Source organism: Punica granatum, chromosome 7, assembly GCF_007655135.1.
Source record: "Punica granatum isolate Tunisia-2019 chromosome 7, ASM765513v2, whole genome shotgun sequence".
Classification (NCBI taxonomy): Eukaryota; Viridiplantae; Streptophyta; class Magnoliopsida; order Myrtales; family Lythraceae; genus Punica; species Punica granatum.
In genome coordinates, this window is record NC_045133.1 from 25,644,667 (window position 1) to 25,776,341 (window position 131,675).

At 39.1% G+C, this 131,675-nt stretch overlaps 13 protein-coding genes and 2 long non-coding RNA genes across 33 annotated transcripts; 7 read left to right on the forward strand and 8 right to left on the reverse strand.

Moving 5' to 3' along the window:
- Positions 1-10,345: 10,345 nt before the first annotated feature.
- LOC116215019 (UDP-rhamnose/UDP-galactose transporter 2) lies at positions 10,346-13,298 on the reverse strand. Its single transcript, XM_031550574.1, has 5 exons — positions 12,702-13,298; positions 11,956-12,140; positions 11,665-11,865; positions 11,017-11,178; positions 10,346-10,912 (listed from the first exon to the last, which is right to left on the reverse strand). Exons 1-5 carry the CDS (start codon positions 12,829-12,831, stop codon positions 10,514-10,516), a joined length of 1,077 nt encoding a protein of 358 aa, XP_031406434.1. The 5' UTR covers positions 12,832-13,298; the 3' UTR covers positions 10,346-10,513.
- A 2,950-nt stretch (positions 13,299-16,248) lies between these two features.
- LOC116214839 (chaperone protein dnaJ 10) lies at positions 16,249-19,985 on the reverse strand. Of its 3 annotated transcripts, none has more exons than XM_031550317.1 (10): positions 19,797-19,985; positions 19,225-19,284; positions 18,962-19,044; positions 18,639-18,798; positions 18,374-18,503; positions 18,010-18,168; positions 17,474-17,640; positions 17,258-17,338; positions 17,013-17,159; positions 16,251-16,825 (listed from the first exon to the last, which is right to left on the reverse strand). In XM_031550317.1, exons 1-10 carry the CDS (start codon positions 19,881-19,883, stop codon positions 16,730-16,732), a joined length of 1,170 nt encoding a protein of 389 aa, XP_031406177.1. In that variant the 5' UTR covers positions 19,884-19,985; the 3' UTR covers positions 16,251-16,729. The 3 variants fall into 3 exon arrangements, with proteins under 3 accessions (XP_031406178.1, XP_031406177.1, XP_031406176.1); XM_031550316.1 differs by having other exon boundaries at positions 17,462-17,640; XM_031550318.1 differs by lacking the exons at positions 19,225-19,284; positions 19,797-19,985 and adding an exon at positions 19,116-19,224 and having other exon boundaries at positions 16,249-16,825; positions 17,462-17,640.
- On the forward strand, positions 19,523-21,134 carry LOC116214840. Its single transcript, XR_004158362.1, has 2 exons — positions 19,523-20,029; positions 20,541-21,134. It is a non-coding gene; the product is annotated as an uncharacterized LOC116214840 (long non-coding RNA).
- A 3,356-nt stretch (positions 21,135-24,490) lies between these two features.
- Positions 24,491-29,141, forward strand: LOC116214922 (peroxisomal nicotinamide adenine dinucleotide carrier-like). Its single transcript, XM_031550428.1, has 11 exons — positions 24,491-24,744; positions 24,831-24,938; positions 25,020-25,094; positions 25,642-25,772; positions 25,992-26,046; positions 26,629-26,781; positions 27,215-27,283; positions 27,411-27,518; positions 27,676-27,744; positions 28,008-28,062; positions 28,725-29,141. Exons 1-11 carry the CDS (start codon positions 24,664-24,666, stop codon positions 28,940-28,942), a joined length of 1,122 nt encoding a protein of 373 aa, XP_031406288.1. The 5' UTR covers positions 24,491-24,663; the 3' UTR covers positions 28,943-29,141.
- Positions 29,142-29,826: 685 nt separating this feature from the next.
- Positions 29,827-33,188, reverse strand: LOC116214919 (protein STICHEL-like 2). 5 transcript variants are annotated; one of them, XM_031550424.1, is made up of 6 exons: positions 31,945-33,188; positions 31,653-31,857; positions 31,362-31,547; positions 30,950-31,252; positions 30,174-30,858; positions 29,827-30,054 (listed from the first exon to the last, which is right to left on the reverse strand). In XM_031550424.1, exons 1-6 carry the CDS (start codon positions 33,163-33,165, stop codon positions 29,985-29,987), a joined length of 2,670 nt encoding a protein of 889 aa, XP_031406284.1. In that variant the 5' UTR covers positions 33,166-33,188; the 3' UTR covers positions 29,827-29,984. The 5 variants fall into 5 exon arrangements, with proteins under 5 accessions (XP_031406284.1, XP_031406281.1, XP_031406283.1 ...); XM_031550421.1 differs by having other exon boundaries at positions 31,362-31,857; XM_031550423.1 differs by having other exon boundaries at positions 31,653-33,188.
- LOC116214923 lies at positions 30,439-35,537 on the forward strand. Of its 5 annotated transcripts, none has more exons than XR_004158370.1 (8): positions 30,439-30,580; positions 30,826-30,974; positions 31,662-31,774; positions 31,852-31,963; positions 32,175-32,312; positions 32,405-32,529; positions 33,114-33,236; positions 35,084-35,537. It is a non-coding gene; the product is annotated as an uncharacterized LOC116214923 (long non-coding RNA). The 5 variants fall into 5 exon arrangements; XR_004158371.1 differs by having other exon boundaries at positions 30,826-30,867; XR_004158373.1 differs by having other exon boundaries at positions 30,826-30,867; positions 31,677-31,774.
- Positions 35,538-37,176: 1,639 nt separating this feature from the next.
- Positions 37,177-42,674, reverse strand: LOC116214921 (protein ACTIVITY OF BC1 COMPLEX KINASE 3, chloroplastic-like). 2 transcript variants are annotated; one of them, XM_031550427.1, is made up of 8 exons: positions 42,199-42,674; positions 41,563-41,790; positions 40,634-40,969; positions 39,877-40,432; positions 39,370-39,556; positions 38,899-39,265; positions 38,200-38,350; positions 37,177-37,703 (listed from the first exon to the last, which is right to left on the reverse strand). In XM_031550427.1, exons 1-7 carry the CDS (start codon positions 42,520-42,522, stop codon positions 38,213-38,215), a joined length of 2,136 nt encoding a protein of 711 aa, XP_031406287.1. In that variant the 5' UTR covers positions 42,523-42,674; the 3' UTR covers positions 37,177-37,703; positions 38,200-38,212. The 2 variants fall into 2 exon arrangements, with proteins under 2 accessions (XP_031406287.1, XP_031406286.1); XM_031550426.1 differs by lacking the exon at positions 37,177-37,703 and having other exon boundaries at positions 37,945-38,350.
- Positions 42,675-47,533: 4,859 nt separating this feature from the next.
- On the forward strand, positions 47,534-51,619 carry LOC116214337 (probable protein phosphatase 2C 6). 3 transcript variants are annotated; one of them, XM_031549754.1, is made up of 5 exons: positions 47,534-48,345; positions 49,081-49,479; positions 49,815-49,932; positions 50,035-50,258; positions 50,665-51,619. In XM_031549754.1, the coding sequence occupies exons 1-5, from the start codon at positions 48,025-48,027 to the stop codon at positions 51,235-51,237; spliced, it is 1,635 nt and encodes a 544-aa protein (XP_031405614.1). In that variant the 5' UTR covers positions 47,534-48,024; the 3' UTR covers positions 51,238-51,619. The 3 variants fall into 3 exon arrangements, with proteins under 3 accessions (XP_031405614.1, XP_031405612.1, XP_031405615.1); XM_031549755.1 differs by having other exon boundaries at positions 47,537-48,318; XM_031549752.1 differs by having other exon boundaries at positions 47,535-48,318; positions 49,815-50,258.
- Positions 51,620-65,745: 14,126 nt separating this feature from the next.
- LOC116213186 (scarecrow-like protein 18) lies at positions 65,746-68,052 on the reverse strand. Its single transcript, XM_031548035.1, has one exon. The coding sequence runs from the start codon at positions 67,693-67,695 to the stop codon at positions 66,424-66,426; it is 1,272 nt and encodes a 423-aa protein (XP_031403895.1). The 5' UTR covers positions 67,696-68,052; the 3' UTR covers positions 65,746-66,423.
- A 5,268-nt stretch (positions 68,053-73,320) lies between these two features.
- LOC116214259 (peroxisome biogenesis protein 5) lies at positions 73,321-78,641 on the reverse strand. The gene is made up of 15 exons (XM_031549640.1): positions 78,230-78,641; positions 77,596-77,724; positions 77,354-77,498; positions 76,873-77,066; positions 76,364-76,615; positions 76,127-76,249; positions 75,895-76,038; positions 75,541-75,737; positions 75,193-75,439; positions 75,003-75,087; positions 74,745-74,854; positions 74,296-74,520; positions 74,122-74,187; positions 73,881-73,975; positions 73,321-73,795 (listed from the first exon to the last, which is right to left on the reverse strand). Exons 1-15 carry the CDS (start codon positions 78,347-78,349, stop codon positions 73,717-73,719), a joined length of 2,211 nt encoding a protein of 736 aa, XP_031405500.1. The 5' UTR covers positions 78,350-78,641; the 3' UTR covers positions 73,321-73,716.
- Positions 78,642-91,574: 12,933 nt separating this feature from the next.
- Positions 91,575-96,303, forward strand: LOC116213887 (receptor-like protein kinase BRI1-like 3). Its single transcript, XM_031549014.1, has 2 exons — positions 91,575-91,816; positions 92,043-96,303. Exon 2 carries the CDS (start codon positions 92,348-92,350, stop codon positions 95,951-95,953), a length of 3,606 nt encoding a protein of 1,201 aa, XP_031404874.1. The 5' UTR covers positions 91,575-91,816; positions 92,043-92,347; the 3' UTR covers positions 95,954-96,303.
- Positions 96,304-102,784: 6,481 nt separating this feature from the next.
- On the forward strand, positions 102,785-107,552 carry LOC116212826 (probable WRKY transcription factor 2). 3 transcript variants are annotated; one of them, XM_031547538.1, is made up of 6 exons: positions 102,785-103,122; positions 103,897-104,475; positions 105,067-105,255; positions 105,379-106,199; positions 106,448-106,606; positions 106,697-107,552. In XM_031547538.1, exons 2-6 carry the CDS (start codon positions 104,032-104,034, stop codon positions 107,331-107,333), a joined length of 2,250 nt encoding a protein of 749 aa, XP_031403398.1. In that variant the 5' UTR covers positions 102,785-103,122; positions 103,897-104,031; the 3' UTR covers positions 107,334-107,552. The 3 variants fall into 3 exon arrangements, with proteins under 3 accessions (XP_031403398.1, XP_031403397.1, XP_031403399.1); XM_031547537.1 differs by having other exon boundaries at positions 102,788-103,122; positions 104,011-104,475; XM_031547539.1 differs by lacking the exon at positions 102,785-103,122 and adding an exon at positions 103,396-103,434 and having other exon boundaries at positions 104,011-104,475.
- A 168-nt stretch (positions 107,553-107,720) lies between these two features.
- LOC116212825 (chloride channel protein CLC-f) lies at positions 107,721-112,498 on the reverse strand. Its single transcript, XM_031547536.1, has 9 exons — positions 111,825-112,498; positions 110,943-111,345; positions 110,397-110,591; positions 109,775-110,229; positions 109,507-109,611; positions 109,005-109,235; positions 108,691-108,903; positions 108,337-108,569; positions 107,721-108,148 (listed from the first exon to the last, which is right to left on the reverse strand). Exons 1-9 carry the CDS (start codon positions 112,203-112,205, stop codon positions 108,067-108,069), a joined length of 2,298 nt encoding a protein of 765 aa, XP_031403396.1. The 5' UTR covers positions 112,206-112,498; the 3' UTR covers positions 107,721-108,066.
- A 5,365-nt stretch (positions 112,499-117,863) lies between these two features.
- Positions 117,864-123,024, forward strand: LOC116212907 (uncharacterized protein At4g26450). 3 transcript variants are annotated; one of them, XR_004157964.1, is made up of 5 exons: positions 117,864-120,483; positions 120,768-120,957; positions 121,695-121,752; positions 122,150-122,284; positions 122,415-123,024. XR_004157964.1 is itself a non-coding variant. In XM_031547650.1 (4 exons), the coding sequence occupies exons 1-4, from the start codon at positions 118,712-118,714 to the stop codon at positions 122,468-122,470; spliced, it is 2,076 nt and encodes a 691-aa protein (XP_031403510.1). In that variant the 5' UTR covers positions 117,866-118,711; the 3' UTR covers positions 122,471-123,024. The 3 variants fall into 3 exon arrangements, 1 of the variants encoding a protein (XP_031403510.1); XR_004157963.1 differs by having other exon boundaries at positions 122,150-122,215; XM_031547650.1 differs by lacking the exon at positions 122,150-122,284 and having other exon boundaries at positions 117,866-120,483.
- Positions 123,025-124,304: 1,280 nt separating this feature from the next.
- Positions 124,305-128,180, reverse strand: LOC116212906. Of its 2 annotated transcripts, none has more exons than XM_031547649.1 (2): positions 128,042-128,180; positions 124,305-127,823 (listed from the first exon to the last, which is right to left on the reverse strand). In XM_031547649.1, the coding sequence occupies exon 2, from the start codon at positions 127,521-127,523 to the stop codon at positions 124,491-124,493; it is 3,033 nt and encodes a 1,010-aa protein (XP_031403509.1). In that variant the 5' UTR covers positions 127,524-127,823; positions 128,042-128,180; the 3' UTR covers positions 124,305-124,490. The 2 variants fall into 2 exon arrangements, with proteins under 2 accessions (XP_031403509.1, XP_031403507.1); XM_031547647.1 differs by having other exon boundaries at positions 127,908-128,082.
- Between the last annotated feature and the right edge of the window lie 3,495 nt (positions 128,181-131,675).

A 131,675-nucleotide genomic window follows, 5' to 3' on the forward strand; every position in this document is an offset into this window, starting at 1 on the left:
TCAAACTATTATAACACGTTCGAAGAAGGTGGGCAAATCATGATTTTTTGGGCCTTTTTTTTTGTCATGATAAACTGGAACACGGATCTCTATGGTACTGAAAGGGCATTGTGTCGTCTCTTGGCAACGTGGTCCGTGGCCCCGAGCAACGTCTGATCTCCTTCTGCAAACAATATAGTGGGAGGACGGTGCTAGGAGGACCATTGCAATGTATATTATTCAGGCTCATTAGTATGATTCATTTATTTTATTAACAAATAGCTCATTAACATTCGTATCGGGCTTGTGATCGAGCTCGACTTACAAGCTACGTACTTTCAGCCTTAGACTCAAGCTCTAGCTAGCTCAATCAAGTGCCTTCTTTCCCAAGCTCAAGCTCGATATCTTTCGATGTTATTATATGATATCAAATTGAAACATGATGATTATGGATCGATGTACGTAGTTGTCACGAATTCAGAATCCGTAGCTTGAAAATGGAATATATTCATAATTAATTTGGTATTTTAGCACTCTGACAAGTTAATAAAATAGGTTATACTCGATAGATTTGCTTGCAAGCTTATCTTGCCGAATATTGCAGAAGGTTGAACCCTGCTTTCTTGATTCAAGTACAACGGCAAACATGCTTTGAACCCGAATGGCCGTTCAATCAATTTAGAATTGTGGAATGAAGAAAAAAGGGGAATGGATCGACATTTTTTACAAGCCCAACTCGGCTCTTGATACAAGCAGTGCTTAATATATGTCATTTTTTTAATGATGTCACGGATATTTTAAAATTATTTTTTTAAAACTAATTTCACGTGTTTCTTTACATATATTAGTATAATCATTTATCATCTATTATCTATTATTATTATTTTGTCGGAGAATGCTGTAAGATATAACTTGTATTTTTTTTTTTGCTCGAAATCATGAGGATCCATTCATAACAAAAACAATTACATGACAAAACGCTCAAGAAAAAGATTACACGATTAGAAAAACGGAGGGATCCTCCTTGTCTGACTACATAGAATAAATTAAAGGTGGAATAAAAAAAACCAGCATATAATTGTAGAAACAGATGTAGCAACCTCCCTATGCTCCAGTCAAGATCCCCTATCGACCCACATGGACCCCGAAAAAACCAGGGAAGGGTTCTCCAGCCATAAATCATGTAGATCTCAGCAATTCGATGAGGACATTCCAACGAAACCTCGACATCAAGGCAAAACTGGGGGGACCTTGAGCCATACTCATGCATGAACAGGCCCTTCACAGAACCGAGCCAAGCAGATAAGATCATAAACCTAGGGCAGGGAAGATTGTCGACTAATCTGACTGTGCCGGGAAAGACTCCAAGCTGTCAACCAATCCAGCGGAGCCGGGAAGCCATCAGGCTGTCGACCAATCCAGTCTCTATCACATTACACCTGCAATAAGAAACGAAGGCCCAGGAAGGCCATTAACCACTCCGGCAGAGCCGGGGAAGACACCAATTGCTGACCGATCTGGCGGGCTGGGGAAGGCAAAAGGCTGCCAACCAGTCCAGCCTTAGATCAAAAAAGTGTCGAGTACCAGATGCAGTGTAGAGATATACCTTGTAGTTCCCTAAAAGTAAGTTTTTTTTTTTTTTCTTTTGGGTCGTCTGGTTTCGATACTGCTCAGTGACATAATTCGTGTACTTATACAAAATGTTCCTTCTCAAAGAAACACGATGGAGTGCCACATTTTTTGGTCATTGCTTTATGACACCACGAGGATTCATCCAATGTAAAAGATACTGTTAGATTTCTTCTCGATCGCTTGGTATCATCTCATTTCATCAATCAGTTAGTTCACCAATCGTTGCTGAGTTACGATCATCGGTTTTTTATTCTTTATATTTTCAATATTTATCATCTATATATACAGGGAAATCCAAAAAAAAGAAAAAGCAACGGTGCTGAGTCGAACTTCTGAATGGAAAAATGACTCTTCTATGTATCTATGTGTAAGATGAATGGAAAAAGGAGTTGAGACTACCGAAAGTTATTCATAAATTAAATGGAAATGTTTGTGGTGAAATCAGTTGGACCATATAATCAAAATAAGTTACTCTAATTTGTAGTAAGTTACATAAATTTCTAGTAAATTATTAACAAAGGAAGGAAATTATTAACAAAAAAGAATAATTACATAAATTCCAAGATAAATTACACATATTTCAAAATAAGTTGTACAAATTTTGAAATAAATTACACATATTTCGAGGAACTTTACTTAATTTTTTAATAAATTACTTAGCTTTTACTCACGTACTTAGTAAATTGCTTGATGGTACGGTGCAACCATTTCATTAATTGCACCTTAGAATTTCCCCAATCGAGCACATATTTGAGCTAAAAATGTGATGATTAGTCGGGAGAAATGGGAAACTCTAAACAAAAAAAAATTCAATTAAAAAAAAAATTCAATATGAAAAGAACTTTGCAGGTCAGAGTCAGAGGATCAACCAACAAAAATATTGGTTGAGTGGTAAGCAACTCACCCCCGTAAGGAGAAGAACACAAGTTCGAACCCCGGAAAGCGCACTTGTTGGGAGAGAGAATAACCTTTAATACTCGATCTCCCAATTGGATTAATCAGATTACATTGGGCTCTGAATACCAGCGTACACACCGAAAAAAAAGAGAGAGTCATAGGATCAAAAGACAGCCCCTCTCAAATTGACAAGCCCAATTAGAACTATGAGTAAGACGTGATTCTTTATCGTAATTATATACAATGTATAACAATCCGGGTCAAATTTTTGGAAGGCGTAATGAAAGGCAAATCTTCCTCCTAATTGCAAAAATCAATAATAAAATTGAGATAAATGGCGGAAAATCATGGTACCGTATCATAGAAGTGCAATAATCCAAAAATCAATTATCTATCGGAAGATCTAATGTCGAAAATCACTACTTGAAACTCTTCAATAAATCAATAATTGCTTGGTTACACTGGAATTAAAAAAGAAAAAAAAAAGAAATTGAATCAATACAAAGCATCTCATACCTACAATTATCTTCTTCATCATTTACTTCCTCTCTCTAAGACCAAATTTAGTTGAGGATTTAGAAGATGAAGAAGAGGAAGTAGTTGCGAGCAACATTTATCGAGACCTGGTGCGAGCTTGATCGACTCTGCTCCACCGATCAAGGACGAAAAGAGATTACTGATTAATGAGGACTTTACTGGTGGTGGTAACCAATGACTTCAGTGACTCGACAACAATAATATTATCTTTTAAGTTTTTGATCCCTGTTATTATATTTTTAGAATAAGACTATTGACCTAGTTCTTACAATGCACGAACAAATTTAAATCGACCGGTTAAATGTGAGATTTTATAATATATTTGATCATCACATTGGACAAATGTTAACGAGAGGGAACCAAGTATATATGAAAGTTCTACATAATTGACCAACAATTTCCTCGAACAAACATTTGAATGATTTTTTTTCTTTTTTTGGCTAGAAAACAGGTTCAAATTAAATGATTGATCATTAGATTCCAAATATATATATATATATATATAAGAAAATTGAAGGGAAGGGAAGGCCTCACATAGATGAAGAATCAATGCGACCATGAGCATAAGTTGACTCGTATGTTTCTTGCGTTCTCATAGGGCTGACAATATTTCACACGACACGATAACACGATATGAATACGACACAGAGTTAAATGGGTTTGGGTTGGACATTTTTAAACGGGTCCAACTCGTTTAAACATGGTTAATATGCGTATTTTATCGGGTTGAACCTGTGTAACCCGATTATACATTATTAAATCTGTTTATTTAGACATGTTTAATCGTGTTACTATAATCATGTAACATGTTAACCCGTTTATGTATTTGGATTTACCAAAATATCCTTATATAATCCTAACTTCCTAACCTAATTTTCTTTCATTTTTTTCACCCAATCCAACGCATGTCGTGTTAACGTGTTCGAGTAAACGAGTTAATCAGATAAACATGTCGTGTTAATGTATCCGGGTAACTGAGTTGATCGGATAAACAAGTTGTGTTAACGTGTCTGGATAACGTTTATAATCGTGTCATGTATACGTGTACATATTATGACACGTTTCGATAAACGAGTTTAAGCGTGTCTTAACGGGTTGACACGGATATAAACGTGTCGTGTATGGGTTTCCAAAACCTGACCCGTTTAATAATCGTGTCGTATACGGGTTATGATTTCGATGACACGAACTCGTTTAGACACGACACGTATAAACACGACATGATACGAATTGCCACCTCTACGTTCTCATACTCATCGCCTTCTCTCGAATCCCATTTTCCTAGCATTTTCTATTTCCTTATATACCTCTTTCTTTTCTTCTTACTTTAAAAAAATAAATAATAATTAAAAAATAAAATTATATAGAGGATAACACAAATTCGAGTCTTAAGAAACGCACTTGCTCGATTTTTTAAAAATGCGATAGCAATATGTCATACAATGTTTTTACCAAAAAAGATAAAATTATCTAATTCGAAAATGTCTAATGAGACCCGCCCCGACGGGGTTCAACTCTCATACTTGTTAATGAGATTCCCTTTGTTTCTTCCTTTAATCGGGAAAAAAAAAATCAGAGTCGACATCTACAAGATTCTTTAGAGCTGAACTTTCTACACACATATATATATATTTTTTTGCTCATCTATAATTAAATAATTATCAAATACACATGATAAGTTGGACCATCGAATATTTGATAATTCGTAGCAACATATAAACATAAAATTTCCCGTATATCAGTCAACATATGCCATTAGATAATTTCTAAAATGAGTTAAGACTATCTTACGTATTATAGAAGTGAATATTTTAGTATTATAGAATGATAAACTATTTATTTTTTTATTGGATAGAAATAAAAAATAATGTATTTAGAGAGTTCACACTGGCTATTTGACAGTACTAACTTTGACTTTTCGCTAATAAATATACGTATATATACACACTTCATATAGGCGATGGACAAGAAAAGCCCTTTCAGAGAACGAGTTTCTTATTTTCCAAATGTATAAAACAATATTAATATTGAATGCATGTCACATCCTTTGATCCCTATATGACAATGATATATATGATGAATTATGACATTGATATATATATAAATACAACAAAAGATAAAATAATAATCAAGAGTATAATGGATTCGAATTTAGTTCGTTTGGTTCTTAATTTAACTTGATATTATGTATCGATATTGCTAATTGCTGACAATCTTTGCGGTTCAATAATCAGCCCAGTAGGGCTCTTACGATTGAGTTCAAATAATTTATGAGCTAATTATATCTCCCTACGATACAATAAAAAAAAAGTGTGAGGTTAATCCCATATTTTTATTATTCCAAAATTATCTCTCTACGTCAATTACGTCATTTCGCGCGCCGGTTGCCTTCCTCCCTCACAATATCCCTCATCTCGCTTCTGTTCATTCCAAATCCACCCCACATACCTTCATCCGGGGGTGGTTAAGTGTCTCTTCATTCACCCTTTTTAATTTAATAACCTACCGAAAATAAGTCATAAAAAAAAACTTAAAGAAAATTAAAGGTGAGCATAAGTTTATTGGTATTGTAGTGGTAAACAGGTGGTTAATTGTGTACATTGTCTTGTGTTTGAAACTTGACATTCAAGTTTATTATTTTTATTATTATTTTCTTTTTCATATTTTATTTTGGAAAAAATACATTTTTGGTGCTGTAATTTTGGTTTTCAATCAATTTCGCTCATATATATTTCGAATGAATCCTATATATTTGGGCCACTAGACAATTTTGGTCAATTCCATGAAGGGGCATTATGGAGTTGTTATGAAATTGATGCCGTTAATTTTTCCCATGTGATAATTTGTTATTGGTTGCAAATTAAAATTATTTAAAAGGTAAATGAAAAATGAGAAATCAAAATAAAATAAATTATTTTTTTAAAAAAAAACCCCGAGAGGCTGGGTGGTCACCGAGAAGGGGGATTGGATTAGGGACTCATCCTTCCAAGCCCCAAGCAGAGTGACACACATATCATATGTCCAATATGTTATTGAACTTTTAAGACTCACAGTTGCAAATATGTAACTCATGTTACTGCAAAATGTACGAATTATCCTATCTTTCCACTATCAATAAGCGAAATATGTATTAATTAATATTAACTATTGCATAATGGAAAGTTGTGTTGGATTTAACATCATACCGTATACTATTTCTGAATAAATTTCTATAAAGAATAAATAAAACAATCTATATAAATATATTTCAAATAAATATAAAAACATAAATTAAAAAAAAGTAACAACATGACAATAATAAATCTATACTATAAATCAATATTATATCTACTAATATATAATTCTACAAATAAGTCATAAACATAATAAATCATAAAAACAAAATGATTTTATTTATTTATTTACGATAAATTAACAGAAAAAAAAATCACAAGACCTCGCGCAACCCACGTATGTCAAGTCTAGTTTTAAAAAAAAAATCGAGCATCTAAACAGATTGAACTCAACTCAACCGCCGCAGAGGCACAATATGATCAGACTGTCCAAGAAGATCTTAAAATGCGGAGCCAAGAGCTTTGACGAAAAGGAAGTCCCCGTAGGCAGTGTTCGAGTTTACGTTGGCAAAGACGACCGCGACCTGTACAAGTTCGAGTTGGAAAACAATTTTCTGAACCACCCGCGGTTTGAGAACGTGCTTTAGATTTCCAGGGAAGAGTTCGGGTATACTCCTACGAGGGAGCCCTGAGAATAGCCTACGAGGTCGACCTGTTCCAGTATCTCGTTCATCTCCTCAAGAGCAGCAACCTGGGCGCACATTACATGGAGCTCCCGCAGCTCGTCGAAGAGTTCCATAGCGTGAATGCCCGACGCAAGATTATGCCATTATAACTTATAAGTAGCTCTCCCTTCTTCCTTCCCTCCCTAGTATGGGACTATACATATGAAATACATATATAAATACCCACAGTATACATATACATGCTGATTAACCTGTCACGATCGATTTAACCATCTCTGTATACGATAAATATCCGGAATATATTGTTTCAAAAGCAGTGAATACTCGTAGATCTGCAGTTATTTTAAGCATGTGTTTCTTCATGTTTTTGGCTGTCTTAACGACAAGTTCACTGAACTTGCATTTGTATAGAAGAAGTGAGGCATCCTGCCAGTGCGATGTGGTGCGTGAAAGTCGGAATAGAAGATATTTGGCGATGTGTAATTTGAGTAATTCAGCCGGGACACAATTTTCCTGTCTGTGAATTTATGAAAGATTCGATCGATTTCGGTGACCACAATGAGATAGTTTCGATTTCAATGCTTACAGCTAGTTGGCTGATCAGGGAGAAGGCAACGTACAGTTTACAGATCATGATCCACATGCTCAAGAGCCTCTCGTCTCGCATTCTTTTCCAATTTTTTGCATTTATTTTTGGGGAAATTGTAGTATTGTCTGAGATTAACAATTCCCGCATTCACATGAAGGATCTAAATTTGAGAAACTAAAAAATTATATGATTTCAAAAATTATGTAGTACACTGCCGCACACTCCTGCTTGACAATTGAGGTGTTTCAGATTCGATATATACCTAGTCGAATTATTCAATTTGTACTCCTTTATTTAGCTGTTAAGATTAAGATTTATATTCTATTATACTCGGCTCATTGACCTCCCTTATAAATAAAAAGAAAAATTATGATTTGAAAAACTTTACCGTTAGCTGACTGATCCGAAATATGGACTAATTAGGATACATTGAATTTCCGGATCAGAATATTAAGCGGTGCAATCGGAAAAGTTAATATTCCATGCATAACATAATATGATATATATAACTTATCAAGATTTCAATCAATATAGATATGGGATCAGATCATCAAGCAGTTCAATGAAAACATATATTATTCGACAAGAAAATGGACTACATATATATATACACGACGATAGATCACACTCATGGTCCCAGGAAAGAAACTATATCTAGCTAGCCGGAAAAAAGAAAGTACAAAGGAAATTGAAATGGTCGGCTCAAGATTTTAATTGGGTTGGGGCCGAACACATTGGTTAGATTTATCTAGACCATATCTCATCTCAAAAGTCCAAGCAACAGATTTCCTGCACTGACCCGCAAAATTGATCGGTGTCAAAGGTCAGAGTCAGATTAATATAACACGTCCAAATAATTAGGCGGGCCAATCATGATTTTTTGGGCCATGACAAATTGGAACACGGAATCTCCATGGTACCGGACCGAAAGGACATCGTGCTGTCTCTCGGCACCGTGGTCCGTGGCCCCGAGCACCGTCTTTATCTCCTTCTGGAAACAAATATAGAGGGAGGATGGAGGTAGGAGGATCCATCGCAACGTATATTATTCGGGCTCATTAGCATGATTAATTTGTCTAGTTAACAAGTAGCTCATTAGCGTTTTCTTTTATTTTAAAATTAGCTTCTCTAGAGAATTTCTTAATTGGGACCTCAAGCTCGAGCTCGATCAAGTGCCTCCTTTTCCATGCTCAAGCTTGATCTCTTTCCTTTGCCCAATATAATCTTATTTTTACTTCTCATAATAGTCTTTCTCAATAGTCTTATATTATTTTTCATTTGTTTATGAAGTTCCTTAAACTTTTTCACTTTCTTATTTTAAGTCCTTTTCTGAAACTCATAAAATAAAATAAAATATATATGAAAATTTTATTATTATAATAAAAATGAGACATGATAAAATTATAAAGATCTGAGGCTTAATTTCAGCAAAAAGAGCTGAGCAAAAGTGGAGTCGAGAAGTGCAGGCAAAAACCAGTAGAAAGCAGCAGCAGAACGGAGAGCAGCAGAGCAGATTTTTCTTTGTGGCCAGCTTGAGATCGAACCCCGATCGGAAGGGCAAACAAACTCCGATCGAGACGAAACTTTGGCAGCGGCTTCATAACGCGTGGGGCTAAGTTCTGAACAGTCGAAATTTTTAGTCGAGCTTTCTAGGTGTTGTTTTAGCTGAGTTTGTAATTCATCCTTTGGAGTGACGAATTTGAGTGCTCGAGTAACCCAAAAGATTTATTCTCTTGAGTTTGGCAGACCCAGGGCATGCCCTTGATGAAAAACAATGTGCAATCTTCATTGATAGTGGATGGTTAATTTTTTTCCATATTGGGATTTTCCACGTAAAAATTATCGGTGTCCCTTTCTTTATAGCCTGTTGGTTAATTTGCTTGATTCATATCTCGATTACACTATCAAGGGAGGAAGACTAATCGCTACATTAATGTTTGTTCGAGAATCGAGCACATCCTTCCCCAACATATAGATATAGTACAATCCTATGATGCTTACCATTATCCCCTCCATACTTCTTATATTGTCTTTGAAAAATATTGTGTATTCGATTTCTTGTACAAATGAAAATAGTACCACATGCAGATAAACGCCTGCCATATAGTACAAATTGATTAAAACAATACTATATAATACAATCCTAATGCCTACAATTATCCATCTCATACTTCTTATAATATATTCAAAAAATTAATGATAAGATTGGTATGAAAATATTGATCAATCGAAAGATTCAACAGGGTTTTCTAATACATGTCCATTACTTTTTCAATATTCTCTCATATTTCTCAGGCGAAGAATTGTTTCGTTAGGATTTAAGTAACGTTTCAATTAAATCAAATGTGCTTCGTGAAGAGTTTGTTTCGCTGGGACCTAAGTATAGTTTCAATTTAATCGAATGCCTTTCCAAAGAGACGGTCGGGACCTAATCGAGACTTTAGCTTATGGAGCCATACTTATGAGGCAATCAGCACGTAGGGCTTTCCCGGACTGTCAACATATATACATATATATCATCGATAATTGCGATCGAATGCCATATAAATGAGTGGGATCAGACGAAAATTCCCTCTAAATTACCCGTCAACATTGTGATTAATACCGGATCATACAAAAAAAAAATGTAAATCTTCACTCCCACCGACACCACTGGATCGTGACCCACAACTATCGGTCCATGTTGGTTACTTGTTCATTACTCACCTCTCACCCGGGAGACTTGGCGGTCCAAAATCTACTGGTCCCGATATGGCTTTTGCAGGGGAGAAGCAACTGCAAAGGAAAAAGGGCCACAATCAATCGTCACTTACCGAGTTTGATGTAGGAACCGGCACTGGCAGCCTACGGCGAGTTGAGTTCCGCGATTCGTAGTACTTCCAATTTTATCTCGATAATTTCGATCGCCAATTTCATCCCAGTAGTTCCGAATTTGCTCACGAGAGATAAGAGTACAGCGATCCGCAGAAACATATGAAATCAAGGATAAATAATGAAATTAAATAAATGAGGGCCAATCGCCAATTCCTATATGTGGGGATGAGCAGCAGCAGATGGGTTCAGAGCGTCCCGCTGCGCCAAACAAACTACAGACCCAAACATAGATCGGAGAAGGATAGCACATTTAAAGAAGAATAAAATTAACCCGAAATTTCTCTATCGTTGAACAAAACCCCCAACACAGCTTTAGTTTCGCCAAGCTCGATGTCCTTCAATGGACCTTTCTCCACTCCTTCCTTCAACAGCCGGATCTCTTCCTCTGTGAGGCTGTTCTTCGCGGGCAAGATGGCCTTGGCGTTGGCCTGCTTCTCGAGTTCCACGGCCCAGCTGTAGATTATCATCCCAACGACCGCGATCATCATGCCCATGATATTCTTGAAGGTGAGCTCGGAGTCAAAGAGTAGCCATCCTAGCGTGAGGACACAGACCGTTTTCATGTGGCCCAAGACCTGGAAGGAGACCGCCGAGAAGCGGCCAATGCATAGGTACTGGCTCACATTGCAGAAAACTGCTAATGAGCAAGAGAGCAGTATGAAGAGCTGCAGAAAACCATATCGGGTTGTCAGATATAAGATCAATCATCAATCAATTCAAGAATAATCAGCTGAAGCAAATAAAGGAGGAACAGGGAAGAATGTCTTACCAGAGCACCATAAGACATCTTGTATGTGGTTATGAATTTGCCACTAAGATAGTAATCGATGAACGGACCAAAGATGAGGAGAGAGATGGCTTGAATTGGAGCTGTCTTGCTTAGTAATTCAAAAGATCCAATAGAGTATTTCTTCTGCAAGGAGCCTATCGACTGCAGCAAGCAAAACATCATTTAACAAATTGAGAGAATATTTTAGAAAAAAACAAGTCATTACTAGCACACAACAACTGATAAGAAAGTCCCCAATAGCAGCTACAACGTGCTGGAGTTAAGCTAATGCTCATGTCAAAGCTACCTCAACACAGCAAGAGCTACAGGATATAACGATCACGGTCAACAAGTAGTTCGGACTATGATTGTTCACTGAGTTCACACACTCAGTTGGCCCCAACCACAGATACGTGGCAATATACTCAGTTCACCGAATTAGCATTCACATGCATACAGTTGTCAATCAGTTCAGCTAGCCGATCTGGTTAGGTCAATCAAATCAGCGGATGCTCTTGTCGAGTGAGGAAAGATCCAGTCAATAACTCATGAAAGGGTATTTGAGTCCTATGTTACCATCAGCTCGTAATGAATTCATGTTGAAACCAAGCAACTGCAAGCACGAGCAAGAAGAAACAAAATACTCACAATTTGCTGCAAAGACGTGGAGAGGACTGCTATACAGGCACAGATGAAACCTTTAGCATTGACTTTAACATCAGTCACTGTGCAAACACCAACACCTATAACCACCACCACCACGGCCATTTTCACCTCCCTAGAGTAATGCTTGTTGTGAAGGATCCACTCCAATACACAGACTACCGGAATCATACTCAATTTTGAAATCTGCAAAGAAGGGGCAATGATACCAAATGAATAAAGGAATTGTACGTGACTAGAAGAAATGCAGATCCCGAGTGGAGATACTTATTATACCTGATAAAAGCCAACAGAGTTTAACATTAGACTGAAGTTCATCCCCGTTATAGACATATTGGCGACTATCGAGAACCACAGGAGCTCCCACATGGGTACGTGCTTCGATGCAGAATAACCGGCAGCATTCGAGACCAGACCGACCAGAGCCGTTACGGCAAAATGGAACCCAGTCAATGTTGTCGCTGAAAACAGCAAAACACGAATAAATGAATCAAACAAGCATCACGGCATTCTTAACTCGAATGAATCTAAGAGCGCTGTACATTGTCATCAGACTTTTCACACCCCGGCCATCATCGATCTAACTCTGACATCCAAAAATTATGACCGCAGACAACAGAACCAAAGTGTGAAAATTTGAACATTTTGAATTTGAATTGCAAACATCAGCCACTAGTGTTTTCATGCAGGTGATCGTGTCAGCTGAATTTGAATCAAATCCGCAACTTTGCTTATCAGGAGAAAAATTCGACAGCAACACTTGATGAAATGCGGATTTCAGTGACTATTCGACTTAACAGGAGACCCACAAACAGATTTCTAATGCAGATCCAGTAGGATGCGGAGAACTGTTCTAAATCTCGACGAAGATCCAACGAGGAGCCATGGCCAGCGCCGATAAGCAGGTGGAAATGCTTTTTTTTTTTAATTTATTCTTTTCATAGGTCAGTTCTCCGCATAAGCAGCGGGAAAATGCATTTAAGAGACGAGTAGATAAAGATCGGGATGGAGTGGGGACGAACCGAAGCAGAAACCGTAGCCTCCGGAGAACATGAGCTGCTTGTTGGCCATGATAATGCCGACGGAGCTAATGACGTTCATCGCCCACGCTCCCACATCCGACACCGCGTGCGATTTCTTCTCGCCCTCCATCGCCAACCTCCACCAGCTGAAAATCCTCCCAGCAATCTCCCTATCCCCTCACTCCGCCGCACTCGAACGGTTCCCTTTTTTCACCAGAATTCAATCAGATCTCGGCCCGGAAAGTACAAAATGAGCCGCTTCCCCGGAATCGGTGACGGAAGCCAAAGCCAGAGGGAGCTGTAGCTGACGAGCGCGTGTCACCTCCTCATCTCCGGGCTTCAGCTCCGCCTCCAAATCCGTGTCCGTTTGTGCACCGAAACGGGCACCAAAGATCTGAGGAGGAGAGAGACAGAGGGAGAGAGGGAAGATGGGGGAGATGGAGAAGGTGAAGAGCGTGGGCAGTCGTCCTCTTCTCTCCTCTTTCTCGCTCTATCCCCCCAATTGCCTTCGTCTCGACTTCACTCACATTCGCTCCCCCTCCCTCTCTCTCTCTCTCTCTCTCTTCCCCCCTTTTCTCTCTGTGTCTGTCACTCTCTGAGAATGAATGAGGCAACGGAGAAAGGGACGGAAAAGCGAAAGGAAACTACTGAGTGGATTTATCTGTGTCCATTTAACCCGCGTTCGAAGAATATTCTTCGTCCTCCATTTTTCAATTTCTCAGTTAAATCAATCCTCATCACGAAATGAGAAAAATGGCAACGCGAATTGGTTTGGTAATCAATTTAAATGTTTCCTCTGGTCGAAATAATTAACGCGGTCGCATTATAATCTCGTTTTCGAGCGTGGTATATGCGTGCATGTCCGGTACGCGAAAAATGAATGAAATCAAACTTAACCGAATCTCTAATACGTAATGACCATGCTCTGTTTTACTTACATTAGGATGAAATAATTCGAAATGGGAAAGGATTATTTGTTCCATAAGTCGACGATTGCGCATGTATCATGCGAAGAAATGGAAAACGGACGCAACGAGAACGAGGGCATTGAGATATGTATGCTTTCACAGTAATACTGATCCCAATTTAACAAGGGCATGTTCGCATCAACGTCGGGTAACTCATATTGTCAATGTTAATCGCACACGCCTTGTTACCGGGGTTATAAACAAACGTCCAAGTAGACATTTATTAGTTATCCTAAAGCCGTTTTGTCAAAAACCGTCGATATCATCGAACGATATTCATAATCAATCTGGTCAAGTATTTCTTAAAACAAAGTTTCATCTAGTTTACTTTCCTTTACCATTAATATTGATTTTTTTTATTTTATTTTGCTGAATAGTGAGCACGTTACTTTTATTTGAAATTTCTCATTTTTAAATTCTTCCTTTTTATTTTTTTATTTTTTTGTTGACCGTTTTTGGAAAGACAGCTGAATTGAATCAATTCATCCACGAGGCCAGAGCTGTGCAACGACAACTGCAATCTTGTAATTTTCCAAATTAGACTACTATTTTTTCGTGGACCATATTATTATTTTTCTAATATAATATATATTTTATGGCAACGAGAATACGATCTAGTTTCTGGCCCGCCGACCGGCTTGTCCCACCTGGCCATCCGGCTTTCCACTTGGCTTTAACCCACGAACTCGGTCGGTTTCGATTCATTTAAGAAAGGACACATTAATTAATTGATCCATTACTTATTTATTTATTTATTTAATGATTCATGGAGGTTGCTTGACACCGAGGACAACGGACGGGACTAAAATCTACCTCCTTACGCTGAAATCATTGCAATTAAATTAAATATTATTCTTAATTAAATGCGTCCTGTTCTATGTTGTTTCTGTTTGACCTGACCTGGGTCCTGCATCCTCAGCCCACCGGCGGCAACGCGTGATGATTTAATTGTTTAATTGATATTCATATTAATATCTTTCAACTCATCTTGAATTCAGACTTGATGCGCCCCATTAATCACGTCAATTTCTTCTAGCAGACCCACATCATATCGAGCTCGTGCGAAATGCTACCGAATACGGATTCGGTTTGTTCGTTATCCAAGGTCAACATGTCAATAGCAACGTCCCTAGTAAAAGTTAGGAATTCAAAGATTTTGGACAGATTTGCGGATTATATTAAGGTGGTCAAAATCGAATTTCTTAATATAGAAATGATAAAGGGTCCACAAAATCGAATTGTAAAGTAGTACACTTTTATGAAAAATTAATATAATACTTAAAAAGTAATTTTACACATTTATATCAATAATAGTTATAACAAAATTCAAATTAAATTTCAATTACATACTTTTTTCGGTATGAATTTTGGCATTCGAAAACCTAATTAGGTCCCTACTAATCCAATCGAGTCGGATTAGACCACTAACAAAGTAAAACTCTCCGAACATGAGTTTTCTCTAATATACATACTTTCAACAGCTAGAAAGATGAAATAAATAATATTTCCTTTTTTATATTCATTAAATATTGATTTTTAGATAAAAGATGAGTTTAGAGGAAGTTATAAATTAAACTTTATACATTTTTAGAAGTTATGAATTAAATTTTATATATTTTCAAAACATTGCTCTTTAGAATCTTAAGTCAACTATCAAATTCGTTGATTAAAAAAAAACTATCAGTTCACTCCGTTGCAGTTTAATTGGAATAAAAAAATGACATTATTCTAATTTTTGACATAGTAGAATCTAGTTATTATCTTTTTAGTAAAGAGAATCAATTTCTATGCGAGTTGATTAAAATTAAGTTCTACTGCAAATTTACTTATCATAAAAAATAAAAAAGTAAAATTAAAACATAAAAATTATAATGTGTTTAGTTTTAGAGTTGAGTTGAGTTTTGATTTTAATTGATTTGTAATGGTTGTGATGTTGAATTATGAAAAAAAGTATGAAAAAGTAATGAATAGTTAAAAAAAAATAATGATTGTATTGTTAAATTGTATAAAAAATAATGAATAGTTGAGATAATTTATTATTAAAAATTGAATTGAATAGTTAAAAAATTGAAGAAAAATGAAAAATAATAATTATATTGTTGACTTTTGTTGTATAGTGAGTATAATTAAAATTAAAGTTAAAATATTAAAATATTAAAATCAAATTGTGAAATCAAATGGGTTAATATTTTAAGAGTTAGAATCGCAAATTTGACTATCAATTAATATATCTTGCAACCAAAAACTTGAGCATGCCAGAGTCAACAATGCATAACCGATCCGAGATCAGCTCAGGTTGCCTTAAATTCAGACTCGCCTTGGCTTGATTACAACCATACTTTTGGATGGTTACCCATTGAAAATAGCAACAAAATATACTGTGAAGCGCTCACCGGCATGATTTTTCCATTTCATGCACCTCCTCGTACTAACGCAACCTGATCAAAGAAGTTAAAGCCACTCGAGAACGCTTATCAGAAGATGACGTGAAAAGATTGAATGATGAGATTCGCGTCGTGCACATGATCCATTCTATCAGAGAAAAGGGATGCGTATCAGACAACCAGCCATGGGGCAGAGATCATGAAATCACGACATAATGATCGGATTATATCCATGGACAAAGCATATATTACAACCATGTCGAATCCGTCTGTCTAGACGAAAAACAAATACAAGAGGTATTGGCAATAAAAACCCCGACTCGAAAATTAACACAGAGAAGACATCACTCTGAACAAACTACATGATATATGAATTTCAATTGCGGCTACTAAACAAAGACTGAAAACAATGATAACAAGGAGATAATGAAGATATATCACCATCTATTCCCACCACGCTCTCTAACCCTTCCGTATAAAAGGATCTCTGTTTTCCAAATATAAATACAGAATGCAGCAGGGGCTACAAACAAACTTGATTTACCCGTTAACAGATTACGCCATAAATCAGAAGCTCCATATATCCATCCTCCTTCACCATTGATAATAGAAATGTCGTGCATTTAATACCTCGGAAGTGCCTCCCATGGAAAATTCAACCTCGGTACTACCCCATTTAAGGGTGTCTTTGAGCACCGGGTGGTGCTGTTGGCCTCGGGAAATTGAAGTTGTACTGCCCACCTCCGAAGTTGGGGGCCTCCACATAGGGGCTCTAGAGGGTTCAATTACAAAAGGCCAAGCAAAAAATTAAAAATTATCCAGACATTTAACAGCAATCATGTGGCGAAGGGTAAGTAGAGATCCATTCTCGAGAAATTAATGAGAAAAAACAGTCAGATATTAGCTCATAAAGTATAGTACGATTATACTCGTATCCACGTGTAGAGCAGAAGGTATACCTGTGTTTCGCATAGAATGTGAGACTGATCTTCAGATGAAGATTTGGGAGATGCATTGGGAGAACGCGCGTCATTGCTTGATTCACTCCCATTCACTTTCTCGGTCAGCAAAGCATCTGGCTCATTTCCATTGGTTGTTTTCACCCTCTTCATTCAAATACATGTCCCAAACATGTCAACCAATTGATCACGCTAATCAGAGTTACAACCCAACAAAACTCGAATTACTTAAGAAACAGTAGTACCTGAAAAATCTTGCCAAGAGTCTTCAAACCCTTGGCTCGGGCTCGGAGCTCCTCTTTCTTGACATTTGGGTCTTGAAGAACCTGAAAGAAAGCATGACCTAATGTAAGTTCAAGCTGACTATATCAACTAAATTTTGGTTTATGCAGAATAAAGGGGCTCTCAAAAAAAAAAAAAAAAGATTAGCAAACTCATTGTTACACAACCATATGACAAACTTGTGACAGCGTAGCTTCAATATCAGCAACATTAAGCTTCCACAGGGAATCAATCATCAACTTTTTGTGAGACTGCATGTACTCTTCAAGCTCTTCTTCCGTGTAGTTTCCTTCCTGGCTGAGTTGTTTCTTCATTTCCTCTTGGAGCTGGATCAATGCAATTGCACCTAGTGCACGAGCACAAACAAAGAAGTTAAAAACATTAGATTTTTAAGCCTTTAAATATATAAGTTGATTCGATCGACCAGGTCCGTGCATGAGGTGATGCACAATTTAGGTCCATTCCAAGATGACCAATTCACTATTCAAGGATTGGAATAAATTCAAAAAAAGTTCCTTATACCTTTTGATGATTCTTTTTTTTTTTTTCCAATCTCTCTTTTAGGGTCAGGGTTCCTGGACCAATCACTCAATGTTGATCCCACAGGTTGCAGGGACTATGCATGTTCTCCTTAAAGTGATTGTAGAAGCTCACCAGAAAAAAATAGTCACCTAGACATACTAAGGAGCAACCAAAGCCAGCAATATCAACTCACCTGTTGCTGCTGTTACTTGGGATTTGATGAAATGGCCTTTGGTTCTAAACCATTCTGCGATGAATGGCATACCCAAGTAAATTGCCTTTTTCCCAAGCTCTTTAGCTGCCTGCCTCACGTAAATATAGCCAATCGTGCTCAGCATATCAACACCATAGGCTGCAAAAGTTAGAATTTAAGAAGATCAATCAGAATATAAGCCGTAGATCTTAGAAAATCTCAGTGAGTTCTTCAAAAGAGCAAAATTTGCCACCATGCTTCAAGAAGCTTTCTTTTGCCGAGTAATAACAGATTTGTTGAATTTATGTATAATCTAAGTTTCCTTTATTTTCTTAAATGAATTTGACTAGGAGATGATACCTACCGGCACTAGAAAGCCTGTTTACTTCAGCTTCAGCATGCCGAATGAAGTCCTCCTTCTGCCCTTGCACATATTGGTTGAGTCGATCTTTCAGAATTTGAGCAAGCTTTTCTTCTCTTTCCTTCTGAACAATCTGTTGGGCGAGAGGGTTCGCATGAAGATATAAACATCAAATAATGATGCGATGTGATACCACTCACAGATCAGGAAATAAATAATTGCATGAAAGCAATCAAAATTCAGTTGATAAGTGTCATTCTTTTTGTACCCTCATTTTCTCTTTTAATTTATTTGCATCAAACTGCTCCCCTTCCGTAAAAATATCCAGAGAAGCCATTGATGCCATGGCAAGCTGGCCTATGTAGTCCTCGAAAAGCTCACTACCGAAAAGCATAGCAAAGATTGCAGCGGGATCGATAATTGCATCTCTACAAGAAAAAGAGAAACAAAACGCAATTAGCATAATCAACACTATTCAATATTTTCAGTCATTTTCCAGCACATATGCATGGAACAATAAAGCCCATAAACCAGCCAAACAAATCAATCTTGAAAACACATCCATCAGTAAAGACAGGGGAGATAGCATACGTTGAGACTCCCGCTTTTCCATGCGCATCATATGCTTGCCTTTGTGTTGGGTCACTCAACACTTGGTAAGCCTCTCCCAAGACCTGTGGAAAGTAAAATGGTCAAATTAGAGGCTGGCGAAGGTTTTTCCAAACTATTCCCACAATGAAGCAACCTCCATAATATAGCTCAGATAGACTGGCTTGGAGTGACATCGAACAATAGAAATCTTCGGGGAAAGGAGGTTCCACAATTCTATGTTAGAATTAAGAGTGAACTCTTGCCTGGAACTTCTGGGCTGCATAGGGATCATTTGGGTTTTTATCGGGATGAACTTGCCGTGCCTGAAAGACACAAAATTCGTGCATGAAATCAGCAAACTAGGCGTGCACAGAGCTGCTTCTTGTGTAAGACAGCTAGCTAGTGACAATGACGAAGCAATGAAAGCGCCAAGTTCAGTTGACAGTTGCAATCACAGAAACTGGATGCCATAACAGGTAAATATAGCTATCCTATTATTGCAAAGCAGCTGCTCACAATCCCACCGCCAGCTCCATAGATTACAGAGCAAGCAACTTTACCGAGAAACAAACAAAACTCATTATTGCACAAGGCCTCGCTTTTATCTTGCAAGAGAGTGCAAAAGTCAAACAACGATGAAGCTCGCGGTGACGCACTTCATATATGCCCATCCAAGCAAGAATCCACCTCACCACACCACTCACCACTACAGTTGGATCGATCCAACAGAACCAATCCCTCGCCACTAAAACCCTAACCTCCGCTGACCAAATCGACGCACGCACAGAGCGGAAGCAAAAGAGGCCAAATTCGCGAGGGAGGGGGATCCGATCACCTTTATATAATAGGCTTTCTTGATCTCGGCCTCAGTGGCCGAGGGCTTGACCCCGAGCACATCGTAGTATTCGGTCTCTCTCACCATTTGATGCAGCAGTCCCGCACCGTTGACAGTTCAATCTGCTCAATGCTCGGAGGAATCTGAATTGCTGAATCCCGGCGACGATGAGCAGATTTGTCGAATTCCAGGCTCCGGCGAATGTTGAGGAGGAAGAAGAAGGAGAAGAAGAGGTAATGGACTGTTTTTTCTTTTATTGTTTAGTGAAGAACGAGAAGAGGAGGAAGAAGAAGAAGAAGAAGAAGAAGCGAAAAAAGAAAAGGGAAAACGGAGTTTGAAAAGGGGGATTTATATGAAACCGTTTCGAAATCGCGTACGATTACGAAGAATCAGAATAAATAAAGGTTAATTCCATTTTGGTCCCCGTAGTTTGCGAGTGGTCTTGGAGTCGTGCCTGTTCGCAGAGCCATTTGGGCGGGTTGGCTCTCGAGTTGCTTCGAAACAACTCGTGGTCGTCTGCTGCTCGTGTGACTGTAGGAATGAGGAACAGGAAATCCTACTCTGCATTTGAAAATGAGATCAATATAGTAAAATCAGAACATATAAGATCTCCAATAATTTGATTTTCACGGATAATTTGGCCGAAATTTTGATTGCTTCTTTTTGTTCTTCTCTCTTCCTCGTCGCCAATCATCCCAAGTGGATTCAAAGATGTTCATAATCGTTCCTATTCCTATTTTGCAGCTTATTTCCAATCACTTGTAGTGAGAAGAATTAATCCGACTGGCAAATCTTCATCGACTTCAAGGCGATACTCTCCTTACGTGCATGGATTCTCCGGTCTGCATGTACTGATGAAGTTACACGAGTGATGTATTACCAAGTCCGATCCCAAATATAAAGGCCATTACTGGTTTGAAGCAGTTTTCTAAGTCTCGTAGATTGTTACGAGATAATCGAAACTATGCAGTCCGTCATGAGATTTTCCCGAACCACAGGGTACAAAATGGAATTAGCCAATAGATAACAAATGATGTCCCTAATTTATTTAGCTATGCAGCGTCGTCGCTTGCGTGGAGGGATGAAGAGGGGTGAGGTTTGAGGGGCTTTTTCTCAAGTTTCGCTTTCAGATTGCCCACACGAGGTTTGCTTCGTTGTCAATGCAAAGACACTGTCCCCAGGCTTCCCGATTTATTGGACCGTCCACTAGCAAAATTCTTGATTTTTCTCGTAAGAAAAAGATGACCATGTAACCAACCAATAGCGATAGAGGATGAAAACTCCTCGGAGGATACACTGTCATAATTGACAAATTCAGTAAAAAATTGATTTGCCGTTCCCTCTAATATAATATAATCCGAATATGTGTATTTGATATAAATAATGATATAAATTGTAATCTACATAATGTTCAACGACTTTTCAATAAACAAATATGAGTGAGATTTTTTAATAGGAGAATTTGACGACCGTTTGATTTCGTAATCTGATTTTAAAATTTTAACTTTAACTTTAACTTTACTAACTACACAATAATAAAAGTTAACAACACAATTATTATTATTTTATTTTTTTTCAATTTTTTTAACCATTCAATTTAATTTTTAATAATAAATTTTTAAAACTATTCGTTACTTTTTTCACAATTCAACAGTACAATCAATACTTTCTTTCAATTATTCATTACTTTTTCACATTTTTTCTCTTAATTCAACATCACAATCATTACAAACCAATTAAAATTAAAATTCAACTCAACTCAACTCTAAAACCAAACATACTATATATTTTTCTGAGAATTTTTGTCATTAATCCTTCTATAAGAAATTGGATCTTTCAGAATTTTTAGTTAATTGTATTATGGGATTGAAGTTTTCTGGGAGGCGATGGTATGTGTTGATTAAATTCGTTTATTCAAATTGAATAGAGTTCTCTTGAACTGTAATTCACTTTTAAGCTCGTGAATATGTATAGATAGAGACACTCGTACGAGCTGAACTTGTCGAATAAGAAAGGCCTAACATTTGAAGTCAATTATTCATGAGTCGCGTCTCGCACTCGAATCGGAGACGTTGGCGTGATTCTCTACGCGGAGATGAGGGGGATGGACTGCTACATTTTCAGCGGCTAATTAAATGTATAACTATCAAATTAATACACGCAAGAAAGCATTACGCGTGGGTCCCCTAAATTTAATTACTTTGCATTGACATGGTTAAGACTCGTTTCCAATTGCTTAACAGACAAGATATTGAACATCCAGTCGGCTAAGAAAAGGAGGAAAAGGGGGAGATATCTGAGGTGGCATGCCTCATCATTGGAAGACCAAGACTTATATTTGGGTTGGAGCTCTTTCTTCCTCGTACTAAAATGTATATTATTCTCACGCATGACAAAATTTTCTAGGAGAATGAGAAAGGAGCGCATCATAATTGGGTACATCCATGTCTATCAATAAAGAGATTATGAATGAGCTTGGATTGAGAGTTGAGTTGAGTTTTGATTTTAAATGGTTTGTAATGATTATATTGTTGAATTACGAGAAAAAGTATGAAAAAGTAATAAATAATTAAGAGAAAATAATGATTAAGTAATGATTGTGTTGTTAAATTGTGAAAAAGTAATGAATAGTTGAGAGAATTTAATATTAAAAATTGAATTGAATGATTAAAAATATTTAAAAAATAAAAAAAGTAATGATTGTGATGTTGAATTGAAGATAAGTGGAGTTGAGTTGAGTTGAGTTTACAAAACAAACACACCCTACATGTTTGATTCTCGCTATAGAATTACTCTTATTCCTTTACTAGCTGCTAATGGTATGGCATGTGCTTTGCGGGCGTTTGTTTTTTATTTTCAGCAAAGCATAAGTTTAGATTCTATGTCATAGTTATCTGTAAAAGCGATATAAGTAATCCGAAACGCACCTGCATTGGGGTGTATTGTAATCTATAATTAAGATAGTACATATATTACAGTATAGTAAGTGAATGTGCATGTACAATTAAGATTTGATTGTTTAAGTAAATGAAGGTGCAATTAAGGAATTATTGTACAATACGTTTATCAAACACAATTTCATATGGAATAATTCTATAAATCCTTCAAAGCAGAGATCAAACAACTTAGCCTTCTTCAACCATCCCATGAGCAATGATCCTCCTTGATGTTCGAACTGAATTAGATCCCTTTTCGACTTTGGTATGAAAGATATAATTGCCTCCAATTATTTTTCCAACATGCTCATTTAACATTCCCCGATCTTGGCCCTATTCAAGGAAAAAACGTGTTAGTATAGCTTGTTGGAATTATGAAGCCTTAATTGGTAACGCTAAATTTTAAGTACATGATTCGTTATTTGAACGGGATCACTTATAGAGCATCCTAAAAGTTTATCGGTTCCATCAAAAATTGTGATTTGTGCTCGCCGAACTCCATCATCAACAACAATTTTCAGCATAGACCTAATAACAGTTAGATTATAAATGCAGTTAAATAGTTACATCAAGAATTGTGATAGAGATCGAGTTTATTATGGATGGAGATATGAACCTAGTACCTTTGATAAGAGTCGACACATCTAGCACACTTATCGCAATATGTATCTCCATCATTGATACTAAGGTCCGTTTGAATTGTTAGACCGATTTTAGAATCATGATTTTGATTTTAACTCAACACACTACACAACAAAAATACACGTTTCCCAAGTCAAATTTATAATACTATCTCATTTGTCTTTTTTCACAATCAAAATCAAAATCAAAATCAAAATCATGATTCTAAAATCACACTAACAATTCAAACGCAGCCTAACCTTCTTGTTGCAGTTTTTACATGCATCACACCATAGGTTGGTTTCACTGTCGATTGTCCCTATCTTTGCCTTGAATGAGCAATATGGATTCCGGTTTGAAAATAATTAAGCACCATAGTTATGACATATATAATGTTGAAATGGCAACTAAATATTAAAATAATAATAAATGCCTGCAAGGAATTAATGAAAATGTTAATAGCTTAAGGCTTCGTTTGGTTCGCTGAAATGGAATCGATAAAGAGTAGAATTGACATGGATTAGAATTGACAGGAAATATAATAAAAATTTTGATGAAATTTATTTGTTTGGTTGGACGGAATAGAAAAATGGTGAAAATCAAGAATACGATGTAAACAAGATAAAAAGACATAAATACCCCACTTTTAAAATGTATTAAAATATTATATTAAATAGAATTAAAAAAAAATACATTGTTCATATTTTTCAACATGAAAAAGACGAACAGTACATGGCTCCCTCGCCACCTAGATCATTCGCGAATGGGGTCAAGGTCGACCTCTTGCTCCCCAGCCCCAACCTCGGCCCCAGCCCATCGACCTGTCACCTCCACCTCCACCTGATTCCCCTACGGCGTCTTCCTCTTTGGATTGATTGCGTTCCATTAACTCTGAAAGAATTAGTCGCTCATATTGATTTTGTGCCCTCGGTCTTAAAAAGTTTGTGGGGCTTTTTGTGCTATCAAATGTCAATGACCTAGACAAGCGAGAAATATTTAGATAATGAGAAATTGGAACGTGACTCCGTATAAAATATGGAAAATATTATTTTTATTTTTATTTATGTACTAAAAATTAAAATAATAATTTTTTATTAGCTTTTGCCGTTATCACATCTTACCACAGTTGAATACGACACTTTCTCCTCTTTCGTGAGCGTGCCGAGCTCTGTCTTACTCTACTCTACTCTCCTCGCTCGCTCATATGAAAGAGCTGCTCCAGTAGCAATCAAACAAGCTCAACCAAGCAGAATTACCTCGCCGGAGGACTCCCTGTCGATCGGCGGAGCCGAAGTCGAAGCTCAATCGCCATGTCCAACGCCGTTGCCAATGGCCTCGCCGGCGCCGGAGGCGGCATCATTGCTCAGATTATCACTTATCCACTCCAAACTGTAAAGCATCTCCTCTCTCTCGTTCCCTTCTCTCCCTCTCTGTCAGTTTCTGATGGCTTTCGGCGGCCTCTCGAGCTGCGAAACAGGTGAACACGCGGCAGCAGACCGAGAGAGTGGCGAAGAAAGGCCTGCGCTGCGTCGACGGAAGTGCTTCGAGCTCCACTACAGGCGGCACGCTCCTTCAGATGATCCAGGTTCGAATTCGCAACTGTTGGAATCTCCATTGCAGGATTGGAGCGATTTAACGCGTGACGGCTCTGTGTGTTTGAGATCAGGTCCTCAAGACCGAAGGCTGGGGTGGACTCTACAGCGGCCTCAGGCCTTCACTGCTCGGAACTGCAGCTTCGATGGTAGCGTTCACTCTCCTATATTCTTCTGTACGACTGTAGATGATGTAGAAACGTTTTCCTTATCCGAAGAACAGCTCAATTGTTCGTTCGAGTATTTTCTGTCGTTCGTGCTTGCCAACAACAGCCATCTGTTCTGACATACCGTTAGAGGAAGATGTAGCGAGGAACAATTGGATAATCTCATGTTTATTTAGTTCCGGTAATAGATACTTAATTTGAATGACAATCGAGCAGTTTTCATGAACGACATTCTCCTTATTCCAAGTTGATTTGAATGTCAAGCGAATCATTAGAAACTAGAACTCTCCGATTAAATGTTTAGGCTTGGAAATATTCAAATGCTTGGAAATGACTGACAGAAGCAAATTGTGGAGTAAACTCTTCCCGAATGCGAGACAAATGTGATTCAGAGGATAGCTTCTTTCTTCCTTAAGATGATGCAAATCCTAAATAAAGAATTGTCTTACATTACATTTTGGTTGCTAACTCTTCTTGAGTAAGTTTTTCCATTCTCCCTAAATTGTACAATCTGCTCTGATGCTGACAGGGTGTATATTACTATTTCTATCAAGTTTTCAAAAACAAGGCTGAGGCTATCGCTGTTGCTCGTAAACTAAAAGGACGTGGAGACGGAACAGTTGGCATGTTCTCTTGGCTTGTTGTGGCAGCTATTGCAGGGTGACTAATCATTCTCACGGTCGCTTGACATTCCTTCATATAGCCATCATTAGAAAGAGTTGGAGGAGGGTGTTGGAGGAGGGTGATTCGAATGACCTGTCTGGCATGATTTATAGTTGCAAATGTGCATTTGGTTATTTCACTTGCATGTGGCCATTACAGTGGAATATGGACTAGGCACATCAACTTATCTTTTGCTATATCTATCCTCCCTTGCAGGTCCTTAAATGTTTTGCTGACGAATCCAATATGGGTTCTTGTGACTCGCATGCAGGTGCAGTTGGATTTTTCTACTACAGAGTTTTCCCACTATTTATTATGCATTAAGTACAGAACAAGTTTCAGACAAGTTAAAAACACATCACACTTGTCCTTCCTCACTAAGAACTTAGCAACCACCTTGTTAAATGAGGAAGAAGCCGGGAACTTAGCAACTGGAAATTTGGTTCATCTGTTAAAGTTAATTGGGTCATAATTCATTTCCACCAAGAAAATGCTTTGGATCCCCTGTGAGGGTTTAGTAATCACATGATTATGATCTTTCTTGACTTGTATCTTGCTATCGGGAAAATTACTTTCATTACTACTTAAACCTTAATCACGAATGGCTCCACTACATGTGCAATTGCTTTGCTCATGGAACACCAGTCATCAGGGCTATGTGGAAATAGAGAACTTTCTGATGATTCTAATGCTTTGTGAGAAATCTTTATAAGAATTGATTATGTATTTAATTGATCATTGATCACTATTATGGGCTCCTACTCTTTGGATTTTTTTTTTTTGGGTAAATAACCATGGATTCTGCATTAAGCCTGCAAAATCATTTCCTTATTCCCTAATTATTTCATTCTAGACACAAACTCAAGCTGAAAGAAAAATACTAGAGGGCAAGAGGGAAGCTCTCCTGAAGAAAACATCTGAAAATGGTTGGGAAGATTATATTTTACAAGACAAACTTGCTGAACTCGAATCGGTGAAACCTCGTCCATATGGAACATTTCAGGCGGTCGGTATTATCTGCACTCTCCCTCATTCTATTCATTTATAAAATTACCTAGACATATGATGGTTGCACATATATTGTCTATCATAGAGAGGTTGATATTCTACGTACTCTGTTTCAAGGCTGGCCTCTTTAAGGAACACTGCTGCAACCATCAACCGTTGATGTTTGCATAAGCTTGTTTATCCATTTTCAGCAATTGTGTGATTAGTATATGAGATTTGTCTTCTCATGGTGTAATATTATTGATGAAGTATTTTATTGGCCTCCAATGCAAACCATTCCTGATACAGGTGGAATTACCGGCATTTTTAATACATGCTCTGCATGCACAATTATCTATCAGTTATCAGAACCTCTAGCATTTTATGATTGGATATATGCTCGAGATTCACTTTTTGATACAGGCACCCCTTTGCATTTGTATTATTAATAGGCCCAAGAGATTTGCAATGAAGCAGGGATTGCTGGATTCTGGAAAGGCATAATTCCGACTCTCATTATGGTTAGCTTTGTTGATTATCTTTTTTTCCGCCCTCTTGTCTAGATCATGCTAATATGTGGTGGAATATCTTGTTTCTCCATCTTGTCACCACCTATATCATTGTAATCACTAATGAAAAATAGTTCAGGTCTGCAACCCATCAATCCAATTCATGATATATGAAACATCATTGAAGCATTTGAAGGCAAAACAGGCTGCTAAAAAGGATGGTTCAAAAGATGTGGCGGCTTTGGAGGTACAATACTTTTGGAGATATTATTCTTTGCTTGAAGAAATTTCTGGATAATTTTTGCTAGTGCTGTCTTACTTGTCCAAGGACGTCCATATTATTTCCCTGGAAAGATATGGAAAACTGTCCCAGCGCTTCCGTCTCATTGTTCATCCCTAAACAGGTTTTTCTGTTAGGAGCCTTGGCAAAATTGGGAGCAACCGTTACAACATACCCTCTTCTAGTTGTTAAGGTAATGTCTGCGTTAATCTCGGATGTACTTTTACTTTTCTGCGTAATTAAAGTGTTGAAAAGGCTTTTTTGGCGCATGAGGCTCCTGATGGGACTGTCAGGTTTATGCATATTCCACCTGTTTCCTTTATTCTCCCAACTATCAAGCTAATAATCCTGTCTAAGACCTCAAGAGTCCCCTTCTGTCAATTGGCACACTAAATTCAATATTGATGGTGTTACTCTTCTTCTTCTTCTTCTTCTTCTTCTTCTTTTTTTTTTCAGTCAAGGCTTCAGGCGAAGCAGGAGATTGGTGGGAATGTTGCTCTAAGATACACAGGTCCAGTTAAAAAACAGAACTTCCTTTTGCAATTTCTAATGTTTTGCTACTTTTCTTTTTGTTCCAGCATTATCTTTTATGCTATATGGCTCATTATAATGGTCATATGTTCATTTATAATTGCAACATTGCCTTTTATGTTTTCCACGGATTCATTTCTGAGACCTCCTCGACAGAATATTCATATTAAAATCTAGAGTTTTCCTTTCATGAAGCTGTAAATTTCAAGAATTAGGATGCGACCTTTCTCTGTCTCTGCAGTGCCAATTTTCTTTTTGCACCTTTCATTCAGAGTTATATGCACCACTAATTGCTTTTTTAGTATTAGACTCGTGTGGCCAAAAGAAAAAATGTATTAGAAATCTATGTTGTTGTTCTTGAAGTTTATGCAACTATGCTTTGACAAAAGTGAAATGTAGCACCTTTGTCTAAGCATGAGAGAGAAAAGAGCAAAGCTGTTGTCTCTTGTCATTGCTAAATTCTTCGGTGTCGTCTGATTAAGTCCTAGCCGCACTCCCACCATCCATTCATTAAAGTATTCTTCCTTTATCTTTCTCCCCACTGCTACAGGGATCAATATTCTTTCCCGCCTATTTTTAGAATCTGAATGTGCAGAGGTTCCATGGGAAGTTCACTTACACTAAAATGTTCTTTGTATTCAGGCACATTGGATGCAATAATTAAAATGATCCGATATGAAGGACTGTCTGGATTTTATAAGGGTATGAGCACTAAAATAGTGCAGAGTGTTTTCGCAGCTTCTGTGCTATTCATGGTTAAGGAAGAGCTTGTTAAGGGTTACATGTTGCTGGCAGATAAAGGCCACAAAGTTGCATCAACTTTGTTGAAACAATCATCTGTAAAGGTGTTCAAGGAGTGAGTTTGGTATATTCATTGCATAGAACAATACAGGCGATAAAATCTAATTTGTTAACGTGATTCGTAGGATTGGAGTACATTTCTTAAAATAGATTGCCCTCTCTGCTATTGAGGGTCAAACAATCACAATATATGATATCCAATTGCACAACTCTCATTGCTTTGAGCTATCTAAGTTTAGCTTTGTCCCAGTGCATGAATGATACTTCTGTCACCTGAGTAGGTTACAGTCCCGAACCTTCAGTGCACGTTCTCAGAATCATTACCGTGTGCATGATTTTTTTGGCCTTGGGCATTCTGTTCAGTTAATTGGCCTGCCCTCAATTTAAAAATGAAATCCGAAAGTGGAAGTGAATTATGCTTTGCAGCCTTTACTTTGTATAGGGTGAATAATGGGAGATGATACCCATGCAACTGTTATAAAAGGATACATTTCTAGGCTTTTGGGATCCGAAGCCTGACCAGTGTGATAGGGTTTTTGATAACAGTAGTTAATTTGCCTATATCATACTTTACTTATAGTTGTAGCATAGCATTCATCTATCAGATCAGGAAACAAATCTGGCTGCAATTCACCAATGTCTGATAAGTTGTGAGCTTGTCAGCAGGAGCGCCTTTATCTGATTAATGGTTACTATTTTTAAAGTTCCAGTAACACATATCTTTCTTGTGAAAAGATGACACTCTTAAAGTGGATGACGTGGATGATCCAGAATAGCACGATCACGTTTATTTTTCTTTGTTCTCTGTTTTCTTCAGATTGTCAATCTGGTTTGTCATTCTCTGTTTTCTTTTTCTCTAAGATTGTGATTCTGCTGAACTTCTGGGGCTCCCTGAAGAAATGCCTTGTTCTCATGCATGTGTAAAGTAATAATCACTAAGAGATCTTCATAATGGAGTGGACCTGCTTTCTTATTTGGTATTCATCAGTAAACCGTAAATACAAGATTTATTCTCTTCGACAAGATTTGCAATGTCAATGGAAATTGCTCTCTTTTGTAGTTCCGTTTTTTGTAGAGATGCATCTAAACCTGACATGAGGCTTAACGTTGTTTTCCTTTTCTTTTCTGCTGACACAAGATGTCCTTGCAACTCCAAGAGCGATCACGTCCCCTACAAAGAAATTAAGCACGTTGTTACTTTCAAATTTCAAACAAGTAGGGTTTCTCGTCTCCATTTCAAGGACAAAGTTATTAGCTTATGAATATAGTAAGGTAATAGCTGTTTCTTACTCTGTTCTAGGATCAACTTGGGGGTGATGCTCTTCTTGAACCTTAGAAAAGTGTTTCTGGAGTTTGGGATCTCTTCTTGCTTTGTTCTCCCTATCCTTGTTTGCATGTTCAAATAGTATATCCTGGCTGTAAGCTTCAACACTTGCATCACTCTGTGGAATGGAGGATAATGACAGCCATCTATGTTTAGGATTTTTTATTCTCAAAGCATGGGTTCTGGCTGATGGTGGTAGACCATTTGTCTCCTGATATGCTGAGATGTCCACTTGTTTTTCCGATGATGCGAGCTCAGAAATAGAGAGTTTCTCTTGAGCTGAAACAAATGGTTTCCGTTCTCCTCTCAGGGAGTTGTACCCAGCAAGTTCTGTCGGGCCTGACTGAGGAGAAGGTACTTGACATCCTTTGAGGTGTGTCATCCGTCCGACTCCAGAAGTGGTACTATGAATATTGTTTTGGTGGACCGGTGCTCGTTGTTTTCTTGAATGACTGCATTCTGCTGGGTGCCTTTTTGGAATAGAATCTGCATCTTGTTCAATAAGTGTCAAGTCAATAGGTTGGATGCTCATATTTACTGTGACAGGGCAACCAATAGCACTTTGTAGAGCCCTAGATATGCTTTCCTCAGATAACTGTGCTTTCATCTTGTCCTCAGGGGTTCTGAACATTAGGTGAACAATAGCATTGCCTGTTAAAGGTGAAGCATCAACTGTCAGCTTTGGAACTACTGGTTTATTTCATAAAATGGGGAAAATTAAGCAGGGGCAGAATGGCAGTACCACTAGATATCGTCAACGATGCAAGGTTTACTTGGTGACTGAGGAACTCTTTAATGTCCCTGTTCTGAATACTATCCACCATATTTAGCCAGATCTGTTCTATGTTAGCAATGCAGCTTGATTCAGGCCCTCTCTCAGTTGCTTTACCTCTTAGTTTGTTGCTTTCTTCAGTCATCATCGTCACTTTGTAGTTATTATTCTCTTCCTTTGAGGTTTTGTGACTATGGTGAAAAGAGAACCTTTTATGGGTTATACTCTGCTGTTTTACTTCTAGTGATTCTGAATTGACTTCATCACCTTCAACTGCATGTTATCTTGGGTCAGCATGCCAAATTATACTAGATAATATTTCCTCGCTTTCTTTTCTTTTCAAGAGCCAAGGCTAAGGCTGTTCATGTTTCAAAAAAGTTACCTGTGGGTAATGGCATGTCTTTCGCTATATAGTTTCTGCGCGATGTTCTTTGAGGGGCATCTGGTGAAGCAATTTGTAGAAGGGCAGCAAATATTTGTGTACTCTGGTCAATGAATGATCTTGGTTGCTTCTCTAGTTCAACAAGTACTTTCAAAGCATAGCACAGTTTCTCCGGGTGACCTTTTACTGCAAATTTTTCTGAGATTACGTTGTTGTAAAAATGACACATAAGGATGAGCACACTTACGTAAATTTGCTGTGAAATACTTCTTAGCTGTACTTTGGCTTTACCTGATGCAGTTGATGATGATCCAGGGGTGGTAATAGCGGCTGTTGATAGGTGATCTTTGATAAGAGATGCCAACTGGGACGTCAGAGCTTGTGGTTCAGCACCTGATCCAATAAGCTCCGCGGTGAGTTGGATGGTCTTCATAGTGTCCCCTGAAAGTGCCGCTATGAGCAAGTGATTGAGGTTTTCTCTTGGAATCAGGTGTACCTGCAGAGACATGAGAACTACTCTGTCAATGAATGAGCACTTAAATGGAGAGAAGAAGAAAGAAGAAAGTTCTCCAAAAGTACCCACAATTTGTTGAACCATCGAGGTAGTGATTCTTCTATCCAGTAAGGTCAATTGATCTAATATATTTTCTGCTTCTGTCAAAGACCCTTCTGCTTTCGCAATTATCAGTTCCAGAGCTTCTCTCTCGAGTCTTATTCCTTCCCCAATAGCAATTCGGGTTAGCTTACGTTTGATATCTTCATCTCTAAGCTTTAGGAAGCAATATTTCTGACACCTCGATGATATTGATGAAGGCAGCCCCTCTGCCCCCATTGTTATGAGGACGAATACTATGGTGGACCCATTCGGCCCCTCTGCTATGCTCAACAGTTCATCCCAAGCTTCCACGGTCAATAGATGACATTCTTCGAGGATAAAAACTTTCAGACCTGGTAATGCTTGTGTGAATGAAGTACTTTGTATGAGCGTTTTTGCTTTTTCAAACCCTGGAAATCTGCTCCCTGAGCACATCTCCATGACACAGAGGCTTCGAGAGCAACCCCTGCAACTCCAGCATGGCCTAGTGGGTGAATTAGATTCACAGTTGAGTGCCATGGCCAGAATTCTTGCTGTCGAAGACTTCCCTGTCCCACTAGGACCATGGAACAGGTAGAGACTCGAAATCCTTTTCCTCTGAATAGCAGTGGCTATCGCCTTCACAATTATTTCGTGTCCCACAATGTCTTCGAAGACTTTAGGCTGATACTTGAGACTGAGGCTAGTGCCACTATTAGTATCCTCACCATCATGACCACCAATTCCTGTCAGGGAGGAGTCAATAGAGCCCGAGACAGAGATTCTGTCTTTGATCACCATACCTATCTCTTCCCTTGAAAGATTCTCTGATGAGAATGTCGGCTCCACAGCCAAACTGGATTCCAAAAATCTCTGGTTAAATTGGTCGGAGGACCGTCTCCTCGCCGCTTTGCCCATCTTTCTCCTGTAGGCCTTTCGCATTCTTGACCACCTCCAAGGAATGGTCCATCCTCTGCTTCTGTTTCTCTCCTTTCCTTCTGGTGTTTCTGCTAGCCTCGAGAGGGAAGAAGACCTATGCAATTGCTCCAAGCTCAGTGAATACTCTCGAGACGGGTTCTCGAGGTATCCTGAGACAGAGCTCAGTGATCTCCGCCTGTTTTTTCTGGCCTTATCACTGAAATCTTCCAAAAGAATCCGACCGCCATAGCTTGCTGCAGGAGTTTTGGGGACGCGGTTTGGGAATGGCAGCTCTGCAGCTTTGGAAGCCATAGCGCTATTGATCAAAGGAATCGGGAGAGGGGAGGCAGTCTTACGCTGCTTTTGTGCTACTACTCAAACAGGTAACGATCCAACTATAGTCTATGCAATGGCAATTTCATGTCTCAATAGCAAGTGAAGCTCTTGCTGGTCTGGTTTTGAAAAAGCCATCCCATTTTATTGCGTTAGCATGTGGGGGGATGGAGACAGGTTGAGGCCGGCTATATGAGAGAAGTCCGACCGTCATGCAGTCGTGCTATAAAATAATTCCGTAGTATACATCGGCAAGCCATTGTCAATTACATCATTGAACAACATAGTTATATATGATATACATTATATATGTATATATACACTATTAATTATCAATGTGTGTGTGTGTATATATATATATATATGACTGGCGTCTTAAAAAAAGCGGTATGCTTTCGCTACGTCAAAAAAGCGGCTGCATGTCCAGGTGTTGTGCTCCACTTGGCCTCTAATAGCTCCCCACAGGCCCATTCAGCTGCCGTTGCATTCGTCATATGTTGGTTTGGTCACCTAATCCTGTTTTTTAATTTGCCCCCTTTTTTTTTATAAGTAAAGCATTGTTTGGGAATGGAGTAATTTTTTTTTCTTTACTCCATTTATCTCCAATTCAATAATAAAATTATTTTTATTTTTATCTTAAATACTATTCAATTCAATTTTTAATACTAAATTCTCTTAATTATTCGTTACTTTTTACACAATTCAACAATATAATCATCACTTTCTATTTATTATTCATTATTTTTTATCACTTTTTTTTTTCTATAATTCAATCAAACAATCATTACAACATCAATTAAATAAATATATATATATACATAGTTAGAACCAAACAATCTCGGCCAGCGTACCTTTCTGAAAGAATAGAATGAATAAGAAACATTAAGATAAATAGTTAAGGAATCAAAGGGTCCTGGGGATAGAGGGACTTGAACAGTTGAACCCTCACGATTTTTAAAGTCGGCGGATTTTCCTCTTACTAGAAATTTCATTGTTGTCGGTATTGACATGTAGAATGGGACTCTATCTTTATTCTCGTCCGATTAATCAGTTCTTGAAAAGATTTATCAGACCATGGAGTAAGTGATTTAATCAATCAATATTCAATTCTTCCTTCAGTTTTCTACTTAGATGGACATTTTCTTAGCTCAGTCAGTGTTCAGTTAGTTGACATTGGAACTCGGCACTGTCCCTAAGAGCTTCCATAGCGCAAAAGATTATGAATACCTCTCTCGACCTTTTCGCTAGTATCAAGTGTGATAATCTTAATATTGACGCATGCTAATACTTCCGGTCATTCTGCATGCAGATAATTCCTAGAGGTACTTAAACAAATAGGGATTATAGAGGGATGTGGCGAGTATGACTTAGGGCTTGTTTGATAACCTAAATTAAGTGCAGAAATTAATTTTTCAGGACTTAATTAGATTTAGCTTGTTTAGTAAGTGTAAACAAAATTAACTTAATTGATTAAGTTAAGTCAAATTGAGCACTGAAAAATTAAGTAGAAAATTTCTACTTATTTTCTGACTTAATGCGCTCAGCTCAGGGAAAATATTTGCAGCGGTACCTCTGAACTTTTTCGAATTTTCAATTTGCTCCAATCGGGGGTAGTGGCCTGCCCTTTCTCAGATCAATGTCTTTCTTACTTTTTTTTAAATTTTTTTTCTGAAATGGCATGACACTATTTACCGTGTAAACACAATTTTCTACCAAATCAGTAAAATGGATGGAAAATGACACATGCCTAATGAAACAAGAAAATCAATATTCGTGCCTTTTTTATCAAAAAATAAAGTTCATGCAAAAATTGAAAAATGGATTAAAGTTGATGTTTTTTTTTTGTCATTAATCCTTATAAGTTAAACCATTTTGGCATGTGATTTGTGAATTCTAGGACATTGTCGGCTGCACAGTGAAGTAATGCTAGCGTATACCTCCAAAGATATGTTGGGTCCAGGTCGCAGGGCTCACTTACATACGTAGCTGCTTGAGGGTTGCTCTCTTAATTCTCGGTTTCTTGGATCCTTCCCCCTTGGAATCGAGCAGTGGAGTTGGATTCCTCGTATTCAAGATTGGCCAAACCCCCAATTTGAGAGAATAAAGAATGAGGTATGAGCCTGCTTTTTGTCCAAATAGAAGAGAATCTCTTTTCGATCAATCCACTAAGCCGCTCCATCGGAACGTAATTCGTATCCTTGTTTTATCAAAGATAACATCAAAGGTTTTTTTTTTTCTTTCTTTTTTTGCTGGTGCTTGTTTGAATTTATTTTTTAGCAGTGTTTATTAATATAAAGAGTAAAGTAAACTATCAAAATGGACTAGTTTGATCCTCAAATTTTTTTTTACCACCAACACTGTTCTTGAATTTCAATTCATCTATCAAAATAATTAGACATTAAAATGGCCAAAGCAAAACTAGACGTGGTGCCTATGTAGCTTAATGGCATAAAAAATATTGACCCAAAAAAAAAAGCATTATCAATACGTCGTATTGGGCTTAATTCCAAATAATTCATGTTGTAATTTCACAAAAAATGAGAGGAGAGATTTGGGGCCTCACCGCCAGCAACCTCCTCAATTAACGAGGCAATCTGAGGCCTTTGTGACCTCACTGGTGGGGGAAGTCGCCAGCCAGAGAGCCCCCGCCTGAGCTTTCTCTTCGAAAAGGAGGGAGCTCGGGTGGGGGACTCTGGTGACTAGGACCACAGCATTGGGACACTGTCACCGGCCACCACTACCATCACCGATGTTGCCGGTGACTTTAGAGGCTGTCGACAATCTCATCTAGGTGATGTGATCAGGATTGAAGCCACATTCACTTGAAGTTCGCCCCTCCGAATTAAAGAGAGAGAGAGATGGGCATTCGGTGATCGCCCACCATCATCTTTGTTGAGGTCATTGAAGATTCCATCATTAGCTACTCTAGGCAGTGGTGGCCAGAATTGAAACCACCATAGTTCAAAATCCGCCTCACTTTGAATTCAAAAGGAGTGGAGGAGATTGGAGTTGTGGAGCTCTCACCCCGCCCCCACCGTCCTCAATGAGGTTGTCTACGCCATTTGAGGTTGCAGATAACCTCGTTACGGGCGGTTCCAAGCTCCCCAACCCCTCTCTCTTCAATTTCGAGGAGAGGTGGTAGCCGACGAAGTCGTGGCTTGCAATGGAGCTTCCACCGCCCATTCCTGCAGTGCCCCTCTCTCTCCACCCCCCCCCCCCCCCCCCCCCCCCCCCCCCCCCCCAAACCCCCCTGCCTGTGTGAATATCAAAACACTGATTCGTTTTATCACAATTTGGTCGTGGCATTAGAGGTTCCTAAGCAAAGTCATCCCGAGCATTCCAAGGCATTCTAGGGGGTCTTGAAGCACAGCGGGCCTGAACTAGGGATTGATTCCAAAACGAGACTTCAAAGCCAATATTTAGACTATTTGAGAAGTAAGAAATTTTTCTCTGCTTAATTTAACTTGCCACCAGACAAATGAGACCGATATTTTAAAAGAGGAACCCATCAATTATCTTTGTTTAATTGTGTTATTTTTATTTATTTTTATTTTTTGTTGTAGGTGACAATTGAAATTATGGCAAGGTAAAGACAAAGCAATGGATCCCAAGACAACTGGTAAGTCCCTTCCTCTTGTGTTAATATTAAGATAAATCAAACCAAGACAACTGGTGGGTCCCTCCATCTTCAACATATCGACTGCCTTTGTTTGGTAACAAGCTAAATTAAGCAGAGTTAAAAAAAATTTTACTTCCCAAACATGACCTTAAGTTCTCTGATCTGAACATAAAAAAATTTTCAACTTTGCTTAATTTAACTTGCTACCATATAAAAATAACTAATATTTTGAAGAGGAAGGGACCCACTAGTTGCCTTGGGACCCACAATTGAAGTTAAAAGTAGCTTGCTCTGTCATTACCTTGTCATAATTTCAGTTGCTTTCGACAGCAAGGAAAAAAAAAAGGCAATAAAATTAACACAAGTCAAACAAAGGCAACTGGTGAGTCCCTCCTCCTTCAAAATATCGGCCCCCTTTGTCTGGTAACAAATTAAATTAAGCAAAATTTTTTACTTCTCAAACAGAGTCTTAATCAGTGCTAACTTCTGAGAACGACAACTTGTAACCGCAGGGAACCCCAATGCTAATGGGCAAAAAGCAATGATTTGAACCCAAGCCCTCAGAAGTCAACAAGAAATACGAACATCTCGACCAACCCCGATTCAAGAAAAACTATTCTAATTTTCAGTTGAAATGTCTCTTCTAACTCCACATATCAATAAATATCGCTGAGACATTTTCCGCGGTTGAAATAAAAATGATTAGATTTTGGAAAGGGCTGACAAAACATCACTATTGACAATGGGGTTTCAGAAGCCAACCAGTGTTGAAAGGGAAGCGGTGATTATGGTGATTACCTAAGAAGAAGCAGCAATTTCTAGCTTCGACTACATATATATACCAACATGTGCACGCACAAATCATGCTTCTGTAAACAGCACCTCGGTTCTAACTTCCCTGAAAATTCACCCAAGTTAGTAGAGAGAAGAAACTGAGAGATTATCAGGATCATATATGGCATGCAATAACTTAGATTCTATTTTAGTTTATTCCAAGGGTAACCGTCTATATCATTGTTTAAAGAGTAACTACAGGCTGTCGAACTCATAGTGTAAACTATTGATGTATTCACACGTGAAATCACCGGGCAAACCTAAAAGAAAAATACATATCGAAACTGCTGCTTGTGGTATCTGGGTGAGGACTAAGGTGATTTCAAATTTTGCAAGAAACAATATTAATTTCCATTGTTTCAAAGAATACACTGGCACGATCCCTTCCAGAGCTCGATATTAGGTGCCAAATGGAGATATATTGCTATGTCCTACATCTAAATAAAAAATAATCATTGACCTTTTTGACCCCATGATCGAATTTTTGTTTCATAGTTTCAGTCCAGACAGATGGTACAGAAATAAACAAGACACGACGCAAAATGCCTGCATTGGCTTACCCAAATTGTTTAGCTATTGGGATGTTGAGGCAGGAAGAGTGGCCGATGGGGATGTCTGCAGCAACTGTTGCAGCATACGAGCAGCAAGACGCTGCATAACTCCTCCCAAGACCCCTACCCCTAAATAGTGTGCCTCAGGTTGTTGAAGGATCTGACAGTCATTGGCAGTAAAAATCACTCAAGATTAAAATAAACCCACTCTCTATCAATTTACTCAATTACATAAAATACACACATGCTGATAGTCTCTTCTATGGTCTGAATTCAAGCAAGGTGCAACAAGTATACTATTACATTTAATAAAATACACCATAGTTCACATTCGATTTTGGATAAATCCTGGCATCACGACCCTTTTTAGCATTAGAGAGTTTGTCAAACTCTGTGTCTATGTCATGCACATTATGAGACTTGTTTAATTTAACTCGCAGTCATATATTTTGATCTCCCACCTTCTACAACATCAAGAAATTCTGCTCTTGTTATTTTCACCAATCTTAAAGCTCTGCCAGCAGTTTGGATCAATTTCAGACCCAAAATTACTGAAGTATTATTACTTCAAATTCATCAGTTTTCAAGGAAAGAAATCTGACCCTTGCTTAATAAAGTTAACGAGCCTATCCAAAAGCTCTGGCATAATCAAAAGGAATGCGACATGAACTGAAACAAACAGCGAAAATGGGGTTAAAGAAGTTTTACCCGTAAAATTGGCAACAAAATGGCTGGGTCAAAATTTTCTGAGGTTTGCAGAAGATTCCATATTCTTAACACTTGATCCCGAAGATTGGTCATGCTTTCTAGCTCACCATCCCTCATTGCAGCGAGACCTCTCAGATTGCCAATAAAAAGTGGTATCCGCAAATAATCAGGGATTGATTTGTATGCATCAACAGCAGAACTTAAGATAATAGCTTCTACGATATGAACAGATTCCTCTATAACCAAAACCCGGAGCTCTTCACCCTCTGGACCAACTAACAGTTGCAGAACAGGTTGTAAGGCCTCTTTGGCGGAGAAGTCTCTGTCTTTTCTACCCTGTTCGAGTAGGTTTTGAAGCCGATTCCACCTGCATCAAGAAATGAAAAAGACATCTTCTACTGATAAATTTGAACACAAATCGTATTGTGTCCCTGTAAACTAGAAATGCCAGTAATCAAGAGGGGCACGCACCTGAACCTTCCATCTTTAAACAGCAACTCAACCAGAGCATCTCTTAGATATGGATTTGGATCAGTGAGAAGCCTCTTAGCAAAGTATGGATATGAGGCTGCCAGTGCCTTAAAGTTTGGGTCCACACATATAGCTAAGCCTTCTAATACGGTAAGGGACCTCAATATTAGCGCGTAATATGCAGGCACTGCAGACAAAATATCAAGGCAAACCATCAGCTGTGTGAGATGCTGGTGTCAGGGTTTCCACAGTACTGGTGAAAGGTTTTCAATTATTCTTACTGGCAAAAAGGGGGAAAAAATTTACACCGTATAGTACTCAAGAGTTCTGGTGTAAATATTTCAATTAATCATTTTGCTTTGAGTGATTGATGAATTCTGAAACCAGGAAAGAAATTTAGCATGGAACAGGACAAACAACTCGAAACAGAAATAAGGAAAGCAATTCAAACCAACAATCTACGAGATAATTTATCTATCGCAGCAATAAGTTGATCCCACATCCTACCTTTAAATGGAAATTGATAGAAGACAACATCGAGACCATCCACAATTGTTTTGAAGTTAAGTTCACTCACAGTAGCACTCAGTGCATCATCAAACAAATTCTGGAGAGCCGGTACAATTGGAGAAACATCCACATCAGGTGATAGGAATTCCAGAGCATAATAGTCACGGGCCATAGCTTCATAGTCTCGATTTACCAGGTGAACAACATGACCGATAATAGCAAATCTTGCCTTCTCCGGAGTTTCACTCATCATTCCAAAATCTAGGAAGGCAAGTTTTCCACTCGGTGTTGCCAAGAGATTACCAGGATGAGGGTCTGCGTGAAAATATCCATACTCCAGCAGTTGTCTGAGAGTGCACTCGACACCAGTTGTCACTAATTCTAAGACATTTAAACCTTGCCTCTCAATAGCTTCCAGGTCACTCAATTTGACTCCATCGACCCACTCCATTGTCAATACTTTGGCACTTGTGTAGTCCCAAAATATATCTGGGACGATGATGTCTTGTTTGTCAGCATAAAGTATTTTAAATCGCCTAGCATTCCGTCCCTCCTGCAGGAACCTGTCAAAATCAAAGATCAATTCCCCAAAGAAACCATAAAATAGCCGATAAATTGCTGAGAATGTTCCAAGACAGTTCCACTGATTTCTTGTATAGATCAAGCATATTATGGAGCTCATCACAAGCAAACGTTGACATATATGAGCTATTAGAAATGTTATGGTGACAAAACACTGAAACAGGATGCTAACCTGCACATAGTTGAGCTCCTGATAAACTCTATGTCCAAATTCATCGACCAGAGCAACGACATCAGTTGTCACCATGTCTACATATTTATTTATGAGAAAACCTAGACTTCTTATAAGGTGAAAGTCAAGTCCAATAACTTCTTCAATGCCAGGCCTTTGCACCTTTACTGCAACCACCTGCCTAGAGTGTCTTAATCGAGCCTTATAAACTTGCCCTAAACTTGCTGCTGCAATTGGGGATGCAGATATTGAAGAGAAAATTGTATCCAGTGGCTGTCCCAGCTCTCTCTCGATGCATTCAAATGCCTCTGCATCAGGGAATGTTGGCAATGCATTCTGCTCAAAATGCAATTGAATTAATGACCATCAAAGCAGTACATAAAAGCCAGAGAACAACAATCTGCAGCTCACCCCAGCAACATTACTGCATTGCTTCATTTATAGGCTCATGGCTTTAAAGATTCAGGAAAACAAAATGAGCAAGACCATTGTTACACTTGCAGTAAGCTGAAGATGAAAGGCACTAAGGCTAGGAAATGTAGATTGGAATAGGTGCACCTATTCATTCAGTTGCAGTTATCCTTTACCAAGAAGAATACGAAATGTCACTCAGGTAATATATTGTTCATTTTCCAAACCATAATGTCAGATCTCACTTAATGGGGAGGTTGTCATTTAACTCTGTCTTTATTATGGTTCACTTTCAATTTTTCGCCTCGTGTAGTATGAACTAATAGGCTTTAACTTTGACGCAAAAAATCAAAGGTGAAAATTGAAAAACACTGTGAGCATACAAATTTTCGATTAAGAAAATTCAGGAAACAACACGTGTTGAAAGAGAACAACTACTGCACAAGCAAGAAATATATAAGTATATGTCAAATTGAGATATATTAGTCTATGAATCTTAAAATGCCTAACCAGAGCACCTGAAGCTCGGAGAGCTCAGAGAGATACTCAGGAGGGCATAAGTCAGGCCTTGTTGATAATGCCTGCCCTATTTTGACGAAGGTTGGACCCAATCGAGTAAACATCATCCTAAATTCTGCACCTCGCTTTCGCTTGTTCTGCTCCACACGGCCCCCTTTTTTATCGAGCAACAGCTTCATTGCAAATGAGCCCAATGCTATCAATACCTCCAGAGCTCTCCTCACCACCTAACCACCATAAATACAGCCAATCACCACATATTTAGCGTACGCTTACACAGCAGCTTCTGAATGGACGAGGCAATAGCAGTCAATGATAATCAATGAACAACTACAGATGCAAACGCAATTGAATTCTTACGTGACATCATGCTGTCGCTGTTTATGAATAATGAGAAAATCCTATCAGGCACAGAGCATCGGCGAAAAATCTCATGAATAGGGCAAGAGAGTGGAGAGTTACGTATTAATTCATCCATATCGTGCCATTTAGCAGAAGCAATCACAATGAGCAATGCCTATGGAAAATCTAATGCACTTAGACTTCTCTTCACTTGCTGTAGGAGTAATTGACCCTCTGATCAAATTTTCACTTCTCACGATTGGAAACAGAGAGACAGAGAAACAGAGACGAACCTCCAGAGGTCGTGATCGGTACTTGTAATCGAGCCGATCGGCGCTATAAACTGGAGCATCGGCGGCACGAGCCAAGGCCTTCATCTGTGCACGGATGTCCTCCACGAGGTCCAGTCTCGAAGTCCTTACGGCAGGCCACTCGTCGCTCCCGTCGCCGACGACGACAACCTCGCTACGTCCGCGTGGTCTCCCGTCCGAAGGCGCAGCTCTCGGCGGCGCGACTGTTCTCACCGCTCTGCTCCCTCCTCTGCGAGGCTCCGACACCTGAAGACGACGTAGCCGCAGTGGCGAGGCGGAGATCGGGAGAGCTGCCGCCGAGCTCATGGCGTTCACCGGAGGCTACAGAGCTCCAGCGAAGGTGGGGGAGAGAGAAGGAGAGATCGGAGAGCTAAGCATTGAAAATGGAGTCAAAGGAGGTTTTCTCGTGCTTTTTCTATTGTTCTTCTCTCCGTGCGCTCCCTCCCACCTAATTTTTCCTAAAATAAAAGGGCGCCGAAGCCATGTGCTCTATAGTCTTATATTTTTAGGCCCAAAGGTCAAATGTGGCGAAGCCCACGGTACCCCGCCTTCATTGATCGATCACGGCCTTCCATCGATGCGTATCCACCGTGTAACGGTTGCGGTCCTTGCCGATCATCGCACCGTGCTATTTACTCATGGCAAGTAAAATTATTGCATGTTGTGAGAGGCATGCTTGCCGTTTGGTTCATATACTATTAGATTATAAGAAATGTAAAGATTGTAAAAAAAATTTAACGCTTACACAAAAAAAAAACCGTTAAATCATTTTACCTGGATTGTAAGTCAAAATATAATATTATTGTATTTAGTAAATATGTTGAATCACAGGAAACGTCAATTGTATAATTTTTCTACATAGATATGACGTGGATCCTATTAGTGTAAGTCGCAGTAATTTATCTTTATGAATTCGAATGGCTCATAGTTTTCGATTGAACGGCAATTTATTAAATAAAGATATATGCAGTAATGTCAAGCTTTTTACTAGGGAATATACAATTTTGCTGTTTAATGATTACTTGGTGTAGCCACGATTTTATCGATTGCATCTGCCGTAGACGAGGCTTGTTCATTTATACTAGTAACGAAATATGAAATGAATCAAATATCGTCTCTTCTAATTCACTTTTGTCTCTCTAGCCGAGACAACGCGAATTGAAAATTAGAGCATCATATCGAAGGATCCATTGACCTAGAATTCGAGTTTAATGTATGCTCCTCCTCGTGTTGATTACTAGACAATCACGAGTCGGGACACGTGATTGACTCTGTGTATGATGGGCTAAAGTTCGTTTTTCTAATAATGTTTCAGTCTAACAACTTTGTGATCCGTGAATAGATTGGTTGTACGATTCGTTTAAGTGGGTGGGTGGGTGGTCGGTTAACCGCTAGCCGTACATAGAATATTGTACAATTTCCTCGGAGTCAAAAGTTCAAGCTAATGAAGATTGATCTCTTATGAACTCATAAATAACTTTTTATATCTTTTTGACGCTGGAAACAACTCTTAACACCACCATCACTTATGTGTAACTCAATTGATAACGCGTTAATATTTCAAATATTAGATCAGGAGTTCAAATCATGTTGAAGATTTAGGAGTAAATAAGGGGATATCCCATATTTGTTATATAACTCGCTTGCAGCAGTAGTAATTTGATTATAGACTTGTGCAAAAATTATGTTCATCCGAAACCGCATTGGGGTAACAGTGATGAACCCAAACCCTCAATCCTAATGTAGCTAAGGCTCAAATTGGACATTATCGTATTCACATGGCAACATGTGATTTTGAATTGTCATATACATGTCATGTCAAGTGCATTTGAATAATTGTCCTCAAGAACTGATTACGAGTTAGGCTTCCAAAGGAGGGGGATAATTGACCATAAGACGGAATTCTCTTCGCAATTAGACATGGATTCATAACTCGCTTTATGATCGCACAAAATTTTCACTAGTCTTACGCATGTTTCACTGCATATTTAATCCAAAAATTTGAGCTTATAGCTAGGGACATCCAGGTGACAAAAACCCATGGATTTTTTCTTTTTTAGCCCGTGTGGGATACCTTCTTCTTTTGACTTTAACTCCATCCTCACATGGACACTTGTTTTAATAATTGACCTCGAGATAAGCTTTTCTCTTATGCTTTCTCAAGTTTTAATTAGACCGTAAGCCGGTATCCTCTTTCGTGCGTGGGCCTAGATCAAGGGGGCTAGTATGAGACGTAATTTTGCTGCACACAAGACTGGAATTGGCAAGGTATGAGTGCTTATGAATGCAAACCCACTCTAATGCAATGAGAAAAATCTTCATTAGACTTATAAACTATTAGATGGATTTCGAATTTAAAAGCTCTAACTAATAACTGAGATGGTAGGTCATGAATTTCTCCTTCTTCTTTTTTTGACCAGGGAGTATCTAAGACTTCGCCGACTAATCCTCTGAGCTTCATATGTGAATCTCGGTGGCACATTAAGCGATTAATTACACTAAAAGCGCTTCGATGGTCCTAAGAAGTTTGAGACATAATACCCAAACTCTTATTTAATTATTAGACCAAACCCTCTACAATTGAATTTCTTTATATTGCCCGACATGAGAAAATACTTCTCAATAATTTTCTTAAGACTCCATTCAAACCATTGCAATTTATTTTATAAATTATCACGCACTCTTTTTATGGGGACATTCTCACTTTTATTACGGAACCGTTGCTTCCCCGGATGCCCAATTAAAGTCAACTGCTTTCCTGAAAAACTCATAGAATCCTAAGACGAGAAAAATCTATCCATCCAGCCCTTTCTTTAGCTTATGAAGTTGTCCACAGTTTTTCATATTTGCTCAATTAATGCAACATTAGAAGATGGAATTATTCAAGACAAGTAGAAGGATCTTTCGAGCAAAAGACAAATACATCGTTATAATTGAAAATTACATGACGACGACAGCTAAAGAACATCTTATCTATGACAACGACGAACCATCACACAAATATTATTATAATTTATTAAAATCCATATTGCCCAACGGTCGTGCTTATCTATTGAATTATGCGTGTCCCCTTCGGCTGTGTCGCCACTTCTTTAGAAAAGCCAATTCATTCGAGAGACGTGAGGACTTTGATATATGATCCGAATCGGAAAATATATTTATCAATTCACCGAGTTCATGTGACGTGTGATGTCAAACCATCGACTTTTCGCGACGGTGCATGAATCGTGCAATTCCTCGACAACGTCAAGTGGTTTGATCATGCGGGAGATTAATTGAGAGGAACATTTCAATTTTTTCATTGAATAGATGCGACGAGGAAATAAGTTCTCAAAAGGAGGTGTTATATTCGAAGACAAGGAGCATGTTTTGCATAGCCATCTCGAGAGATGCTTCAATTAAATGAGACGAGATATATTAATTTCATGATGATTTACATAATCCGCAGTTAAGTACAACCTTCTTTCACGAGATGAATTGGCTCTACATGTATCACTAGGCACATTTACATAGTTTTATCTCGACACTAATTAAGAGAGAGGAGATTTATTAGCATGAGAAATAAAATGATTTATTTAAGAAGAAAATGTTGGGCTATCCCTCCAATTTGGAGGAAGTTGGGCTCAATTGTATTGGGCTTTTATCGGGTCTTAATAAGCCCAAGAATCCATTTTATTAGGGTTTTTGTTTCAGCAAATCAGCTGAGGTATAAATAGCAGCAGAACAGCTGCAGATTAGTGTAGAGCGGCAGAAGTGCAGCAGCATAGCAGCACAAAACCAGGGAAGAGCAGACAGCAGAATTCGAAGAGCAGGGGCAGCGCGCAGCTGGAGATCAAACCTCGATCGGGACATCAAACGAACTCCGATTGGGACGAAATTTTGACAGCAGCTTCACAACACGTGGGGCTAACTTCTGAACGGTCAGAATTTCTATTCGAGCTCTGTAGGTGCTGTTTCAGCTGATTTTGTGAACCACCCGGTGTGGGTGACGAATTTAGTATTTGGGTGATCCAAGAGAGTGTTTCTCTTGAGTTTGGTGATCCAAGGGTTTACCCTTGATAAAAGACATTGTATAACCTTCATAGTGGATCGTTGATTCGGAGTTGGTCCCGTGGTTTTTCCCACATTGGGGTTTTCCACGTAAAATTCTTGGTGTTGTTTTACTTTACTGCTTGTTGGTTGATTTGATTAGTTCCTATCTCGATTACACTAGAAAGGGAGGAAGATTAATCGCTGCGTTATTGTTTGGTTGAGTACATCCCTAACCCCAACAGAAAATTACATCTCAGCTTTTACGCATAAAAAAAAATATTTCTAATTTGTGAGACTAGTCACTTTTCCTTGCGCGAATAATTTTGTACATCCTGTACAAATGTTTTTTCTCTCATTCGTTCCCATGCAGAAATCCCACCATTTCATATATAAAAAAATACGTGAAAATATATAACCATTCGATCAACATGAAACTCATATATTTATCCACCACATTATCAACTATCAAGGCCTCTCTTCTTCTTTTTTTTTTCCTTTGACCATAATGAACCTTAGACTTCCCTTAAAAGGCACATCGCTTAAGAAAAGCCCGGGCACAGGTTCCTCGGATTCATCATATCAGATCAAACTCTGACTATGAAAGGAGAACAGCAAAGTTATATAAGTTTGATCGTGGGAAAGTTGAATGGGGGAGGGGACCGTGGACATAGACAATTTGACCATGGTTCCCCACCGCACTCATTATTAAAAAAAAAAAAAGGAGCTAGAAAATCACACTTTTTAAGATATAAATCCTATTCTGGCCATTTATTTATAGAGTCAAACACTCCACACGATGAATGCGAAAAAAAATTAAATAGGAGGAAAAAGGCAAGAAAAATGCAAGTTGGATTAATCTAATCAAATAGCAATTTATTGTTTGTTTAATGCTAAGCACGCTCGCATCACTTGCCAAATATATTGTTTCCTCATCTGGTTAACATACAATCCCAATTTTTCCGATGTGGTCCCAATTTTTTCATTTCATATTGATTATTAATATTATACAAAAATGAAATATAATATAGTGAAACTTTTCGTATCATTTTAATCCTTATTTTTCTATTTGCTTAATAAGTATATAGACTTCCTTGGTAATCAATAAAAAATAATTAATATTGTTATTCGATATTCATTGATATGTTTCGGTTATTTTATAACCTTTTCTGGTTAGAACTCGAAATTTCTTTTTAAAATTTTTTTTCTTGATAAATGAACGGAAAAGGTTTTTTTTTTTTTTGAAGAATATGTAAATTCAAACACATTTACCTACCCACACTCAGTCACCTTCTTTAGCAATCAGCAGCAGTTGTCTTCTTCCCTCTCGCTTCATCTGAAAGTTGTGTGGCTTTTGGCCGTAGCCGAAGCGGCTGAAGCAGAAGAAGAAGAAGGAAACAACCAGACAGGGAGAGAGAGGGACTGACTCCTACTCTCTTACTCCATTTGGGCTCCATCTCCCCCTGATTATGATCGCCGATCCGTGTAGATGTGATCCTCGTGGCAGCATTTACACTCCTCACCCCCACACCTAACTACCGCCCACTTATCAATTGCTCTGATCCCCCTCTCCCCCTTCTCCTTCTTCCTCCCCTTAGTAAACCACTCAATCGACCTCCCCCCACCGATCTTTGCTCCAGCAGAGTAAATGTGTAGCCCGAGATAGCATTGACATGCTCAAAGTTTGATCCTTTTTGCTCTGGCTTCAAATGGGTTCCTGCAAAAAGGTTTGATCTTTGCCTTTATTAGCTCTGGAGCTGGGGCTTTCTGATTTTCGAGATGGGTTCTTGCTATTCGAGCTCGAGAGGGGTTGCAGTGGGGCGAGAAGCTTCAGGAGGAGGAGCTGTGAACCGGGGCTCGTCCTCTTCGGGGAGGTGGAAGAAGATTGGGAGCATTGGGAAGATGAAGTTTGGTTCCTCTGCGTACTGTGAGGGGGGTCTGAACCAGTACGGCAACCAGAGCCAGATTCATGTTGCTGGGAAGATGTGCTCCAATGGAGCCAGTGATTTTGCGTGCTTGTACACCCAGCAGGGCAAGAAGGGCACCAATCAGGACGCTATGTTGGTTTGGGAGGTCAGCTGCGGTCCAACTCTCTCTAATGTTTGTTCCCCCATTAGTCTGGTCTTTCCCCTTCTTTTCAGGAAGAATCAGAAGCTTGTTGTCTTTGTTTGTTGTCTGTTAAGGTAAAATTAGTCGGTGGTTGGTCAGTCTGTGAGGTTTGTTGCTGTGTGATAGCTTTGTTTTGTCTCGCACTCGTTGAAGAATTCAGGACTTTCTATTGTTAGCTATGTCTATTGAGAGGGAATATGCCAAGATGTGCCCTTTTTAAGAATTCACCTAGCTGTGTCCTTTTCTTTGCTTGGGAAGTTGTTGAGGGTAATTGCAAAAATGTCACAATATTCATTGTCTTGCTCCACACTTTATATACTGCTTTAAGTAGAAATTCCTTGGGGGTGATTCCTTGAGTCAAAAAACCGCATTTTTTCGTATGTATAGGAAGATTATTTAGATGAGGAGTTGGATATAGTTTCTTGAATCACTCTTGAGAGGATCCGATCATCATGAGTAATAGTGGACAGCGACGATGATGCTTCTTTTGAAGTACTTTTAGGATATTAAAGCTTATCGATTGAGTTCAAACCCGACTTTTTGACAACCGATGGTTTTGGAGATGCCTTGCTTGTGCTCAGTTATTGGTGTTGCAATCGTCTTTCTTTTCAAATATATCAGTTTGCCCCTAAATTTTTCCTGATTCTGAATTACCTTTTGCAGTAGTCTGTAGCTCATAGTCCTACAGCCTCAATTGTTAACTCCACTGAACTTTTCTGATGATAGAATTACAGCTCAAGAGATGACACGGTATTCTGCGGAGTTTTTGATGGTCACGGCCCTTTAGGCCACATGGTCGCAAAGAGAGTTCGGGATTCTCTCCCTATCATTCTCAGCACTCAGTGGAATTCATATACATGCGAAGATCAGACCAGCCTTCCCAAGATTGAGAACGGTCCCACAAGTATGGTGGCCCCTGAGGGAGCTCCTCCAGTTGCCTTGGACGATCAGTGGGTTGACTCCTCAGCGGTGCAGGAGAATGAGAAAGAGAAACTTCCCGAGATATACCTTCCACTCAAGCAGTCGATGTTGAAGGCTTTCAACCTGATGGACAAGGAACTGAAGTTGCATCCAACAATCGATTGCTTCTGCAGTGGGACTACAGCTGTTACTCTGGTTAAACAGGTATCATTCTGGTTATCACCCCATCTTTTGAACTTCTTGCTTTTCACTGTATGGGATATCGATCTTTTCTAGCAGCGGACATTTATGCTTGGATGGTTACAATGAGCAGTCTATTTGCTTCTGGAAGACTTAGAGGAATATTCTAGTGAGTGGAGGAAAAAGGGAGTAGAACACGTTTTGTTAGGAACTTTCCATAAAATAACAGGCAATTGATGCTTGATCAGTCATGCTTGATTGCTTCAAACAGAGATAGATACCTCTCTCATGTTACATCTTTGGTGTAAGCACCTGGAACTTTCATATCTAATCACAATGCCATTCTTGTTGTATATCAGGGTCAGAATCTGATGCTTGGAAATGTAGGTGACTCGAGAGCAGTGTTAGCAACAAGAGACAAAGACAACTCCCTAGTTGCTGTCCAATTGACGGTGGACTTGAAGCCTGATCTTCCAAGTCTCTTTCTCTCTCCTTCTCTTGAGTACAATCTTGTCTTGGTCCCTCTTCTGTTTTCTTCCTTAATTTTCTGGGGATCTTATAAACTTGCACTGCATACAGGGGAAGCTGCTAGGATACAACAATGTAAAGGGAGGGTCTTCGCATTGCAGGACGAGCCAGAGGTTGCCCGTGTTTGGCTTCCAAATAATGACTCACCAGGCTTGGCTATGGCCAGAGCTTTTGGTGACTTCTGCCTGAAGGATTTTGGGTTAATATCTGTTCCCGACATTTTCTATCGTCGGTTAACTGAAAGAGACGAATTCATCATCCTCGCGACTGATGGGGTAATAATCTAAACCAGTAGAAACTTCCTTTTTATGAATTTTTCGACTTGAGACTTCTTATATGATTTTCTATTAGGAACCTTGGGAGCCTCTTTATCCGACTTTTGTCACCGACTTCATTAGCTTCATTATTTTTGTTGTGGAAATTTGTCTTTATTTCTTGAAATACCTGATGGAAAACATAATAAGTGTTATTTTGCTGTTTGAAGATATGTTTTTTGATGGATGAAAGATCAAAACTTACGTTTGTTTTTTAAATAATGGTGAAGAAAAACGTCATTTTCTTCCGCAAAGCAGAAGTATGAAAATGTTTTCCAGCATCAAGCATAGCCTTCTTTAGTCTCTTATCAACTTCCCTGTAAGTAAGATCCTGATGTTGTTCCTTAACATCTTATTCCTTTGGCAGGTATGGGATGTTCTCTCGAACAAGGAAGCTGTTGATATCGTGGCTTCTGCCCCTGGGAGGGCAACTGCTGCCCGTGCTCTCGTGGACTGTGCAGTTCGGGCATGGAGGCTCAAGTACCCCAGTTCGAAGAACGATGATTGTGCTGTAGTGTGCCTCTTTCTGGATCAAAAGCCCTCAAATCTATATCCAGGCACAGTAGATGAACCTTGTGCAGCTCCTCCTCCGGAGGGTACGGTAGAGAAAACAACAGCACCGACTCTCGAGAAAGTACCACAAGGTCCAGACACCTATGATGATGATGGTCCTGATCACAATCCGGTTCTTGAGCGGTTGGGGACTCTGGGCTCCAACGAGATTGTCCCAGTCTCTGAACTAACAGAGGAGGAGGAGGAGGAAAAATCCGTTAATGCACGTGTTGGGCAGTCCAAGAGAAGCCTAGCGGAATGCATTGCGAGCAGCGAAGATGATGAGTGGTCAGCCTTAGAAGGCGTCACGCGGGTCAACAGTCTACTCAGCCTTCCTAGGTTCTTGTCAGGCGATGCAAGATCGACGAGTTGGAGAAAGTGGCTATGAGACTGCCTAAAATACACCGCTGCGAGAGAAAATACGCTCGAAAAGGCCAGATCTCCTCGACACGAACCGGACCTTTAATATATCGATTCAGCAATGAGAATGTACCCTGGGCTTAAGGAGCCCGACTATCGGATCGATAAAGGGAAAGCAGAAGGTAATGTGAGCCCATAGAATATTATTAATCTCATGCGATCAGTTAATGGGCTTCGGGTTTTGGATGTTTACTTTTTTCCTTCAGTTATGTAGACATTTTGTCACGGTATTTTTAGTCTTGGGATGGTTGGCGTAGCAAAGGGAAATCAATGTAAAATGAAACATTCGTCAGGGGATCGGAACGAAAACTCGAAAGGCTTCTCTAATAATACGGTTGTTCGAAGCAAAATGTAATAGTGTCGGTATCAAAACTCAAAAGGCTTCTCTAATAATACGGTTGTTTGTAGCAAAATGTAAGAATGTAGTCGATCCCGGTATCGGTACTTTCATCAAAGCCTCCGAGCAAATAATGTTCCAGGCCGAATTGGGTCACCGCCATGATGATTTATTATGATTAGAATTGCGTCGGATATAACGGCTCGGCTTTTAGATGGTTCTCCATATTTTAGGATATTCTACCAATCGGAAGAGGGGCAAGAGCTAAAATTGGAAAAGGGACAAGACATATTTTCGGCCGGGTGATTAGATGTGAGATGAAGCTCAGGATCGTACCTTTTATTTTTATTTTTCCCCCTCCAACTTTCATCATGTTTTAATTCGATTAAGTTGAGACTCCGCTCGATGTATCTCATACTTTGGTATTTTTACAAATCGATTCGTAACCCGATTCAGGTCATGCATAAAGTTCTCGTATCAGATATATATGACTCTTAATTGGTCGAATTATGCTTCGATCTTAGTGGATCGAACTTGACTTCAAAAGTCATAGGAACTGAAGGGTTGGTTCAGCCGGTTCGGCTAGCAGCATGAGAATCCTTAGAACGAACTAACTTGACATTCGGCTCCGATCGGACTAGGGGACTGGACCAATTGGACGGTCCGGGGCAACCAACATTTCATTTTCACCTGGAAGGAAGTTTCTACCTCAAGCAATATTGGGTGGATTTTGAGGAATGTCAAATCGTTGGAGTAATTATTAAATTGGAAGAGGAGAGAGGGGGGGAGAAGAAGTGAAAACTCAATAAGATGGAAAGATGGATCAATGGATATGGGTGAAGATGGGGAAATGATGTGTGCAGCTTTTTAACGCTTGCACTCCACCTTGTAAAAGGAAATGTCGTATTCTTCCAAACACGGCCTTCTTCCCCCTTACTCTTCTTCTCCACCACCCCCCCCCCCCCAATTCTGAGGCAGCCAAAAAGGATAGTTCTTGCAATTAATGTGTCCTTGCATTAAATGTTCTTGTTGGCCATGTTAAATGCCGATGGATCCCCTTCCTTTTTTCTTTTTTCTTTTTTCAAATGTTATTATATGTACAATTTATCACATGGTCCTAATCATTTTGCTCATGGATCCATTCCTGACGTATGTAGTCTGTTTTAAGTCCAAACATTCGAAACAAGTTTTTTCCTCGACAAGAGCAATATTTAAGGTCGTTAATGAGGGGATGGGTACATACAGAAGATCGTAGTGAGATCGAAGTCACATTAGATAAAAAAAAATACTTGAAAATATTGTACAAGCATTATGTGAATGCAAAATTTACATTTATAGAAGTTAGCACGACTGACATAGTAATATATATCATCGGATCAAGTGTTTGTTACAAAACCTTATACATAGAAAAGAACTCGAAGGGTGAGAAAAAGACCAACTATATATATACATACATGTATATTGTAGAATCGATAAAACATAAAATTGTTCGAGTTAATTTCCGAGGATCGCAAAATATAGAGAACATGTATACTGTTTCAACTAATTAAGGAAAAAAAAATGGAACTCTTTGGCACCTTTCCGCGAAGTTTTGTTTGCTCTATACACTTATATGGTAAATGGAAGTGCAATAAATATTATAGATGATCATGAAAACGATGAGAATTTATTATGGCCATGAGCATGCAATCTTTATCACTTGTGGGATGAGGCAAAGGATCTTTTGGGATCTTTCATTATAACCTGAAACTGAATGATTTCCTCATCAGTACGCATTTCCAAGTTTCCATATAAAGAGAAAGAGGGAGAGGGACACATATATCCCTCATGAATGATGATGGAAATATTCGCATATCATCATCACCCATCACCCCTTACCCAGCTTTTGCGCACATGGAATTAAGTGCCCAATCCTCTCTCACATCACATACTCTCTGCTAGCTCTTTGCGAGTGATTTGTAATGGTTAGATGCCCTTTCATATGTTTTATTCATTTGAAAACCTATAAATTTTCCTACACATGATATATGGACTGTGAACATTATTCTCTAGATTTACTGAAAATGTGACGAGTTAATGACACGGTTATATCATTTCAAAACATTTCGAACACTTCGATTTATCTTTCTTTTTCACTTTGGTAGCGCAAATATAATAATTCTCTATTTGTTGCAAAAACGTCACCATTGAGCACTTGAAGAAAATCGCATGATCAATAATTGACGGAGACGGCTGAGAATTTGAAGGAGGGAGGAGGTGGAGAAGAAGGAAGGTCTTTACAGGGGTGTATAGAGACTTTTTTTCCCCTCTCCGTTTAGGAGGTAAATACACGGAATTTCATCAAATTTTAAGGAATAACATATAAATTAATTCCTTTGAACGTTCAAAATTTTTAGAGGGAGGGCTGCCTCCCGTAGAGGAACCCCCAACCCGGGCCATCCCCAGCGATCGACCTTAATTAATTGTATGTCGATGGGTTAGATATTGTAATTTCTTATACTTCAAACCAAATCTGATGATTACATATAGTTGTTAATAATGGATATTTACGTATTTAGTATTGATAAACATCTCTTAAGCTCTAAAACTCGTCCACAGATATCAACATTAATCTGATCAATGAATTGAATTTGGTGTGGCTGTTCAATTAGTTTAACATGGAATTTTTTCTGAGCTTACACTATTAGGCTCGTGTGCTCTTCGCTTCTTGAGGGCAAAATTACTAGCTCAATTGATTAATCATTTCTTCGCAAAATTCGTCATTCTTACTGATCAGTGTAGGACAGGCTTACTTTGCATGGACCCGCTCTTCAGATACCTAATGAAATGACTAGGAAAGCAGCCTTTCTGAGAAGGAACACACGTGCAATAATGAAGACAAACAAACACCCTGCAAACCCAAAGACCCTTTTATCTCCTCTGCTACATTTTTATATACACACACACATATCCATATTCCATACACAGTTATTTTACTTATTTATATTCATAAATAAATTCATAAACGGACCCTTCTCGCTCTGATCACAGCACGTAATCTTTTCCTTTTGCAATTCTTTCCTTGTTTTCTTTTACAAATTCCCCCCCTTATATTTTATGTTTTTGGATAATGAGGGATGTCAGGGGATTTAGCGTGCTGCACGGGCACTTTGTTCCAATTTATCTATATGTTCGATCTCACGAAAATTTTTCAGAATCCGTCTTCTACAATTCTATTTGTTTATCTCCACACCATTTATAATTAATTTATTATAAGTTAAAGGCTGTGAAAACGGGGGGGAAAAGCGTCAGATTTGAATACAGAAGGAGATTCTGTAGTTTTTACCGGGATTTTTTTGGTTTTTTTTTCGATAAAGAAAGTCTAATGGGAGTAATAGAATGAAGTGAAAATCCTAATTGTTAATAAAGGGACACGAGTAGTTTCACTACTATAATCGAACTTACAATCTCTTGGTTGACAGATGAGGACGTACATCACTGCACTAACATGTCATCTTTCTCTAAATTTATGGGTTTTATAAATGCCACGAAAATTTATTGATCCAAAAAAAAATCTCTATATTTCAATATCTCGATATATATGATTTTCTTTCTATCTTTCTGATTTCTGATTTCTATCAAATTCAATTCCTAGCAAAAAAACATAATTAGTTATTGCTTTCACAATGAGCATAGGCTGAGATGACAAATCTTATTCTTAGGTTCCTATAATCTCTTTGCCCTCCTATTTTAAATATTGATGGCTTCTTTCTCTTCTCAATGGGTAGCCTAGGAAAAATGGTGTCTGAATGATCGATCTCATGAGATTCCAATCGAATGAATGGGAAGAACCCGAGTCCCTGTGGATGGGAACGTTGATATATTCACGAGCAACTATCAATTATTGAGCAACCGAGAGCAATTGTTGGGATGAATTTGTATCTTAGAGTTGGTACCTAAGTGCACTAAAAGTAAAGAATCCTCATTATTTTCGGGAAAAAAAAGCACTAATTGTTTGGATAGCGGTCATGAAAGATTATGGGAGAGGTAGGACCTACCCTACATAAACTTCCATATATACCCTGCAATTTAAACAAATCAAGATAAAAAAGCAGGAGAATAAGATTTCGAGTTCAAGTCTTATAAATGAAAAATTTACAATGAGATAATTTTATCCCTTAGTGGATCGATTCAACTCGACTAGTTTAGTTGAGGTCCTATTAAATTTTTGAATATCAAGGTTCATACCGAAAAAATATATAAAAGTAGAGAAGACGACCATGAAAAAGCGGAAACAATCTCTTTATAGCTCTTCATGCAACCTCTCCATCGAACCATGATGCAAGCTACCCATTTGCAGTAAAAAAAAAACCAATGAAGTAGCATTTTCAGGCAAATCCGCTCTTAGGATGTGGCGCGTCTTAGCTAAAAAATAAAAATAAAAGGGCATTTTCAGATTAATCAGCTCTTTAGATGTGGTGCGCAAGGTTGTCAGAATCGTGATTCTACCTAGAATCGGTCGAGGGTCGTGGAATCGTGAATCGTAGAATCGAATCGTGAATCGTAAGATTCTATCTATAATTAAAAAATAGCATATATATATATACACACACACACCAAATCTCATGTCGGAAATAGTATAAGTAAACATCAAATGATAAATCTTGTTGCTTTCTATTTCGTTCGTCAAAATCAGATGGTGCTTAGTCTTCACAAGAGAGCGCTCCCACTATAACAACCTCAAATGAAATTTTTTATTTTCGGTGATAAACCTCAAATGAAAATTGATATAGTACAGTGGTCACGGATCTTATAGGCGAAGTTATTTTTTCTCCCTAACTTCTTCTTGGTCTATTCCTTCTTGGAATCATCTTTGCATCTAAAAAAGTCGAAAAAATTTCAGCCTAAATCATCTCAAACCATACGACAATCAGGAATTGGCCGGAACTCAATTCGAAGCAGTTCCAGAAACTTTTCAACTCCCTATCACTTACAGTCAGGAGATAAGTTTTAAACTTTCATAAAATAAGAGAACCGATGAGTAATACCGTTGCACAATGAGAGAGATGAGGGGGGAGAGGGAGGGGGCATATGACTTTGGGTTGAAACTAAAATCGTAGAATCGGTCTGATTCTACGATTCTGCGATTCGAATTGCGATTCAGTCACGATTCTACCTTTCCGATTCATGCCATAGAATCGGAATCGGTAACCACCTCTTGAATCGTAGAATCGTAAGATTCTACGATTCGAATCGCGATTCTAACAACCATGGTGGTGCGTCTTATCCCAGAAAAATGATGAAGGAGCATTTCAGGGAATTTGCTCTTGAGACATGGTGTGACTTGTCCCAAAAATAAAATAAAAATGAAGTGGGCGTTTTCAGGTAAATTTGCTCTTAAGATGTGGTGGCCTTGTCCCAGAAGAAAAAAAAGATGAAGACAAATTCGCTCTTAGAATGCGGTGCGTCGTGTAAAAAAAAAACAAAAGAAAAAAGATGAAGGGGCATTTTTAGGCAAATTCATCTTGGGACATGGTGTGTTTTGTTAAAAAAAAAGATGAAGGTTTCGGGCAAATTTGCTCTTAGGACATGGGTTGTCTTGTTAAAAAAAAACGATGAAAGTCATTTTTTCAGGCAAATTCGCTCTTGAGACATGGTGTGTCTTGTAGAAAATATGAAGGGGCGTTTTAAAAAAAAATAAAAAAGAGAGAGTAAAAAGATGCGTACATTATGATCGGAAATGCCATCTTTTATAATGACAAGGAGACGTTCGGTGTAATGTGGTCGATTACTTGAAAATTGCTCTATATAGTTCGGAAATCTACTTGACATTTATAAGGCCAATATATAATTAGATTTGATAGTCTTACTGTGCATTCTTATACTCTCGTACATATATATATCTCCAATGATTCTTATCACAAGAACTTTCATGTAACTCTGGATATATTTCATATTGTATATATAATTACTCTTGAATTCAATGCACGAGTACAATTAATACATCCCTTTCATGAAATCTATCTTAAAACCCTATATATCCATTGCAAAATTAACTAGCAATTCTTAGTTTGAACGATGTAGTCCAACCACAATTTAACCACATTATGTCAACAACAAACATATGAATAAATCAAGCAAATCAATTGAAACATGTGCAAATTCTACATGCTCAAATTATATCACGTGGCTTGAACTAGTTATGTATAACATCATCTCTTAGGACGATGTAGTCCTGAGAGATGTAGTTTGAACGATGTAGTCCAATCACAATTTAGCCATATTATGTCAAAAAACATATGAATAAATCTAGCAAATCAATTGAAACATCTGCAAATTCTACGTACTCAAACTTAAATTATATCACGTGGCTGGAACTAGTTAAGTATAATACAATCTCTCAGGAGCTTCCGAAGTTAAAAATTGTTAGAAATGCCCCCTTTTTTCTTCCTCGGAAGTTAGAAATGCCTTAATTAGTTCCACTGATTCATCCTCTTTATATAATATAGGAAAAGGGTTTTTTTTTTTTTGTTGGGCATTGGAAGGTTGCTTGTGACGATCAATTAGGGTCATTTCTCTCTGATTCTCTCTCTACATGCCCCATCGGGCTGACAACAAGTGAGGACCCCAGAGGCAGTCATTGCACCACCCAACCCCACCTACCTACAAACTGCATGGATATGTATTTATCCATTTGTACTTATATATTTGATTATATTTAAAAATATAATTATGTTATGAATGAATTCTAAAAGATTCACTAGGGAAAAAAAAAGAATATGACTCGTTCGTGTACATTCTTCATGAGATTTGGAGGGTACATCTTTGGTCCTTTCTTTGTCTATTTAGTCGCTGTATATATATTTTAATTTTAATGAGAACACATGAATTTAATAAAATGTTACTCTGCGTTGTGTTAAATTGGAATTTAATTTCTTCTTCTTTCGATTTGTTAGAGAAAGTAATATACGATAATGGCAACAGTTACTGCACACTTTTGAAATTTTAAAGTGTTACAATAGTTTGATTTAAAACTTCAATTTTGTTAAATAAGGTGTGATTTATTAAATTTAATTTTTACAATATGTCAAATGCATTAATTAATTCTGCTACATTATCTACTTAAAATAATTAACATCGTACTGAAGTTTAATTAGTATGATTTATTTATTTTTTATGATTAGAGTTGAGGAAATTAAGAGAGACAAGATGGGGTTCCTAGTTCCTACTCCGCGTGTGATGAGACCATGAGACAGAGAATGTCAATTATTAATTTCGTCCAAAAATCTCATATGAAATGAAAGGGCAAGGCAGCGAATCCTACAATCCGACAAACCTGGGAACCTTAGCAAATTGGCCCCTGTAATTCGTACTGTCCCAACCTCCTTTATTTTTCAATATATATATATATATATAGTTAATGATTTAAAAGACGGTGGATTGATAATTCGAGTATGAACCAATAACCATTTATTTGTTTGTATAGAAAAACTAACTTAATTATTCAAATTTAGAAATTTAATTTGCAAGGAGATCGATAATATAAAGTGGCTATTCTCTATCTTAAAATTATCTTAATCTCTTAATCAAAATTAAATTATTAATGTCTAAATAAGAATAATTTCAATATATAATTGTTTGTAATCTCACCAAAAATTGATTTTGCACCCCCCATGGGTTTTCTCGTGTAGATAGAAAGATCCTTTGACGTATGCTTGACTTCGTCTTTGGCTTTTCGCACAGAACTATTACAATTGTTTGCCTTTCTTTTTTCTTCTTTTTGTTCCTATACACAATAATCATTCAATTCTTTTCATTAAGTTATATACAGTGGAATAAAGTCTATGCTTCCGGAAAATTATTGAAGGGGATGCGTTGCTTCATGTTAGGGTTGTACTCAAAACCACTGTGGACCGGCCTATTTGGCAAATGAGTAAGGATTGTTTTTCTACTTGTCGGTATAACATAAGAGATATTCGAAATCGATCATGAATGTGTAAGCTAGCACATAAGTCCGATGACAACTTAGCTATTTTCAACGGTTTTTTGTGCTTAACTGCGGATTACTGATCCAATAACTGATAAATCGGAGAAAAGCATGGAACATGGCAGCGTTCGATATATATTCCATATGCTTTTTAGGCTTACTACTTGAAATTTAAAACGACCGAAACTGATCACAACATAATATAATAAGACTCGCTTTCTTTCGCGAAGTTTATTCCATACATCGATCTCGTCCGTCCTCCCAAATAAACATCGATCACATTATATATAGATTTATTCTGGGGTGGCAAAATTGGATCTGATACTTTTAAGACCGTGATGGGAATAGCACAGACGGAAATTAGATATACAAAAGGGCATCATAAATAAGCATGCAATTATTGGGAAGACTCCATACGATGAGATAGCAAAAGAGAGGACTTTGTGAAGAGAAGCATTAAATATATAGGCTAGTAGGCTTGTCCACTATAACCACAAACTAGGGTTTGCTTTTTCTTATTATATTCATATATTTATTTATAGTTTTATAATAGATTAATATATATGTATGTATGTATGTATATATTTTGGCCTTTCTCGAACCAAGCTAGTCGATCAAGCCATTATATAAATAAAGAAGGAATATCCGATAGTCGTCACAGCAATGGGTTGAAGAAGCATTATGGGCTTTGCTTTTCCATATCATTGATGATTAAGGAAGCACAAAGAGATTCATTTGTGGCAGTCCGATTAGTCAGTCAGCAGATACCATTAACCAGGGTGAGCAGCTTAGCAATGATTATATAATTTTTGCCTTTTTTTTGTGGGTCGAAGTTAGTCTTGTACTTGCAAAAATCTTATTATATTAATATTCTCCGGGCAATAATGCTATCGTGAATTCTCTCTTGCAGGTACATAAGATAATCTTATACATTGGCATCACACTTAAAAAGCAACGGCATATGTGTGTGTATATATATATATATTGACAAATCCCGGCTTATTATTAATAAAAGATGGCTACAAAAGCATATAGAGTCAATACATCAGAAAATCAACAACGGGGAAGAAAACATGAAAAGGAGTAACAATAAGAAAGGTAAAGCTAACAACAAAGAACTTAAAGCCAAGCAACAAAATCCTGATTTCTATCAACGTGAGATTGAGCCAAGCAATCAGCTATAACATTTCCTTCCCTGAGAGTGTGCTGAAACTTAATGCGGTTGAAGTGAAGCGAGGAGAGATGAATGTCAATGAAGATGTGACGATATGTCTATGGACCACCCGATCCCATTTGTATTCAACCAACAATAGTCTAAGAGTTCAATTTGATAATAAGAGATGAACCAGATATCGTCGAATGAGAGCTGAAAGATGACGAGCTCGCCATATGGCAAGTAGTTCGGCGAGCTTAGAATCAATGATTACAACCAAGGCAGCAAAAAGGCAAATAAAGGAACCATCTGAGTTGCATAAGACTCCGTCAATTCCTGAGGGGCCAGATTTTCCAATGGATGAGCCATCAATATTCCATTTGAGCCATCCCACGGGAGGAGCTATCCAGTATACATGAGGTCTTGAGGATCTTGAGTTGGACCATCTACGAACAACCTTTGAGGATCGCCGGATCTCATATGCTGTGACGCAACGTACACGCGAGCAACTTGTCGCAGACCCGTTGATTCCGCGGAATACCGGAACTACGACCTTCAATCCCTATTGATTCTTCGAATTCCTAAGAAATTGGCATCCAACTCAAATTGAATTCGAGAATAGGCAAAGAGCACCGTAGCTCCAAAAATTTATTGATAATTTAAAAGACAACTATCAAATCCTAGGGTTTTACAATGCTTAAATAGGAATAAAAACACCTAAATTATACGAAAGATATAAACTTCTCATAAAATTTTACAAAAACGCCATAATAACATAAAAATGCATGTTTGAGGACCTAAACGATGGAATTCGGTCTAAATCTTGTTTTTTCACGGCCAAAGGCGGTGAGTTGTGCTCTAGGCCATTTCCCTTGAAATAGACATGTCAGAATTTATTTTTCTCGATGTACCGATTTGCCACGTCTTCTACCGCATCATTCTCTCATAGGTGGAGAGAATTTGCCCTCGAATCGTCATCGTCCGAGCTATCACCTTGATCTTCATGAATAGAGAGATTAATACGCTTTTGCTGCTTTCTCACTTGCCACTTGAATACATTTTTCTCTTTGCGAACTCTTTCTCTTAATTCTTCGTATATAAAATTTCGTACACCTCTTAGCCAATAAACATTTTCACTGAATCTTTGCTTTCTTGATCGAGTCGCGTGCACTTCGACCAATTTTGGCAATTGAATAACCTATGAAATCGGCACCGTAAGCATCCATGCATCTTTCTTTGCATTGAAAATTTTTTTATCTAGAATATTCTCAATCTGAGTACAATAATAAAATTTTTTATCAAATCCAATATCCTTTAATACGGATTTGTTGACAACGAACGTTGGTTTTCCTTGATCATCAAATACAAATTTTGTAACTTATTCTTGATCTTCATTTGGATATATATCGAAAACTAGATTGGCTTCATCATATTATATGTTTTCGACGTGATATGCTGGCATGAAACGGAAACTTCTCATTGGTAGATGTTGATTCCGTCGGTTGACTTGATGCGTAAATCAATGCGCCGGCGAATAGGATTCCTAACCTATTAGATCTATCACCAACAGATATGAACAAATTAAAGAACAAAATGTTTCTAAGCAGATAATCATGAAAACATGACTTGAAAATAGAGTACCAAGTACTGTCGAACCAATTTAGGGACTTGTTGGGAATCCAATCTGATGGTGAGAGATTATGAATAGTACAAATGACTCGCTTCCTTAGAGAGTTGCTCTCTAAACCAAATCTTCAAACCAATTTAGAAAGCAAGACTTTGTTTTTATTGTCAATAGAGCCTAGCCCCGCTCCACATGATGCCTTTGGAAGTTGAATGTTGCTCCATTTAATCAAGCTCATCTTTCTTTCTTCAGCACATCCTCCCCACAAAAATATGCCTGAAAATCTTCTCCAGTCTTTTTATGATTGTTTTGGGGGCCGGAAAGATGGAGAGAAAATAAACAGGCAAGCTGCGAAGTATAGATTTCAAGAGAGTTGACCGCCAAAAGAAAAGAATTTCCCTCTCCAAGAAGAGAGACTGCACTTGATTTTGTCATAGACTGGTTTCCATATGGTGAGTTTTCGAGCAGATACACCGAACGGCAGGTCAAGGTAAGACAAAATGGTATTAAACATAAACTCCTTAATTATCGAAGTACATAATCACCCAAATACCTCTCTAATCTTGTTTTCTATTCATTGATACTGTTTTGAGATGCACGTACCTAATTTAGGTTTGCCAATTGCCATCGACTATGTTTTTTCAGGCATATAAATTGTAAATTTTTCCCGCGGTCATATTTATACTCATGAACTGATGTATGTTCTTTCATAACTCTTGTTGCCGTCTTTTCCTAACGAGAAGCCTTTAATTATCAAAAAAAAAATCGACCTTAAGCTTTGTAGTCTAATAAATAAGTATGTATTGGATAACAACTTGGGCAGTCATGCTGATCATATATGTACTCTTTGAAACATTGGGACGGTAAAGGAGTTCTGATTAAATCGGAATATTTCATGTTTGTAGAGCCACAAAGAATTTAAAAAAAATTGAAATTTAAATGACCAAAAACATTAAAAGGGGAGGGGTTTACATCGGAGTCAGGGATTATAGATAAAATCGGTTCTTGGACTGAAGGATCCCTGTCATCTCACCTCATGCGTGCAAACCCTAAAACCCTCATCTCTCTCTATATATATATATATATATATATGTATATATGTATTTATGGCTGTTTGTATTTGTGTCTGCAGAAACAAAGATATAGAACACGCAAAGGGTCGTTTCGAGGTGACGGTGATAGAGCCCAAAGTGTGTATTTACCCTCACAACCATCTAATCACGTCTCTCTCCATTCCTCCCCCTCTCTCTATTGGAACAGTTGAACATAAAGCCACTCTCACTTCATCCCCTGTATATATGCAAAGCAAGAACATTAAATTTCATGTTCATAGATTGATAGAAACACATGATATTGTGTAGCCATCTCGTGGAGAATTTGGCACATGAACAACATGTTATGAATTCTTGAAGATGGAATCTCACGTGTATCAAATCTTGCGGAGATTCTATTTTCTTTTGTTCGATGTGATCTTATTTTCACGCCCTCTTGTCGTGCACTCGTGCTCATGTTAATTATCTTGTACTCTTAATTGCAGGGAACATGTTAGAATGTCTCTATAGATAAAAGCTTGTGTACATCACTCAATTAATGTCAAGTAAGATAATACATGAGGTATATTAATAAGAACAGATTGGACTGCATTAATTTATATTCGTGCTACTATCCTGACAACTTATCGAACTATAGGATCAACTTAGTATTTGCTATATCGCCGTTTAATCGAGATGCTTGTCAAAGAACATATTATATATATGAGTTGACATTGAGTGTTATGACACGGGGATAGATAAAAAGGAGAATTTCTAGGGACGTGTAGGAAGAGGCCGTAGAGCCATAAGCAAGAGACAATGGAAGTTATAATGAAAGGAGGTGCGGAAATGATAGAATAAATAAATTAATTAGATATTATTAACAATTAGGGATGTTAATTAGTGATATATCATAAATATATAATTAATTAATTAAATTAAAAATTAAGTGGTCCTAGGAGAAAAATTCCCTCAAGACACGAGAGAGATTACAGATGCCATTGGCTTTAGAAAGGGATGCATGGTGGATGGGGAGGCAAGGAGAGGGCATCAATGGCTCTGTTTTGAGAACTTTGATGGTTTTGTTGAGGGGACAAACGGCAGAAATTGGGGTCATTAGTGGTACCATATCAAAGACATCAACACAGGCATCTACGGTATCTACATATAAATATTCATAATTTAATAATTATATGTTTATTAATTCCTCCGAAAGACATGAACAAATTTCATGCGCCCCATTTCTCTCTCTCTCTCTCTCTCTCCATATCCACCCTTAGAAGGAGCAGCTCGTACGAGTTTAAGGAGATGATGATCATATGTAGAAATTTCTTGGACAAGTAGTGCATGGGAGAAGCATCTTGTACGTGAGATTTAAGATTTGAAATTAGAGAGTGGATCACAATAGGGGATCTAGGGAGAGCTTATTGTGAACTCCGACTTAAAATGTTAGGGAGAAAAAAGGGGATCTAAAGTTTTAGGAGTCATTCAGTGTTGGAGATGATACTTGAAATGGCACCGTGATCAATTGCTCAAGTTAAACATGACCAGCGTTACACCAGACTAGAGAATTACAATTAGTGAGAATGATAACTCTGAGATGATAATCTTACGAATATTGCTGAATATCCAAGAAAACAATAAGAAGATATGCCATAAGCATCGGATAACAAATTTTGTGTGACACTTACTGTTCTAAACCTTTCGTCACACAGTTTATCCAAAATATTCCCTAAGACAAGGAATTACTCATTTGATTAAATTGAGCACAATTTTGTGAAAGAAATAGCGCCCCTCGTTTTTTCGAATAGAGCCTCTAAACTATCTTTTGGTCATGACCAATGCCCAGTTGGCCCAATATAAGTGAAGGCCTTAACAAAAAATTAATGATCATATATTCGATTCAAGAATATTTTCCTTAAAATGTACACACACACACACACACACACACATATATATATATATATATATAGATCTCGTGGTAGTAAAGATCGTGCTCTATTCAATGAAAATTATTCTGAATATGTTATATAGCAGTAGTCGGTCAATATGGTGAAACTTGTGAACTTTGATGCACTGATTCCTTTTCCTATTCAGTATACTGGTGCAGGTTAGCTGCTTCACAGCATATACTCTCTTGCTCCAAATTGATCAATCACAACTTTTTCAAGAGGGAGTGAAGTCGGGTCTAAAGATAAAGACTTCCAAAGTACATAAAACACCATATCCTTAATTTTTTTTTTTAAAAAAAAAGCATTATATGATGAGCATTAAATAAAGGAAAATTAATACCCCCACATTCACACAAAATGCAAAAGGCAAAAGCAGATTAAGAAATCTTATAATTGAAGAGATAATGGTGCCTTTTTCACCTTTAATAGGGACTAATTGCATTAAGAAATTATATTTAGATGCTCCACATCGATCCCATTAAGTGTAATAGCCCTTACAAAAAGGCTAGGGAAGGAATCAATCACAAAACACATATATTATGTCATCATCATAGAGAGGGACAGATCAGGGGAGGAGAACATATCAGAAAGGGCCAATTATAAATACAACCACAAATTAAACATAAGCAATAGAAATCTCTAAGAATGAAAACGGCTTCTAATCCAAGTTCTCTTTGAGAAATAAAGCAACCGAGAGATCGAGATGACGAGCCCGCAGAGATGGAGATTGTCACCTTGACGCCCTCAGTGATCCTTGATGGAGCTTGTGAAGCTTCTTACGCCGAGCTTTTGTTGGAGCTTGTAAATTTCTTCGCCATAAATCTCCACGCACGCACCCATTATACAGCTAGCCCAGCTAGGCTTAAACTACGAGGGGTTAGGACTTCTACTGATAAACCTAGACTAATTAGGGTTCTCTCTAGCCTTACATTTGGCGCATTTTCAAGGACAAAACCGCGTCATAAATAAGAGAGATCACATGCGGTTACGAGTTTATATGCTCATAGATGTATGCAAAACTCTGGAAGGATCCTATTTAATCAAGCAAACCTAAACCTAGGGTCAATGAGGGAACGATGCGCGAGTAATAATTAGCGCCAAGAAGAAACTGAGAAGAGGGGTCGATTTTGCCATCCCAGGAACACTGAATTGTTTGTGATCTGAAGCTGGTAACCTTCGGAAGGGTAATGGAGCCTCAGGAGTAGCTTAGCCTGCGAGAGCGCGAAGGGGCTCAATGGCACGTTTCTGAATCCCGAGCCACGGAGGAGGATCTCCCACGACTCAAACCGCTCGTGCCGTTCCCGGCGGCCCTCGCCCTCGGCTGCCACGATGTCCGCAATCTCCCGTCCGAACCAGACAGTCTCCACTGCGAGCCGCTCCCGGCTGTTGGGCGGCAGTGTGGCCTCGAGGGAGTCGAAGACTGCAGAATAGTGGTCGAGTGCCTCCATGAATCGGCGAAGGAATGAGGGGTGGTTGTGGCTGGCCTCTCGCTCTGCCACCGTCACGATCCTAGGGTTCAAGCCTCGGATCTGATGAAGGAATGTCCGCAGCTCCCGAGCCTCGCGGTCAGATCGTATCAAGCGGTGGAGATAATTCACAAGATTGACAGCCACGATCTCATCGGGATGCACCGCGATCATCAACGGGCCCATGTCATTGTCATCAGTGAGATGGAGAGCGTGGAAGTGGAAAGGGAGACCTAGTGAGTGCGCGAACATGGAGAGGCGGTCGCCAGTCCGGTTCAAGGATTCCGGATCAGGACCGGCCCCGGTGATGCGTATGCTCGGCGGAGGGGCTCGGCTCGCTAGGGCTTGCATGAGTGGTGGCCACTGGACCCCGTGCATGATGTCGAAGTCAACTATGTGGACAGACTGTTGACCCCCGCCATTGATCGCGTCCAGGATCGCCTGGTTCGCCGTCAGGTGGCTGAACCGGACGAAGGGCGTGACCTGGTTGAGCGACAGGTAGCACGACTGGAGCTCCCTGGGGTCTCTGGAGCAGGCAGCTGCAGCTGAGGCAGGAGAAGGGCCGAGGTGACGGCCGAGCCGGAGCGAGAGGGCACGGGAGAAGTGGTATGCAAGCCGCTCGGAGGAATCGCCATAGGGGGAGTAGTACTTGGCGGATAGGACCGAGAGGACGTGATGGGCAGATGAGAAGTTGGATTGCGATATGAACTGGGCGCACGTCAGGAGCAGCTGCCTTGTGTGGAGCACCGGGGATGGGGGCTGCGAGTAGAGGTCGTATTGGTGATAAGGGCGGCCCAGATCCAACGCCGAGGATGGGGACGAGGAGGGTCCGGCAGTCTCCTCATCGCGGCCCTCACGACCGCGCGAGGCCGAGTTGTTGCTGAACGAGCCTAGCATCACCCAACCTATATTTACACCTCTATGTATATATATCTATATGGGTGTGTATTGAATCTAATAACTAACCCCTACCTGAGCTTTCTCTAAGTACAAATGGGGATGTGGTTAGGGTTTCCGTAGGGGCGAGAGAGACACAGAAAGAGAAGGAGAGGGAGGGAGAGAGATTCTTTGAGGTGATGGGCTATAAATGAAAATGATGAAGGGATGGGGAAGAGGAAGAAGGAAGAAGGAAAAAAGACATGAGAGGATAAGAGGGCTCTTCTATTTTTTCTGGAAGTTTTCCCTTGGGTTAACGTTATCTTATATACACGTATGTATATATTTGTTTTTGTGACTTTGTCTATATATGTCCAGGGGTGGACGTTGTTATCTCTCTCTCTTATCTCTGCTCTGCCCTGCAACAAGACAGAGATGATTATAATCAGGAGATGAGCTATAATGAGAAGTGTTAGCATAAGACATGTTTTTTTATCATAAGCAAAGCTGAGCACTCAAAAGTGATATTAACTGATAAGTGCACTTAATTGATTGGTCTTCTGGTTGAACAATACAATTTCTTTAGTCAGGACTCAAGCACATCTCATCGTGGAGCCATGGTACAGTATTCTTCCTACTCGACTTCTCTGACCAAACTCACTTATTCCGTGAACTTGCCATGATGGAACGGAATTCACATTCCGGTTACCGATCATTATAAAGAAAGAAAAAATAATTGATAAGTGATAGAGAGAATATGATATCCTTCTATCCTTCTTTTCTTCTACCCCCTATGTGATCTTATATTCCCCACAGCAATTAGCAGAAGGGATTATTTTATGTTGATTCCTTATTTTTATAATTGATTAATAAATTAGTTAGAATAAATAAAGAAAGAGCCCTTTTTTAGTGGCAACAATGACCATTTGCTAGCTTGGTCGGTTCAAACCGACTTAATTAGAAACTGTCGCATACAGCCGGGGCCCTCCCTTTGGAAGCTCCACATTCGATTTTTCTTTTAACCTTGGCAAAGTTTTCTTTTTTTTTCCTTATTTCTTTTTCTATTTGCCTTTTTTTTCTGTTACAAAAACCCATGAGTAAAAAGCGAAAAGGAAATAAAGGCGCATGACCTAATTTCTTTTTAAGAATTAAATTTTAAAAAATTTTGATTTGAGGGCAAGTTGTGACATCAAATCTTACCTCCATAATCATCAATTGTTAGGCGGAAATTAAGTGTTTGATCTAATATTAGTATTGGTAGGAAAAAAGTAAAATTCTTATAATTTCGTTATAGGACAGTGACATTTTCTATTTTTAAAATAAGACAGTGATACATTATAAATATTAAAACCTTCTATTAGTTTCAGAAATGGACACCGAGTTCCCCTCATGCATAGAGTATAATATCTTATGAAACTTTAAGAGGGGATTTAGTGTATATTAAAAAATTTATAGGAGGTGATATCGTCCTTGAAATGTCACTGTCTTATGTATAAAGAATGAGATATCATTTATCCTATAACAAAACTAGACGGAGTGTTTGTGCAATTTATTGAAAGAAAAAAAAAATAATCGATCAAGTTGAGGAGGATTTGTGTTGGTTGGCTAATAATACTATTTGATGTGTCCTTTCAAACTTTGAGAGAAGACCAAAATGATGATCTTTTTTTTTAAAAAAAAAATCTTTTGGCAGGGTATAAGGTGAAGTAATGGCGTAAGAGAAAAGTCGTTCTTTTGTTCTGAAGGGAATTTGATGGTGCAATTGCATGAAGAAGGAACATAAAGTGGAGACGAGGAACAAAAATTCCCCCGACTTTCAAGTCACCAGAACCCACATATAGAATGACCATACATACAAAGATATATAGTGCATACAATCATCTCCTAGAATATTTAAGTCCTAAAATATTTAATTGAATTTTCTTTTGTAACTAAGCTGATCATAGTTATTAATTATATACATATGCTTACCCGTTAAATTTAGGTGAAAAAGGAGATATAGTTTCCCAGGCATCATTACCCGAATATTACACGTTTGATAGAAATGTTACACTATATTTGGCAAAAGCAGTCGCCTACATTAAAATTTGTAAACTTGAGCAATATGCGATATATATTTTCTAGATGGCATAGAAGTGAAATGATCTTGTACAAACACAATGTCAATATAAAACAAAGACTTTATTCAGTAGATTACAGAAATCTGACTATCAATGTATGTGTATATGTTTGCAATATTGCAAAGATACCGTTAGGCGAGGATAACCATTGGTCCAACCAATAATGTTACGAATCAGTTCTAAGGTTTGTATGTGGACACGATTTAATTGAGTGCGTATTATGTTTTATTTGGATGGAGTGAAATAGAATATAATTGGATGGAGGAAAATAGAGGAAACGTGACAGAAAAAAAAAAAGATAGGGGAATTTTCACATTTTAATTAATATAAAAAAAAGTTCATTTGATTTTTTTTTTAAAAGAAGCATCTTTCGAAGGTTAGGATTCCATAATTAATAGAATTAATCAACTAATAAATAAAATGTTCACCATGTTCCATGCTTTTCCCTCATTAATTAGCTAAAGTACAAACATATATACCATATATAATCATAATTATTATTTTTAGGGTGAGAATTAGGGCGCCCAAATACCATTGTCTCTTGTTTCAGAAACCAGTCTAGGGATTTGGGATTGTGGGTGCAAGTTGTGTTCCCCCTTTTAAGCCCTCGATCCGATCGTGTTACTAATCAAACTAAAATATATAACAAGTAGAAGGGCCAAGAAAAAAAGTTTAGCTAGGGTTCCATATAAATCGCAAAAGGAAAAAAAAAAGTTTTTGATGAACTTCTATGCAAATGGAATCTTTTTGGGAGATGATGATCCCTCTTTTTCTCTTGTATGCGCAAGAAAAAAGATCAGCATTTCATTAACTTAACTATTTTTGTTCAATTTATCTAGAATAATCGACTTACAATATTTCACACATTTCTCTGTAGTTAGTTTAACAAATGGAAATGAAAAGGACATTGATCGAATAATCAAATCTAATATAGGAGAACTCGATGCATCCGTTCGCTTGATATTTTGTAATTCGATAATCCATAATTTTTTAATAGTAAATGATTTCTTCAGAAGTAACAATTATTTAGATGCGTCGAGCCGTATTAGTACGTTATGACGAACTCAATTGGTGGTTAAACATAGGTATACATCGATCGATGTTTTTGTATACCGACATTGAGTGAAGGGAACAAAAAACAAACCGAAACCTAATCTCCTGTTGACTTGCTCAGACAAAGGGGTGGGGGGATGCCCGAAACAGTTGCAAAGAAGTGATAGGGCCCTTTGTCTCGAATCGCACCTTTGGAACTAAGATAGAACAATCAACATCCCCATATATATCATCAAACATAACCTGTGCACACATAGAAGTGAGCTAGAGAGCATCGTCATTTTTTAGTGCGAGATTAGCCACGACGTGTTTTCAGTTTCTATATATATCAATTAGCACCTAATTATTCGAGCCCTAGATGTCGGCTTGTCCGACTGCGAAGGGCTTCACGTGTGTATCGAACCCTTGCACATAAAACCCGACCACTAAGAGCATCATCTAATTTGTTTGTCTTTTTGTGCTTCCTTTCAAAAAAGAAAAAAAAAATCCCCTCCTTTTGAGCTTTTAGGGTTTTCAAAGAAAATGCGAGGACAGGGAAGCCCTAGGGCTTCAAGGTCCATTGTTCATTACTGCTTTGGGATGGCACTGCTAAAATGCCCACAAGTAATTTTGCTTTGCGTGCGTATTCTCCCTCCCATATCAAAGGATTTTCAGTATATTTCATTTCAGTACGGGTTTACTTATTCAGTAACAGTTGCAGGGGGAAAGGAAGGAAAGATAACTTATGCTTACTTCTTTTCCTTGCTTATAAGTTATAACATCACGAGACTCTGAGCTGCAACCTCTTCCATTGTGTTAGCTGACGGTTCTTCCGGGTCAATACAGATTAGTCGTGTCGGGGTATTGCACTACTTCTCAACTATAACTCTTGATTTTTGGTACAATATTCGTCATGGTCAGACCAGCTAAAGCGACTGATCACGAGGTCTTGTTAACTCGAGTATGTTCTTAGATTGTCCCTGTGGCCAAATAGTGAGGTGATCACTCTATTTACAACAAATCAATTGGAGTTATTACAAGGTGGGCAGATCTTTCAAAATCATCAAAGACCGCAACAAACCGATATGTTGATAATGGTCGAGTTCCATATATGTAGACTACGTTCATTATCAGTACATCGAGCCGTACGCATGATACGGTTAGATAGCAACTCACATACCATGAAGTACCATAAGAATACGAGTGTTGTGTATATACGTGCATATTATATGTTTGTCTTTTTAATTTTTATTTTTTAAAATGTAAGAGAGACCCATAAACTTAAATAGGAAAATAAAAATTTTAAAAAGGGATGTGAAAATGAAACCAATAGATTATCATGCGATCGCATGTGCTATTATACCGCAGGCCCTTTCTCATGTCTTTTCAATCTTTAAAGCTAGAGATAGTTGCTTGTGCATAGGATCCGGAACCCATCATGAGAACTGTTGACACTCTGAGAAGGTGCAAACAATTAGTCCCATTCATAGAAGATAGCACACATGGGGGACGAGGATCAGAGGGAGAATGCAGTTGTGTCGTGGCAGTGCTAAAATATAACATACATATATACATATATATATATATATATATGTTTGGATATAATACAAATTAATTAATTAAAATCCCTAAGTATCAATATTCCACGATATCCCTCCATTCCATATCAATATATGGACTCTAGGGAGAGCATTAAATATCCAAGTATGCCGGCTCGGTCGACATAGATGACAATAATCAAATGAAATCATAGAAATACCATCATATTTCTCGGGACGACTTACTGTTATAGACTTCTTCAGCTCACTTTACTCATCACTCGGGGCTCTATTATTCAAGAACCAAGCCAAAAGACCATACGACTATACCAAAATAGAAAATTCACGAGATCTCATAAAAGGCCCGACGTCTTCCGTAGGGTGGGTGGGAGTGGAGGGGCATAGCTAGGGACATGCCCCTAAGCAAAGCAGATGACTGGGAGAGGGACCGTGCGGGAGAAGTAAAAGGGAATTTTATGCACAGAGAGAGGGCTCTTCTTTGCTTTCATCCTCTCCTTTCCCCCATTATTATATGTGGAAACTGCTCCAAGTTCGTACCCTTTTCTCCTCAGACATGCAACATTGCATGTTCCCATCAGCAAACCCTAGCCATTCATTCCTCTGTGATGTGCAGATATGGTGAAATAGGACCTTACCCCACCCCGAATAACCCCGCGGGACCACGATGATATTATCTCGTTACGATCCCGAATATATTATTCATGTAGTACGGCTAGTCTCGGTACTAGTATCAATGGAACGGGGCCTTGACGAAGAATATATCATCGATACGGAGCAATCTCGTAAGCAATCCATTGCACGACCCTCTCTCTCAGAAAATCGCGTGAATGTAACCGGAAAGCGGAAACAGGAGACCCGAACAAGTTTCTTCGTTTCCGAGGGAACTGTGACTGGAAAATCAGAAACCAAAAGCGTGCTCTGCCCCGAGCAACAAGGGAAGGGAACAAGTTGAAGATAGTAGTATTGGTAATTTACTTGCACCTTATTTCTTACCCAGGAAAATAAACTATTCCATGGAGTTGAACAAATTATGGAGCAATTCACCTAGTTGCCTGAACATGACTCGTATAACATATAATCATCTACAAGCCCCCCACTCTGTCCGATGTGTTTCCCGAGGGCAAGCAGTGACCTTCCTACAGATGAAACGCGACAAATCCGATCTTCATTACCTCTCCTTGCATCGCCCACCGACTTGTACCCAACTCTCGACTCTCTGAATTATTTGCCCACAAGACTGAAAGTAAATTTGTCAACTGTTTGGTCCCAAAAATCTTCGGTGCGCGAGACATCTCTGGTAGTGCAACCCTTCCGGGAACCGACCGAGCCTATTATAGAGGGAATTCCTTTTGGAGAACATCTAGATTCCGAGAATCGCAAGCTTCCAGCATGTCTTGTCTCGAGGCAGAGCTGAAAAGGAGACCAAGTACAATAATCAGAGGGGACCAGGTCACTAATTTTGTAGGGGTACTTTCTCTGGAGCCAATTTTACTACCTTAGAGAAATTCTCAAGTATTGCCATGCGTTGTCTGCCTTTGGGTTCATAGCGAGCGCACGGACGTAATATCGAATAGAATCTTCATACATGCCCTGCATATGGGGGGGAATTAATAGTGTCAAACATTATGCCAGTTGGAGAGAAGTTTCAACAGAGAAAATTTACAATTTTACGTATTTCTCATCATCTCAATTAGCAAGGCCAACAATATACACGTAAAACTGATTCAGCAATTTACCTGGTTCGCATAACTGATGCCCATATTTGCCCATGCGCGGACGTAATTGGGCTTCAAATCAAGGGCCTGGAAGCACATAAAGAAACAGTTTAATAAAAGAATTAATAAATTTGAACTTAACTATCTCTGTTCTATCTTTATTCATAGAAGAAGAATTCTCTCTCATGGAAGTACCCGTTGATAAGCCAATATCGCATCAGCACTCTGAACACTGTTAGCTTGTGTGGCGCCTAGCTTGTTCCACAGCGAGTAATCATGGGGCTTGAGCTTAAGTGCCGTTTGGAAAGAAGCAATTGCTCTATCATACTCTCGCGATAGATTGTAGAGTACACCGAGTACTATGTGAACGTCGGCATCCTCGGGAGACATTTCTGCAGCATCATTATATAATCTCGCAACCTGGGCAGGTTCAAACGAAGTTTCAGTTCCAACATCAATATGAGATTTGAATAGATGTGTTAAAGGAAACAAAACAATTAAGGTGGACGGCCATATTCGGTATGAAGAAATGTTGAAAAGTCTCGGAACAGAATCGCAATGAACAATTAGGATAATGTTCTGAGGCAATTCCATTCCATTCCCTCTTTAATCCTTCATACCCAATGTGGCCTAAGTGAACATACATCAGCATGATAGAAGGACTCGGGCGTCTCCAGAGAGGTTAATGCTTTGTATTTTGGATGATGATGCAGCCAGCCATATAAGTATCTCAAAGCAGCAGCCTGCTCCAATTCTGTGACAGAATAGGTCAAACAATAGCTATTTATTACCTAAATTGCAAGGAAAACTTTTACCTATTTAAAATCAATCTAGATCAAAAAAGAAAGAGAAAGTATCAAAAGACGAGGAATTGGCCATTCTACAGAGAAAAAGTTGCTAACCATTTGTATGGCTCACACCCAATGCAAGAAGCACCTCAAGATTAGTGGGATCAGCTTCCTCAGCTTTCATCATTGCTGCAATTGCCTGCATTTATTTATATCCGCGAAAAGCCCAAGTAAACATCCATATATGATGCCGTTTAACTTTAAAATGTTATTAAAAAAAAAAATTAGAACGAATCAAAATCACCTGTTGATCATCATCATTTTCAGCATGTGCTATTCCAAGCAACCTCCAACCTTCAGAATTGTTGGGATTTTTCAGCACTTCAGCCTCCAAAGCGAGAATCGCCTCACTAAGAAGCCCCTTGCGGAAGAGCTCCTGACCCTCCTTTAATGGATTAGGGTGGCCCACATAAGGGTTCATGTCTGAGAACACATAAACTCCTCTTGAAGAATCTGACCGTTGCTTCATTGCCACTTGCTCATTGAAATACCTAAAGAGTGATAGAGAATATCATACATACTTTCTAGCAGGGACAACATTGAAATAAGTTATCAATTTGTATTTTTTTCTTGCAGCAAATGGTTAACTTACTCTTCATAGGCATTAGCCCAATCATCACCAGTGCTTTCTCCAAAAGCCCCTTCAGCAACTTGCTGTCCAAATTCATCCGCCCAGTCATTCACATTCAGTTTGGAGAATTCATTGACCCACTGATCATCAACAGACCGGTGCTGCTCTCTTTCAGTGGCAAACTCGCTAGCCCACTGATCAGGCCCATCATGCTGAACCTGTAACAGAAAAGTAATACTCAGATGTTGAAGCTCACAGAAGAAGCAAACTAGTCCGAGGTACCACTTAGAATTTTAGAAGATTATCTTCTATGTGAATATGGACATCAGACATCACTCTAATGGTTCCGGTTAAGTCTATATGCTCATTGCTTACATATTCATCAGCCCAAGAAGGACCAGCATTATACTGTTGCTGAAATTCTGAGGCCCAGTCCCCTGATGCTGGCTTTACTTGGTTATCATCGAAGATAAGCTCACCACGGCTCATTTTGGACACAAACTGCAGAAATTTCGAATTCTGCAATGCCCAAAAAAAATATTAGGAAACCAGTGGATGTGAATGTGATGCAGAGTGCCCAAGGAATCAACATAATGAATCTCCATACCTGGAACTTTGGGTCATTGTTTTGAGCTAATGTGTGAGCAAGCATTCGTGTCTGCTCCATAGCAGCTACATTAGGAACATTTGTGCCTCTCATTCGGTCTGTGGACATCAACTGAGAATGTTCCTGCAAACAAGAATATATCAGCCAACTGTGTTGTAATCAGGACATAGCATATATCGAGGAGAATTATCCATTTAAAGGAGACAAATTATGAAAAAAAAAATGATATTGTCTTGCCTGCTCAAATTCGGAAGCCCAGCCATTAGCACCATGCTGCTGCTCAAACGAGTGGGCCCAAGACTCAGGATTCCCATGATTGACTCTTAACTGGTTAAATTCATTGGCCCATCCATCAGCAACATGAGGCCCAGGCCTCATCATACCCTGCGACTCATTCCAGTAATCCTCCATCTCCCGGAATCTCCCAGGAAGAGGCCCTCTTCCACGGACATCACTATCAATGTCCAGAGAGTGTAACAGAGCATTCACCTGGAAAGACAATAAAAGGCGTATGAGACAAAATTGAGCAATATTCAAGCACAAGTTCCTAATAGACCCTCTGGATGACCTAAGAGAAGATTAAGTGTTGAAGTTAAGAATAAAATCCCAAAAGAAAAAAGAAAAGTTCATACCTTCAAGCTATCAAAGAATGGTCTTTTACTCATGCGTAACCTTTACCAGAACAGAACATAACATTTGACCTAGATAATCTATTTTTTAGGTTTATTTTGTTAAATAGGAAGTACCTGGGCATTGATGAAGTCTTCGCTTTTATCTGCGAAAAAGTGTCGAGCCATTATAGTACTGCGATCACGTATACATCGCTTATCCCCCTCAGACAGCCCTAACATTGGAAGTTGAGCAGGACGAAAAGGAATGCCTCCATGGCTACTGCCCACAAATGAGTGGAGAAGGCCAGACAACATTCTTTGTGGTGGCCCTGCCATTAGAGTTGAAAGAGCAGAGTGCACATAAACATTTTATGAGAATATATATCTTGATCGTTCTCTAAATCATAAAGCGGATACAATGTGACTAGCCAAGCCCTGTAACAGATGCAACTCTAGAAATACTTTCAAAGAGAAAACCATATGGAAATTGGTAATAATGCATCAACATCGAAGAGAAGAAGCAAATTTTCCATATGCTAGGCTCTCTTGCTCACATAGAAGCAAAGACAAACAACTCAACCTTGACTCTTATGTGGAGGAAGGAAAAGATGATTACCTTCTAAAGTCGGTGGAGACTGAGGAACGGGCCCAACTCTCATATCAGCAGCAACAGGAGGAAGAGGACCCGGCTGCACCTCATCCCAGGCATCTGAAAAGTCATTCTGGTATGCAGAGCGGAAGGTTCGCATGAATGCAGACCCCTGAAACCAAAGAAATGACAAGAGGATAATGTCAGCTCACATGATATCCTAACAGAGAAAAGTCATCACCATTCCCAAAAATCACAAAATCATATACCTGAGCATTGGGTGGCAAAAACGCCCCATCCAGTTCAGATCCGGGGAGGGCTCTGAGATGCTCATCGGGTTGAGGGAAGAACTGCTCGGGGCCAGTGGGCGTCGCAACCGGAACCTCCTTGAGCCTTTCCTGTTAGAATTGAATTAAATAGTTCAAAATTACAATCACTGCCAAGTATAAGCATTAGATAGAACCATAACCAATTACTTCCACCTTCCACCATCGAAATCGAAAGCAAGAGACTTTCAACGAAGTGCTCGACAATCTCAAGACTTGAACTCAAAACTATATTTGAAACAGGGCAATTCCACCAAAACTGTGAAGCGGAATGGGGATTCAAGTGTATCCATGTCAGGATTATCTATAGCCCAATAACCTTGTGAGAAAGAACTCAATTGGAATTTTTTTATAAAAAAAAAATCATCTTTTATGGGGTTTAAAGAAAAAGGACCCCAAAAGAAAGGGAAGGATAATAGGGAAGACTCGCATCAAGTATCAATACAGTTAATCAGCTGAATTCCTCCATAGCAACAACCCCAGCAGTCAAACTAGCATGGCCGACAGCAACTTAGAATTTGGCCCAGAAACAGCAAGAATTGAGCTGGAGCAAAAGGAAGCAAGCATGGGGATTGACCTGGGTCTTGGAAGAGGAGCCGGTAAAGGCGTTAGCGAGGGCGGCAAGGGGATTGGACGAAGAGGACGAGCCGGGCACCGCGCAGGCGGCTCCGCCCGACACCAGCTCCCTCATCGCCATGTCCGCCGGCAACAATCGCCTCCTTCAATCCCAGCTAAGCTAACTGGGTTTCGTTTTGTCTCCTTCCGTTGCTTTTGCGTGCGCGAAATCGAGCTGAGCTCAATTCCAATCGGGAATTCTGAAGAGGTAGAGGATGGATTGATTGATTGGCCCTTGAAGGGTAAGTGCGCTCAAGCGAGCTCGTCTGGTCGTGAAGTGGGAAGAGAGAGAGAGAGAGAGAGAGAGAGAGAGACTCCACCGTCTCCTCTTCCCGGAAATAATAATAATAAAGGAGAAAGTTCAGCGGATGGTTCCTGTTACTGATCGATTTCTTTGATGAGATGAGAACGATTGCTAGATGATATGTCTTTTCTTCTTCTTTTTTTTTTTGAATTAGTTTTCCGGTCCATCCATCTATTTACCAAGATCACAGCCTATTCTCAAGCTACTAAAGCAATTTTTTTTTTTTAATTAAGTGATTCAATGGTCGTCTTTCTTAAATAATGTCTTGAGTTTGAGTCTTGTGAATGGAGAAAATTTATACTTTATGAGCTTTTAACCCTTAGTGGATCGACTGGATTAGTCGGATCCAATTAAATTTTCGAATATCATAGTTGACATCGAAAAAAAGATATCTTAGTATCAAGTCATTGATTCATGTCACTGCACCGATCCCCTCGTACGAGATGATTTTTTTTTTTTTGGCTGAAGCCATGAAATGGTTTTGATAAAGGCAACTTGCCAATCTCGTATTTATTGTATTTACTTATTTGTTTATAATTATTTATATTTCGTTTGTTGGGGATGATAGGTGTAGGACCGGATGACATATTCGTATCACACATTTTTAGGCGGAATCTTTTAAAAAAGGTTTTTCCGGAATAATAGTTTTGGAAAATAAGAAGATTCTCATTTTATTATTTATAATTCATTTCTCTGGACCACTAACACATATTGTGTTACTGTAATTCTTGGGGAGAAAGCTTGGCTTTTACTTGGGCATCTGTCGGCTCTTTTTTTCCGTTGCTATATTACTAATGGAAAAATCAGATAATTTTCATTGGTGATCATCTTCTGTAGACTATGTAAAGAAATCAATTCTAATCAAAAAGAAAAAAAAATGCCTCTCCTGATATTAGAGGCAAGCAAACTTTCAAATGAAATGAGTCTAGGCGATTAAGTTGAAAATACCTGTAGACTAAAAAAAAAAGAGTAAAAGAAATCAATTCCCAACATTATTCTTCCAAAAAATGGAAATCCTCTTATTATCAATTTTCTAATTAAACCAGTCGAGAATTCGTGCGTTGCAAAGGACATTATAAATAAAAATTTTAATAAATTTTTGGTGGAGAAAATATTATCAATATATATGACTTAAAACTTATTAGAAAAAAATTTAAATATTAGGAAATATAAAAGGAGATAGCTAAATAAATAAAACAATCTCTATACATGTATCTTTTTCATATCCCAGTTCTTTTAACATGTGATAAATATTGCAACACCTCAAAATCTATCACGCGATTGATAAAATAAAAGAATGAATAAAGAAAAATTCTCATGCTAATATGTGAAAAAAAGAGTATTGAATTAAAATATGTGAGCAAATATATCAATAAAAAATAAATAATAAGAACATCTGTATAGAGCTGCCAACAGAAATATACTGCTACAGGTTCCGGTACAAACAACATCTATATATATATAGAGCTGCCAATTTATATATAATGTAAGTTTGTATGCAAGCGGCCAGTATATAGGTTTAACTATATATATGTTCCCGCAATGTATCAAACAGCTATATATATAGCTGCTAATATAAAAATTACACTATTTATCTTATTGTATCAAAGTATATGTATATTCCTATAACGCAATAGTGTATATTATCTTAGCTGCCATTATACAAAGACATTATATATCGAATATTCTATTATCTATTTATTATATATATATATATATCAAATGTATCAATTATACTATATAATATTTACATAATTAAATCAACAACATGGCTGCATGATAGAATCTATAAGAAATGACATGCATTTACGATGTTTCGATTTTAAAAGATGGCTGCTCGAAACGGGCAAATAGTTTGTTATTAATATATATAATATATATAGAGCGACAGATTTGTTATTTATTGCAATCGTAAATTTTGGTTGAACACAGTATTATTGGGTTCATATAATTGAAAAAACTCGTAACTGAAAATAAAAATTTAATTGTATAATTAATTACACTATTGATGTTTATTATTGTATATCACTATAAAACGAAAGATATATATATATATATATATATATATATATCGAAGTGGTTTGTCCAGTAAATAAATGGATCCCTGAGTATGGTTGTCTCGATAAATCAGTAGGAGCAAACAATGAGGGCCCAATAGGCCCATATCAGAAGCGGAATCCCTTCAGTTCTGGTTAAAGAAATCTTTCCGGGCTTTGCATAGCCTTTGAAAACTTGCATGTCGGGGCCCAGTTTGGGCTTTGTGGGCCAAACCGGGCTTCAATGTATGGCCCAATTAAACTGAAAGGACGGGACCGCTAACCTGCCTACGAATTTCCGGTAGGATGTAGGATGAGCGGAGCTGCTCAAGCTCAGTCTGGTAAACACTCGAGTCCGGCTCGAGCTCTCGAAGCTCGTAAGGATATCAGGACCTTATTAGAACTATCGTTACGTTGCCATGTTCGGATCGAAAGCCTAGTCTGGGCTTCGGACATGGGATTTTACCCAAAGGAAGATGACAATTAGGAGAGTGGTGCTCAATGGACTTGGATCGAATGGGCCGAGCACAACTAAGAGCCTTCAACTGAAAGAAGAGCTCATTCGAGCCTGTGCTGGAGCGCTTAAGATTAAAGGATCACCTCTCGAGTACAAGCTCCACTTCGATCTCGAGTAATTTAACAATAGTTCTCATCTCGAGAGTGCTGATGCTTGGCTCGGCCGTGCTATAATACATCGAATTGTGACATACACGTGATCGATCCCATACGATTCGATTAACTTGGTTCAGTCTTGCTAGAGAATTCTCTTGCACCCATATATGTTTTCCTGTTAATTGGTACATTAGTTTTTCTGAGTAAGGACGAGAATTATTAAATCTTGCAATATAATCTCTAAAAATGCCAAGCATACGTGAGATTGAGCATCTCCTAATCCGTTGACCCATCATTTTTTTTTATAATAAAATCCAAAATTTTGTATTAAAAAAAGAAAATCAAAGATTTAAAACCCCTGAAGTGAACTAAGCTAACAAACACAGGTGCATGAAACTCGCACAAAGGGACAACATAAACAGATGAGCATGAATTTATCATATCTCATCCGTGAAATTAATTAAATCATATAAGGTGGACTACAAATAGTTTTTTTTTTTTTTGGGCGCGGGTTTACTGTCGAGAATCCGTTACATCATTTTTTTTATCGATTAAATTATTCTAAATGAGTTGGACTTTACAAATTAATGATATTTATAAAGTAAATATCTCGTAGATAATGGATAAAGAAATTGCTAAGAGTTGACATGCTTTCAACTCCCCGTTGGATTTTAAATTATGCAAGATTTGGGCAGGAAATTGATGCCGACGAGAAAACTAACAAAGGCCCGAGATGTGGACATGGATGAATATCTATTTCCAAATGAACAAAGCTATGGAAATTAAGAAATGAAATGAAGACAATTTCGCAATTGTAATTCATCGATTGGGAATGGGGTGAGGTTCATGGAGGAGAGGCACTTAAGGTGCTCCGAGGCCTAAAGAGAAGGGTACACTGATGCGTTACACAAGAGACATTATTTAAGATTATTTATAAAAAAAAAAGTCATTAATTTATAGCATAATTTATATTATCTCAACAATAGAAATCTTAACCCGAGAACATTTTATCCTCATTCTTCTCTTCGCGGCTGAAAAACATCGAATTAATCTGAGACATATAGATCATCGTTCACAGCTAAGTCATGTGCCAATCCTAAAGCTCAATAGAGAGGTGAGGGACATTTCTTTTACTAATTTCTTCCCCCCCTTTCCACTCGTGCAAATTTCCTGCCCTAATTGAAAAAGAAAGACGTGGTGCAGGTTACTCATCTTATTTAGGAATTAAAAGATTTTATATTCGATTCTTACTGATGAAATTATTTATGATTCTTTATTTAAATTTTTATTTTTTTATATTAGATTCGTGAATTTATTATCACAATTGGAAAAAAACAAAAACAAAATCGGAGCAATCCTTTCTTCGGGAAAAAGAATAACCAAGTCACGTGGAAATTGATCAATTATTAATTTTTCCCACTTGGGACATACATAATTGCAGAAAAACGAAAATGATGAACACCTAAAGAAAAGTGAAACAGTTAAGTTTTATTTAGTTTGATTTGAAAATATGAAAACAAAAGTATGTGAGAGAATTTGAAAAAGTAAATAAAAAATAATGATTATATTGTTGAATTGAGAAGAAAGTATTAAAATTGAGAAAAAAAAGTTGAATAATTGAGAGAATTTAGTATTAAAAATTAATTGTAATGATACATAATGAAAAAGTATAAGAGAAAATTTGAAAATAATAATAATGATTATATCGTTAAATTGAGAAAAAAGTAAAATAAAATTAAGTTAAATTTGATTTTATAAATAAATATACCTCCTTCGATTTGGCAAAATAGAGGGGGAAATGGAACCCAATCAAAGGAAATAGTGGCGCCCATGATATCTTGCTTTTGTACGAGGGAAGATTGCAAACCCTAGCTAGTTGCCATTATTACAAGCAAACAAAAGGGTCAAAAGGAGAAATAATTGCTAGCTATTTTGAAGAACTACAACTTAGATACATATCAACCACGTTCTTCATTCATCGCGACTGGATAAATGCGCATTGTGTGAACGGTCATGATGCAAATTGAAAGACGGAACCATGAAAATGTCATAATGTTTGTTGAGCCTATAACAAAACCGATATCATGTGACATATATCATCGTAAAACTCGACGAATGACCATATCTCCTATCAGATATAGATATAGATATAGATACGAGAGTCACGACTAGTTCATAAGAGCGATCGTCACTTCTTTAGGACTAAACGCCAGGTCCGAAGCGAGCAATATGACCTTGGACATAGCAGAACTTCTGTGATGTGGAACTTGAGCTTGCACTCTCATCAAAATTTGTAAAATTTCCGTACAAACTTGGATAACTCGTCATAAAACCTTAATTTTGATAAACTCGCATAGAAATGCGATTTTATTTAGCAAAAACAATGGAAACTCGATTCCACGAGTCAATAATTCAACTAATTTATTACCAACTCGTTATCCGATTTGAGAGCAATAAACTGGATCCTATGATTGATTTATATCATGCCCAACTGAAAAAGAAAATTGTAAATTAATTTATGATTTTCTCTAACATCACTTTTTATGCAAAATTGACATGTAAATGCATAAGGAGGAGAAAATATTCATTTTACTTTATCAGATATATATTATTATAGTAATATATATGTTGAGTGCTAAGTTCAATTTTTGAAATTTTTTTTTTACCAACATGGGTGGATTCGAGCTGTTCGGCGCTTGTTCTCCTTAAGTAATGTATCGGATTCGAGTCTTGTGGATGTAGAAAATCAACACTATGAGAGTTTTACCCTCTTAGCGGGTCGACCCGGCTCGAACTGAATTAATCGGATTCCGTTATGTTTTCGAATGCCAAAATACACATCAAAAAAAATATTTTCACAAATATAGTCATAAAAATATTTTGTGAGCACCATTTTCATTTTGTATAAAAATATAATTTTACGATTTGATTTCATGGAACCCCCGTTATTTCTAGCCATGATCTCGATTATGACTACCTTGGTCATCGGTTGGTACCGGAGAATTGGGATTTAGGAATAGCCAAAGGAGTAGGTTGCGGTGCGGTGCCGTGCATAACGAGTACAGTTGAGACTTGAGGGAGAGCCCCGCACGTGTGGGAAGAAATGGTTGGAAGAAACATAGAAAAGGGAAACGTCGTACTCCAAAAGCCAAACAATATTGCGTCCACCTCACAATCAATCACGTACACGTTTTAATTTAAAAAGGGTCCGCCCCTTTCATAACGCAAACGTGCTAAGAGTCAAATATTTCGGATTTAATTTGCACCGATTGAGCCGAATTGACGTTTGATTGATTTTCCTCAGATAGGCCCACTCTCATAATAGCCGGGCAAATCGCCGCCGGTACATCTTCCCCGGTACCGCCGAGTAGGCCCCTAGGCGGGTGGTTGGGATGGATTCCGCTTAATTAGATCGGAATAGATATATGAAAAAGAACTATGCTTTTAATTTTTATCATCGCTGGTTCATGAAGTTTGTAAAATGAAGTTCTTCTGATATTTTAGGTACACCGAATAATGAACGGGCGTACATTCATTCTATCGTAGAAAATTTACAGTTAACACATGTCACACGCCGTAAAGAATTCAATTAATTCATTCATTCACTCTCGAGCTGTAAGAGAGATTTCGAAATTTCGGATCAAATATTATGAAAAATAGCCCATATGACATATGAGTTTACTCGTACTCTTACGATCTTCTAAGTTTATATTTTGACATAAAGTTGTGAAGAACAGTCCTATAAGCGCATAACGATAGGCGTGAATAGTCTGCTTGAATCGGCGCGGGAGGCCAGACAAATGTCGATTATTATTGTAATAAGGAGGGAGACAAAGACAAAATTTCAAATTTATGGAGAATAAGAAAATAGAAAAATTGACCTCGTGAAGACAACGCAAAGGTCTAATTAGGGGCCTTCTGGCGGGCCGGAGAAAAATAGAATAGAGGGGAGGGAGGGAGGGAGGGGACCCATTGGCATTGGGAAGAGTCCACCTCAACCTTCCCTCCAACACAATTTCTGGCTTCTTTTTTGACCTTTATCTCTTTTTTCTTCTTTTTCTCTTTTTCATATTGGGCTGGGCCCACGTCTTTCCTATCTCAAAAGAACAAAAGGCAATATGTAATTATTTTATGTTTTTCTTTTTTGATGGATGAAATTTTCGGATATATATTAGTCGTAATTTCGAGAGATTGAATTTTAAAATATTATTTTTCTCTTTATGAGTGTATTTTTTCGAAATCGATCTTGTATTTCTCTTTTTACAAAATTAAAACTGTTTATACTCTCAATCAATATTTTGTTGGTAATTTTTTATTAGCAAAAAAGTAAAATAATACGTATAATAATAAACGTATTGGACGGTCCAAGAAATCGGCCCTCCTTTCTTTGCGAGGATTCCGCTCTTTGCTAAGCCATTAATAATATCATTATGCTAATATATGACCATCTCTTTTAAAAAATTTCGGCTAAATCCACACCTCGGTCCATCCCTTTTATGGTAAATTTAAAAGTGAGCCTCATATGATTGGATTTTATAAGGTAATTTTGTAAATTTATTATAAAAGGGGTTGGTCCTAGCCATAGCATATGTGGATTTAGCCCCCATCCTTTTGAAAATAAATTTTGTTTCATTTAAATGGGCATATATGCTGCCCTCCCAGTTCCCATAGCACAAGTACTAAACTCAAACAAACAAATGCACTTCCATGTTTATATATATATACATGACTCTCATCAGAATGAATACGAATTGAAAGATTTTATGACAGTCTAAATTATAATATGATACTATTTTATCATTAAAAAAAATTTGTACCGACAGACGATGGGGTCGTAATTATATCCGATATGAAGTACGAGATGAAAGATTTGTTTTGTGTCATTATCGATGATGGAATATGGACATCATGCCATCATGTGAATGGTGATGAAGAAAGAAGATGCCGAGAGAGAGGTCCCTAGCAAAAGGAAGGATGAGCCGCTCGTGTGGTGTGCACGTAGAGACAAAAATGCGTCTCCCACGCACAGCTTTTTTGGGCACACACCGAGGATCCTCTCGAACCCCACCACCCCGCGCCCCGCGCCACTTTGTCCCTTCCCTCCCTTCCTATTATACCTCCCATGGTAATATTTTATTTTATTAATAAGTATTGGTGATAATATTAATGTTGTTATTTTATCTAATTACAATATATAATAATATTATGTAATTAGCTACCTATATTGTTCCTCATTTTCACGCATAGATGGCAATCAATTTATAGAAGAATAATAACTAAACAATAAAAGACTGAAATTATAGAATTGACTATGAACTTTAGCTCCCTTCCTTTTCTTTTTGAAATTTTTATCCTTCAATTATTAAATATTGCATTTTCTAAACCTCAACTTTCGAATTTCACATTCTAATCCCGGGCCATGCAGTATTCATGGAAGAAAACAACATCTTAACTATCATGCATGTACTTTTCAAGGAAATCTAGTACATGATTGAATGCTCACATATATATATATATATATATATATATATATATATACATACACACATGTATAACTAATTTCATGTTATCTTTTTCAATACTTAAATAATGCATGAGTTCCATTTATTATTATAGCTTCATTGTCATGATGTAAGGTTGAGAAGGATGCATCATAATTTCTTCTTTTCAGGACAAGCAACCCCACTAACCTAAAAGAACTAATTAGAGTCAGTTGCTTGGCATTTATAAGGGGGTCAGCCCAATCAAGGATGCACGGCTCCATCCTTCCCAAATCCAAACCGTTTAAGAAGGGTCCGCCTCCAAACCCTCTATGAATTTATTGAAAATACCGCAAACCATTCCCAATAACTTAATAGGTTTTCACTGAAAATTCTCTTACCATTAAAACACTCGTGTCCATCGTAGAAAAACTTGAACATAATCTAAATGACGGCCACAACAAACGAAACACTCAAATTTATTGAACAAAAATATTGATTAAATTAAACGAGTTTCAAGGAATCAAATTTATGTGACAATCCAAAATAAATTCGAACAATTCACTCCATTTAAAGAACTAAACTCATTCAAACGCATAAAGCTCTATAGACATAATCCTCTATAAGCTCTTCAACGGAGGTATTTTAATAGTTTTAAGCTTAACGGGTTTGGAGTAGGTTTTCATGCTAAAAATCTAACCCTTCCCAAACTCTACGGGGTTTTGACGATAAATTCTTAAACCCTTTCCACGATTCAATGGGCAAAACCCTTTTATTACCCATTAGAATCTAGATAGGGTTGAAACCTATTTTCTGAAACCCATGAACATCCATAATCCCAATTCACCTCCTTCTTCCCTTTACTGCATGGAAACTCATTTCTATTTGGAAGTCACATCCATTTTTCTATTATGACTTTTCTCGATTCCGGGGTTCTTCTACAAAGTCATGACTAGCAGATGCTGATCCGCTTGAGTTCATCCATCTATTTGTTATTTTTTGAATTGTTATAATATTCTGATAAGATATTACGGTACTATTGTCTTCTGAGGATGCACCAAGCTTATTCATTTGGCTGCATTTTCATGTCTTGTCATGGACTCTAATTAGCCTTGATTTTGGCCCTTTTCTTGGTGTTTGTTGGTAGACAAGACAAGAGTTGAATTTGAAATTTGAATGAAGCAAGCAACTGAGCTGTTACAGGGAATATATATGTTTATATGGAAAAAGAAGTTTTTGGCATTTCTTTACCCACCTACCATCACCAGTGCTTTGACCGAAATAGAAAATCAAATTTCGAAAAAAAAGAAGGTTTAGTGTAAATGGATTATGTCTCATCAAAAAGGATTTATGCACATTATGACTTTCGTTATAAATAAATAACTTCCTCATGCCCTACTTATCAAAAAAAAAATATAGCCGCAAGAAATTATATATCGATACTAGCCACTTCACCCGCATTATGCGAGATTATTATTCGACTATATATAAATCATTAGATGATATATCTATTATATTTTGCATGGAATAATTTAATATTATGGAATAATTAGTGTTTTATTATTTTTATTTCTTTTTGGGAATTTACATGGTTCAATTTATATGGTGGTTTAATTAATGCGATGGGTTAATAAATTTCAATGTAATAAATGAAAATATTTAATTCATGTAACGGGGTACGTGAATGGCCATACCATGAGAAGCTGAGGATTTGTAAATTGAAGTAACGACATTAATCTTCCAAATCAATTTTGCAATTATATATTATACATAGATGTGAAATTTTCAAGATAATTTTTAAAGAGTGGAGAATAACTTTTATAGACAGTGCATTTTATTGAGTACCCAAGAAAATGAAAAAAAAAATCGGAGGAAGAAAGAATTAAATGCTTTCATGCATTCTTCGTGATGGGAAATACAGAAACACAAAAGAAACAGAACCCCTCGTGCTGAAAATGACTACACTCATTCCACTAGATTCTTCTCAATTTTATTGTCAGTTTTACGAGTTTTTATTTTTAATATTGATTGATTGGAGCACGGACTAAAATTGAGAAAATTTCACACGCTCTTGCAGTGGAAAAAGAAGGACGAGTTATTTGCGCATGAAGACTGCATGGAATCGTAGACATAAACTAAAACGTCGAATCATTACTCTCATCAAAAAGAAAAGAAAATTTTAAATTAATGTGTACATTTACTTTGATTGAAAGATAAGTATAGAGATGAATTTAAGGGCTACTTCCCACTTGTTTGATGGAAAAGTAATAATTAATAGCAAAAACAAAATAATTTAATCAACTGTTTCTCAAAGCATGTAGATATATATTTTGTGGAAAACTTAGAAAATCCAAAATAAAAGACGATAAATTATTAAACTAATATAAGAATGTTAAAAAACAAGAGAAAGGAGAAAATCGAGGGCTCGTGGTTCGGATCCGAACTTCCAGAGGATTGCCGGGAAGGGGGCAGTGAGTCCTCTGCCCTTAGCAGACAATTGCTATTTAAATATACCATCTCAAAAAACTAAAAGAAGATAATATTAATAATAATAATAATAATTCCAAAAAAAAAGGTAAATAATAAGTCAAAAACACTTGGAAAAAGCCATTGAAGGAAGAGTCACTTTTTTTGACGATATATCTAGAAAAGAAAATAGGCAGTGGAACGAGTCCAAGACAGGCTTTGAAAACAAAAAATAAAGTGTCATTTTCTCTTTAAATTTTTGTAAAGCATAAAGGGGTCGTGTCGTTGCATTTGTCTTCATACATTTTTTAATAATATTTACCTATTATTATAATTATTTTCCTCGAGTAATTATCTAATAAAGAAGAAGAGAAAAAAATAAAAAGTAAAGATAAATTTTATTAATAAAAATTGAATTCTAAAATTTATAATTTTTTAAAAGGGTTTATTTATTTACTTATTTTTGTGTTACTGGGGATTTGATGTAACGAGTTGCACCGTATGGGGATATCCTATTTCCTCAATTAATATTTAGAAAAAACTGTCAAATATATCTTTAAAGATGGATTTTATATCAAGTGTGCTTTCGAATTATTTTTTATATCATATAAAACCTTGACAGTTAGAAAGCACACTTGAAGAGACATTTCGTCTGTCTTCTGTCAAGAAATAACGGAAAATGCTTATGTGATATTTTTTAATCGTTCCCCAAATTTTCTTATTATTCTTCTTTCTTATTTCTCATTCCCTTCTTTATTAAAAAATAAAACCAAAAAAATTGAAAATAAAAAAACCATCTTTGCTTATAATTACAGGAAAGGATGGAGGGGTGGGCCCGGGGGAGAAGATTGATGATGATGGGGGCACCCCAACGGAGCGACATCTCCGGGATTGAAGCTCCGGGATGATTCCGAGCTTGAAGCTCCGAGATGAATTTCAAGCTTTAAAATGATGAAAATGACGATGAGGAGGGAGAGAAGGAGAAGAAGCGCCAAAAGAATTCGAAGGTCCCTCAAAATTCATTCGTCGGGTAATTTTTGTTGAGTTTGCCTGCTGCTAAGAGTTTTGTCACATTAAGAGTTTTGTCTTCCTCTGATTCAGGTTGGAGGTTGATTGTTTATATGGACTCGAATGCTCCAACCTTGAGTGGAAACATTGAAGGGAATAGTCAATTGAATTCGATGTTAGGTTTATCGAATTGTTGGAATTCTTCGAAACACTTTGAAATGCATAGAAATGTGCGAGATTCGTTCTCCGAGCTCGGTCCCTTTAAAATGGACTCTTGAGTTAACATACAGTGATTTTGCCTATTTTCGAGCTTTGGCCTTCCTTACTTCTACCTTTGTTGTTTGTTTGTCTCACTATCCAAAACTTTCTTTGTTTATTTTCGAATCACCACCATGATTGCTCCATCGCTGATCTTCCCCACCACAGCCTCGTCATTTGTCTGTGATTTGTTGAATGTGTTTTTTCTTTTTATTTTTATTTTATAAATTGAAACAGACAAATAAAGATTATAATAGAGAAAGGAATACTAAAAAGCGAAAGGAAACAATAAAAAAAGCAAAAAGAAATAAATAATATCACATCGCACAATTTCGTTCATTTCTTCATGGAGGCCAGACGGAAGGCGCCATCGAGCGTGCTTTCTAACTGTTAAACTTTTATGTAATGTAAAAAATAATTCGATAATATGCTTATTGTAAAGTTCATATTTCGAGATATATTTGTGAGTTTGGTCTAATATTTATTACAGGTAATAAAGGAAGTCACGAAAGGAGACGTACGTGCAGGGCAATTCACCCAATGGAGGCGTAGCTTTAGGGGGGAGGGCGAATCAAATCCATAGTTTGACTCCTATCGCCTCCAATGACTTGACAAAAATAATAGGAAAAAAAAAGTGCGACAATAATGGCCGAGCATAAAGAGCAAAAAATTTAAAATAAAAAAAGGGAAAAAAAATTTCTTTTCCTTTTTTTTTTTCCATCTTAGTAAATCTAACACAGTCCTCATAAATTTGATAAAAAATCATTCATCATCACAAATTCAAGACCTATTCTCAACGTGTTAGCATAGTCATTCATTTGCTTGTTGCAACGATTTAATTATTATTTTCTCATATTGCATGGCGAAATAGGATCGCTGAAGAATTCCTCTTGCCACGATCTTTTTTGTTCCTTTTTCTTTTCTCTTCCACAAAGAGACTTTGACGTGAATCCCATTTTCTTGTTCTCTCTGCAAGTGCCCTTCCCTTTATAAAGCCTCTCTCTTTCCATCAAATCTCATATATAATTCCATAAAACAAAGGGGAAAAAGAAGGCAAAATTTTTAATTTTCAATAAAAAAGAAAAGAAAAGATTAAAAAAAAGGAAAATCAAATATCTTAGCGGGGGGTGGGGGGGGCATTGTTTCTCTTCCTTCCCACTCTGCGGAGCAAAAGTAAGCAGTAAATAAGGCTCGGTTAAGCTCCATCTCCTATCTCGCTTTCTCTCTCTCTCTCTCTGATCTCAGGGGAAGGAAGCAGAGGATTTTGTCTCTGTCTGCAGCTCTCTGCTCTGCAAAAGATCGAACCTTTGATTCCAGTTGTTGGGGGAGAGACCTCAAAGGGGTCCCATTTGTGGCCATCATCGTACTCTGTCTGTCTCTCCCAGGTTCCCTTTCTTCCTCCCCCTTCCTCACCTCAGACACCTTCCTTCTTTTGTTCGTTTCAAGCTTTCGCTTTTTACCAATATATTCGGTTCTTGTCACGAGTCAAAGTTCGGTTTTTGGATCGTCTCTCCGGGTGCTGACAGTGATCTGTGACTCACTGTTGATTGCTTGAATTGATTCTCTTTCTCGAATTAATTTTATTCCCTTGTCTGCTTTCTTGACCGGCAGAGGAAAATGGGGTCTTGTCACTGTGAAGAGATCTGAAGAAGAAGAAGAAGAAGAAGAAGAAATGCAGCAGAAGAAGAACAAGAAAAGTATCAGCTGCTGATGAGATTGATTCCACGCCCCTCCACCACTGATAAATAACAATAAATTTTCATTTTTTAAGAAAAAAATCAATTTTTTTTTCTCTTTTGAGTTCTGTCGGGTTAGTTGGGTGGTGAATTGTTTGGAGCTTTGATTCTCTCTCTCCCATGGACATCTGACTGAATGCTTGCAAGAGGGGAAGAAGAAGAAAGAGAAAGGGCCAGAAGATGAAGGACAAGGCACAATGGAGGATTAGTGTGGCTGTGGGTATCTTTTTCTGTTTCCTTTCCTTCTTCCTCGCGCCGTTGGAAGCCCGGCAGCTTCTGCAGCAACAACAGGGCAGCAACGGGTACGATGATGTCCTTGCCCTGCTGGCCTTCAAGAATTCCTCGGTCATCTCCGATCCGAGCGGACTCCTCTCCGACTGGAAGCCCGGTTCCTCGACCCCGTGTTCGTGGCGAGGCGTCTTGTGCGGGACCGACAACCGCGTGCTGGCCCTCAACCTCTCCAACTTTGGCCTAGTTGGGCAGCTCTACCTCCCCGGCCTTGCCGGCCTCGCTGGCCTCCGGACTCTGAGCTTACGAGGCAACCGGTTCTCCTCTGGCGACCTCTCTAGCCCTTCCCCCTGCCTCCTGGAGACAGTGGACCTCTCCTCGAACAACCTCTCGGACCCTTTACCGGCAAAGTCGTTCCTGACTTCCTGCAGCCAGTTAGCTTCCGTCAACCTCTCCGGCAATTTGATCCCCAGCGGGAGCCTCCAATTTGGTTCTTCTCTGCTCCAACTCGACCTCTCCAGGAATCAGATTTCCGATCCGGACCTCGTAGCTGGCTCCCTCTCGGCATGCCAAAACCTGAACTTCCTCAACTTTTCGGGTAACAAGTTCAGCGGGAAACTACACCTGGCTTCTTCCTTGTCTTGCAAGAACCTCGAGGTCCTCGACCTCTCGCACAACAACTTCTCCGGGAGCTTCCCGGGGCTCGATTTCACGGGTTTCAGAAACCTCACCACGCTCGACCTCTCACACAACCTCCTGTCAGGTACTGGTTTTCCGGAAAGCTTAAGCAACTGCCGGCTTCTAGGGGCCCTAGACCTGTCTCACAATGAGCTCCAGGGCACGATTCCTGGTGTGCTCCTAGGAAGTTTCAGGAGTCTGAGGAAGCTGTCTCTGGGGCACAACCATTTTAGCGGTCAGATCCCGGAGGAGCTGGGGCAAGCTTGCGGGACCTTGCGGGAGCTGGATCTCTCATCAAACAATCTCAAGGGGGTGCTGCCCTCCACATTCTCTTCGTGTTCGAGCTTACAGAGCCTTGATCTTGGTAACAATTTCCTCTCCGGAGATTTTATCACCATGGTTATCAGCGGACTTTCCAGTCTCCAGTACCTACGAGTTGCATTCAACAACATAACCGGACCTGTTCCCATAGCCCTGACAAACTTAACTCAGCTCCGTGTGCTCGATCTTAGTTCTAATGGCTTCGTTGGGAAAATCCCTTCAGGTTCATGTTCATCAGGCTCGTGGTCCTCCCTAGAGAAACTGCTCTTAGCCAATAACTATCTATCCAGTGCCGTGCCTTCAGAGCTTGGGAAGTGCAGGAGCCTGAGAGCGATTGACTTCAGTTTCAACAACCTAACTGGAGAAATCCCGAGAGAAATTTGGGACCTACCGAAGCTAACCGACTTAGTGATGTGGGCAAATAATCTCAGAGGAGAAATCCCTGAAGGGATTTGTGTCACGGGAGGGAACCTCGAGATGTTGATTCTCAATAACAACTTCATATCCGGATCCATTCCCAAGTCCATTGCCAAGTGCACAAATATGATCTGGGTCTCCCTCTCGAGCAACCGGCTCACTGGAGAAATCCCTCCCGGAATCGGGAACCTCCCCAATATTGCGATCCTCCAACTGGGCAACAACTCTTTGAGTGGGCAGATTCCAGCAGAGCTAGGGAAATGCCGGGGCTTGATTTGGCTCGATTTGAACAGCAACAATCTCACAGGCCCCCTCCCTCCTGAGCTTGCCGACCAAGCGGGCCTGGTCACTCCAGGCAGTGTCTCAGGCAAGGAGTTTGCATTCGTGAGGAATGAGGGTGGGACAGCTTGCAGAGGAGCGGGTGGGCTGGTTGAGTTCGAAGGTATTCGCCCCTCCAGGCTCGAGAGCTATCCCATGGTGCACTCCTGCCCTTCCACGAGAATCTACACGGGCCTAACAGTCTATACCTTTGCGAGTAATGGCAGCACGATCTACCTCGACTTGTCATACAACTCCTTGTCGGGAAACATTCCTGAGAGCTATGGGTCGATGAGCTTCCTGCAGGTGCTGAATTTGGGCCACAACGGGCTGACTGGAAGCATCCCCAACAGTTTCGGGGGGCTTAAAGCGATCGGAGTTCTTGACCTCTCGCACAACCACCTCCAAGGATACATCCCCGGATCATTGGGGTCCCTCTCCTTCCTAAGCGACCTTGATGTCTCGAATAACAACCTAAGCGGCGTGATCCCTTCGGGAGGTCAATTAACAACCTTTCCATCATCAAGGTATGAGAACAACACGGGCCTTTGTGGGCTGCCTCTTCCACCTTGCGGGTCCAGTGATGGGTCACGCCGGCCAATGAGCTCAAATATCCGGAAAAGAAAGCAATCTTTCGAAGCAGGGATGGTGATTGGGATTTCATTTTTCCTCGTATGCATTCTCGGGCTAATGGTCGCTCTTTATCGGATTAAACAGAACCAAAAGATGGATGAAAAGAGGGAGAAGTACATCGAGAGCCTCCCGACTTCGGGGACTAGCAGTTGGAAGTTCTCTGGTGTCCATGAGCCATTGAGTATAAATGTTGCAACGTTCGAGAAGCCTCTTCGGAGGCTAACCTTCGCCCACTTGCTCGAGGCCACAAACGGATTCAGCGCCGAGAGCCTTATTGGGTCAGGCGGGTTTGGGGAGGTCTACAAGGCCCAATTAAGAGACGGGCATGTTGTTGCTATTAAGAAGCTCATTCACGTCACAGGCCAGGGGGACCGGGAGTTCATGGCCGAGATGGAAACGATCGGGAAGATAAAGCATCGTAATCTCGTCCCGCTAATGGGCTACTGCAAGATTGGCGAGGAGAGGCTCTTGGTCTACGAGTATATGAAATGGGGGAGCCTGGAGTCGGTCCTCCACGACCAGGACAAGGGAGGACTGTGCCTGGGCTCGAAGCTCCTCGACTGGCCTGTGAGGAAGAAGATTGCCATCGGGGCAGCGAGGGGTCTAGCCTTTTTACACCACAGCTGCATTCCACACATAATCCACCGGGACATGAAGTCGAGCAATGTCCTCCTCGACGAGAACTTCGAGGCCCGAGTTTCCGACTTTGGGATGGCAAGGCTTGTAAATGCCCTGGACACCCACCTCAGCGTGAGCACCCTCGCGGGAACTCCAGGCTATGTCCCGCCCGAATATTACCAGAGCTTCAGGTGCACTTCGAAAGGAGACGTCTATAGTTACGGAGTTGTCCTACTCGAGCTCCTGTCAGGGAAGAGACCAATCGACTCCTCACAGTTCGGGGAAGACAACAACCTTGTGAGCTGGGCGAAGCAGCTTCATAGGGAGAGGAGAGTTAACGAGATTCTCGACCCTGAGCTCCTGACAGATAGTAAGTCCTGCGATGCGGAGCTTTACCACTACCTGAGGATAGCCTTCGAGTGCCTCGAAGATAGGCCTTACAGGAGACCGACTATGATTCAAGTCATGACCATGTTTAAGGAACTCCAGGTGGATTCTTCGGAGAGTGATATACTCGATGGTTTATCAGTGAAAGATTCAGTGATCGATGAATCGAGGGAGAACGAAGTTTGATACATTACAAAAGTTCCACTGCGGACTTTACTTCCTCTGCAATTTTTGCTTGCTGTAAATAACAGGGCTCCTGCCAAGACAGAAAAACGGCCGAAGGAAATCAAACACGGAAATCAGCTCCCTCTCCTGAAGATCATAATCATGCTCTTATGTTAGAGATCTCGGATCCCTTGTTGTGTAACAGTTTTGTTTTCGGATGTTCGTGTTCCGCTGGGTCTTACACTGCCCACATTGTTCTTGTCCATAGGATATATTAGCAGGGGACATTAGCACATGTTCCTGGATTTTGTAAAGTTGTAGCATTAGTATTAATTATTGTTCTAAAGTGAATCCACAGTTCTTGCTCTTAATCGATCTTCTTCGAGTTTGTCATCGACTTAAATTACAAAAGCGAAAACTAAACCCGGGGTCAGGGCTGCTCCAATCCGATTTCTCGGGATGTTACTTTGTGTGAGTCATGTCGGTGAATGAAATGAGCCGATCCAGTACATGATTAAGATACTAATGAGCTACTTGGAGCCTAACCACCGAAATAATTAGTCTCCACTTAGTCATCAATAACATAAGTGATCATGAGTACACCCTAAACAACTGGGCTTACTGAAAGTTCAACGGATCAATTTCATTCCATCATGACCGTAAGGCCGATGCAAAAGTCTTCCTGATTATGGGCAAAACAGATTGACTAATGCACACGTAACGTGAAATGCTTCTCGTGGTGAACGAGACATGAAATATTATAACTGGGCTCGTCCGTGCCCGAAATGCGGGAGTTGAACCCATGGCAAAGGCCCAAGGCCCATAATAGACCCAGCAAGTGGCTAACAACGGGGAGTAGTCAACTGGTGGAAACACTGCATATTCTACTGAGTCAATGGAGAGGTCCCACATGGACATGGCCCAGTGAGAACAGAATACATCAAAGACCATATTCGGTGATGGGAAACTAAAATTGAATGGAATAGAATTTTTTTGGTAAAACAAAGACTTCATTGAGTAGAGAGTTGACTAGAGTCGATATGGAATAGAATCGAATGGAATAGAATCGTTATGTAAAACGATCGGTATTTTTTGGTGGCTATTCTGTTCGATTTCCTTTTTGTGCTTTCGTGTTGAACATACGGTTAAGAAAATAAGTAGAAATAAATAGAGATTGGAGATTAAAATTTTTTTTTAAAAAACAGAAAATTCTACTAATAACCGTCCGTTTTTCTCAATTTTTGCGAGTATTCTTTGGGTCCCCCTGGAGTCAAAATGTAGACTGATGAGAAATTGACAAGTGAGGGATAGAAAATTCTTGAGGAAAAAGGCGTTGTCTGATCTAACAAAAAATTCAACGTTAGAAAATGTTGTCACTGCCCCCACTGAGGTCTCAATTGCTGCTTCTGATGGTGTGATCGGGTCCTAGATGTTGAAATATCAGGTTCCATTAACTAGACTGAACTGATAATTCTCCTACCGGGGACATGGATGAGAAAAGACGTTCGTAAAGAGCATCATATAGTATCAAAAACGATCGTCGGGGACTTCAATGAAACCAGAATATTCAATGCCAAGAACTACGATTATAATTGCGACCCCATGTACTACAGCCTCCACGAGATCTAACACTGAGGATATCTGGGCACGAGCAGCTCTAAAACTAATGTTAATAAAACGTTTGTCTTGCATCTCTGTTATCACATCGAATAACTTCAAATTGGAATACCGAAACTTGGTTCAATGAGTTGTTTTATTTAGCATGTGAAATATGATAAAATTTGAAATGATCGTAATTCGCAGGGACGTGATGAGAAGAATTAATACGATTTCTATGATTAATAACTTTCACGGTAATTATATAAGTGACTTACGATATTTTTTTAATGGAATACACCTTTTAAATTTCTTTATTGTCCGGCGTTTCATCTCAATCCAATTTCTTTCGAGATTTAGAAAAATAGAAAAATAAGTTTAAAAAAGGAGGGTGCAATCCGGAAAGGGGGACGTCCGAAACGGCCGGTCTGACGGGATTATGTCAGAAAAAAAGGACAAAGAAACGGTCAAAGTGTCTTTTGACCGCGCGGGAAGGATGAGACCCCCGTCTCCTCATTATTATATTATTCACCCCAAACCAAACGAAATTAATTTATTTCTTTCGCTTCCATCTTAATTATTATTGCATTTATGACGATTAATTATTATTACAATTATATATTATAATAATAATAATAAGAACAATAATAAATTTATGGAATGAGGATGGAAGTCACATGAAGAGGACAAGACCGAAGCTCTGTTGGTTTGCTTCCGGAACGAAGTGGAATTGTTTCCCCTACAAAAACCTCTTCTTTTTTGTGCTTCTTTTTGGATCAGCAATCAATCAATCAAATTTTAAATTTTATCAATGCAATCTTAATTAATTCTGACCCATTATTATTGTTATCCCATAACACAAATCCACACCGATCTTTACGACGATCCCTGCTTCCTTAGTTTCACATGTTCGTTCTTTTGCACCGGTATATATTTGCACCCCATGCGCATAGATAATTCGTCGACTCCTTTTATACCAACACGCGTAAGCGAAGATCGAGTACATTGGTATTATTTGTTGTTTCTCCACGCATATAGTAAAATTTCTTTCATCATTTTGTTCCTGAATATGAAATCGCACGCTCGGATCGTTCATTAAATCCATTAGGAATTTCAGCTCCCAAGATTCAAGTTAGGTCTCTAAAATCTTGAGCATACTTTGATTGTTTCAAGTAGCTGAGTTTTTTCTTTTCTTTTCCTTTTTACGTTGTCGGACTAGCGAGTTAATATTCTCAAAAGAACTAATAGTCAGAATGCAATATAACTAGCGAAGAATTCAAGTGTCAAATGTATCGGCCTCGATGTGATGTCTTGATTAATATGGAAGTAAATTGAATAATGACCAAATGAATTATAAGGGTCACCGGTAAACTGATTATATTTAACTGATATTAAATATTTTTCGTGGCTAGCAAATAGTCGATAGCAATAGTGGAGATGATGGGATCTTTGTTCCTGTGTCTACATCTAAAGGGGAGGAAACAAAGATATTTGATCTTAAAATTCAATGAATTTGATCCAATTGTTAGATGTGTGTATAGATATATAGGGAGGAAGGATAGAGATGGAGGAAACATGCAGAACTTTCACAAGCACATGCGTTGTTTTGAGATGAAATTGCTATAGCTTCTCAATCGTGTGTTGGAGCTTTCTCCGTTCATTTTCCCCTTTATTTGGTGTCTACCAACATTATTTTGATATCCACCCAACACCTCCCTTTATCTCTTTTCCACTCTAAATGGAAAATAAACCACTAAATACGCCTTCATATATATATATATATTGCGCGTGTTTTCTCTCAACTGATTACAATAACGTTACATGCTTATAACATACTTAAATCGTATCGCGTTAGTAGGAATTTTGACTGCTTAAAAGCAATCGACGGAAGTAATATTATTGGGATCTATAAGACCAATAGATGTATTATTGGGATCTATAAGACCAAGAGGTGTTCTTTCCAGTGTTGACTGAAGTCATATATCTTGATTTTGGCGCTGTTTTCCTCATCCCTCCATTTATATTACATCTTCCTTTTTTTTGGTGGAATTGCATGATTGATTATTATAAATTAAAGATCCTTGGAATAACTTTAGGAGGAGTAGGCAAGAGAAACAATTAGGACCAAGCAAAAACCAAAGGAGAATATAACCGAAAAAAACCAAAGGAGGATAAATTAAAATTGCTATTTAAAATCTAAATTAATAATAATAAAAATATCACATAATAGGAAATAGAGTGAGGAAGAGGAAAAGATGATCAAAGATCGGATTAGCTTTTTATATGTCTTTCATTGAGGATCGAAGAATACAATTTTAGGAGATAAATATATATTTATATTATATATATATATATGTATGTATAACAAGTGACAGAAGAATAGTAAAAGGGCATTTTAACAATTAAATAATTAATGGTAAATTAATTAATTTTAAATCATCCCAAGCATATATATATATATATATAGTTCCAAGCAAATAAAATTGAAAATGAGAACCTTGATTGTCATTTTCAAGTCATCATTTTTCGTGGGATAGACGGCCCTCCGTGATTTCGATTGCTTGATTCTCTCCCTTAAATTCCATTCACGTACGCACCGGCAGATGAATCATCGTTTTCTTTATTATTTATTAACAACAAGCGAATTAATAATAATAATTGTGATTCAAACAACATGCCTCGACGCATAAAAAATTTTCAACTTATTTTCACTGGACGAAAACTGAACATGGTCTTAGAGTCACCCAAGGCTGGAAGAGGATCCTTATAAATACGTAGCAAAATTTCAAAATTATCTTAGTTAACATTCGATGGTTTACTTTGACAAGGTTATGCACTACGGCTCATTTTTTGTGTCTTTTTTTTTTTTTGTTTCGACCCATAGTCTTTAAAATAATTTTTGGGCATGTCTTATTTCACGGAAATCATTGAACAGGGACTCCACGCAACACATTTTCCGTATGAGAAGCTACGAAGGGAGCAAGAATCCTTTTCTAGCATGAAATGGGGCATGCCTACATTAAATCACACCGTATCAACATCAGTGCTCAAAAAGTGTTTCTGCTGAGAAAATGTTAAATGATCATATCTCGTATTGACGTGACGATAAAAAATTAATAATAATTATTTAATAAAAAATAATTATGATAATTATTCGAATTATTAATATTAATTTTTTTATTTCATACAATTTAATTGATATTTTCTCGTATCACGTGCCGATATAGAATCTCATAATAACTAACGGTTTTGGCTAATCTATATGAATGTCTGCGGACATAAAGTCTCATCTCGAGTCCAGTGAACCAGTCCACTTGCTTTATTGAGGGGAAGCAAAGAGGTTATCTCAGATGTAATAAATTTTCACACATTAGAATAGTTTTTGATAAATCGATCTATCGCGATGTTATTAAATGATATTTGTTTTTACAGGGAAAAAAAAAGGAGAGGAAAAGGTGAGGTGGGCCCGGAAAAGAGAGATTTGCCACTTGGGGGACAGGCAGCGATCAGATTGTCATTGGAAGCTCCGATCATCCTCTAAAAATTGCAGAGGAAGGAGAAGGGAATTGGCCGTCCTTCCTCTTCACCTTTAACCGACTGTCCTCCGGAAGCCCCAACGCGTGTTCTTGATTCCATGGCTTCACATTCCCCACGTCCTCCCCAATTGCATTATTTTCTTGCTGGCTTCCAAAGCGAAAATCATTATGTCCCGTGTGATCTCATATGCCCGCGAACAGAACTAATTACAGTACAATATTAATTTTATTGCAAGGTGGTTCTGTTATCTTCGAATAGTTAGTATCTAACGTATATAATTATAGATCTTTTTTATGCATTTTGTTCGATGAGTTGTGAGGAATCCCCCCGAATAATGTTCTTACTATTATGTCATGTGTGCTACACGTTTATCAAAACTTGCATGAATTTATTGTTTTGCGTGGATAATTTAGGGGTGTAGGCAGGGGCGGAGTCAATGTATTGGCAGGGAGATAATTCTCCCTTTAAACTTTGAATTTTTTAAAATTTTGTCCTAAAAGTATGTTTATTTATGAGTTTTTGTATGTAAAATTAGTATTTTGCCTCCGCTGAAAAAAAATATATTTGTATATTATTTATATTAAGTAATATTTTTACCTCACTGGATGAAAAATCCTGACTCAGTCATTAGCATCATGACTTGGGGTGGTCTTATCGCTAACGCGATGCTCTATTTTGTCCCAAAATAAAATTTTCAAGATTCTTGAAAGCCACTTGGAAAATGATGGTGATTTGCATGAAATATCTAAATCATGTCTTCGTGCATGGTTCTCAGTGATACAGAATAATAATCCGTCGTCCGAACATATAAAAAATTCGGCAGCCAACAATGTGTTGAAACTTTGAAAATTCGCATATCCTCCTTTATCAGTCTTTTCATCCATTTCTCTATGTTGCTCTCAATTCAAAGCTGCTGAAGAACTAAGAAGTCGTTCCCTTTGGCACCGGGTTGCCACTCAATGTACTTGTAAGTAGTGGTGGGTAAGATATGTCCGTAAAGCTCGACTCAGAATGACTGCACGGACTGCCGAGAATATGCTCATTTTGAAATGAATTGGACCACGAACACGGCACGACTCGTTCACGAGGCGCATCCCGATATGGATATACATGGGAGCGGGGGGGGGGGGGGGGGGGAAGATGGTAACATGAACTGTAAGTTACTAAAAAATGCTGCAGGCGGTTATAACACCCTCTTTTGTTATCTCACTTTTTGGGAGGTACAAGTGTTGGGACATTAGCTTGACAGCCCAACCCCATTAACAATTTTTCCTTCTTATAATTCCCCAAAGAAAAACACAAATTTAATATAAAAAAAATTGCAAAATAATAATTCACAACTTCCACTCACGAGACTTTCTCTTATGACCAAATTACCCCTCCCGTTAGGATCGCCATGCTCGACGTGTCACCCCTCGATTTGGTGTCAGCAAGGGGTGCAGCAGGCTAAGGTGGAGCCGCTCGCACCGAAATGGGATTAATTAGGCACAAAATTAAGATTAAAAATACAACAATAAATGAGACAAACGGATCATCAACGGCAATAAAAATAAGGGAATTTCCACACTTTTTTTTCCCCCTTCAACATGGTCTCACAATGTTTTTTTTTTTTTTTTTTGTTTCTTGCGGTGATGAAATGAAAGTGAAAAAGGAAAACTTGATTTGATCTTTTTTCTTTTTACGCTCTCTTCAAAGATTCCATCCATCCCTCGGACCGCTTTTCCTCCTTTTAATATAAAAAACAGAGGAGCACCGTATAGTTTTTCTTCCCCCCTTTTTCTAATAAATTTCTCAAGAACACAATCATTCATTCATTTCATCCCATAGAAAGAGACGGAGAGAGAGGGGAGAGAGAGAGAGAGATCTTCTGGTTTGAAGCTTTTTCTGTGAGACCCAGAAGGAGAAAAGCAGAGAATGAACAGAATATAGAGTGGGAGAAGAAAGAGGACAGAGAGGAGGAGGGAGGGGGAATTGATTAAAGGGGGTTGGGGGGGTGGGGGCTGAGTTCTGAGGTCTTTGTTGAAATCATCTTGGCATTGACTCTTACAATCAATCAGGTAATCATTTCCATCGTCTGTTCCCAGTCAATTTATCCGTTTTGCCTTGCCCCCTTTAGCTCGTGCTCCTTGGCCCCCCTTATGCTCATCGCCACCCCCATTTCTGGGAAATTCTTGAGCTTTTTTCTCTTTTTGGGGTTTTATTCCCTGTCTTCCATTTTCTTGCCATCTCAGAAAATTTTGCAGTTTCTGGGTTTGCTGGATTCAGCTCAACAAAAGCGTTGTTCATCGGGCAATATTGGTTTTTTTTTTTTCTTTTTCTCTCTCTGTTTGTTGCAGATCTTGTTGGGCAACTTGGGAGTCCGTTGATTGGTAATGTGATCTCTTGTCGGAAGAATATTTTGTCTCTTTAATTTTATTTTTTTTTCAGGGCACGATGTAAGGACCAAAAATGCGAATATTTTGAGCTGTCTTTTTCTGGTGAAATGCGATCAAAGATTGGAATTTGGGGGGAAAAAGAACACTTTTCTGGGGTTTTATTTCACAATCTTCACGAGCTTTTGGATGAAGAGAAATGGAAATATCCACGATTTCCCGGAAAGCCTTGCGTTTCCCCTCTTGTGTTTTTCTCCTTTTTCGGGTAGAATCTTCTGTGATTCGAAGAAAATGATAAATCTTTGGCCCTGCAATCTACAGAAAATTGGTTGTGGACAACACTTTTGGTTGTCAACAAATTCCTGGGAAAAGTCGAAATTTTCCACTTATTTTCACTAGAATCTCTGAGTATCTATTCAATTTGTTTGGTCTTTACATTTTTATTTTTGAATTCTGTAGGTCAACCCGGTAGAAACAGATTGATGATCAATTGGACTGCGACTGCCTTTTTCGTTTCGTGATCTGCAAGTGAGATTTTATCTGATGATTTGGTTCAATTTCCCTTGGTTGTAGGCCGGGCCATCCTGACTGACCATGAGTGGGATGGATGATAATGTCGTGATAATCGAAGAGTGGGTGCCTCCTAGCCCTAGCCCAAGAACCTTCTTTTCGGCAATGTTAGGTGACGACATTGGCTCAAGATCAATTCCTGATCCTCCTTCTCAGAATGAGACAGAAGGGTTTGTTATGGGACCGAAAGACAAGTCAGTGGTGGGGAATTCCGACAAGAAAGGCACTACTTCCATGGATCATTTTGCTGAGTTCGGTTCCTTCTCCGAGCTAAGATCTGCCCCTCGTGGAGGTCTCGGTGACCGAATAGCAGCAAGGGCTGGGTTCAATGCTCCGAAGTTGAACACTGAGGGGATTAGGCCTAATGATGTTCTGAACCCCGAAGCTCGGTCTCCTTTCTTGATGCTCTCACCTGGTTTAAGTCCTACAACGCTGCTTGAGTCTCCCGTTTTCCTCTCAAATTCATTGGTGAGTAAAGAAGTTTGAACTTAATTTTACTTAGTTCAGTAATGGAAGTGAGTGACAGAAATCTTTTTCTGCTTGGCATCTCATAGTTCATGTTTGATTTAATAGCACCTTGGAGCAAGATACTGTGAAGTCTGATGTGATGGAGTGTTTGGTTTGAATTTGTCGAGGGGTCTCCTTCGATTTCCTCAAACTTGTTTTGCATTGTTTTTCATGTTCTTTCTCCTCTTATGTCAATTCTTGACAGTGCATTATGCATCTGTAAGACTTTAACTAGTATATACGTGAATTTAGGTTCAATATTTCTGATGTTCTTTTAGGTGATAAAGTAAATTCCTAGGGACCAATAAATTTGAACTCGGCTGGAATTCGGGCCTGAGTATCTAGATTGCTTCGATTTACCCAAAAATGATATTTGCATTAGGAAGTTAGTTGGCTTAGTGCATATAAATCATGTGTAAATATTCATAGAGCAGCTAAATTCTTTCTCATGTTAACTGCATCGTCCAAGTAACCCTAGAGACTTGATTACTGGAAAAGGAAAGAGAAACCAGGTAACTTGCTGATTTGTATGTTTCGGATTGTTTCATGCAGGCCGAGCCTTCTCCTACGACAGGGAAGTTCCCTTTTCTCCCAAATGGAAGCAACCGGAGCTCAAGATTGGTGTCAGACTGCCCTGATAAAATCAAAGAGAACAGCCTTTTCGAGGACAACGATTCTTCATCGTTTGCTTTCAGGCCTGGTGCAGAACTAAGTCCCTCCTTTTTCGGCAGTGAGCCTAAAGTAAGTGTCTCGCTTAAGTAGTTGAATTTTGATACCTCTGGTTTCTTGTTTGGAAAAAGTTGAGCATTGTCGTTTAGGATCTATTTGATCGCAAAAAGTATCTTGGATTACTTGTTGGCACAGGTAACACCGACATTTCCCCAGCAATCCTTCCAGAGAATGGAGGTTTCAGCCCAGTCGAATACTTCTTTTCAATTACACAATGCCGAACAGCCCAAACTCCAACCCCAGGCAGATTTCTCTAGTTTGTTGATGGAAAAAGATGCAGGCAATAATAACAATGGTGCTGTTCCATCAGATCAGAGGATGTCAGATAATACTGTTGTTGGAGCTGATCACTCTTCGCCACTCGATGAGCCACAAGACGAGGAAGGGGATCAGAAGGCCAATGGAGATTCCGCCATTGGGGGTGGCGGGTCCCCATCTGATGATGGATATAACTGGAGAAAGTATGGGCAGAAGCAAGTTAAAGGCAGTGAGTACCCGAGAAGTTACTACAAGTGCACTCACCCAAATTGTCAAGTAAAGAAGAAAGTGGAACGGTCCCATGAGGGACACATCTCTGAGATCATTTACAAGGGGACCCACAATCATCCCAAGCCTCCTCCGAGCCGCCGAGGGGTCATTGGAGGTTCAGACATTCCAGAGCAGGTGGGAGCACAGGGTGGCACCGAGGCTGACCAAGGTTGGGGCAACAACGTGCCTAAGACTTCCACTCCTGAGTGGAGGCAGGATAACTTCGAGGTGACCTCATCGCCCTCTGAAGGACCAGAGTTCTGCAACCCTAATACTGGACTGCCAGCTCAGAATGGAGCCCAGTTCGAGCCCGGGGAGGCCGTCGATGCCTCATCTACTTTCTCAAATGAGTATGAGGACGATCAGGCAAATGGCAGCATCTCATTGGGTTATGATGCGGAAGAAGATGAATCTGAGTCGAAAAGAAGGTAGCTTGTTATTGATGCTGTAGTGCTTTCTCAGAAAATTCCTGTTGAGGCCTTGTTTAAAGACCAGTCTCTGTAGGTCGGATCGCACATGACCATTGATATCTGTAGAGATCAAGAGTCGTGATGGATCAGGCCTACAAATATTCTTTAGACTGGTCCGGACAAGAATGTTCCACTTATGCAGAAACGGATTATGTACTTTTGACATTGTATCATCTTGGGGATCTGATGTTTGGTTGGTTTATTAGGAAAATCGAAGCTTATCCAGCGGATATGAGTGGGGCCACAAGAGCTATTCGAGAGCCTAGGGTTGTGGTCCAGACAACAAGTGAGGTGGACATCCTCGATGATGGGTATCGCTGGCGCAAATATGGGCAGAAAGTCGTGAAAGGAAACCCCAACCCTAGGTGAGCCGAAGATACTAGTTTAATCTTCTCATGTATTTGAATGCAAGAATTGGCGGTTAGAACTTTTGTGGCTCCTTTTTCCCTGTGCAGGAGTTATTACAAGTGCACAAGCACAGGATGTACAGTGAGGAAGCACGTGGAGAGGGCATCCCACGACCTCAAATCTGTGATCACGACTTATGAAGGGAAGCACAATCACGATGTCCCGGCTGCTCGGAATAGCAGCCATGGGAACTCCGGCCCTGGCTCAGCCCAGCCCATTGCCTCAGGTGTTCAGGCCCATGTCCACCGGCCTGAGCCTGCCCAAGCTCACAATGGCATTCCGAGGTTTGATAGCTCCGGGCCTCTTCCCTCATTTGGGCTGCCAGGGAGGCCACATCTGCCCCCTCACGGGTTCTCTTTCGGGCTGAATGCCCCGACTGGCCTGGAGAACCTCACGATGGCCGGGCTGGGTGCTGCCCATGGCAAGATGGCGATGCTGCCCATTCACCCGTTCCTAGCAGCACAGCAGCAACAGCAGCAGCAGCAGCAGCAGCAGCAGCAACAGCAGCAGCAGCAGCAGCATCAGCATCAGCATCGACAAGTCAGCGAGATGGGCTTCATGCTGCCAAAAGGGGAGCCCAAGCCTGAACCTGTCTCAGACACAGGCTTTAACCTATCGAACAACTCTGCCGCCGCAGTCTACCAGCAGTTCATGAGTACGCTACCGCTTGGGCCCCAGATGTGATGTAAATTATTTTTTACCCTCTCCTAAACCTTTTGAGGAATAGAGATATATTACTTTCACATATATATAATATAATATAATATGTATGAAATATATACATAGGTGTTTTAATAGGGGTACACTTTTGGAATTCTCATTAAAACTTGAGAACTGTTGTTTCTCTGGGTATTTATTATGGGTATATAGCCATCAGTATCCTTTTGTTCCTCGTTGCTCTAACCTTGTTCTCTTTTTTTTCTGGTCGACTCGACCGTCTCAGTTTTCATCGTTGTGTTTTGGTCTCATTGTATTCATAACTGTGACTTTCTCGTAATGTTATTATTTCCAAGAATGCAGCACATTTCGATTATAAACTGAGGATTCAGCATGTAGCGATGATCAATTATATTACCAGGCATCGAAGCGCCAAAGCTGTCCATTAAAGGCAGCATTCCGGACAGCATGAATTGCAATATCAGAAAAAGCTTATACATTTCCAACCAAAAAGGAGGACAAGCTTATACATAGGATTTTTATCGGTCTTTTCACTGAGCTGTGTAACAGATGTGTACAAAATGTAGCTATCCCGAGCGCTCTGCCCCGCTTGGCACTCCCCGGTTAAACCCACTGAAGAAAATAACTGTGGAGCTCGGTTATATGTACCCCACTCACAAAGCAACTGCCAAAGGCAAACATTACAAAAAAACATGGAAGTGAAGTTGCTCACAGGCTGCAAGTGAGTTGCTTTTACCGACTAATGGGGGTTTACTATGGCAAGCTCGAGATTGTCCTCTCTTTGCCGTTGATTGACTGCTTTTCGGTGCTTGATCTCTTCCCTGCACAGCACATGGAGCAGCAGTTCGGCACTATAAGTACACTTGCAAGAGAAACTGGAAACCCAAGGAATAAGATGGAAGTCTCTGGTTGTAAAGCATCCAAAACTCTGGAAAACTACCCTGACATCTACAAGGAATGTATGCAAAAAAACCTTCATTAATGAGACCGGTATAGGCAGTGAAGATACCTGAGACAGCCCCAGATCAAATCATAGTAAAGGATCGCGACAATCCTTCTCTTCCTTCCTTTCCAGGGCTCTCCACCACGCTTGACCACTGGCAACTGCTTTATACCCTTTGCCTCCATCAATTCCTTGGCTATTTCCAAATCCATCTCGGGATAACAGGTTAAAAGCCCACGCTCTTGCCCACGATATATTATCTTCCGTGTACAAACGGAAGCAACAGGGCATGTAGTCGCCTGCAAAGATATGGGGTTGGTTTATCAGATGTAGGAATCATAGTGTAAGGAACCATATTCAACAATGATCTTTTGATTCTCTAATAAGATTGATGCTTAGAGAGATTCACTCGCTACATACATCCTCATAGGCCGCATCTCCATTGGAAGCTTTGGAGGACTTCTTGGATAAATACCTTCTTATATCGCCGTAAGTCAATATCCCTTCCAGTAAATCTTCATTATCAACCACAAGCACACATTTCTGCTGCCCATCGAGCATGCCTTTGGTGGCATCCTTCAGGGTTGCAGTGAGAGACACCTTCACATAATTCTTTGACATGGCATGAGATACCTACAAATAACCCCCAATTCTCCAAATTAGTGATCTCATATAGTATAAAATTACCTCGAGAGGTTTCAGTTATAGAAATCTAAGAAAGCGGAACAGGATACCTTAAGATCCTCGAGAAGTTGATCTTCGTTATCTGATTTGTGGTTAGAATCATTACCAACGACAGAGAGTTCTAAACCATGTCCATCAGTCTGTCCCCATCCAACTTCATTTTTATCTTCTGCATGTGAAAGATGAGAATAACCTCGTCCCGAGTTTCGAGCATCAGATGCATCAGGTTCCTTGTCCTGATTCGTCACTGAGGGAACCCATATTGCTAATCCAACAGCTCCCTACTCGGAACATCAATGATGCAAATTAAAATTAACATTAAGCTCTCAGCATTCAAATTCCAAATGATCTCATATTGCATGTAAAACCATAAATATCTCCTATTTATGACTAATCCAAGTAATAAATAAAACAGGGGATGTATTAACACTTTTTGCTAATACAACAATTAAACAAGCATACACAGAATATCATCCCACACCGAGAACATAACAAATTCTCAGGCAGATTATGAAGCTCAACAAATATCAAGAATGATTAAAAGATAGTTACCATGAGAGGAAGCAATATCCTGTAATCTTTTGTCAGCTCAAACAAGAGCAGAACAGATGTTAACGGCACTGAACAAACAGAAGCTAAAGTAGCAGCCATTCCCACCTGCAGCAAGAATTCAAAACCGTTCCTTCCATTAGCACAATTCAAATCTTGCCTACGCTATCATGAATAGAACATTTGAAATCAAGAAGTGATAATTCGCGATCCCAACCCCACCCCCAGCCCAAAAGAAAAGGAAAAAGACAAAGATAAAATGTAAGCATACCAATGCATATGCCTGCGGCTGGGCAACAGCAGCATTGCCAGGAATAGCTTTATTGATAATTTCAGCAGCTGAGCCTCCGAATACAGCACCAACAGCAGCACCAATCATTAAACTCGGAGCATAAAGTCCACCAACAAGCCCAGAGCCCTTGCAAAGTGCAGTAGCCACAACTTTGGCCCCCACTAGTTGAGCCAGAAGCCAAATTCCAGGAGCAGATGCAGTTTTTCCAGTATGTAAAATCTCTTCGACATTTGTGAAACCCCAGTAAAGGATTCCAGGATATTTGAGAGCTATTATTCCCGCACCTAGACCGCCCAAGGCAGGACAAACAATAGCCGGAAGTCCAAATCTTTCTCTGATGTATTCGAAAGATTTATTGAACCAATTAACCAACCGACTGAAGGCAACACTTACTACACCACATAGCATGCCCAGAATTAAGTAGAGAGGTAGCTCTGAGAACAAAGAAAACAGCAATTAGATGGAATCAGTCAATTACAGTTCACATTGCATAAGACAAATGAATAAACAACTAGGCACTTTGAATTCGCCCTAAGGTGATGGCTGCATCCTAGATGGAAAGTTCTTCAAAAGAGGAATTATGATAAGGGAGCGAAAATACCAGCAGCAGATTTCAAATCATATGCAGGAACAGTAAACGCTGATTGTGTTCCCAATAACACATTTGACACGGTAGATGATATAACTGATGCCAAAATTATCATTGCCGTCGTAAAAGGAGGTGAGTTTTCCGCTCGTAGAGGCCTTAGAACAGTTTCAATTGCGAAAAAGGATCCAGCAACTGCAGCATTAAAACCTGCAACATGAAACAGGGAAAGCTTAATTGATATCCATATAGGACTCCCATTGGCAGAGAAGACAGATTAATGTTACACTTCCAGAAAGATTATTGCTCTAGTCTCTTCCGAGAGAACACACTGCACAGCCCACTGCCCATTTGGTTACCAAGGAATTAATTCATCTACCATATTCAGCCTTACAAAAATTATTGTGGCTGTCCTACATAAATAAAATCAGATCATGTTTCTAAATTATGAAAAAACTGCTATCCTCAAAATAGTTTGGCCAGTAGCTTATTTCACTTTGTCCCTAAGACGATTGGCAAAAGTAATTGAGTATCAAAAGTTTACTACACTTAAATGTATACCTGATGCAATTCCAGCTGCCGCACCAGCTGCAACGAGAGCTATCTTCCTCTCTCTGTTGTTTTCCATCATTAATGAGAATCCATAAGCACAAGATTTTCCAATATCCACACTAGGGCCTTCAGGACCCAGAGAGCAACCGGTTCCCAAAGTAATAGCAGCCTGAATGGCCTTTACGGCGGGGAAGACTCCGGCAAGCAAATCAATACCCTGTCCTTCAGAAGATGTGGACTGCTTTATCTGATCCAATATTTCAAGTAAACCGTGCATCATGCCAACAATAACTCCTCCTGTGACCGGAATCAGAAGAATCCGATGCCACGTATCGGCCAGTCTCTGTAGACGTAGCCATGCAGCACCCTCGTTCGGAGTGCCAGCCCATGCCCATTCATGTATCACATGCACCTTGTGTCAAAAAAAAAGATGGATCAGACAGGAAGAAGGTATGAATAGAGGAAAAAGAAGAACATAGTTCCGCCCCGTAAGAGAAGACATAAATTCAAGACCTTTACGAAGCAGGTGGACAAAGTACAGCCCAAGCAAGCCGATGGTTCAGTATTTACCTGAACAACTGTCCCACGGCACAATAAAGATGTAAAATAGCTATCCTCAGAGACATGCCCATCATACAAAAAACAAAGTCTTCGGTGAATTTCAGGCATCAATGTCGATGCCTCCTATACTGATAATTGCATTGCAAGGCATTATAAGGAATCTAAACCCAGAATTCACTACTCCTGTCCTGTTCGTGTTTTAAAAGTTCAATGGGCAACTTAAGCGTACAGGCAACTGAACTGTTGGGTCCTAACCACATTGACATAGATATCAGATCCAGATCATGCAAGAGAATTAAAATTGAGCTGAATGCCATAATAGAGACGCACCCCATTGTTGAAGGCAGCCACGAAGAGGCCGGTGGCGAGGCCGAGGAGGCACCCAATCAGCAGCAACGCCCACTCCGGGGGCGCACTGTCCCCCAACACATCCCCGCCGCTATCCAAATCAAGGTGGTGATGGGGGTTATGATCTCCCCTCGTCGAACTCTCCCTGTCCCGGGCACGATCGAGCCGCTTGAAGCTGTGGCGGCGGTTGGAGAACCCGCGGTCCAGACGCTTCAGCAGATCCCTGAACCCTCCTCTTCCGCCGCCGCTGCCGCTCCTGGTGAGCTGTGCTTCCACGTCGCCGCCCTCCCCCACTTCGCGGGAGTCGCTCGGGGATGCATCTCTGAGCAGGTGGCTCTGATCGCTGAACTCCCCTCCTGACATGCCCAAAAAATCAGGAATCCGCGTCCCCCAACAACTTCGATCACCGGATCAGCATTCCCTCTGCCTCCGCGATCGAATCCCCTCGATCTGAAGCTTCCCCGGTGAATGAAAGAACTGATATTTCAATCAAATTTCAAAAATTGACACCCCCTCTCCCTCTCTCTCCCCCTATCCGATCTTCGTCTTCGTCGGAATCGTCGCCGTCGTGGCGATGAAGGCAGAATGTCAATCTCCGTTGATGACAAAAGGACGGACTGTTGAGGGTCGGGGGCTCTTTGTTCGTTGTTCTCTCGGATTAATAATTTTTTATAAAAAAAATAATAAAATAAATAAGATCTGTACAGTGAGTGGAAAATGAAAATTATTAATTAAATTCATAATGATTGGTCGGATTATTGGCAAATCGTCTACGCAAAGTTGAAGTCAACTCATTTGTCCCTGGGGATCAAATGGTAGTGGCGCCATGGATTAGATTGTCGCAATTAGATGCTATACATTTCAATGGTCGTGAATTGCATGTCATGGTGGCATCAAGTCGCTGTAAAAAAACTCTATAATGGAATGAGATGAGCTATAAGTGGATACAAAAACAAAAACTTTTACTCTTCAATCTTGGAATGGTTCCCTTATTTTTCCACCACAAGATTAGTACTGGAATCATTCTGACAATTGAAAATGATATAAAGGAGCATTTGAAAAAAGGACATGTGAATATTCACCAAAAATAAAAAATAAAAGACATGTTGATGTTTCAACGAAAACGTGCATTTTTCTTATTGAATTTTATATCGAATTAGATGGATTTATTGATATATGCATTTGCTAATTCTCGAATTCGTGATACTGCATGCAACGATGCCAATGCCTTTCTTATATATATAACTAGATGAAAACACGCGCATTGCGCAAACGTTCTTGTTGATTAAATATATATATATATTTTTTTTGAAATATTGTTTACGTGAATATTGAATCACTTGTATGTCCATATATGGGTTTGTATGATTTGTTATTCATCAATATCAATTATTGTTGCTTTGGTTGTCACTCTTTTCTCCTAAAAAAAGTGATTTTGTTAAATTTAAAGATTTATAAATGTTACATATCATATATGAGATTAATCACTTTCTTACCTATCTAATTTCTTTAGACTCTGTCAATATTTTTCTATTGAATAATACGAGTAAAAATTGATATTGAAGAAGAAAAATTAAAAATTGGCTATAAATAAAAATTCTAATAATATAAATGATAGCATGCAAAATATTATTTCAATAATAAAAATATATATAATTATGGCAAAGAAATCTAAGATGTATAAGAACGATATTTAAGAGTTTAAGAAATCAAAGATATTTAAGTGTGTGTGTAAATATATATATATATATATATATATCCAAACAAAATGTCATAATATGTAATGTGAGAGGAATTAAAAAGGAATATGTATTAATTAGAAGATATATCCCTTTAAATAAATATATATTTGTTATATATAGATATTGTTATATTATTAGGCAACTTATTTAGAATATTATATATTAGAAAATCTTCTAATATATATTATGAATATATTATATAAAATGACATAATCAAGGAGAAGAAATCATAGAATGTGTAGGAAGTGATAGTGGCGTGCGGGTCTACGTACTTTTTTTTTCACGATATGAGAACCATACTCTGTATGGGACATGTTTCAAGATTTTAGAACCGGATCCTATCATGTTGGAACTTGAAACCGGAACTCGAATTATATTACAGGTTCCGGATACCATATTGGAACCTATAATTTTTTTTTTCTCTTCAAGCACAATAAACGAAATAAACAACTATCATTGAAAAGATCTCATTCACAATCATGTAAAACAAATAAATGTCGACATAGATTAATCAGATCACATCCATCAACAGAACAAAATGAGTATGTAACTCTCCTTTTGATTATGTAATAGACAAGGCAAATATGCAACTAAAAGATTATGTAGCTATTTAACAAAAAAATAATTATGAAATTCTTCTTAGTAGACAAAGCAATAAGCTCTCATTTGGATTATGTAGCTACTACATCGCACATAGAGGATAATGTAAATATAAAATATTTTTTTCAGAAAAAAAATAGGTTATGAGTACCGGTTCTGTGTGTACCCTCTATATTGGAATCAGAACCGGTACCTATTTTCAACGGTCCCTTAAATTACTACACGGACCATACCCCATTTTCAATTGGAGTTACCCTGACTCTACCATAATTGATAGATTCCGGATATACTTTTTTTTTATGCAATATGATTAGTCCTAATATAAATCCATCGCCTTGGAATTTTTCAAGTTATTTATCATATATATATATATATATATATATATATGTCTAATGGTCGTATTGTGTGAGAGGGATCATATGTAGGGCATACTAATATTTTGATAATATTACTAATTAAACCATCCAATTGAAAGGAAATAATTAACGGAAATAAATCAAATAATAATTGGAGAGCAAATCCTCAATGATAAAAATTATTTGTTTCCTATATAATACATTGCCTTTCCAATAGTTGTTCAGTTTCCAAAATTTGTAAATTGGTGTACACTTTGGTGCCAGTAGAAGTTGAAAGATTGTATTGTCTTACATATTTTCAATGAAGAGGTAATTTCAAAGAAAGAATGCGAAGGATGTAATAATTTATCTAAATTAGTTTATTGAACATATTTTATATCCATAAAATATCAATTTTTAACATGAAATTTTAAAAATTGCATCATGAATATAAATTACTGGTTAATTTCAAAAAATTAAGTAAAAATTATACTCAAAGAGTAATAGCTCAATATTTATTATGTGGGTTAGGCTAGTTACAGTTTTAACTTTTCCATTGTCTCCAGAACACAAAATTTTCGAATTACATATATAGGAAAAATACATATATAAAATATAATAAAAATAAAGCAATTTCAGACTGTGAAAATTCCAGCAAGAGTGCTGATTTACCTCAGCATTTATTGGGTGATACTTCAAAGCTTTTTATTGACGATGTATAAACCCCTTACTTAATAGAAGAGATCGGAGTTACCTTTACTTACTCACGTTGCGCTCCAGATTATTGTTATGCTTTAAAAGATCCACGCACTATATATGTATGCATGTATATAATGTAAACGGTATGTGTACATTACAATATATTTATTATAATCTATATACATGTAAACAGGATCTATATCTATATTATAAACGTCATGCATATTTATCTATATTATAACCCTTTATTGGGTATATTCCATTATATATAATATCTATTTGGCGATGTATATTTTATGTTAGATTATATATGGATATAATCATTATATTTTACTATATATGAATATATTCCATTGACTTATGTGTGGATGTAATTTATATAATCTACTATATAATTAAATAAGAAAATATGATGAATATATTCAATCAGAATAATTTATACGAGAGTATTTTATTGGTAAAATAATATAAAAATTTCCTTAATACACAAGTGATGATGTGGCAAAATAAGAGAGTTCCGTTTCTTATTCTTTATGATGTGACGGCGTAAGACTTGAGTTTGTGCTTCGTTTATATATATATATAAACGGATATTTAGCTTCGCTCACAATGTGGGAACCTCTACCAGCTTATGGGGCCTCAACTCAAGGATGGCCTTGAGCTAGCCGCCTGTCTTGGTCGCTCGACTTCCCTCATGGAAGGACTGAAGTGACTGTTGGTCACGTAATAAATTAACGTTACTTCGCACTTATCTTTGCTAGTTCTTTTTCCTTCCGATTGCTTCTTAGTTTGATTGGACTGTTTTTGTAGCTCGTGTTTACGGAGAATGCAATGTTTGTGCTGATCGACCCGCTCAGAAATCGCTCGAGTTCACTGGGGACTTCATCACGTCACTTCACCACCGGAAAGCATCCAAGGCCTACTGTCTGGCGATATCATTGGGCTTTTGCATAGTTTAGTTTAGTGTTTAGTTTATGTTCTGGCTGTCGGTCCCTTAATTCAACAAAAAGAAGAAAAATAAATGAAGGTGATGTGGGCTAAGGGGGGCAACAAAATGGGCTTTGTTGGGCTGCACCCGAGAATGGGCTTGTCCAATGATGAGCTCCATTCTAATTTGATGTCCCGGGTTTGGGCTTCCTACAAAATATTTAAAAGAAAATATATGCTTCTTTTTTTTTCGGATGCGATCATTTTTCTTGAATTCTTTTTTCAAGAGGAAAATGCAATATTTAGCTGCATTTCTCTTAATTTCTACCACGAGTTATAAAGAAAAATACCCTCATTGTTATGATCTTGTTAAAATCCCAACTATCATGTATCTTCTCATTAACAATCGAGTGAATGTACCTTTTGGCAGACTAACTACTCGAGATATGTTTCGTGATTTTTTTTTATGTTTACATCAATGTATAGGATGGTTACTTGGCATGAATGTCTTAGACCAGCTATGGTACACATATTTGCTACCATATAAATGGATTGTGATTTATGGCCAGAAATTTGTATGTAAGAAGATTTTTTTTTTTTAATAAGTTGGGGGAAAAGGCAATTAATGGGTTGTAATTGAAGAGAAGGAAGTGACACTTCAAAAGAATGCCCAAGCATAAATGGAAGTAATCTTTTTAATAAGTGGCATGAATGGAAGCAGAATTAAGTGGAGATGTTAGGAATCCATCTATTCCAATGGACCTACCTCTAATTTCTTAATATATCTCTTTGGGTCAATCTCTTAGTAGGACGCATCCCGTAAAGAAATGCGAGGTATCAATTTTTGTTTCAATCTTTTTCAATAAAGTGTTTTGAAAAGAAAAATCATTTTTCGCGTGTTTATAGTCAAAATTTAGTCGTATTTACAAGTGATCACGCTTCTACCAACGACAATATAAACATTTTGTTTTAAATACTCTTGGGGCCCATAAATTGGCCATCAACCGTGTTTAATGGTTGATCTAAATCCGTCTGGTCTCTATTATTTGAAAAATAAATAAATAAATAAAAATGATTATCCTAAAGCTGCTTTATGAAAATAATAAATTTCTTTCAGTAATAGGATAACTTGATGATGTGACCAAAACGCTCGACCCATGATAAAACATGCAAAAGAAAAAAGCCAAACGAGCAACGTTTATCAGCAAACGAATAAAACGTACAATATAGTCAAGTTCATTTGAGAACTTTCCATCGATATCTCCGAAATCAAGCTTAACATAAGTCATGTCCATTGCATTCCTTATTTGAATTGGATACTAACAGCACGTCTTAATAATCAATTATTTTCGAGAAAAACTACGACCCGATAAATCGGTTTAAGACTCCTTAACAAAGTCGTTTATCAACCAATTCTTAATCAAATTAATAAAACCGCATTTAAGGAGGAATATCCCACCTACTATGTCCACTCTCGCAAGAATTTCTTCCCTCACTTCATTACGAAATATTTATTTTTATTAATAATTTTCCTATTATTGTAATTTATTCTCGTTATGTTGTGATTTCATTTCATTTACCATAAAAATCATTGCAATTGCGGGAAAATGGAAATTCCATTGGCGCGTGACTTATCAACCTTATTCCTCACGTGTGAAGCATTGCAAGAAATCAAAATTACCCACCGAAAGGGCAAAAAAAAAAAAAAAAAAGAAGAGAGAGAGAGAAGAAAATAAAAACCAGAACCTTTTTTTGCTTCGGTTCTCATCTCCGTGAGAACAACAACAGAAGTAAGATAAGGAATTAATGTTGTCGGCCTCCGGGCTGATGTAAAAATCCCCCCTTTGTATGCTCTGTTGTATGTACGTATACCTGTACGTATACGCCGGGATTGGTCGGATCAGCTCTGTGGCGAGGTTCTCGCCCGGTATATGTTTGTTTTTCAAGAATTTGACTGGTAAAGGGCCCCCCTTTGAATGCGAGGAAATGGAGGTAGGAGGAAGGAACGAACTTCTATGGGGTGATCTCTGATGTGGGTTTTGCTCATCTGAAACCCTAGACCTCTTTACTCTTCAGCTGGAGGGTACGTCCCTTTGGCCCTCGATTGAAGGTTAGGGCTGTGATAGTGATTCTGCGGCTCTGAGCTGAGCTTTTAGATCTATTCGGCTCGTCACCGCTTGGTGATCTTGGCCCGTTCTTGATACTGAACTCTGTCTGTAAACTGAGGAATTGGAGGGTTCTTGTATGCCCGATTGATGCTGCTGCTTTCCATTTCTGGTGCATCTTGGTTGGTTCTGGATACAGATTAAAGAATTGTGTCTGTAACCTGAGGAATACACAATTTTGCTGAAGAAGAACCTCTGTATAGTCTTACAAGGTAACTGGGTATATCAGGGTTCGGTTTCTTGGAGGGTTTAGATAGACCTCTGCTCAGCAAATTTAGATGTAATTAGTTTTTAATGGACAGTGGTGGAAGTTAACAGTTGTGTAGGCATAGGAGTTCTTGCGTTTATTTGCTGCAAGTCAGAATTTTTTTCGTTGTTTTTATTGTAGTCTGAAGTCTATTATGCACCCGAGGCACCGGAGTCCCGGAAACGGGTATAGGTCTAACCCAATGGGGATAGGCATGGCCTCTCGGATATCCCCAGAATCTTCGGGGAGAGGTCATAACTTTTACAACTCAGAATATCGGAGCTTCAATCGGAGCTTCGGCCGGAGCTATAGCCAACCAAAACCATTCCACCCCTCGCCACCACCGCGGCCACCACAGCATCCTGTGGCGGCTCCTCTTAGAAAAGCTGATTTATTCATGGAGGCCGGTAGGCTTGCAGCTGAGTACTTGGTGTATCAGGGGATGTTGCCGTCTGGCGCACTCTTAGGGAAGTGGCAGAATGGTAATTTCAAGGAGCCGCAGGAGTTCAGGTCTCAAGAAGGGGATGCTGGTCATAACATGCAATTTCCAGTTGAGGGCCGAGGATCTTCTCTTGGCAGATCGGGGGATTCGGGAAGTGATGGGGGACCAAGCAGGAGAAGGTATTCTGATGAGTATGGGCCTGCAGGATTTAGAAACAACACAAAGGGGAAGAGGAGAGGAGGATCATTTAGGGGATATAACTCCGAGTGGGGCCGCGAATATGGAAGGAGCAGCTCATGGTCTGATCGGCGTAGGGGGTCACCCAGTATAGATGCTGATCGTGAATACAATTCAGGGAACCGAGAGGAGCAGTCTGTTACCAAAAATGACGGCAATTTGATGCAGAAGTCAAGTAATGAAGTGATGAAGAATGAAGAAAGCGGTGGAGTTCAAGAATCTGAAACTAAAGAGCACGAATCAAAAGCAACCTCTTCTGTTTCCGAGAAGGAAGTCCGAGATGAGACTGATGGAGCAGGAGGAGGAGGAGGAGGAGGAGGAGGAGGTGAGCCCCTGAATAAGAACGATGAGTTGAGTATCCCGAAGGAAAATACTGATGAAATGAAGGACAAAGATGACCCTAGTGATGGAGAAACTAGGAAAGAGATCATTTCTGAGGAGTTGCTTGAGAACAAGCCCTCAGAGAAGCTCTCAGTAACTGATTTACAGAGTCTCTGCAAATTTGCCAACATGCCCACAAAAACCCGATCTGTGAGGGGCGCGAGGGTGAGCGAAGAGGAGAAAAATTGTGATGCCAGTACTTCTCAGGTGTCTGAGGTCTTGATGGAAGATAAGGCAGTTGATAGTTCCATAAAAAATGTTGGTGAAACAAGAGGCCTTGAGCTTGAAATCTCTGAAGTGGGGACTCTTCAGGCTGCTGAGGTAGTCAATCCAGTGGATAGATCTTTGATGCTTGACGACAATCAGGAAGTGAGCGAGAAGAGAGGCGAGAAACGGGTGATTGAAGAAAGTAATACCAATGAGGACATTAAAAGACTTAGAGAATGGCTCCCTTCGATGGATGCTGAGGTTGCAGGCGGGCCCACGACTGATGAGAAACCAATTATGGTTGTTGAGCAACACCAAGAGAGCACAAAGAATAACCCTCAGATGTCTGAAATCGGTGAGGAATCATTTGCACAGGAGAAGCAGCTCTTCCCTAGCTCATTTAAGATCTGTGACCTCAATCTCATGGAAACTTCTGATGCGAATGAAACCCGCGACAGAGATCCGATCTTCATGTTCCCACCAGTGACAGATTTCAAGAAGGAAGTAGGGCCAGTCGACATTGACCTCTCGATTAGTAACTCTAGCATGTCTTCTCAGCCTGCTAAGAAGGTGGATGACACTGATCAGGCAATTGAAGTGATCAACTTGGATGAAGACTCTGCTCCAGAAGACAGGGAATTCGACATCACCGAGAGAAAGTAAGTGCTCTAGCAATTTTGTTTGGACGGAAAAGTTTTAGTATAGACCCATTCTAAAATAAAAGATATTCCTGTAAACATGCTTAAACGAAATTTTCAATTGCTAGTTCCCATCTTTACTATTATGGGATGAAGGTCGAATCTTTCCCAGACCAGGTCTCGGCAAAGAATCTTTCGTGGATTGGATTCTTGTTATTTAGGCCACAAGAATTTTATCAAAGGTTGTGGTTAATTTGTTTTTATTTGCTTCATTTACTCATAGTGTTTAGCTGTAATATGTACAGGCCAGATGTTGCATTCACCGGCTTGGATGGGTTCTCCACAAACCCCGTGCAGAATGCCACTGATATTCCCGATAATCAGGATGGATATGGGCTCATGATATCTGAGCTGCTGGCAAATGAATTTTCTGGCTGTTCATCGGTGCCTGAGGAGATAAATCCTCTAGACAACATGGGCCTCAATGGTGGAGCGGTGAGTTGCATTAATGAAAAACAGCTTTCTTTCTCCATTTACATGTTTAGAAACACATTTGAAGTCATTTGCTAAATTGCAATTTGACATACCTTTTTATGTATGCCCCCTCTTCCAAAATAAAGAAAATTATAATACTAAAAGCCTTGTCTATCGGGTTCTATCCACTGGTGCAATTTCTTGTTTCTCTCGGGTTTCACTTTTTCTTGACATTCCTTTTGCCTGTTTTCCTCCTTTCAAGAAAAGGGAATGGAAGATCAGAAACCTGGTATTTTGGCTCTACACAGTTGTTCAGTTTTCGCAATTCCGGGCTTGAAACGTGAAGGAAAAAGGGGCTAGATTCCGCTACATAAAGTGTTTTATGATTCAATGCCATCTTGTGATTCGTGTCTTTTCCCCCATTTTTTATAATTAAAAAAAATGATTAGTGGAACGTTCCGATTGTTTTCTAGAGCCAAAAAATATTGTTCTTTTCATTTGCTTCAGATCATTGTAAATTTTGCACGCACCCATAACCAAATAGACTGTACTGCTATTTTTATTGATTTTTGGACTTTAATGTATTTATTGTGGAAAATGATGTTTTCTTAGATGTACCCTGTTATTATGGGAATTCTGGCAGTCAATTTGGGATCATTCTAATAATAGTTGCAATAGTTTATCATCTTGTCAGTATTCCACGTCTTCTGCTTTAAATTTATATATTAGTGATTGTAGTTTCTTTATAATTGTATCAGGGTCCTCTGGGAGATGATGACTCGATATACATGTCATTGGGCGAAATACCATTCTTAAGTAAGTAATAAGTTTCAAAAATATTTTGCCTGTTCCTAGTATTGACTTTTCCTGTCGTCTCTGTTGCTTGCTTGAAGTATGAGTTGCATGTCAGATCAGTTGTGATGTTCATGCTAAAAGTATAAATTCCAGTAAAAGCACTTGATGATGCAGTTCAGTAGTTCCTCGCTGCGGGTTTAAATACACTTGAGCATCAAAATCTGAACTACGGTCTAGATCAAGTCAAATATGCTGCCCTTTGATAAACTTAAGAAAGAAAATAGGACAAGATAGAAATGTTGCTGAGATCTTAGTTTTCATGTGGTAGAGAATTAGAGAGTTTTATTGGTGTATGAAGAGGATGCTACGATAAGTTGATGATGGTGAAGTGACTGCAGATTTTCTTTTCACCTTTCAGAGTAGTCTGATTTGGAAATTTAAGCAATCAAGAGGCAGTACCAAATTCCTTTTTGAAGAGCTAGAGGTAGATGGAGCTAAAGCTTTGATCTTAGAAGCCGTGGAATGCCTGATAATCCAAATACTATTTTATGAAGTATTCCCTTGTACATAATAGTATTCTTGTACATCAACGGTTTCTTTGTCGGGCCTTGACGACGTTTATCCCCGCATTCGTATTTCTGATCTGCTGACAATATATGCTTTTCGACTGTTTTCTCTTGTAGGTTTCATGCGGACGTGGGAGCAACCGCCGCCACAGGAGGATGGGAAGCCCTTCTGAACAATGACCCTGCTCTTCTTTACATAATAGAACATGCATAGTCTCGAGATGGAGCAATCAGTATATGTGACCCTGCTCCGTATTCATAGGTTTCCTCTTTCTTGCCTGCGGCAGCTACTATGGAGGAGAGGAAAACAACTGCAATTTCTCCCACAGAAGCTATTTAGAGATGTTGGATGCTCTGTTGCTGCTTTACTGTATGGACTCCAAAGTTTTTATCGTGTTAATTGATAGAGTCAGTTCTTGGAAGTCTTCGTCTTGGGATTTTGCTTAATGTCTTGGGATATGGCTAAACGACTGGCAGCTGGTGAGTGGTTCATGACCGAGATAGGACTTGAAGTATGTCTGCGGCAACTCGAGAAATTTCCGATTGCCTCGAAAGACTAACCACTTAGATCTGGGTCATTCATTTTTCATTCTGCACAAAAGGAAGGGAAAGTTTAGTAGCGGTTGCATTTTCATGCTAGAGCCAGTAGACATGGTTGGGTAGGGATTTCTTAAGGCACCAAGTACTGTACCGGTGCTTTTCAGTTCGACATGCTACGTTTTATGAAGGACCCAATGTTCTGTAGGAACCTGCAAATATTTGATGTGAGAGAAGCTCGGCTGATCTCACTATCCGATTGAACAGCATCCTCCCTGACTGTCCAAGGACCGAACAATGCCTGAACGATGACGAATTGCAAAACATCCAATGCTAGGGACTGTCCGATACGGTTCTGGGATAGAATGGAAATGGTACTAGGATTACTAGAATGGAATGATGGACAAATTGAGATTTTTCTTTTTGCTTCTTTCTAGACCTTTTAGCCCTACAGACCAGTAGTACTGTCTTGTCACAGTGCTGTTTAATGTCATGTCCTGAATCCTATGAATCTTGTTTTTCTTTATCAAACTTTCAGGAAAACTATGCGATGCCCTCAACTTGCCATCCCCGTGCCCTACCCTGCCATCGGATAGCTTCCGAGACAGAGAAAACCGGGTGATCCAACAGTACAGGGTGTGCGGGCATGGTATCCCGAATGTGCATAATAATCGATACGAACCTAGGTGAGGCCCACTCCTATAAATATATAAATCTGAGAACAGGGGAACGTAGCAAAGGGCTTGTTGGCGTCTTCTCTTCAATTTTCTACCACCAACCATTATTATTGCTGCTGCCACATGGTTATGGAGCTTTTGTCTTCATATTCATGGGGCCTTCCAAGCATTTATTTGAGGGAAGAAATCTCCCATCTCCCGAAAGCTCAACTGTCTGTTATGGACTTCTCCTGCTGTTTTCAGCTGCCTCATTTTCCTGTTCTTCCATGTTCTTAGAACTGTTTCTTTTACAGGGAATGCGGACGGCTCTCCGATTCCCTTCGAGGAGCAGTCGTTCTCAGGCGGCAGTACTACTTCACTATCGGTGACCCACCCAGGATGTTTAGCCTTTCAAGGTGGTCCTTGCTGAATTGGATGCAGGGCAGTATGCTAATTACACAGGGAATGGGCCATGATTCACGTTACCGTGGGGCTACTATCAGTGCGAACGGATATCATTACAAGTCTCTTTTTAATGCCGCCGATAAGAATGCTGTCCCGGCACAACGTTTTTCACCTTGTTTCCTATTTTCCCATGGAAAATCGAGAAATGTTTTCTCTGTCTTCCATTTTACCAAAACATAGAAAACGATGAAGAAATAGAATAGGTAAGTGCCGGACCGTAAGGCACCATATGGAGTGCATCCGATTCATTTTTCTGCTTATTTTCCCGGTCTTCCGATACGGGAAAACGGTAACCGGGAAATGTTACTCTTCTTTTGTTTTTCGTTTTTAATGCAAAACGAGAACTGGGAACAACTAACTGCTCTGCTGTGCTGTTAGAAGGCAATGGAGCTCTTTAGAGAAATAAACCATACTATGATCTAAATCTAAAACAAAACTCGAAGAACCTCAATTACATTGTACAGCAAAACTTTGCTCAGCCAACAACTAAACCCGATTGCTGAGTTGCTGACAGCGAGCTTCGTCGTCGTCGTCGTCATATTTTGCTTCTCATCCTCACGAGCTTTGCGAGAGTTTCCTGAGCAGCCAATGTCTGGGCATGGTTATGCCCGAGCATCACGGTCCTGATGCTGATGCAGGTCCTGCAGAGCTCCTCCCCGCTGTCGAAGTGCCCTCCCCTTAGTAGCAGTTTCGCCCTCGTCTCAAGAAGCGTTGCCTTGAGCAGGGTCACGTCCTGCCACACGTACTCGTCCACCCTCCAGCGAGTGCTCGCGCCCTGCAGTGACTTCTTCCAGCACAGCGACCCATGGCACCAGTCCTGTATCTGGGACACGAACGACTTCTCCACCTCCTCGAGCACGTTTGTGCAGACCTTTAATAGTTCAAGCGCAGAGTTGCACCTTGAGAAGGTCGTGAACGCCTTTATCGCGAGGGGCAGGGCCGTTCTCTTGATGTACAATACCGCATCAATGGGCTTGAGCTGGACCAATGGCGGCTCTGACTTGAACCCGAAGACAAGGAATGCAGAGGCCCAGAGGTGGTCTGAGTTCTGGACAGGGTTGCCCATTCTCCTAACTGCCTGAACCATTGCCTTCGCCCCAAGCGAGGAAGACGCTGAAGGAGGAGAACTGTCCTTTCTCCTTGCAAAGAGCTGAGTGATTGGGTGAAATTGGACGCAGTAGCCCTGGCCCCGGTTCGATCTGCGTGCAAGCCCGAGCTTCACTAGGAGGATTGCCGAGTCCTCCTCGGTCTTCCAAGCTTTCGGGGCCAAGCAGCAGCTTAAACCAAGCATCTTCGACCACTTTTCAAACTGGTTCCCAGTCTCAGGCACACTCTTTGCTGCTGCGGCGAGCAGAGTCGCTGGAACGGGCGCTGGAGCGAACCAAGCTCCAGCAAGCAGCATTTTCAGTGTGACAAGGTTCCTCCGCCCGCTCACTTGCTGCAACACATTGAAGCAGAAGCTCAGGACTTTCATCAGGAACGGGTTATTCTTGCAGAACTGCTCGTCGTTCAAGCCCATGGAGGAATGATGGTTAGTGAGCTCGTCCTCCAGAGGGACACGGTTCACTTCCTCGTAGAGAGCAGATGGGGATATCCCTAGCTCCGAGAGCATGGACCCGACAACCCACATCCCGAAGCTCACCCTGCCCAATTTCTCAGCAAATTTCTGAAGTACTTCCACCTCTCCTGCGGGGTATTCCCTCATCCTCCTTCCCCTCATCAGGACCATCAAATCGGACACGGGAAGAGGCGGGACCGGCAATATATCGAAGGTCATCACCTTAGTGAGCCGCGTCGTTATGATCACGTGTGACCCACCAGTATTCCGGGGGATCAGATCGTGCAAATCCTTCCCTTCCCACCACTCCTTCTCGGTCTCGAGGTTGTCTATGATGATCAGATACGGCATGTCCCTAAAGAGCTCTCTCTTGACCCGCTTGAATGCCTCCATCTCCTGCTCGTCGAAGCTTCTGATCCGCCCTCTTTCCTTCTCCAGATCGGCACTAACATCCAATCCCAAATTAACCGAAAGATTCAAAATATTCTGCCGAAAGTACCGAGCTTCTCCTCCAACCCACAACACCATCTTGTACCTCTGGGAGAACCGGTGTGCGAATTCTAAGGCGAGCTCTGTCTTCCCTACCCCGGGGACTCCGTTTATGCAAAGCACGCCACTGCCTATTCTCGATTTCTTGGACTTGGATGACCTCTTGAAGGAATTCCTCCCTAAGACCGGCTCGACCCAGGCCTCGAGCTTTGGTTCTTTACATTTGCTGCTGCCCACCTCAAGGTTGATGAATCTGCTGCCACGGGAGGTTGTGAAACTCTCGCTCTCCTCGTCCGCTAAGCCCTCCGACTGCCCACTTGCCTCTCCTCTGGTACCAGGGGCCGCCGGTTCTTGTTCGATGCCTTCCCCGCACCCAAACAGCGCCGCCTCGATCTCCATCATTTCCCTCTCTCTCCCTATGAAGTACCGATTCCTCGGAAAAGGGATCTCCTCAAAGGCTTCAACTACATCCTTCTCTGCAACGCTTGTTCGCCCAAGCTTTGACCTCAAAATTCTTGCAGCCCGCGCAATGCAGCTCCTCCAGTTGCCCTCATTAGCTTCAACTTTGAACTCATTACACTTAACCGACCTCTCTATGGCCTCCTTCGTGTCCTTATCGGCAGAGGAACAGCTAAGAAGGCTGAGGATCTCCGAAGCTCCGGTGTCGAAGAAGATTGGAACCAAGTTCTTTTTCTGAGTGAAGAACTTAACCTCCTCCATGCTAAGAGGGTTGAGAAAGCTGGAATTGGCAAGAACAACAATGCCGAAGGTAACCGAGCAGATGACGCGGTCTGCAATCTCATGGCTCTGCGCATCGGAGTACTTTGTCCTATCCGCAACGAAGCATGCAATGCCCTGAAGCTCAAGCTCCGACTTCAGCCATTTGCAGAACCGGACGAGATTTGGGCTCTGCCCGTGGAACCCGACGAAGACATCACAGCTCCGAAGTTTGGCATTCGCGGCGGCGGCTGGTGCGGGGGAGACTGGGCCCGGCCCTTTTGTGAATGAGACCCGTGGGACCGGGAATGAGAAGGAAATCCTCGGCGGGGCCCCCGTGGGGTCCGTGACGGGGACCTGGACCGGCACGTACGGCAGGAACTTGAGCTTTTCGTCGTTCGGGTCGTCCGAGAACTCGTACTGGTCCGAGGGAGGAGTGTAGGAGCTGCTGGGGAGGTCATCGGAGTGGCCGGACGACGAGCCTGCGCCCTTCGGGCGCTCATCGCAGGGCAACTGAGCTGCTTCTCCTCCTTCGCGCTCTTCCTCATCTTCGGTTTTCGGGGTGAGGGCCCGGGGAGAGATGTAAGGAGACTGCAAGGCCGAGACAAAGGCCGAGGACGGTGGAGAGATTAAGGAAGGCGAGTTGTATGGTGATGGCTCCACCGTGGAGACAGCGCTGCCTGCCGCCGCCACTGTTGGGTTCTTCTTCTTGCTGGAAGTGGACAGATTTGCAATCTTTATGGTCAGGCCAGAGGAAATCACAATTGCCTCTGGGGCAGCTCTGCTGCTTTCCTTCTCCTCCATGGGAGCTGTCTCAAAGCTTTCCTCTATCCAACAGATCTCAGTACCTCTCCAACTTCTTCTTCTTCTTCTTGTTCTTCTTCACATCACATTCAGAGAAAAAGGACCAATTTTTCTCGACGGTTCACCAGAGGAGACTCTGCCACAGGGAAGAAGGGGATGAATGCAAAAGTGAAGATTCAAATCTGCATGTGATTCTATCAACTCTCTCTATCTCAGGTGGGCCTCTTCTTCCTCTGTCTTTCTCTCTCTTAAACAGTCAGTAATCAATCAAAAAGACTTGTTTTTTCCTTCCATCTGGCCCTGAAAGGAACATTTTGACCACAACAGTGGTTAGAGTTATTAACAGGAGGGGAAGGGGGATTGAGCTAAGAAACAGGAGATTACAGTTAAAAAGGTGGTCACTTTCAGGCTCTTTTGAACCTAAAACAATCATTACACTGAGGAAAAACCTGTCAACGGAGGTTTCCTTCCATTAATAAAAACGCAAAGAACCCCATCAAATCATGCAGACAGATTACCGGACAGCTCCTTCCTTAATCATCATCATCATCAAGCTTTATCCCCATCCATTTCTTTAATGGCCATTAAAGAGGAGGAAGGAGAAGTAGATGAAGAAGAACCCTTTTTGCTGCAAATCAATGAGAGAGAGAGAGAGAGAGAGATTGTGGGGAATCTGAAGCTGTGGGTTGGATCTGAGAGGGCAAGACTAGAGGGGAACATAAGATATTGGGCAGTGTCAGTGCTTCAAAAGATTAAATGTTCAATTAAAGTTAGTTCAATGAATTCATAAAGAAATATTTGTTCTTGGGTTAGACAAATTTCTTTTTGTTTTATGTGTTGGATGGACATAAAAATTGAATTTTTCGCTTCAACTTTTCTGAATCACCCCCCTCGGCTCTTTGTGGCTCTGAACCCGAAGAATGGTCAGAAAATAACTCAGAGAAAGCTAGCTTTGGGAGAAGTAATCCATTGCCCAGACCATGTCTGTCTTCGCCGCGAAAAAAAAAAATTTCAAATTAATAGCAGGTTTTTTTTTCTTTTAAATTTCATTTCATTATTATTTTTTTTAAAAAAACTACAAAGTGGTGCAGTTAATAAAGTAAGTCCAACTTTAGTTGCTGAAAGAGTTCAAACTCACTCAAAGTACCATATGATATGTTTGATAAACTGAAATATACCGTGTTTCACTATATATATATATATATATATATATTAATCTTTTTTATTTTTGGTGATTTTGCAATTTTCTTTGAGATCTGTCATCTGACATGGGGTTTTGAATCTATTTGCACTGGAAATTGGACCGAAGACCAGTCAGTCCCAATACCTGAGCTCTGCCCCTTTATAATTATTGGCCCCCAATCAAAATGAGAAACAATTTGGTGCAACTGCATGCAAGCGCACTCGCCCTCCATGGTATTCTCTCAGTAATTTCGTGTCGAGCCGCAACCGTTGCGGGTGTCGTGCGTGCGCGCATCGGATGGCTGTGTCGTTGGGGGTTCCCGACCGGTCCTTCACCTGCACCGCGATCTCCTCGCGTGTTGCTTCATTCGTGTGTTCAGTTCAAGCCTTGAAGTACATGTGAATGTCCCATTTCGTCTAGCAGTTTGTGTGCCCTTCAACCGGGAGAGTGACGTTTTCCTGTTTTGGTACGATTCATGTGGAAAGCCCACAAAATCAGTCCGATTGAGTTCTAAGGTACATGTGAAACATCTGTTCTGGTCCCATTGTCATTGAGTTATTGATTAGTTTGCTATGTTGGGTTTTCCAGTTTCTCTTTCGCGATGGTGAAATCTAGTCATCACCGGTGTCTCGGTGTTTCTCGGGCAATTATTGATTACCGAAATTAAGCGTACTAGAACATTTTATTGCTGTGAATCAAGCGAGACTTTTATTAATTGGAAGTCTAAGGGTAAGAACAAAGAGCAAAGGAAAAACCAAAAAGACAAGAAAATGAACTTTAGGTGTTAAAAAGTAATAGTAAAAATACACTTTCGCCAGTAAACTTTGAAGTATTTTCATTCTCATCCCTGAATCATGCATATAAGCTATACCTTAGAAAAGCACAAAAATGGCCTATTTCCTCATTCTGTTGAAATTCTTTGGCGATCTTGCATCGTCAATCATCGACTAAATTGCAACAAATAGGAAAATAGGTGTTAGTTGCTTTAATAATTATCATAATTATTTATAATTACCACAATGCTATTGATTCGTTCTCCTTATATTATCTAGCGATATAATTATTTATGATTTTCTCATGGGTGGAGTTAGATACACATCCCATATTATTAGAGTTACTCTTTTATAGTAAATGGATAAAATTACTCTTTATCTCTTTGTAAAATTCAATCTCGTAAGTTCCACTTTTTTAATGATAATTTTGCCCAAGATGAGTACTTGATGAATCCGTGCCCTTACACGGACATCTAGCTTTTCGTGGCAAGATGGTATCAGAGTCCAGGAAAGTTTTAGAGGTCTCGGGTTCGAAACTCAAAAAAACAATGTGGGGATCGTCCGCTGGAATTCACCTAGCGCGGAGCGTGGTGGGTCCAAGATGAGTACTTGATGAATCTGTGTCCTCACACGGACAGCTAGCTTTTTCGTGGCGAGATGCTATAAAAGGGATGGTCCTAGTTATATGAGATGTGTACTTAGTTCCAGCCTTTTCTCATTGGATTAATTATGAAATTAGGTATTTATGATTGTGGAATTCTTGGTCAGTTTTCACTGTATCACAAGTAGCCTATACCCATTGAGGAAAGTGGCCCATTTGGATTTTATTTTAGGAAATATGTAAATGTAATGCCTTATTGAGAAAACATCTTCTTTTTTAGAGTTTTTTGGAGTTGTTTTCGTGGGTCCAAATGGATTGACCTCTGAGCCTACGTTGAGTCGGTTCTATCTGGACCCGGGGGCCCATTAGACTGACGAACTCGACGGTTAAAAGGTATGGGCTCTCAATTCAATTCAACTTTTCATTTTTTCAGCGAAATATGTTTGCATTTTACTACCCAAAGTTTTGGTATGAACCACGCTGTGGCCTCAAGATTCTCGTGTTCCAAAATGCACTCAAAGCTTGAAGCTTGTAATGACTTCGACATTATGTTTACCGTTTTTTCGATCTCCTAACAATGTCCAAGAACCGAGCATACGTCTTTTTAAGGCTGCACAAATGTTTATCATGTTGTGCCGGTGTGACTCTCGATCAAAATAAAGTACGATCGCATTCAAGGTGAGAATCAATTTAAAAACATAATATTTATACGTGCAAAATATAATTTGCTAGAATATCTCAACTCTATGCAAACAATCTCGTCCTTGTTAGTCTTCACCTTTCGTTGCCAGCTTCTGTACCTAATGACGAATGTCAAAAGCTAAGCCATATCGAATTTATATAACTTCTCTAGGGTAATCATCTACCTAGATTTTTCTTAAAGAATAGTGTATATATATATATATATCTACACACCATAGAATCACTGATATGCAATTACTCACTTGCAATAAGTATATTGCAGTCATTTTAGGCCATGAGATCCCCTGTACACTCACTGGATATACCATAATCGATTGACGAAAATATCTAATAATTACATTGCATTGGCTGGAAAGTTGATTGCGGTGAGGGTAATATGGTCATCCCGGAGGTGCACGAGGCGGATCTGATGAAGTTCCTTAGAGATGGCCGGCAGTGCCCACTCGCGGCGGGCTGGACTAGGCCCACAGTCCACGTGGCCCATCTTTTCTCCCCCACACCTTCTATTTCTCCCTTTTATTTATTTATTTTTTATTTCAAGAGAAGTTGATAGGCTTAATAAATAAAATAAACACAATTATGTCATCACATTTTCACTAGATAGTACGATATTTTAAAATTTTTATACAACACAACACAGGTCTATTTTTTGTCATGCTAGCATTTTCACTTATTTTCCTTCTATTTTCTGACGAAAAATATAACTTATATTGTGGCGTGAAAAATTCCAATATCTATATAGTAAAAATATCTTGAAATATGATCAGGTGAAAAATTCAAAATATGGTGTTGTATGATATAATTTTCTAAATAGAAATAGAAATTTTAATCATAATAACTAATAAAAGAGTATGAACAGTCTCAATGACTATCGAAATTGATACTCTTTTTTT

Coding starts and splice junctions, on each gene's coding strand:
- LOC116213186 (XM_031548035.1), bottom strand. CDS start 67,695: ATGCTAGGCTCGTTCAGCAACAACTCGGCCTCGCGCGGTCGTGAGGGC.
- LOC116212907 (XM_031547650.1), top strand. CDS start 118,712: ATGCACCCGAGGCACCGGAGTCCCGGAAACGGGTATAGGTCTAACCCA. Junction 120,484..120,767: donor TTCGACATCACCGAGAGAAA/GTAAGTGCTCTA, acceptor TAATATGTACAG/GCCAGATGTTGCATTCACCG. Junction 121,753..122,414: donor GGGCGAAATACCATTCTTAA/GTAAGTAATAAG, acceptor TTTCTCTTGTAG/GTTTCATGCGGACGTGGGAG.
- LOC116215019 (XM_031550574.1), bottom strand. CDS start 12,831: ATGGAGGGCGAGAAGAAATCGCACGCGGTGTCGGATGTGGGAGCGTGG. Junction 12,141..12,701: donor AGGCTACGGTTTCTGCTTCG/GTTCGTCCCCAC, acceptor TGCTGTTTTCAG/CGACAACATTGACTGGGTTC. Junction 10,913..11,016: donor AGATGTCTTATGGTGCTCTG/GTAAGACATTCT, acceptor GGTTTTCTGCAG/CTCTTCATACTGCTCTCTTG.
- LOC116212906 (XM_031547649.1), bottom strand. CDS start 127,523: ATGGAGGAGAAGGAAAGCAGCAGAGCTGCCCCAGAGGCAATTGTGATT.
- LOC116214337 (XM_031549752.1), top strand. CDS start 48,025: ATGGGTTCTTGCTATTCGAGCTCGAGAGGGGTTGCAGTGGGGCGAGAA. Junction 48,319..49,080: donor ACGCTATGTTGGTTTGGGAG/GTCAGCTGCGGT, acceptor TTCTGATGATAG/AATTACAGCTCAAGAGATGA. Junction 49,480..49,814: donor CTGTTACTCTGGTTAAACAG/GTATCATTCTGG, acceptor GTTGTATATCAG/GGTCAGAATCTGATGCTTGG.
- LOC116213887 (XM_031549014.1), top strand. CDS start 92,348: ATGAAGGACAAGGCACAATGGAGGATTAGTGTGGCTGTGGGTATCTTT.
- LOC116212826 (XM_031547538.1), top strand. CDS start 104,032: ATGAGTGGGATGGATGATAATGTCGTGATAATCGAAGAGTGGGTGCCT. Junction 104,476..105,066: donor TTTTCCTCTCAAATTCATTG/GTGAGTAAAGAA, acceptor TGTTTCATGCAG/GCCGAGCCTTCTCCTACGAC. Junction 106,607..106,696: donor AAAGGAAACCCCAACCCTAG/GTGAGCCGAAGA, acceptor TTCCCTGTGCAG/GAGTTATTACAAGTGCACAA.
- LOC116214919 (XM_031550420.1), bottom strand. CDS start 33,165: ATGGCTTCCAAAGCTGCAGAGCTGCCATTCCCAAACCGCGTCCCCAAA. Junction 31,253..31,361: donor AGACATGCCATTACCCACAG/GTAACTTTTTTG, acceptor GATAACATGCAG/TTGAAGGTGATGAAGTCAAT. Junction 30,859..30,949: donor ATCGTTGACGATATCTAGTG/GTACTGCCATTC, acceptor CACCTTTAACAG/GCAATGCTATTGTTCACCTA.
- LOC116214922 (XM_031550428.1), top strand. CDS start 24,664: ATGTCCAACGCCGTTGCCAATGGCCTCGCCGGCGCCGGAGGCGGCATC. Junction 24,939..25,019: donor CGCTCCTTCAGATGATCCAG/GTTCGAATTCGC, acceptor GTTTGAGATCAG/GTCCTCAAGACCGAAGGCTG. Junction 25,773..25,991: donor GTTGTGGCAGCTATTGCAGG/GTGACTAATCAT, acceptor CCTCCCTTGCAG/GTCCTTAAATGTTTTGCTGA.
- LOC116212825 (XM_031547536.1), bottom strand. CDS start 112,205: ATGTCAGGAGGGGAGTTCAGCGATCAGAGCCACCTGCTCAGAGATGCA. Junction 110,230..110,396: donor TGATTTGAAATCTGCTGCTG/GTATTTTCGCTC, acceptor CTTTGTTCTCAG/AGCTACCTCTCTACTTAATT. Junction 108,570..108,690: donor GAGATGCGGCCTATGAGGAT/GTATGTAGCGAG, acceptor ATATCTTTGCAG/GCGACTACATGCCCTGTTGC.
- LOC116214259 (XM_031549640.1), bottom strand. CDS start 78,349: ATGGCGATGAGGGAGCTGGTGTCGGGCGGAGCCGCCTGCGCGGTGCCC. Junction 77,067..77,353: donor GTCTCCACCGACTTTAGAAG/GTAATCATCTTT, acceptor CTCTAATGGCAG/GGCCACCACAAAGAATGTTG. Junction 74,188..74,295: donor CGATATTGGCTTATCAACGG/GTACTTCCATGA, acceptor ATGTGCTTCCAG/GCCCTTGATTTGAAGCCCAA.
- LOC116214839 (XM_031550316.1), bottom strand. CDS start 19,883: ATGGTGAGAGAGACCGAATACTACGATGTGCTCGGGGTCAAGCCCTCG. Junction 19,285..19,796: donor AGAAAGCCTATTATATAAAG/GTGATCGGATCC, acceptor TGTGTCTTTCAG/GCACGGCAAGTTCATCCCGA. Junction 18,504..18,638: donor AATTAAAAGAGAAAATGAGG/GTACAAAAAGAA, acceptor CTCGCCCAACAG/ATTGTTCAGAAGGAAAGAGA.
- LOC116214921 (XM_031550427.1), bottom strand. CDS start 42,522: ATGAGCTCGGCGGCAGCTCTCCCGATCTCCGCCTCGCCACTGCGGCTA. Junction 40,970..41,562: donor CTGAGCTCTCCGAGCTTCAG/GTGCTCTGGTTA, acceptor CATTTTGAGCAG/AATGCATTGCCAACATTCCC. Junction 38,351..38,898: donor TTTTGTTGCCAATTTTACGG/GTAAAACTTCTT, acceptor AATGACTGTCAG/ATCCTTCAACAACCTGAGGC.